This window comes from Sinohyriopsis cumingii, chromosome 2, assembly GCF_028554795.1.
Source record: "Sinohyriopsis cumingii isolate HCF-2022 chromosome 2, ASM2855479v2, whole genome shotgun sequence".
Lineage (NCBI taxonomy): Eukaryota > Metazoa > Mollusca > Bivalvia > Unionida > Unionidae > Sinohyriopsis > Sinohyriopsis cumingii.
In genome coordinates, this window is record NC_142962.1 from 6,917,438 (window position 1) to 7,038,740 (window position 121,303).

Genomic DNA, 121,303 nt, shown 5'->3' on the forward strand with positions numbered 1-121,303 from the left:
ATTCCAGAGTTCTGTAGCTGTCCGAGGGGTTACTGGACGTCAGAGGCGTGTCTCCGTCTAAAATGGGGTTCTGGTTGTGATTGAAGTGGTGACTGGCACTGGCACTGGACACAAGGTTCCCGGGGTTGCCGTTCGAGGTGAATTTCAGGGAGGGATTGGGAAGCAGGTAACCGATGCAACTGCTCAATAAAATGGTCCACAATTGTTTGTCTCCTTGTTGCAAACTCAAATTGGCGATGGCTGCCCCGATGACACAATACACCACGAAGATTTGGCAGAAAAAGACGATTTGCGTTTTAGGCACACGTTCTCCACACCACACCCACAAGGATTGTTTTTGTAAATCTTGCAGAGAAGAACTAGGTGAAGGAGGAGTGGTCGACGTAGCTGCGTCTGCTGTGTGAAAGGGCATGATGGTCACTTCTTTTTATAGTCGATGACTTGCGAAGCGTCGATCCAAGAATCGAAACTGGGTGGATATCCTTTCCAACGTACTTTGACTTCTTTGACACGTCGTTTGCCCACTTTACGGGTTCTGCGTTCGAGAATGCTTTCGATGTCGTACACGTCGTCTTCTTTTTTGGTGACACGTTGTAACTCGGGCAAATAAAACGTTCCTTTGAGCACTTCTCCGTTCATGTCTTCCAATTTATAGACGGTAGGATGACGGCCATGCACTTGTCCAGTGACGCGAAACAATTCGGTCGTCGAGTTAGGTAAGTAACCTTTGTCGAAAGTGCGTTTGGTTTTGCCAATGCGCACCCAATCTCCTACGACCAACATTCCACTTTTCTCGGGGACAGCCCTCGTCGGGGACGTACCAAACAGACGCTCAAACACCAACACTTCGTTGTCGGGAGTCACGTCTTGCGGGGCACGTCCGATGCTTCGATGGTAAGATTGGTTGTACGCTTGCACCAGGTGCGGTAAGATGTCGATGTACTTCAGAGTGTGGTGATGCGTAAAATATTTCCACATGCGTTCTTTCAAAGTGCGTTGAAAACGTTCCACGATGCTGGCTTTGGTTTCGGGATTCTCGGTGGTAAAAAAATCAATGTCACGTTTCTTTAATTCTTTTTGGAAAGCTTGGTTCAGAAATATGGTGCCTTTGTCCGTTTGCCATCGAAGAGGGTGACGACCGCTTTGTTTCAACACCCATTGCAGGGCTTGCACTAACTCGCTGCTCGATTTGGAAGTCAAGGGCACGACCCAGGCAAATTTGGAAAAGACGTCGATGACACAAAACAAATATTTGTAGCCACGATTGTAGCTGGCCAAATGAGAGACATCGGCTAAATCGGCTTGCCATTAATGATCGATGCCTTCCACTCGGGTGCGACTTCTGGCAAACTTGCGTCGAATGGGTTTGTGTAAAGTGTAGGTAGCTTGTTCTTGTAACCATCGTTGCACTTGAGGTAAACGGAGACTTTTCAGTCGAGTTTTGGCAGCACGATACAATTTTTGAACTCCTGCGTAACCTGCAGGATGGGAGGGATCGTAGTAAATGCTGGCTAAGACTTTTTCCATTTTTTTGTGTTGGTTGGTGCGTTAATAAGACACCCACTCTTGGAGGATGCTACTCTTTTTCTCTTGGGGTATTTTCTTGGATTGCAATGCTTTGCGTGTGCGGCCAGCAATAATTGTCGAAGAGGAGAAGGATGTCTGAGCGGGGGATATCGGTTCTTGTTTCACTTCTGTCTTCACTTCTGTCTTCACTTTCTTTTTCTCTTGTGATGAAGAAGGGGTGGCCATCATCTTTTTAATCCATCCAATTCTGGAGGTAGGTGGTGTTGTTAACTTGCGTACTTTTTCTGGTGGAGTTTGAAACCCTTTCTCTTCTTCTCCTTTTTCTGTCTTGGTCACGGGTACTTGTGGTACTGGTACTGGTACTGGTACTGGTGATGGTGCTGGACTTTTCATCAAGGTCTTAAAATCTTTCAGAGTGGGTAGAGCTGTTTCGTCTAAAGCTTTCTGGTGAAAGAGTTGCAGTCGTTGCAAGAGTTGACTTTTGCGATTTTTCTGTTTCGGACAAATCTTGGCGATCCATCAAGGACTGCAATTCGTGTTGTAACTGGGACATCTCGCTCAAATGGGGATTGGGAGGTAAATGCGGGGTGCGTTGTTCTTGCCACCGATGGTATTCCATCCATCGTTTGTAAGGTACTAAAGCTAGTTTTCGTCCTTCCATGGGGTTGTCAGGGGTCGATTCTGAGATCTTGGAACTTCCGAGGCCTTTTTATCTTGCTCCCACCAGTCCTCCCAACATGGTTCCCAAGACTCCTTTCAGTATGGGGCCTAACAAGAGAGGTAAAATACCTCCACGTTGCACTAACATCTTCTTTTTTTGACGAATGGGAATTTTCTTTCGAACCATTTGGCGAAGAACGTGACGATGTTTGCTTAAGCATTGTTTCTGGTGTTTGGACAAAGGGATCGTGCCTTTCAAAACGTTCAAACAACATTCGCACACGGTATCGATGACGTCTTTGGAGGCTGTTTGAATGAGTTTTTTTCGTAGGGGTGGAGAAGCTTTGGACAGGACAGATAACATGTCCCCATGTTTGGCTATACGTGGTGGCAGTCCTTTCCTTTTCTTTCCTTGGGGTTTTCTGGAGGGTGACATCTTTGAGTCTTCAGGAGCACCAAAAAAACACTGATACCCGACTTGGTCACAGGCCTTTTTTATACTGGAACGCGTCGCCACTGATTGTCTTTACGTCGTATCAACTTCAGGACAGGCATGACACGTCGTGCAGGGGTACGCAACGGACTAAATCGAGCCAGTTCTTGCTTGGACAAATCCAGTAAACTTTGTAACATGCCCGATCTTTCTTGGACTTTGATTTTGGGAGAAGGTACTTTGTGAGCAGCAGCCACTGCCACTAAATTGGAGGGTTCTGCCACTGGGGAAGTTCTTGGGGTCATCAACGGAGAAGTTCTTGGTGTGATCAACGTCTCCAAGTACTCTTCAGTTCTGGGTGTCATTAACGGAGAAGTGGACAAACGTGAAGCTGCCGGAGACGCAGTCACCGCCGTGGCAGGTCGTGGTTTGCGAGTGTAAGGTTGCGTCCTGGCCGAAGTGCCTCTCTTGCGACTAGTTTTCTGTGGACTTTTCTTTTTCTGGGGGCTTCTTTTCTTTTTCCGGGGTGGTGGTGGTGTCTGGTCAGAGGAGGGTCCTGCCACTGGAGAAGTTCTCCTTGGGGACCTGGTCTTTTTCTTCTTGGGGCTTCGTTGGACTTTTGTCTTGGGGATAACTTTGGGGGTATTAGGATCCCATCTTAAGAGTGAGCGAATGATGACCCCTCCTAGAGTACCGCTCCCTCCAGGTTTCAAAATGATTTGTTTTTTGGTTTGAGTGTCGATGCGGGGATGGGCCAGTTGGACCAAAGCGACTTTGTTTCGATCGAAAAAGCGTTTGGTTTGATGAGGAATCTGAATGATTCCTTGGAGTAATTGACGTGCCGTCACCGTGAACCATCGTAAGACTTCTTTGAGACTAGCTTCTAAGACACGAGCTCGTGTTTGTGGATCTTTTTCTCGACTGATGCCATACAAGGCACGAATCAATTTGACGGGAAGATGCGACTGAAGGGACGTCATGTTCGCACTGAGAGTGAGACAGACGAAAAAGGGTCTGAGGTTTTTATAGATTTTTTTATGGGGAGTGAAATGAAGTCGAGGACGGAGACGTGTACAGGACAGGCCCTCCGTCTTGGCACCAGTGGTGAAACAAGTGGGTACGAAATCGCAAATCCTCAGGAGTCGTAGGTTTCAAATCGACGAGTAAATAGGCGTGTGGCCTTTGAGTGGCATCGTCGCACGCCTGAGTCAGCCAAGGCGTTCCTAACTGTTTGGCTAAGACTTGCACTTGCGATTTATCTCGAGGGCTTTTAAACAAGACCACGTAATGCGCATTGAGACTGATGGTGCGATGGGCTTTACTTTGTTGAAACAAATTTTGGGTGATGTAAACGACACTGGCATTACGGTGATGCCCTTTGCGCGTGAACCACAGTTTAAATTCTTCTTCGTCTTCTCCTAACATGTCGTCGAAAATGACCAAATGGGTTAGACGGGAGTCAGAGACGATGCCATCGTCTTCTTTAGGAATGCCTTCCACAAACACGATGGAATCGCCTTGACTTTCTCGCAAGAGGCTGTACGCCGATTGCCACTCTTTGTAACACCACACGATTCGTTGAGGGGGTCGATCGATCAAATGATGTTTATGTTCGATCAAACGTTTGACGAATTCGGTTTTGCCTGAACCGCTAGGTCCAGCAATGAGCATGTTAAAGGGATGGCGAAGATACAAAGCCTCCCAACTGGCACGATCTAAGTGTTCGTCGATGACTTTGACAGTAGAGGAAGAGGGAGCAGAGACAGCAGAGGTAGCCATTGTGTGAGAAATGTCACTTGTGACACGAAAAACAAACAAGACAAGAGTTTATATACTTTTTCAGAACACGTTTATTGAATGTTTCAAACATGAATACGAAAGACAAAAATGCATAAAAGCCAAAGGCTTAAGTACAAGAATAAAAGGCACATGATAACCATGAACGTGGAATAAACACAAGTGTCTGTACAACATGTTTTGGGTAAAGTTCTAACCAGTTCTATAGTAGGGGTAAGGTCACACAAGTGTCCTCCCGAAAGGGTCTTTCAGGCCTGTCCACGACAGTCCTGTCCTGGGTGACGGGTTCTTCTGGCACCGTCACTAACACAGGTTGAAAAGTAACTTTTTTCCTTGAATAACTCTCGTGCATACTGGGCCACCTCTTGTGTCCAAGCCTCAAAACCCTGGTCTCGGTGATGTCCAACATTTGACTCCTAACCAATCTGGTTTCTTCTTCGTCAACGACATGGTAAGTTACTTCAATGAACAATGAACTATCGATCTTGCCTAGGGTTCCTTTTCATATACAGACCAATACCGACGTGACCGTACGGTAAGGTGAAGTGATTGGGAAGTCGCACTCGCTTCTGGTATACAATTTGATAGACTTTTTCCAAGGGTCGACTGACGATGTGGTGAGTGGGTAAACGTACAATCTTGTTCGGTTGATAGGTGGTCACTTTAAAGTTTCCATCCTCTCCCGATTGCAAGGCTTCTTTCAATACCCCAAAGTTGACCACTCGACTGGTACGATGATTCAGAGTCAGTCCTTTCACTTTGCACGTCGTGTGCACTTCTCCTTGTTTGTCCCGGTATTCGTAGCCGTAATTTTTGGGACCACCACTGACGAAACTTAGAATCTTGTCGTCGGGATGCTCGTCTGTCCAGGCTCCTAAACGGTCTCCTTCGATGTCAGGGTGCTGTTGAATCGGGTGATGGATGTAAATGCAACTGTCCGTGTCAAAGTACAGGACGCGTTCTTCTAACAGTTCTAAAGCTTCGTACAATTTTAAGCGAGCATGGGCTGTCACGTAAGCCGCAATGATGACGTTTCCAAAAGAGTCGTCTTGTACAAAGTCCAGATCTTCTTCGTAATTGACCCAAGATCAAATCCTCTCGAACGACGTCCATGTGTTTCATGTATTTGGTTTTGTCGTGAATCATCTGGAAGTAGCGGGAAGGTTCTGTCAAATATTCCGTCTTGGGTAAACACGGTCGTTGTGCCATTTTACCCCACAAGCAATTTAACATCACTTTGGCAAACGATCGCCTGCCTTCGTTTTTTTCGATGTGGTCTAAAGAGATGCCTTCTTGTGCGTAGTATTTCTCTTTGAATTGTATTTGGTCTTCGGGAGTGTGACACCAGGAAGGATAGCCGCTGGCTTCTTGTTTCAGTTTCAAAAAGGCATCTACGTAGTCGGCGAAAATGCCTTTCTGAGTAGGGTCACCCTTGTGGTACTGTTGTGTCTTGGGAAAGTGGCAAATTTCGTACACTTCTAACAGTTGGTATCCCATGTCCAGAGCTTTGAACAATTCCACGCTGACCCAGGTTCCCGTCAAAGCACGTTCTTCCTGGCTGTGATGGCAAGGTTGGTCCTGGTTGCACGTTTCGGCACAAGTACGGCACAAGGGAAACATCAGTTTGCCTTGACAATGGTGAGGTAAGACGGGATGGTATAGGTTCGTGGGAGGCAAAACTTTACACTTGATCAAGCCTTCGTATTGTCGAATGTTTTTCAGGTCGATGTGTTCCGTGAACAATTGCGGGTGCCCTACAGGAAAGCGACAATATTTGCACACGTAGGGATACAGCGAACACACGTCCAAGTATTTGATTTCTTCTCCTTTCTCTTCGTCGGCTTGGTACAGCAAACAGGTGGCATTGGTCCTTCCTCCGTACAAACTATCCCTCGGGTTCAGCGGGTCCATGAACTGGTAACTTTCCACGAGGCGTTTAAACTCGGGATCGGTTTTCATACGGTGATCGTACTCGTGTTCCCACATTTCCACCACTTGGTATCCTTGCTGTTCTAACTTTAGGCGTCGCTGACAAGTGTCCTGGTACAAGTCTTCCATGGTTCGTTGCAAAAACTGATTTTTAGTGCCACGGTCAGGGTAACAGACGGTACATCCGTGAAATAAGCAACCGTTAAACTCGTACACGATCTTGGGGTTTTCTAAGTCCCAGCCATCTACCGAATACGTTCCGACGGTCTTTTCGCCTCCTCCGTTGCGGGCATGCTGAATCCATTTGTCTTCCTTGTCGCACAAGTAATGTAACCAACGTAGGGCTTTGACCGAGTATTGACGCTTGACATAGTAGGTCGTTTGAGGACTGATGACAGCCACGGTGTTTTCAGGCATGAATCGTTGGCGGTACACTAAGGAACACGCTTTGGCAATGGTGCAAGCTTCTTTCAAAGGATCGACCCCTCCGTGTTCCATGAACAGTTCTCGAAATTTTCCACAGCAACGCCGTAAAATGTCCACGTCGGAACGACAATACTTTAGCATTTCTTCCTGAAAGTCGAAAGGGTCCGAGGCGTGAGCTTGGTACCAAGCGTAGAAAGCTTCTCGTTGTTCGGTACGCGTGTTGTCGGGGTCGTAATAGTGAGCCTCAGGCAAATGGGGTAGAACGGCGTGTTGATTGGCTTCCGTATTGAAAAAGTGTGGAAAGTACCCTTTAGCCATTTCTGTCATTCCAAACGTTTTAGGCATTCGGCTCAAAGGCATGGCCAAGTAACTCATCGAATCTTTAAACTGTACTTGTCCCACTTGCATGAAAATGATTTTGGCTCCGTTCAAAATCACTTTAGGACGTTCGGTGCCATGTTCCGTATAGTACCTCAAAAGAAACTGTCCATCGTATCCGGAGAAATTGTGAGCCATCACCGTGGCATGACGATGACAATCTCCGTAACGTTCGATGTCCTCTTGGCTCCACGTCTTGTCGATGGGGTCTAAGACCCATTGGGCAAAATCGGCTGACGTGTTTGGTCCCCGAAAGATTTTTTCACGTCCTCCAGGAATCTTGTTGCAGTGAGGGCAATGACTGAAGATAGGTTCTTGAATGCACTTCTCGCACGCTCGATGAGCCACGCAGAAATTAGGGATGTGAATGCCAGTCTCTTGCATGCATTCGAAATCGAAAAAGATGAAATTGCCTTTCTTCTTGTGACCGTCCTCTTTCTCTGGTGGGGGTTGGTATTTTTGCACGTAACATTCGTGTTCCAAGTCCACGATGTGGTGACAAATGTGACATTTTTTCTTTCCTCGACATACGTGTGCCTTGGCATTGTTGGTACGTATGCCTTGTCTACACGTAGGGCACAATCTCAGGAGTTGACAAGCACATTTCTTCTGTGAACCTTGTGTTTTCAAATGTTGTTGGTAACAGGTAGGGCTGACAAACGTGCGCAGACAAGTCGAACAAGGCACTGGTTCTTCGCTCAGACAGGGTGGAGAGGCCAAACATCCTGGGCATTTCCATCCACAATGCTTGTGTTGCTCTCGATTATTATAACCATAGTCACTTTTCTCACAGTAATATCTGTATCCCAGGAATCCGGTGATACTGGTAATGGTATCAAAATGGTCATCGTGATGATAAACATGAATGTATTTTCCGTCCTTAAAGTCTTGGCCTCGAAACAACAGAGACCCGCGCATTTCTTGAGGGTGCACTTTCAAGGTGTAGCTTGGAGCTAGGGCATCTTGCAATTTTTGCATCTCAGGAATGCCACAGGGTGTGTCTTTGGACAGGCCAGCTTGTTGCAACAGGAGTTCTGCTTCGTTTCGTTGTTTGGTTCGGTTCGATTTTCGAATGTTCTCCCAGGTTCTTTTCCATTCTGTCGTGTCGTTCTTGTTGGCATAGGTTCGTCCCACCACGATGGCACGGGCTAAACACATCTGGTCATGAGGATTGTGAATTTGGACAAGACTACGCTTAATGCTGCGAATAACCAATAACATCTTTTTGCGTCCTGTCCCTTGAGGAAGAGAGACGTGGGCCATTTTCAGTGTGGCTTTACCATCGGTGATGTCAAACTGGTCATTAGATTGTTGTACGTGTTGAATCTTGTCCATGATTTTGGAAGGGGTTAGTTCTGCAGGTCTGCTAAACTCGATCCAAACAGGGGATTTCAAACCGTCGTGATCTATGGATAGTGTCAAGAGAACGTCTTCTTTGGGTTGACATTGTCGCTTGAGTGCGGTGAGCAAAGAATCCCACATCTCGGTGATAAACCCTTCTGCTTTCTCCAAGGGTACGTCGGTCTTGAAATCTTTAAACTTCACCGTGTAGGTGTAAGCCGTGGTTCTAAATTTTCTAGAGGAGCGCTTTTGCGTCTCTCGAATGGAATAGTATTTTTCAGGGTTGACTAAGGGTGGTGAACTTGGTTTAGAGGTTTCAAATTCTGGTTCACTCATGTCCTCTTCAAAATCACTGGCATGAATTTGTGCCAAGATTTCAGCCCTGGTACGAGGCGATAGATCACGTTTCTGCCTCTTACTTTCTTCTTCTTCTTCTTTCTTCTCGAATGAATAGGATCGTTTCATCTTGAGTGCAAAACGTCAAATGACTCAAGTTCAAACACCATAGACTAATTTATAGTCTTGGCAAACCAGCGTATATAAAAAGGGTGTGTGTCTTGTCCTTTCACTATTCATTTCACTCTCAAGCTGAGCACAACGGTGGAAGAGACTACCCAGATGGAACGTTTCGTCAGAGCTTTGCGAGGGGTCATTAGAAAATTCTCTTCAGACCAGCCGACGGACTACTCTCCTTCCTTTCGAGATAAGAGTCAAGATACTTGCTATATCTGTCAGAAGAAAGGGCATTGGTCTTCAGAGTGTCCAGACCGTCAAAAAAGAAAAAAAACAGGGGCTAAAAAAGACAAAAGTCAAGATACCTGTTATTATTGTAAAGAAAAAGGACATTGGTCTCCAGATTGCCCAAAAAAGAAACAAGAGGAGTCAGAAGTAAAGAAGGATTCTTCAGAAGAAGAGAGGGATTCTTCGAAAGAAGAGAGGGATTCTTCAGAGGAAGAAGAGGAAGAAAGAAGACAATTCTATTTAAAAGAAGCAAAGAAACAGGAGAAGAAAAGAAGAAGGGAAGAAAATGAGGAAAAAACGGTGAAGAAATTCAAAAAACAGAGAGACTAAACAAGGAGAAAGAAGAAGTCAATGAACTTTTAATTAAAGTGTTCTGTGGTGAATTGTGAATTGGATTGTAAAAAATGGAGAGAAGAATACATGAATGATATAAGGTAAGTGTCTTTGAGTTTTGATTTTAAAATAAGAAGCTACACTCACGCACTCATACACAGACACGTACTATAAGGGTAAAATGGGTGGGGTTCATTTTTGAGTTATTGGCAAATTGAAATTGTATTTCTTTTCGAGAAATGTGGGTGGCCCTGAAAAGGGCCTTTTTATTTTGGTGTAGGGGTGAGTTTAACCAATCAACTTTATCTGCCTTAAGCCTTTGCCACGGCCAAGGCCTACTTCTGATGATTGGGTTGAAATCACTAAGGGTGGTACGACAGGCTTAGTCACAGGGTTGGCGTGTTTAGCTCGGGAAGGTCGTATTCTCTTCGGTCGTGATAAAGAAGTCTGATACATTTGTTTCAGACTTCTTAACTCCGCTAAAATGTCCAACAGTACCGTAGCCGTTTGATTTTCACCCTCTTGTTTCTTTGCTGCTACTTCTTCTTGCTGTTGTTGCTGTTGTTTATTTCTTACCTCTTCTTGTTGCTGTTGCTGTTGCTGTAGGAGAAAAGCTTGTTCCGCTTCCTTTTGTCGTTGCATAAATTTCTCCAATTCTTCTTTCTGTCTCTGTCTAAAATTCTCCACTTGCGGTAATGAAGAAGGTAACGAAGGTTCCGGAACAAATTCTTGCGAGGTAAGAAAATCCACAAAATCCCAATGTACCTCTTCTGAAAGTAAGTCCGGGTTCCCTTGGGCAGTCTCCCCTACTGGTGCACCCCAATGGATCGTTTTCTGAGTTTCCGTCATGTTGAATCACTGTCGCATAGATTGACTGCACACAAGCGCTAGCGAATCTATATAGACCAACTGACGTCACAGACTACTCTCTTCGGATTGGATGCGGGCTGACTGAATTTTGTAACGCGTGTTTGGATTGGTGAATGAACTCAATCCGTTTCAATCCTGCCTCTACCTATAAATAAGCGCAGTTCAGTGCATTGATTCACCTGTTCTCGTCGCTTCAAGATGTGGATCGATGTGCAATCTTCTACGCTTGTGTCTTCCATGATGTTCCGGACGGACATACCCATGTATGTCCGATCCAAGTGGGCCGTTGTCCACAGGACAAACACCAGCCTGTGGATACGTAGGATCTACGTAGAAAGACAAGGATGCCTGAAAAGAGTGCTGATTTACGGACCAACAGTGAGACGTAGCCTAAGGACAAGAAGAAGACCAATGCGGTACCATTTATGTTAATGAATACATTAACATAAACCCAAAGGCCCTTTTCAGGGCCAGCCATATTTCTCGAAAAGAGATAGCCTTTCCATTGCCTACCCCTTTTCTAAATTTAAATTTAAATTTAAATTTAAAAAAACTTTTTAAAAAAAAAAAAAAAAAAAATCCCATATTCAATTCCCCTTGTCCCTAGACAAACCCAAACTCTATTCCCATGTTAATTTCCCTTGTCCCTAGACAGACCCAAACTCTATGTTAAATTCCCATTGTCCCTAAAGTGGCCCAGCGTTTTTCTCCATGTTAAATTTCCATTGTCCCTAGAGTTGCCCAGGGGTGTTTTTAATGCTAAGTCCCATTGTCCCTATGGTGGCCCACTTAACTACTTACATGTAATTGTTTTCAAAGATCATTTAATGGTACAAAAAGATAGAATACACTTATGCTGTTGTGACCTGTATGGTAACTTGAAAATCGTTGTGATACTTTTATGAAGGTTTTCGCTGCCATAAATATTTGTGTATTAATTTAATCAGAATGCACAGGATTGCTGGATAATATTTTGGGGTCGGTAATGTGAAGAGAACCCATCTCTCAGAGTTGTATAATGTTGACATTCTAACTGGAAGTGTTCAGCAGTTTCTTCTTGTTCGCATGTGCAATGCATATTGTTAGAAACATGATTTAGGAATAAATCATTATTTAAGCGAATGAAATTGATTTTCAATCAATTATGTATAACTTGATCCATCCAATCACCACCAAAATAATACGAAGGAATTGTATGTGTCCCTATGTAGGCAAGTTTTAAAGTTTTTGAATGGATGGGTCACTAATTACTTCAATCGGTAAAGTGATCCACAGTTTAACTGTGGAAGGCAGAAATGATTTTTGATACAAGCACAAAGGAGGTCGAATAGGTCGAATTCGATGATCGAATTGTATAGGTATCATTGTTAATAACAAGAGGCAGAATATTATGTTGAAAATAATTTGGAGCAACGCCATGGTTCTTTTAAAACAACGTAATTAATATTTATGTTAATAGCGTCAATGATTTAGGTATACGACCCAGTTTCCTCATAATAATACCCGAGACGCACTCTTGGTAGCACCTGTTGCTCTTCTCATCGCCTCCAATTTTTTGTTTGTCAGTAATCTTTTTCTTGCTTAATACAATTGTCCCAGATACAATCAGCAGGGTCAAACATGGGAAGATTTATACATTCTTTCCAAGGACAAGCGATGCAATCTACATTCAAATTTTTCAAAATATTAACTTTTTCCCATGCCTTTTCAGACTAATGTTTGACATGAGCTTGCCATGCAGCATCACAAGACAACATAATACGTAACTGCCTAAGGCGGAACACTACTTTCAAGAGTGTCTTTACAGGACATCTGCATTTATGATGGTTATTTGAAATTTGCTTTCGTGTTATGAGTATTGATTCTGTTTTGTATGGGTTAAAAGTCATTAGCCAAAGACATGACCAGTCCTGCAAATTTTGAATGTCCGAATTTAGAATATGGCCAGCCTCATTTGGATTTTCACTGGTTATAATTAGTGTAGCATCATCAGCGAATATTCTTAGTGATGACTGTATATCATTTACGATATCTTTTACATATACTAATCTTATCGTGGGTCGATGTTTTTTCTTTCTGGGGTTTTCCCTGGTTCTTACTCCACCATCTATACTGGCCGCCATGTATAGCCTATCTTGTGCGAAAAAATAGCGTTAAACCCTATAACAAACAACATATACTGAAAATAATAATGGTCCAGGGATCGATCGTTCAGGGACTCTAGCATTTATAGATTGAAAATCCAATTGTCGGGAATTCAGGACAACTCTATGTTTTCTTAATGACAAGTAATGTTTCAACAACGACAGTAAACTACCTCGAACGCCGATCTTCTCAAGTTTAACAAGTAATCTGGAATGCCAAACACGACCAAACTCTTTACTAATGTCAAAGAAAACGGTTCTAACTTCCTTTCCATGCTCTAGAGCGAATCAAATATGTTAAACAGTATAACTATGCTAATATTTGTAGAAATTTTTCAAATACCTTGGACATAATGCAAACGAGTGATATTGGGCGATAGTTTGTAACATTTGTTCTACGTCCTTTTTGTATATCGGGTCCACATTTGTTAACAACAAGAAACTGAATAATATCATGTAAAGAACAAGAAAAAAAACATGGTTCATTTTCTTGAGGAATTAAGAATAATTTTAAAGATCCCCGACTCGGTGAATACTTAATTAAATATACAATTCTTTTAAATAACTTGGGATGCGATAAGCCAGGACCACACTCCCTGGATTGATTTCAACCAATAATAACGTCGTGGGCGTCGTCTTCACTAATGTTGATGCAAGAGATAGTGTGGTATGGCTATTAATATACGTCTAGATATGGACGTGGTATGGCTATTAATATACAGCTAGATATGGATTTGATATGGCTATTAATATACGTCTAGATATGGACGTGGTATGGCTATTAATATACAGCTAGATATGGATTTGATATGGCTATTAATATACGTCTAGATATGGACGTGGTATGGATATTAATATACAGCTAGATATGGATTTGATATGGCTATTAATATACGTCTAGATATGGACGTGGTAAGGATAGTAATATACGTCTAGATATGGACGTGGTATGGATATTAATATACAGCTAGATATGGATTTGATATGGCTATTAATATACGTCTAGATATGGACGTGGTATGGCTATTAATATACAGCTAGATATTGATTTGATATGGCTATTAATATACGTCTAGATAGGATGTGGTATGGCTATTAATATACATCTAGATATGGATTTGATATGGCTATTAATATACGTCTAGATATGGACGTGGTAAAGATAGCAATATACGTATAGATATGGACGTGGTATGGCTATTAATATACAGCTAGATATAGATTTGATATGGCTATTAATATACGTCTAGATATGGACGTGGTATGGCTATTAATATACAGCTAGATATGGACGTGGTATGGCTTTTAATATACGTCTAGATATGGGCGTGGTATGGCTATTAATATACATCTAGATATGGACGTGGTATGGATATTAATATACGTCTATATATGACGTGGTATGGATATCAATATACGTCTAGTTCAGCAAGCTGACATCATCTGTCACGTTTATAATCAATGAATAACGAAATTTCTTCGTGGACTTTACCCTTGATGGCTTAAACAAGTTTGCACCACTCCATGGAACGAACTGGACCATTTTTTATTTTATCAGGCAACGGATGGTTGTGGAAATATTTAGATTCACAAATTTCACTCATATAATTTTATTTCTTTTTCGACTATATAACAACCAGTGTTGTGGGTTTTGTGTACGTTTTGCTCTGTCGAAAAACCGCTTTCTGTCTAATAGGTTTTCTAATTTTATCTTGCATCCAGTGTGAGTCTTTAGCAATTATAGCAAGTAACCGTCTTCTGTGACACAGTTTTACTAACTACATCCCATAGTAGACTTGTAAATTTAGAACGATAGCATTAATATAATTATTTTCAAATAGTACATGCCATAGAACATTCTGCAGATTTGAATTTAACAAAGTATAGTCTCCTTTGTCATATAAACATATCACTCTCTTATAGCACACCGATTTTGGGGTTTGTAGATTTTAAGTTGTCATATAAGTGGCAAAGATATCTAACTCCGCAATAAGGAAATGTACCAAGAACACCAGAATTAAATACAAAATCGGTGTCTGATACCGATATTACATCTATGAGAAAAATGCCGAAATTTGGAACGCTTTAATTTTCATTGTCTTGGAATCTAATACTTGTATGACATAATATGACATTAAGCATGTTCTGTTTTATTGAAATGTGAATTGGAATAACTACATAGAAGAGAATACTTTCTCCACCAAATCAGCTAATTCATGTTTACAATGTTAAGGCGGGGGGGGGGGAGGGGCAAATTTCCTTGCGACAAATGTCATATCTAAATTTTTAAGATGAATATCGTGTCTATAAAATGTATTGCTTGAAATATTTTAAATCAGTTATCTCTATGGTGGCATATTAGCCAGCTATATGAAATAGTTTGATCGGTTAAAAAAAAAGTTGAGAATAATAGTCCGTAAAATAAAAAGCTGTAAACTTGATTCACCCAGTGAACGTAAATATCTACACTGAGCGCACCTGTTAAGATCAATCTTAAGTAACGTTGAACTGCTCAGTTCTAGGCTATTGAGGGGAAGATATTTGTCGTCTTACGCAAATTGTTTTGAAGTAAATAGGAATGTTTATGTCCTTGGTTTCCTTTTGAACGAAATCAGATTGCATAAAAGAGTTAAACTTCCCTTTCTGTGGTGTTCAGGAAAGGGTTTGACAACAGAGAATTAATGGAAAGTAGCAACATTATTGCGACCTCTTCAGCGGGTACGGGATATCCTGCATCAGTGGAATCGTATAGATCTTCATCGTCTCAAATGACTTCCAAACATAGCCATAGTCAGTCATCCTCAGGGGAAATATCACCCAGGAACGTTAGTTTTAGTGGACACAAACGTGAAGAAGAAAAAGAGAAAAGACAAAAATACTTGACCGCTCGTTATGGACAGCATCAAATGATGCTGATTCGTAAAAGACTGGCAGTTGAAGATTGGTTATATGTCACACTAAGAGAGCTTTATAAATGTGAGGTGAGTTTTCTTTTTGGTAATTTCTCTCATTTTAATTTGAAATTCCGATGCAACAGTGTACATCGTCGTGATTTTTTTAGTACATTTGTATTGATGAGTCCTAATTTGTCCCAGTTTGATTACTCATTATTTTAGTGTACATGAGCTTACTCACAAAGCATATTATATTGGGCTGTTAAGGCAAGTAGATTTTTTTCAGAATATTGTATAATGATATATTTTTTTTCCTGAAATCACAACTGTCACTATCACTTATTGATGTTTTGTTTTGGGGATTTTTTTTTTATTTGGTGGTCATCTGCCAATACTTTTTTCTTCTTCAAAAGTTACTTTGCCAGTGTTCAGTAACATTAAAATAATGATAAGTGGCAGAGAACAGCTTATGGCTGTATTTTTTTTCCTGACATGTAAATTTTATTTTTATAACTACAATGTAGTTGTTCAGTATCGTGTAAAAATAATAATGATTATTATTATTATCATTATTATTATTTCATCCATCTCGAAGCATGTTTATAATGTGATCAACTGAAGTGAGCTGGGGGGGGGGGGGCAGCAAGCCTTGCTGATCACCAGCCATCTAAAATTGTCTTTTATGTAGGTATGTATCATGTATGAATGCATGCAAATATGTATGTATATATCAGTGGATGGATAGATTTAACAGAACAGGAGCACAGTTCTGTTGATATTGTGCCAAGTACATCCACAACAAAGCCAAAAAAGAGGGTGGAAACCTTGGCAGTATAAAATCATTTTTTAAAAAACATAACCCTCTTTTAGATAGAACTTGAATAGCATGAGAAACATCACAGGACAAAAGGTTGCCTCCATTAGTTGCCTCTAACAGCTTGTAGATGGGCTATTTTTCAGCCCCCAAGCTAGTAGAGGGATTGTGTTGTATAGTTTCACTTAGACCCCAAACCAATAGGGGGATTGTGTTGTATAGTTTCACTTAGACCCCAAACCAATAGGGGGATTGTGTTGTATAGTTTCACTTAGACCCCAAACCAATAGGGGGATTGTGTTGTATAGTTTCACTTAGACCCCAAGCCAATAGGGGGATTGTGTTGTATAGTTTCACTTAGACCCCAAACCAATAGGGAGATTGTGTTGTATAGTTTCACTTAGACCCCAAACCAATAGGGGGATTGTGTTGTACAGTTTCACTTAGACCCCAAACCAATAGGGGGATTGTGTTGTACAGTTCATTTCATTCCCAAAACCAATCACAAGGGCTTGTATGGTTGCTTACAATTGACCTGTCATACATATACTATATAATAAATATAGTAGTTATTATATAGTACATGTATGAACAGGCCAGTTGTAAGCAACGATAGATCATTTCATTCCCAAAGCTAGTAGGGGGATTGTATTGTGTAATTAATTAGAACCATTTTCAATATTTAAAACCTTGCATCTGCTTCAATGTTTGTTTCTGGTTTAAGGTTAGTGATGTTACGAAAATCCTTATAATATATTGTCATGAAACAATTGACTGGCTAGCAGAGAGAAACCTCAGTACAAAAAAAATCGTAATTTAAGGGACTTGTTTGCCATGTGTCTATTCTAGAATAAAAAACTTATGGGGGAAATCTGCCTCCATTTGGAAAAAGGGCAGAATTTTTTTATTGAAGGGGTTTAACAAAGAAAATAAGTCACAGCTATAAAACGTGAGTCACTCAATTTTCAGCTGCTTTTTTTTTACCGTGTTTTACATATAATTGCTCATTGAATAATAACATCCTGCTTCACAGAAGACATGGTTGTGAGTGATTGTTTTAATCAGACACCTCCTTGTTCCAAGTGCATTTTTTTCTCAGCAATAATCACACATAAATTTGTCACAAAGAATATAAAGTTTGCAGTAGTTTGTTTTCTAATGTTTGTTAAATTTGTGAGTATTCTCAAACAGTGTTAAAAGCTGCTAATATTTTCCTGTTTGATATCATGTTATCTCAGTTGTCATTGTTGATAGTTTCTTTCAGTGAGTCATGCAGATTGATGGTTTTAAAGTTTAAGCATTCAAATAATTGCCATGACTAACACCACATCAGAGCATCAGTGAAGCAGAAATCTTACTAAACATGTTGGTTTCAAACCACTTGTTTTAAATGTAAAAATAAGTACAGAACCAAATTTAACCTGTACATGTATACACATGCCAGTACCATGTGGCCATCCTCAAACAGCCAAATTTGACCTGTACATGTATAAACATGCCAGTACCATGTGGCCATCCTCAAACATTACATAACCAAATTTGACCTGGATATGAATACACATGCCAGAACCTTATGGCCATCCTCAAAGGTTATATAACCAAATTTGACCTGTACCTCCTATTGAAAAAATGGACTCCAGTACCATGTGGCCATCCTCAAATGTTATGTAACCAAATTTGACCTGTACCATGTTCTATGACAGTAGACAGAACAAAGGTGATATTGAAAAATGGAGTCCAGTACCATGTGGCCATCCTCAAACGTTACATAACTAAATTTGACCTGTAAATGTATACACATGCCATTACCATGTGGCAATCCTCAAGTGTTACATAACCAAATTTGACCTATACATGTATAAACCTGACAGAAGCATGTGTCCATCCTCAAACCAAATCTGTTGTCAGATAATATTCCAGCAGATATGGGTCCATACTGTTTATTCTGTTAAAAAATGTGAGGAATCATGGCAGACTCCAACCCACCTGCTCATGATGTGATGACAGAGCTAGATTGGTGCTCTTTAAACCTATTGTTAGTAGCCTGATGATGCCTCCCCATTTGATGTGACCAGTTCACTTTATGAAATTATGTGTTGCAGCTGGTCAGTTATTGTGGGGTTTAACGCCATTTTTCAGCACACGATAGGCTATGCATGGCGGCCAGTATTAATGGTGGAGGAAGACCCCGGGAAGAACCACCGACCCACAAGAAGCTACTGGCAAGCTTTCTCACATACCCACATTGGCCGAATCCTGGGCTCGCAGCGATCAGAGAAAATGGTTACTGAGAAAGGGGAAAAGCTGTGGAATGGGCAGGGCAATTTACAAGAAACATATAACTGGCTAGGTTTGGTTTGATGCTTTATGGTAATGCAACTTGAGTAGGTTATTTAGTGCAGAGGCAATTGGAAAGAAGTATTTTGCCCAAGGACACACCAAGGTATCCAACCCATTTCAGTCCAGTCATAGGATTCAAACCTGTACCAGTTTGGTCATGTGTCCAGGATACTAAGCAGTCTTTGCAGCTCCCTGTAATAGACTAAAGAATAATTTTTGTGGGACTTCCAGTATTGACCATATGGCATATGGCATTTGTTTGCTCCAACACCTCCGAAAGACACTCACCATGAAATGTTAAAATGTCCCATAATTTTTTAAAATTTTTCATTGCTTTATATGCATATAGGAAAATGGGACAATCACAAAAGTATACTGGATATACTGGGCTAGGAATGTCTTTGGTTCTGTATAAAGACGAGAATAGGTTGAAACTTAAAAATCAACATAACCAATCAACCTTCTGTTTTAACTGGTTGGATATATGTGCTGTACCTTTTCATTTACAGTGTCAAGTTTACATATTTGGTAACCATTTCATTGCATACAGAATTCCCCTTGATTATTAATTGAAAAACGTCCATTATGTGATTAAATTGCATTGTGTGTATGACTAGAATAAATAAATAACTAGCGTATATACTCGTGCTCAGGTTGGATCCAACTGCATACAACACAGACCCTGATCTTCTGATGTATTATATGATTGCAGATCAGGTCTGTGTTGTTTGCCCTACTGATTAGTCCCATCAAACTGCACAGACCCAGATCTGCTGGGACATTATGTGAGATCTTGATTCATAAGCAAGTATATATGGTAGATATCCAATGGAATAGGCAGGATAGTTGAAGGTGCTGTTCTAAACTTAATTGGGTGAACATTTATCTTGATAAGCATAGCACGGGTTCTAAGTTAATTTTGAGCCATTATATCCATAGGAGAGGCATGAAAGGTACTTAAATTACTTCTCTTTTGTGCATGACATTTCTGACGATCTTTTCACCATTCATAATTTATATGATTTATTTATTATTTATTGTCTATCTTTGTGCCATGCTGTATATATATATATATATATATATACACCTGATGATTTTTGCCCTAAAATCTCATGTCCCATAGTATAACCTATTTTGGAGGTTGTATAAAATTATGCAAGAGATTACATTTCTTAGATAAACTAGAAACATTCAAAATTTGGTAACAAACCTTATCAGTTGAAAATAACCGATTCAGAATAAGAGGGGTAGTTATGAAAGAAAATGTTGGATAACAAAGAGCGGTGACAAATGTTGAATAGTAAGCTGATCTTTAAAGGAGAATTCTTTAGTACGCACACTAGGTGATCCAACATAACAAGATTTTTCACTGCATAATTTGGTGTCTAGCACAAAGCAATTTTGATGCCATGTGAGATAAATTGATAGCTCTCCTTTAGTCATGTAGCACTGGATTTAGGACAGGGTATAATATTTTGGGAGTCCTTTTTTCAAGTTTAAGGTCAGAGGTCAGGTCTTTTCATTTTGTTTCTTCTAGTGCTCATTGACTCTACAGCTGTTTAAAAGGGAGGAGACTTAATATATAGATGTATATGTACATGTATGACAAGATGGTTATCACAGCTTTTGTTCATGTATTCAGGATAAAGGAAACATCAAAATACTAACACTATTGTCTTTCCTCTATACACAAGGCAAGGGGCATAGATTCACTGAATTTGCCTCTTTTTATTGGTCAAAATAAAAAATTAAAGAAGAGAGAGCTTGTACTATGTTATTTGAAAGTAAATTGATTTTTTTATTATAACAGGATGGCAATAAACTTCCTTTTGTATGACAAAATGCAGGACCAACTGTTTTATATGGCAGTATAGATTATCCATAACCTTATTGCTGCCCAGCTGTGCGGGGATGATGTCATTTCATGACCAAGCAATCTGTTTCAACCATACTTGTCTTTGATATTATTACTGTACATTTTTGAATGACAAAGAGATCATGATTTGTCATTTTTGTATTTTTACCACTAGTTTGTGTTGAAAACGTTGAATGATCCATGAGCTGTTCAGCAGTTGGAATTTGTGGATGATAAATATGTACACATATTTAGATGTATAAAATAGAATTATTGTCAAAAATATTGTTGCAAAGTACCATGCATCCTCTCTTATAAGTCTAGTCCAACTGCATAGACCCAGATCTGTCATCACTTGATGTGCCAGTACACCTGGGTCTATGCAGTTAGGAGTAATCAGTAATACAAATAGTGTAGACTCTAATCTGCTGTACATTATGCAATTGTAGATCAGGGTCCATGTTGATGTTCAACTCAATTATATACAGTAACTTTCATTATTTTTCACCAATTTTAGTTTAGAAATGAAACCAGAAACCATTAAAAATGTTAAATAAATTTAAAGTATAAAAAATACTGATTCATCCTTTCATAATAATTTGGGAAGAGATCAGCTGTAGAAGATGCACAATATGGTTGTATGGTATGATGGCATAAAACTGAACAGGAAACAAGTTGATATGATGAAAGAAAAAGAAAGGCCATATTAAAATTAGCTGTAGAGTGTCTGAATGTACTGAACAGTGTTTGCTTGTTGTGCAGTATGTTTGGCAGAGGAACATAAACATTGAAATACAAGTAACATTTTGTCTTGCATTAAAAACACAACATTGAAAATAGGAGGAGAAAAATAATGGTCACATTAGCTCAGCATTCTAGCCAGTTTTCAGTGATTATTGTACATTGGAGCTGCTTTTGAGATGACTGCTTCTGTTTGGCGTGAGAGCCACAGACTAAACTGTTGAAAATAACACGTAATCCCAGCATGATGAGGCATTAATGTTAACTGACTTCCATACATCCAGACTTTGTGAATACTGAAATAGAAAATAAACAGAAATGTCATATATTGTGTTGCTATTGTATAGCTAGTGTGAATGAAAATACACAACTGTATGACAAAAATTCCAACCTTCCTTTAGGGTGAACCAGAATCTTTCAGAACACATAATCAGCTTGAGAGAACCTACATAATTATCCTGGGCATGTGCTAAGGCTTTCCATTGTATTTTTTGGTCGCATTGTTGTAATGTTCGTTTTCTTAAAGAATATTAACTGCCACTTTTGCTGGAATTATGAGTCAATTTCTGCCCTTGCCAACTTAGTTTTCTTTTAGCAAAAACAGCTTCCTGCATTTGCCCTACTCCCGACTGAGATACCCAGTCCCAGCTATCTGTGCTGGGGATGACCAAGATAGATTTAATGACCACTTAGGGCTCTATGTTTGTATTTTGCAGACTTGAAAGGGCAAAAGAAGGATAGGAAATATCCTTTACTACCCAATAAAGGTTCAGCAAAATATTTCAGCCTCCTTTCCAGGTGGATTGTATTAACTATCTATCAAAACAGCTCACATGTCCCATAGTGATAGCGACATGTCCTTCATGTTGTTGTTGTACAGTTTTGTTTGTCGTCGGTTGGTGGTTCTTCCCGGGGGTTTTCCTCCACCATTAATACTGGCCACCATGTATAGCCTATCATGTGCTGAAAAATGGCATTAAACCCCACAACAACAACTTCCACATACAAGTAAAGTTTTCTATAATATTGCAGGCACCAGTAACTCAGCTGCTGCCTTCATGGAATTTGTTGTTCTCTGCATAGCTTTAGGCAGGAGTGAGTGAAGTTCTTTGGCTGGCCACATGTTCAGACTATACAGTGTTAATATTTGGTCTAAAATTGACCTTGAGAGAGAACATTTTGTTTGGTTTTCAGAGAATTTTTGGTTTCATTTTGCTCAGAATTTATAAAAAATTAATGCAGGAAACATTGGGTACAATTATAGGTTTTTACATGCATGCTGGCTATAGAACAGTAGTGCATTTGGTAACAAATTGAAAATAGAAGTCCAGGGACAAATTTTGCTTAAAAACAATTGAAGTTCAATATATAGCTAAAAAATCACAAAAACATGCGTCTATTTTGAAAACTTGGAATACCAGTAATCAGAACTGTGAATGAGAAATGGAAAATTCTAGATGCAGGGACACACACACACATACACACACTGTTATGTATATTTAATTTGCATGTTTGTTACTTTTTTATTTATTATATGCTATGGGTTATGTAAAATTGCATTTTGTAGTTGACCTTGCTCAGAATCAAGATCATTGTTTACCTGACATTAGAATCATTGTTTTTTTAAATTCAGTAAACAACTAATACATTGCTAATATATCAATGTGGGTTTAATATTAGGATCATTATCAATAGAAGTGAACATTTATCTTGGTCTGAGTCAAGGGCATTATGTTGACCATATTCTTTGTTATAATTTTAGTAACAGACCTTATCTAATTATAGCTTAGATTGTTCTGAAAATGAACTTTGGTCCTACATCCTGGCTTTTTTTGTGTCTTAGTTTTTTTTATATAATCTTGTTTATCTAGAAATTATGTGTGTGATGTGGACTTTTAGCTTAGCTTTAACAATATTTCAGTCATATCACTATGATGTATGCAGTGTGGCAGATTAAAGTGATGTCAAGCTCTGAGGCATCATGCCGCAGCCATGTAGCATGATGTCCTGCCCAGTCACATTATCCTGACACCAGGGTGACCAGTCTTAACACTAACCTCTTAATGCTGAGTGCCTAGCGAGGCAGCTGTTAGTACCATTTGTTTAAGTCTTTGGTATGACTTGACTGGGTTTTGAACCTACGACCTCTTGCATCTGAGGCAGATGCTCTAACCACTAGGCCACTAGAGCAGTCTGCTCTTGTTTGTTACTTTATTTAAGACAATAGTCATAATAACACACACACACACACACACACACACACACACAGCCTAGAAGGCTATCATTTTAGTTCAGTATTGAGTTTTGTAATTATGTGTATGGCTTCAAAGTCAGTGTAATGTTTAACATCAACATTTTCTGTTTTGAAAACAGTGGATTTGAGGGAGTAAAAAAAGTTGTTGCTCTGTATCAACTGTTTTGACAATACAGAATGTTTGTTACTCAGTTGTTAAACTTATTGAACCCTACTGGATGGTTTGCGGACTGAGAGCCAAAATATTTTGACAATTTATAGGGATGATTAAGGCCAAATAGATTATGAATCAGTTCTAATAGTGTCATATGTTTGGAGGTTGTTGTTGTTGTTGTGGGGTTTAATGCCATTTTTCAGCACACGATAGGCTATACATGGCGGCCAGTATTAATGGTGGAGGAAGAACCCGGGAAAACCCCAGAAAGAACCACCGACCCACGAGAAGCTACTGGCAAGCTTTCTCACATACCCACATTGGCTGAATCCTAGACTCGAACCGCCGCAGACAGAGGTGAGATGGCAGTGATCCATAACGAAGAGCGCTTTAGACCACTTGGCCACTCGGGGCCCCTGTTTGTAGGTACAGTACAAAATTTTATCAGTGTTGAACAAAAGAAATGCTGTCTACACTGGTGTACAAGTCTAGTCCAAGTACAGACAACCTAGACCCTGATGTGGCATTGCATAATCTGCTGTCAGATGATGGTCTATATTGTCTGTTCTATTGATTGCCAATAACAACATTCATAGACCCACATCTGCCAGTGCATTATGAGCTGGCAGATCTGGGTCAATGCAGTATACTGTTGAACTCAACTTACAAGTGAATACACATTGTACATAACTGCATATCATATCAGTTCTGCAGTTTGACTTGTGATTTGCAGTGATTTACAGTCCCGATAGCGACAATGATTTACAGTCCCAATAGCCCATAGCAACTTGATGAACTGTACCTGGATGATGTGTACTACTTGCAAAGAAAAATACGTGTGTGGAATTCACATCAGTATGTTATGGAAATCCTTCCCTCATGCAGTTCCCTGTAACAATGGCATACCTGTGCATTTACCTGTAACATTGGCATACCTCTGCCCTTGCCAGTAAAATCTCTTTCATATCTACTTGTGAATTTTCACATAGCATCAAAACACTATATGCAGTTAGATCTCTCCCATCAATCAATGTTGTTATATTTAAAACCACGCCTTATTGATAACCATTTTTGTTGTTTTTTTTTTTTTATACAGGTATTTCTGTTTATAAAATGGCAAGTACATCCTTGATATATGTATTCAGACCACTTTACTCAGTAGGAACAGTATGGTAGTTTTGATATTGAAGGGAGTCCTGCAGCAGAATAATTTACAATGGTAATTTTACCATGTTGTGAGCTTGGGTTGGGTACTGTACAGTGCCCTTTTGGAAAAGCACTTTATCCCATATGCATGGGTGGTTGTGGCGTAAAATACTAAACCAAACCAAATCAGATTGTGCATTGATGACGCCAAGGACGAGGTATTTTTTACTTGCATCTAGATGTTTCAAGTACAGTGTAAAGATATCTTGAGTGGTCCCATATAATTACTGGTATTATAAATATAATCCATCTGCACACACCCAGATCTGTTGGCACATTATAGATCTGGGTCTGTGCGGTTTATTAGGAGTAATTACTGATCTGATCTGCAGGCACAGTTTGCCTGAACCAAATACATATGGATTACAATCTTGAAAAAAAATTGGGATGTTTACCATACTTTAAATAATCTACAGTGGTTGAAATCCTTATCAGGCAAGAATATGTACTGAGATGAATGTATATGAAAATAATGGAGTTACAAAAATAAAAGTCAGACTGTTTGACTATTTTGCTAAACACATGTAACCTGATGTGATGTTATTTTGAAAATAAATCAGTTGAGTAAAGACATTTACAAATTGCCTCAGTGTCATTGCATGGCAACAATATTTTCTTTCAGTTATAATTTACTGTGAATTTTGTATCACTTTATAACAATTTTTGGTTATTATCACATGGTTTGGTTATTATCACATGATTTGGTTATTATCACATGGTTTGGTTATTATCACATGATTTGTTTATTATCACATGATTTGGTTATTATCACATAGTTTGGTTATTATCACATGATTTGCTTGATACAAAATTACTTTTAATTGAGATAAATCAACTTTGTCAACTTGTTTCCATGTGTAATTCCTTTTTGTTAGCATTTTCAAGGTAAAGAAGTTTTCTTTTGTAAGTAGTACTTGTCTGTGTGTGTATATATATTTATTCAACCTTTCTTTCTCCTGTATGCCCCATATTATCCATCTTGTCTGCGTGTGTGTGTGTATATATATACATGTATTCAACCTTTCTTTCTCCTGTATGCCCCATATTATCCATCTTGTCTCTGTGTGTGTGTGTGTGTATATACATGTATTCAACCTTTCTTTCTACTGTATGCCCTATATTATCCATCTTGTCTGTGTGTGTGTGTGTGAGTATACATGTATTCAACCTTTCTTTCTCTTGTATGCCCCTTATTATCCATCTTGTCTGTGTGTGTGTATACATGTATTCAACCTTTCTTTCTCCTGTATGCCCCATATTATCCATCTTGTCTGTGTGTGTGAGTATACATGTATTCAACCTTTCTTTCTCTTGTATGCCCCTTATTATCCATCTTGTCTGTGTGTGTGTATATATCTATTCAACCTTTCTTTCTCCTGTATGCGCCATATTATCCATCTTGTCTGTGTGTGAGTATACGTGTATTCAACCTTTCTTTCTCCTGTATGATCTATATTATCCATCTTGTCTGTGTGTGAGTATACGTGTATTCAATATTTCTTTCTCCTGTATGCCCCTTATTATCCATCTTGTCTGTGTGTGTGTATACATGTATTCAACCTTTCTTTCTCCTGTATGCCCCATATTATCCATCTTGTCTGTGTGTGTGTGTGTATATATTTATTCAACCTTTCTTTCTACTGTATGCCCTATATTATCCATCTTGTCTGTGTGTGTGAATATATTTATTCAACCTTTCTTTCTCCTGTATGCCCCACATTATTCATCTTGTCTGTGTGTGAGTACACATGTATTCAACCTTTCTTTCTCCTGTATGCCCCATATTATCCATCTTGTCTGTGTGTGAGTATACGTGTATTCAACCTTTCTTTCTCCTGTATGCCCCATGTTATCCATCTTGTCTGTGTGTGTGTATACGTGTATTCAACCTTTCTTTCTTCTGTATGCCCCATATTATCCATCTTGTCTGTGTGTGAGTATATACATGTATTCAACCTTTCTTTCTCCTGTATGCCCCTTATTATCCATCTTGTCTGTGTGTGTGTGTGTGTATACATGTATTCAACCTTTCTTTCTCCTGTGTGCTTCATATTATCCGTCTTGTCTGTAGGCAAAATTTACCATTTCTCTTTAAAAGTACCTCTGACCGATTTCAGTTGTAGGTTGATAGGTGCATTTGTTGTTTGTGTTTACATATTTTCTCAGTTTGTAAAGTCAGAAAGGAAGGTGCTTTAGAGACCAAAGTACACATTAATTGCAAGGGCTTCTCTTCAGCATTAAGTGAAGATTGCTGGGTTGATACACTTATGATTTGAAATTTTATGAAGTGGGTTAAAACGATTACTTGACCCTCGTACATATTACCATATTGAAATAAGTTATATTACCAGATGTGGCATGTTTAGCAGCTGTCTGCATAACTTGGTGCAATCCATCGTTATTAAAAAGGGGAAAGGGTTGCTCAAATTAATTTGCATCTAGATACTTAATGCCCATTTATTGCTTTAATTTGTTTTTTTTTTCTTCAAAATTTGAACTTCGTTCATTTTATGCTGATTAAACACCAGGTTCCAAGACCAACTTGTGTCAAGTACATGTATGCATGTTATTTTAATTAATTGCCCCAGCTGGTGATGGTCTTGAGGTGGTGGACACAGAACTGGTCACTCAGAGGAAACCTTGACCTTTAATGTGCCGTCATTTAATCTTATCCTGAGTAATCCCATGAATTTTGATTTGATTCATTGAAAGGAGGGGCATGTTGATACAGTAGAAGTTATTTATGGTATTCTGCTTAGCTTTATTTCATCTCAAAGTGTATAATACAACACAAAGTCCTTCTCGACTATGTTAAAGTTATTTTGATAGTGAATTTGCCACTTGTATGGCATGTTACAGCAACCGAGAACAGATATTGAACACCTTTGTGGCATGTTACACCAAGCAACAACTGATATTGCCCACTTTTATGGCATCTTGCAGCAAGCAACAACTGATATTGGCCACTTTTATGGCATGTTACAGCAAGCAACAACTGATATTGGCTACTTCTATGGCATGTTACAACAACAAACAATTGATATTGGTCACCTTTATGGCATGTTACAGCAAGCAACAGCTGATATTGGCCACTTTTATAGCATGTTACAGGAAGTGACAACTAATATAGGCCACTTTTATGGCATTTTGCAGCAAGCAACAACTGATATTTGCCACTTCTATGGCATGTTACAACAACAAACAATTGATATTGGTCACCTTTATGGCATGTTACAGAAAGCGACAACTAATATAGGCCACTTTTATGGCATGTTACAGCAAGCGACATCTGATATTGGCCACTTTTATAGCATGTTACAGCAAGCAACATCTGATATTGGCCACTTTTATAGCATGTTACAGCAAGTGACAACCAATATAGGCCACTTTTATGGCATGTTTTATGGCATGTTACAGCAAGTGACAACTAATATAGGCCACTTTTATGGCATTTTACAGCAAGCAACAACTGATATTGGCTGACCTTAATCAAAGGCTTCCAGCAATTACGTGTGCTATGTAATTAGAAGTGGAGATTTTCCTTGCTACTGTGTTGCTTGTTCTTATTTCGGACAGATAACAGATACATGTAGGCAGAGTCATGAATAAGATGAGACGACTTCATTCCCCCAACCCCAAGTTAAACTTGTCAAAATCGAATGAGTTATTTTTCTTACTTTTAGCAACGCCAATGAATGCAAACTATAGATTCTGTCTGGATTTGATTTCAGTCCATCAGCAGGACATTAGGCACACAGACCAATAAACTTAAAGATCCCATGTTATTGATTAATTTGAGGGTTTCACAATTACTTGTTGGGCTTGTACATCTTCCTTTATTGGTGCAGTGATGTCACATAATTATTAAAGTCAGCTTAAATAAGTTTAATTTTTTAATAAACTTAGGTCCAATATGACAGTCACCATTGCCACAATTCCGGTATACTTGGATTATAAAACTAAGTGAAATTTTTTATTTTTTTAAAACAAAACCAGTTATCAAATATTTTTCAGAAACTCTGATTATTACATTTTGAGGGGAACATTCTAGACTCCGATCTCAATAATGTTTGTGGCAAATAGTTGTCAAATATCAGTAGGTGTAAACCAGTCATTATCCCATTACAAGGGAAGATGGCATGATTTCCTTTAGTAAACTTTTCTATGGTGCCTTTCCTACATATGACAAAATACCTTATGGTTACAATTTCATAATCGCGGATATGATCTGTACAAAGGATGAGCACACCTATAACACTTCAGCTGAACAGTATCACAGCTAAGAATGATTGCTGTTAGTCAGTTGTACTAGATGTACCGAGATATTTTAAGGACACCTAATCATGCCATTTGAACAATAGCAAAGTTCAAGTAGAACTTCAGATTCCTTTATAATTGCTACTCAGCATGTGTGTTGTTTAATTCATGACAATGTTGTTTACTTTATGGTATCAAAGTCAATATAAAATTCCATATTTCTCCAAAATAGATGCTCTGCATGTGTACATAGACAGGTGTGGCATTTAACATACCTGTAATAGGTTAGCTCTGTACCTGATCAAAATTGTTCTTTTTTCAGGAAGTCAGTTTGCAGATCAAAATAAGAATTTGAAGTTGAGGAGAGACCCAGTCTGAAAAATCTTCAGATATGCATTGAACAATCACATTGTTTTATTATTAATAATAATAACAACAACAACAACAACAGTAACAACAGTAACAACAACTTTATCAAAAGTGGGTGACACAGTTGGTTGCATGTAGCAAATATTCATTGTGGTTCTTTATTATATACATATTTATATACATAGTACATTATTGCACATACAATAAAGAATGGCACCTTTAATTTTTAATTGTTTCTATTTGGAGAAAAAAAAAGACAAGCATCAATGCACAACTATGGGTTGTGTATGTGGAATACTTCATTGTTTTCTTTTGTGGCTATATATCTCATCTTGTCACACCATTTTTAGCTAAAAGTGCATGAGGAAATTGGAGTGACTCAGACAATACAATTAACCGCAAAATAAAAACGCTACTACTTGTGATTTTGATTCTTTAAATCTTTCTTGTAAATATTGTTTAGAGTAAAATTACGAGAAAAAACTTTTTTATCTTACGAGAGAATGCTTGTTTTATAGAGAACACCTCCATCTTGAAAACCACATTCATTTTTAGGGAAGGTTTTGTTATAACCTTGTTGTAAGAGAAGATTTGAGGAAGTGATGTAGCACCCAAAGACACTAAATTAGTAATTATTCACCTTACCTGCTTTGTTATATCAGTGGCCCTAAATGTTCAAACACTTTTTGATCAGTTGTTTGAATTCGATAAGATTCAGGGCTAACGCAGAAAACCCTAAAAGATCAAAGTGTCATTGACATAGAATGGTGAGATTGATTTCATGTAACACTTGTACTACAAAACCACTTTGTAAATTCAGATATGTACGATTATCTGTTTATAAATTAATGTGTAAATAATTTGTATAGTTTACAACAGAAATCAAGCACCTGCCATGCTTTTATTACACTGTAGGTATAGAAATACTTGCATGACATTTTACCTGAACCTCCCATTTGGTAGTATTTGTATTTTCATTGGGGTTTCACTAGAGGTGTTTTTAATTTGTATATAACTGTAAATATCCAATATGTATCTGATAGAGAGATCAGGATACATTGTATATCATGGTAACTCAATACAGAGGTCATTATATGTTATGTATCATGGGAACGTTGTGCAGGGTTTTTGTGGGAACAACTTTGTGATGAGCTAATACTTATCTTAGCATATTGGTTTCCAGATGCTTGAAAAGGTAAATGTACACATATTTACTAGCCAGGGTTCTGATATGTTTCTGTCAATGGTCTATGTATCTGTTGTAAGGGAACTTTCATGAGTAATCCACTGATTATAGAAAACTTTAATCAATTTTACAATTATCAACTTAAGCATTTTGTATTTTATCCTGTTTTGAATTTTGTATTTCCTATTGTTATGACTCTAAGGTGTTAAAAATCAAGTAATAGAAAAGAACAAAACCAGAAAGTTTTGTAAAATTGAGCAAATAATTTTTCCCCCTAGAATAAAAAGTGAAAATTTAATAAGAACTTACAGTGTTGCAAATTAAATCCTAAATGGACCAACAAATTCTATCTTAATCCTAATGAATAAAGTTATAATTAAATTCCATTGGTATTTGAAGTAAGATTATGCGACGAAGGCATTGATATGCCTGTAGTCTTGAATGTACCTGTAGCATGAAGTGTGATGATGTACTAACAGTCTTGAATGTATCTGTAGCCTGGTTTGAGATGGCACAATTTCATTCCCATTTTATCATTCAGTTCTTTAACATTCTGAACACAGTATCATCTCTTTTGTCTTTCTTGTGCTGAGTGAGCAAAGTAAACCAGCTTAAACTTATTTTGAGTTTTTGATCAATTTTGTCAGTTAAGTGATTATTTATGCCAGGATTTACATTTCAATCGATAATATTCCTGCGGAAAATTCATACTTAAAGCTTGAAGAAATCAGTGAAATTCGTTGGATTTGTGGCACTATTATGGTGGTTTATAGATAATTGCTAGTGATGGTAAACAAATTTTGTATTTCATTCTGTAAAAGTATGAAGAAAGGGCATATACCTGTCACCTGTATTTGATAGTTAGTTACTTATTTTCAAATTTACCATCTTTTGCAAAAACAAAATAATAGAACAATCTTGGAATTCAAAATAAGATATATTTTAATATTTTTAAAATGTTTTATAAATGATTTTTTAAAAATATTTATAGTAAATTGGCCGTTATAAACAAATTTTAACCATTCAGTACACACTTCTCCCTTATTTTTAGGCCTCACACCATTAAGCCATAGCTGTATACAAGGATACATGTGATTTGATCAAATGAGATTTTTAATAAATTCTATATAGGTACTTAAGTGCACATACTAAGCTCCATTACCTTCCATGCTGCTCACCGTTACGGATCATTGCCATCTCACCTGTCTGCGTGAGTTCGAGTCGCAGGCTCGGCTAACGTTGGTACGTGAGAAAGCCTGCCAGTACGTTCACGTGGGTCGGTGATTCTTCCCAGGGTTTTCCAGGGTTCTTCCTCCACCAACTGTAATGGCCGTCATGTATAGCCTATCTTGTGCTGAAAAATGGCGTTAAACCCTACAACAACAACAACAACAACTTCCATGCTTACTCAAAATGACTTGTGTAATTAGAAAATATTTAACTGATGCTTTGTGGTTCTCATATCCAGGCCTGGAAACAACCTATGGTATACATGAACTGGTATGTTACCGTTTGAAGTTTATTTATAAACTTCACTTATTAACATACTGAAAGACTTGAAACATGCAGCAAATTTAATGAGTCAAGACCAACATGTCCTACAGACATGGTTGGGAGTGTCAGATGGCTTCATATGGAATGATTTTTATAGTACTTGCTGCAAGATGCATATTATGCGATGTCAGGAGAGCAATACCCAAAAATTAAGTGGTTTTAACAAAGTTGGAATTAAATGTATATTTGGAGAAAATCATTATTTTTTTTTTTAATGAATACACTAGGACGAGTCTTTTAAGCAGTCATTTGTTTTGGTTTTCAAGTTCATTTGTTTTAACCTATTCGTTTTTCAGACAGTTTATGTATGTCGAGGAAATAAATCTTCATGGTTAATCATCCTTAAATTTGAATTGAGTAATATAGGTGCGATTTTTGTACAACCAGTATTTTTCTTTGTCTACGGCTCGAGATTTTGTTTTATTTGGACTATCGTCCGTCGCTTGTCAGTCACGCTAACCAATCAGCGAATGTATTAATTTATACACGTCCCCAGGCATCGTTTTAGTCTGTAATATTCCTTCGAAAAGCTGGTTGTCGCGATAATAAATAGGATATCGTAAATATCTACAAATTATGCAATGGTTTGTCAGTTTTTCAATTGATAATGGTGAAAAGGGTAAAATGGGGGCATTGTCATTCTAAGAGTCGATATCCAGATCGTCTAAATGGAGGTCACATTTGATACCAAATACAAATACCTTTACAAAACTTAAATAAGTACAGGCTCGTGGTCGCCGGCACGACCGGCTGATGATTAAGTAGGTAGACGAAACTTGGACGAGAAAGCATTGGGGTAGCCTGCACGACTAACTGAGCATGGACACTTGATGGCATTTATGACACGTTTTATAAAAATAATTTAGAAAAGCATGTCCCGGTGATAATTTGAAAAATATTGAAAGAATTGAACGTGTTTATTGTGTAGAACATGGACGGAGATGGACCAACAAGTAGGTCTCCATTTTTTCCTGACATAACTGGCAGTTACCAGTAATATTAGAAGAAAAAAAAAAAAGAAGCGGAGACCTGCTTGTTAGTCTAGGATGGAGAAGCCCTAATCTCTGGCATTGTTGTGCGTGGTTTTTTTTTTCTTCCCATAGGGAACATCGTACCGAGATAGCATTATTTTAAAGTTTGCAGATTTAAATTTTAATGTTGGTTTGTCAGAAACGCAACATATCATCGTCTCGATCTTTTAGACGATTGAATGAAATTTTATTTTCAGGCATTGAGCTGATGAAATATGTGGAAAACAATTTTACTTTATCTTGAAGATAAAAAAAAGGATCGTTTCAGATGCATCTTCTGATTTATTATTCGTGTATTTAAATGTTTATATCATCATACATGTACATTACTGACCAAAATTCCATCTTATGGACAGAGCACAACTTTAAAAATTTTATGCACAGCCGTATACTTGTTAATATATATATATATATATATATATATATATATATATATATATATATATATATATATATAAAGTCATTTAAAATTGTGAATGATATGACTGTTTACTAAAGACAGTTATATCTGTTGAAGTGAATTTCCTCTTACACGAATATGGTCTCAAACCGCTTTCATATTAATTTTCACGATTTACTTAAATAACACGCAAGTTGTTACTTTACGAATTTAACATACAGCTATAGATATTATATGCTGGATAATAATTTGTGCAGCATGGTAATTGTACACTTTTAAGAAAATTAAGGAGTCCTTTTATAACAAACTTGTCACCTTAAAACAGGCGTCGGCAACCAACAGAACGCGTGCCACAACACGTCCAGAGGTTTTGTGTAGCACGCGAAGGGCAGCAATACTCTCGATTTATACATTGTTACTCTGCTACTGGTGGCACGCGCTTGTTCATTTTGGAATGAATCCGACAAAAAGTGGCACGCAAAGTCAAATAAGTTGCGGACCTCTGCTTTAAAACATACTTCTTTGCAAATACTGATGTTTGTCATAGGCTAACACGTAGTCATATCACATGATTCGGTATCAGCAATTGATTATCTAGTCTGTGATGAATTTCTAAGACGGCCGAAAAAGGGGGGGGGGGGAATAAGAGGAGCTCCTGTGGCAATAGATGCACAGTTGTTGAAGGAAAAGAAACTTTTTCAAACAAAAATGGTACATATTTTATTATAAGAATATATATTTTTTTGTTTAAAAAAATACGGAAGTAGATGAAAGCACATTCACATATTTTCCCGACAGTAGTAGTACATAAGGAAGAAAATGAATAAATAGAAATGACATAGTTGGAATGTGTTGTAGAAATCTGGAGAACTCTAGAAAGGCCAGTTGAGAGGGAATAGAAACGCATGGAGGTCATAGGGAATAAATGAGGGGGCGAGGTTCACCTCTGTTAATGTCGTGATTTAACACTGTTCTCTATAATATAGATTTTGTAGTACAGTGACGTTATTGGGAGTCAGAAGTTTGTCAGGATCTCATCTGTTTTTATAATAGTGATGATATCTTTGATGTTTATACTATTTCAGATCAATAGTATAAACAGTGAGTCTTTCTATACAAAATACACTGACATGTTTGGCCAAGTACCAAAGCAAAGGTTACAGAGTGCAAACAAATTCAGTTATATATTCCAATGACCATTCCCTGTACAATGTTACTATTTATATCTGACAACTATGTATTACTTGAAATGTATTAATGCTAAGGGCACAGTTGATAACAGTATACCTGTTACTTTGTATTAGTGTCCTGTATTGTAGTGAATTAGAGTGTTATTTATATGGGCTGGTGGTGATGGGGTTTATGCCAGATCTGTATATCACAGATTTTTGTATTTTGCTATTATCATCATTTTGCCAAATTTCAGGACAGTACAATGTGATGGCACTGTCTTTGTGATAATATCTTAAGATTAAATTTGCTATTATACTATTTTAGATTATCAAATAAAACATCATGTGCCATGCTGATTGAGGCATTTAGATTTATGTGATGACTGTTGTAGTATATACAGTTGCATAGGGCCATCCATTTAGTATGTTGCAAAAATCTGGCAAAACTTGACCCTTTCCCTCTCCCTGTACACATGCATAATTTTTTACACCCACCCACCTGCATATGTATGCGTGATGCACCCTTACCCCCCCCCCCCAGTTCTGTAGAACAGTCTTTATTTAATCCACACAGAAACGATCAAGGATTAATAATATTAATGTGTTTAATAAAACAGATAGTCCATCAACATTGAATGTCTGGCTGCATCAAAGAAATAAGCTGTGTAACTTTAAAAGTTTATATAGTGTCTGCTAAAATTCAACGTCGACTAAACCCAGTCGAACAGGTTACATATTAGACAAATTATTATCGAGGTTTCACCCCCACCCACCCCCATTTTCTATGCGTATGTACATTATCAGTAGACCCACCCCCATATGCAAGCGTATGCATTTGGGTTAACCCCTCTCCCTCATCCATGCAAACATACCAAATGGACGGCCCCGTACGATTATTTTGCTTTCAGGCATCAGCTGTGTGATTTTCATTAGGAGTCAATAAAACAGTTTATTGAATGCAAGCAGAGATTGCACTAAGGGTTATTTAAAGTTGCTGTTACACTGTTTTGATTTATCAGATGTTTAAGGCATCATGTGCCATGCTGATTTATGCATTTAAATTTCTGTGTATTCTGCATGCCGTAACTCTTGCAAATGATTATTTTACCTTCAGGTATCAGCTGTGTGATATTTATAAAGAGTCCATAAAACAATTTATTGATTGCAAGTAGCAACCATGGGCTAAAATAGTTGCCCTGCAGTCAGTAACTTCATCAAAATACACCCACAGAAGTGAAGAGTGTTTAACATTGCCTTGATTTCACACCACTCCCTCCACTTTTGTTTCATTGCATTGTATTAATATTTAAAAGGTTGACATTCCTTTCAAAGAGGAAGGTGGAATGTTAGAAAAAGCTGTATGCACTGTAGTCAATTTTGGTACTAAAATTAGGGTCATAAAAATATATATTCCGATCCATAGAATCACTGCAGAAAATTCACACATGATCCTTGAAAAACAAGCAGTCAATTTTTTGTTGACTCGGTACTAAATTATGACTTTGTGGACATGTATAGAAGCATTACTAATAAAATTAATAGCTTTATTTAAAATTTTACCCTACATTTGTATGACTTAAACTACTAAGGAAACAGATGCCTTTTTTTATTTATTACTGTAACCTGTTTTCAAGTTTGTTCTGTGTTATAGCAGCCAAATGTTACTATTAGGATACTTGGCAGCAGAGAATTCAGACAAAAAAGAAAGACTAAAAGGTGCTTACAGGATTTAGAATAATAATGATAATAATAATTTTGATCCAGTGTGTGCATGATTTGGATTTTTAATGTAGCTTTAACAATTTTTCAGTCATATCGCTATGTGTGCAGTGTGGCAGTCTGTAGTGATGTCCATCAGTGGGGCATCATGCTGCAGACATGTAGCATCATGTCCCACCCAGTCACATTATCTTCACACCAGGCTGACCAGTCCTAACACTAACCTCTGATGCTGAACACCAGACAAGGCAGCTTCAAGTACCATTTTTATAAATCTTTGGTATGAGTCGGCTGGGGCTCGAACCTGCAATCTCCCGCAGCTGAGATGGACGCTTTAACCACTAGGCCACCAGAATGGTCAATTTTGATCTGGAAAGTTAGTTTAGATACTCATGCTTGAAAGATGCCAGATTAGGCTGGAAGAAAATTCTGCTGCTGTTTTATACAATAACCATGTCATACAATATTGGTGAAGCAAAATAATAAAAGTTTGAATATTGTTATTAAGTTTTCATGCTTTTTTGTTAGTTTTTTTTACAACTGACTTGAAAGTATTACATGACAGAAGTATAAAGTGACCGATAGTGCAGACAGTTTGGATCATATTGTAAGTGGTGTAAATTTGTGGACCGATAGTGCAGACAACAACGACAGGTTTTTCATTATGCTGACAGACTGAGACAACAGCAGAACTAATGAACTTGTCAGACAACAGCATGGAAAAACCAGAACTAATGAACTCGTCAGACAACAGCATGAAAAAACCAGAACTAATGAACTCATCACATATTATTACATTATGTACTGAAATACATCAACTCAGTAAAGACTTGGCTTCAACTGTACATAAAAGACGCTGGCAAAATTGGTAGAGCTTTTAGGATAGCTCTGACTTTTCTGACAGTCAGTTTAGTCAGAATTGTGTCTGATTGAGAAGATTAAACTGTATTTTTTTAAAAGCTAGAATTGTGTTTGTAAAACAGTCGAGTTAGTCCAGTTTAAATCATCTAGACTGTATTTTCTAAAATCTAGAACAGTGTAAGACAGTCTAGTTAGCCTGGTTTGAGTCTGTTTAAATAAAATAGACTGTATTTTTTTACAAAATAGCATTGTTTGTGTCAAACATATATCCTCCTGTTTTTCTGTTTTGACCTATACCCAATTTTTTTTTTGTTAGGTCCATGAGGGTAACAGCAGTCCCAGAGGCAAATGTTTTAGTTTTAGTTTGTATATTTGTCTTTTCATCCCCTGAAGTATGTACGTGGCCATCGTGTGAGGTTTTCAGTATGCTATGACCAGGGGCTAAATGCCTTGAGGATAGGGATGGACCAAAAGGCCAGTGTCAGTTCAGTTGCATATATAGATTCATCATTATCTACTCAGGATCTGTCTATCTATCTTAAATTAATTAATCAATTTCTAGAGGGTACAGATGAGATCAGTGCCAGTCACATTTATGAGTTTGTCTTTTTATGCCCAGTAAGTCTATATGTACAGAATTTGATGTCATAAAATAAATGCTACATGTGTAAAAAATGTCATTATTTCCAGAAGTAATCAACAATACATGAAGCTGGTGTATGTGTAATTTCCAGTCAGTATTTGAGAGATAACATTGATTTCTATTTAATTGATCACATGTTAAATTAATTTACATTCTCTAGTTTTTATTATGTTGCCATAGTGAGGGTGTCATAATTAATTGCCACAACAATGACAATCTGAATGAAAAGTCTTTGACACTAAAGGTACTTAGAAATTAGACATATACATATCCATAATCATATATACATCCTCAAAAGGAAAAATTTCATCAACTTGCAAATTATTTGTCACCATTTCCATGACATAACATGATGTCAGTAACTGTTACATGGCATACTCAAAACAATTTAATGTGAAAATTTTCAGTTCCAGACCTTATTTCGCCTAGGGCAGAAATAATCTATATTGTAGTTCATGGAAAAAGTAAAGAAATAGGAAATCGTCGATCTTTTTTTCTTAACCTTTTCCCCAGTTATGTAAATCAGTTTGGTGTCAGAATACTCCATCTTGGATTATTATAAAATATTGGTAGCTGGAAAATAGTCTGACTTAGTCCTAATCAAATTGTGTTTATTTTATGACATCAGTACATGACCTGTTTTCAACAGCATCACATCACATGTGAAGCACCTGGTTTGGAGGTTGGTAGGCAAGTGAGATATAGGTGTATTTTTTTTACCATTGTTGCACCAAATGAAATAACTGTTTCTGTTTTGAATATCGCAGAAGACAGATGGAAAAATAGCTGTTTTAGTCAGAAACTGATGAAGGATTTAAATTACTTTGCATTTGCCAGAAAATCATTTGGAAATGAGTTTTGCATTTGACTTTCAAGAAATATATCATTTACACTGCTATTGTTGTTTAATGTTTGTGTCCACTGTTACAAATTTCTTAGATATTTTAAAATGTCATTCACATTCTTTTATATCGGTTTGAGGATAATTTCAACAGTAATTCTTTCAGGAAAAAGAAAAGATATTTGTAATATTTAGTCAATATGCATAAAACATATTGATTTAAATTTAGATAGCAGAAATGTGATGTACATTATTTAAAATGCCCTGATTTTGTGCCCATGTTCCATCATCGTTGGAGCTTTTAAATATTAGTAGCTTTCTTATTCATTGGTTTGGGAATGATATCATACAATTCATTATTTCGGAGAAGAAAAGGACAACTATCATGTTTCTTCATAATAGGTGACAACATCCTGTTCATTTAATATTAGATAGCCGAGATGTTGTTTTGGGTTCAACGCCATTTCTCAGAGCAAGGTAAGCTGTACATGGCATATCCAGTATGACTGGTGGAAGAACAAGTCAGTAAGAACCACTCACCCATGAGAAGCTAATGGTAGCTTTCTCAGATAACCACAATAGCTGAGCCAGCCTCAAGCCTGCATGTAAGGAAGTGTGATGGCAGTGAGTGGTAAAGGTGAATGCTTGAGACCACTTTGCCATCCTGGGCCCATAGTTTGCAGTACCCAGAGTCTTGTCACTTGTGTCATTTGCTACGTCTAGTGGGTCGAGATTAGCAAACCTGTATGGGCTGAAAGGTATTCAGAATAATTCTTTTTAAGAACACAAAATCTGAATTCACTCATTATAATACATAACATGTAATTTTTCTTGACATTGAATGATATGTAAGTGTGTAATAAAGATGCAACAGGGACAACAAAAAACTTGCATCTGTCTTGCATCTTGGTGCATAATCCTTGCTCAGGTGTAGTAGACTAAATGAAACAAGGTATGGAAATGATGCTAGGTGTAGTAGACTGACCAAATGAAATAAGGTATGGAAATGATCCTAGGTGTAGTAGACTGACTAAATGAAACAAGGTATGGAAATGATGCTAGGTGTAGTAGACTGACTAAATGAAACAAGGTATGGAAATGATGCTAGGTGTAGTAGACTGACTAAATGAAACAAGGTATGGAAATGATGCTAGGTGTAGTAGACTGACTAAATGAAACAAGGTATGGAAATGATGCTAGGTGTAGTAGACTGACTAAATGAAACAAGGTATGGAAATGATGCTAGGTGTAGTAGACTGACCAAATGAAATAATGTATGGAAATGATGCTAGGTGTAGTAGACTGATTAAATAAAACAAGGTATGGAAATGATGCTAGGTGTAGTAGACTGACCAGATGAAATAAGGTATGGAAATGATGCTAGGTGTAGTAGACTGATTAAATAAAACAAGGTATGGAAATAATGCTAGGTGTAGTAGACTGACTAAATAAAACAAGGTATGGAAATAATGCTAGGTGTAGTAGACTGACCAAATGAAATAAGGTATGGAAATGATGCTAGGTGTAGTAGACTGATTAAATAAAACAAGGTATGGAAATAATGCTAGGTGTAGTAGACTGACCAAATGAAATAAGGTATGGAAATGATGCTAGGTGTAGTAGACTGATTAAATAAAACAAGGTATGGAAATAATGCTAGGTGATCAGAACAAGGACACTTTGTAAACAAATGGGCAGCAAAACAGTGACATAAATATTTATTATCAGACGTAACAAGTAATCCAAGATGCAGTATTTTGTATGTCATAGGTAGTATCTAGGAAATAACTACTGTTAACTATATTATGTGTATGTTAATAACAAGATTTTCTTATTTATCATATTAGGAGTATACAATTGTTAAAATATTGTCTACATTTTACACACTGATGGGTAAAATGTTTAATTTCTTCAATGTTTGAAGTACAGGATATAACGTTGATAACATATTATTACTTTGATTTCCATTATTTAGTTGTCATGTTTGAATCTGCAATTAAATACTGTTCATTTAGTTTGATTTATATACACTGGATTGATATTGAGCACATCTACCTTCAGTATTTTTGAAATGTTAGATATTCAATTCTAGTAAAGTCAAAGTCATTTGTAAAATCATTACAAGGCAGTTTTGTGTCAAGAGTACATAGAACATTGCTACAGGTGTCTTACATCGTTTCAAATAAAGGTATGTTAATATTGTAATGAAAAAATAAAATGAATAAAAACAAATATCAGAAATAATTGAAAATGTACAACAAATTTAGAACTGGGATAATTATCATTTGTTTCCTTCATAAAGTTAGAATATACAAATGGATCATCACTTTAGTCTTTACTATGATGATGTAACATCACTTGCTTAGTAAAGTTTAAGATTTAATACAATTAACAGATGACAAGGTAACTCCAGACATCCTCCCCATCCTAGAATTGAAGACTGGCTGATGGTGTTGTAGCACCTGTTATGATGAAGCTGCTCATGTGGGTTGGGTGAGGAGGGTGTGAATTAGACATTGAGAGGTTTTTTCTTTAGACATTTGATTCTGGATGAAGCCTTCTAATTCTACATGCTGATTTTCTTGCACTATAATTGACCCTAACTTATAAATGACCCTTGCTGACCTCAGAGAAAGCATTCCCTGAAGACCTGTCTAGGCTAATGCTGATTGTGTTAACTGCAGACATTTATCTACCTCTAGCATACAAACTAAAATACACAAAACCTAAATTCTATTATGAAATTATTGCCACATATCCACTCTCCACTCACACTCCTTAGTGAGAGTAAATGTATACTAGAATTTTCAAAAATGTTATATTAAGTGGAAAATTACCTAAAAAATATTTCTTTACAAGTCCAAATTACACTGTAACTATTTTACTATATTTTAAGTACATGACGCCTACTTAAACAGCTACAAATTTTGCAACAAATTTTCACATATGTAAAATGTGTGACTATAAGGGGAGATTTGCTATCATTCATATGTTCAAAGTCTACAAACACTGCTTCATGGGCTTATTTGTTTCAATGGCCTGACAGCCTTAATTTAAATTTCCACACTGGGTTAGAGTGGCTAGGAATCTCTGGCACTAAATTAAACACAGATGTACCCCTCTGTAATAACCAAACAGTAATTCAATTTATGAATAGAATTTAGAGAATTATATGAAAATACATTTTCTCATATAAGACATAGATAACTGATGTCACCAGAAATTATTAAATTTAACAATATAATAATGGGAAGAAAATATCAACACTAGCCCCACAGTCTCAATGAAGGGTGAGTGAGAACAATGTCAAGTACCAATTCTCCAGTAGAATCTGATACTTATACATATTATAGCTTCATTCTGAAGATGGGAACGTAATGAAGAATGATCATACTTAAAATGTGACCATATATACGTGTGTGTGTGTGTGTGTGTGTTTGAATAAAAGTGGGGAATCTCAGTACGTTACTTTCTATGTTATAAAACGGGGGCTAAGTTCCATGTGTAGAGTAGAGCATGAACCAACAGTCACAGTTCAAATGTATTGACTGTTGGGTCATTGATCACACGTTAATTTCAGACATGTCAGACAAACAATTCTTAAGTTATTTTTAATGTCAAATATGAGGTTTCTGTTGAAACTTTAGCTTACTTTTGAATCTTCCATACCTGAAAACAGTCATTGCCTAAATCCCTCTTTCCTGCTCATTTAAACTTGTCTACAAATACAACTTTTAAAATTGAAAGCCTTACAAAATGTGTGTGCTGGCATTACCTACCCACCCTTGATATGTATGGATAAGTGACCCATCACTAGAAGAAGAATGTCATAAGTTGGAATTATGGTGTAGGGAATTTGCAGTAGATTATGAATGAACTGTTATGGTGTAAATAAGAAATTAAATCAACTGATGCTATACTTGTAGTGAATATGGTCATCAGAAGATAGGGAGAAGAAGGAAAAAAAACTTAGTGTTGACAGTTGTTGGGAAAATTGCAGTGGAGCAGTCTTAGATTTCAGCTTTCTTGTGGGGTAGAGTGAATTTTCTACCATATATATACTCCCTTATAAGTTGAGACAAACTCAAAACAACAAAAATACAGATATGCTATCGCATAATATGCCTGCAGATCAGGACCTATGTTTATTGTTCTAATTACTCCTAATAAACTGCACAGACCGAGATCTTCTGGTGCATTGTGTGACAGCAGATTAGGGTCTGTACAGTTTGCAGTTGGACTCGTCTTATTTTAAAAAAATGCCACTTTATCAAAGAACAGTGGTTGACTTTCTATTAAGTTACTGCCTTTAATTTTTGACCAACACTAGATATCTGAGGTATTTATTTTCTCCCTTGACTTACTGTATATACTCACTTATGTCACCCTTCATCTCCTAGCATACTATAATTCTTTTGCATCATGTTCTGCCTGTTATTGGCAGTTTTTTCTACTGCTTTCTTAAATAAAGCAAAATTAGAATGAAGATATGTTTCCAGTTTCTGTACTCCATGAAAGGGGCAACTTCATATTACTCCATGATGACTACCAAATTTTTGTCTAAATCCCATTTCCACGTTTACAAGGATTGGTTGTAATTTTATAGCTTGTAATATACTTGGAAGAAATTTTTGGATGAACATAACTGATCTGTTTATTTGAAATGATTGTGCAGTGAATACACTAATATATTTGGCTTGTTCTTTAATAAAGTTTCACACAAAAGAGTCTAAATCAAAGAGGTAATGTAGTAATTTTAGAAATTTCACTCATCATATTGGTAAATATCAGGGATTTGATCATTTTTACAGCTTGTACCATGTGTCTTCCAAAGAGTCTGGCACACCACCTCTGTCATGCGTGACAGATTGCCTACATCTGTCCTAGATGGTTGGTCATATTTATATTGTGTTTTTGCCAAAGACTTTCTATGATTCTAGTTTGTCATGAATGAAATAGTACAAATCTGATATGCAGTATGGTCACAATGGTAACCATCCTGAAAATCTTATTATTATTCCTCCAAAACAGAAAGGTATATTATTATGGGGTTTGTAACAGAATACTTATTATAATTTCTTGTTCCTTAGTTGAAATCGTACTGATCTTCTGTTCAGTATGGCTGCCATGGTGGTCTTCTTGAACATTTTGTTATGGCTACTTGGCTCTAATGGGAAGTCATTTGACACAAGCTTTTTAATGAGAAAAGCTTTTATTGTTTCTGTTAGTCCTCAGGATGGTGACTGTGGTTGAAAGTATTTTTAACTCTATTCTTCACAAATGGATGTTTATATAAATTTGGAGTTTTCACCATAGGCTTCTTATGATACCTTTTTTTCTTAAATTAAAATGGTACAATTCATACATCCAATACAGCTGCCTAGAAAATCTTGTTGTCACTGCTTCTGTTACAGTATATGGCTGGGCATATTGATACGGGTTTTGCCCAAAAGATTTCTGACGATGTCTAGTGGATCTAAATGAGAACAGCCAGCACAATATCAGTTTCAGCCAGAAAAATCTGTGTTAATAGAAAGCTTTCTGTATTTTAAAACTACCTTAACCGTTTACCTCATAGAGCATAGTTACAAAGTGCAGCGCACTATAAATAGAACACCTGTTACCTATTCGACTCCATACGCATAGGCCTGCCTGTTAACTGTTAAGCAATGTAGTGTATGTTGCGTTTAACAGCAATTTTAACCATTTTACATTTTTGTTACACATCTATTATGTGTGGAAAAATTTATGAATAAAGTCTGATTATTATAGCTGTGTAATTATTTTTCACGGAAGAATTTTTTATGTGCTTTAAAATCTTGAGAGAACTTGTTCACCGTCAAGTCAGTGAGGCCGCATGACCAACCGTAGCTGCCATTTCTCATACTAGAAATTTACAAGTTTTTTGTCAGCGTCTACAGCACTAAGTCATCTGAATTTGACAATTTATAAAAACTAATTGCTGCCTACATCAATATCAGAGCCTTTACCCAAGTTATTGAATCTTTCATAGTTGTGATTCTAATTGTGAAAACTTCATAAGTACTGAATGAAATCTGCGACCTCCATTTTAGAGAGTGGAGATTTCGACCCAGTTACTTTAAATAGCAGATATCGACCAGAGCATAAACAGTGACCACGTGATCTGACGTAATTATCATTCACAGAAATAAATGTAGTATCTGATAGGGGTTTTTCCCTGAAGGTGGCGCTACGAAAACTGCTTAAAATGGCTGATGTTTACATCATGCGTCAAAAGGAATGGAGTAGAGGCGTCAAAAGGCGCTTCCATGCAAATGGAGTAGAGGCATATAAGGTCGCTTGCATGAGGTAAAGGGTTAAGATATAAATGGAAAATTGAATTTTTCTACTACTACAATCCCAGATAAGTGTTGTCATTTCTAATACAACTCCCTTGTTTACAGTAAGCCAAAAGTAGAAGAAAACTGGAATTTATTAGCTTAAGGGTTTAAGAGCATGGCAAAGTCAGTGAGGAATGGCATGAATGGTTGCATCTTTAAGACAGCTAGAGTTAAGTTACTGGGCAGGTCTTGGTATAAACTGTTATCCAATGTCAGTCATATAATACCTAATGAGTTATGTTCTATTACATTGCACAGTTCAGTCAGGTACTCAGGCAGTAGGGTAAATTACACATCCATCAAGAAGCTAGGGCAATGTCACAATTACCAGATACCACCCTAATTGACTGTACATTCTAGGCATACAGTTGTATCACTACTGTTAATAAAGGTGACATTTAAAAAAAAACCAGTCTTGATACAAAAACAAAATTATTTTAGATCAAAAGGACCTGTTTATGTTTCTAGATTGCATATACTTTCATTTGAGTATGGTTGACTTTAATGCTATACAGAGCAGGTATTTGCTGGGACTAAATGGACAGTAATTTTGTAATGTTTGACATCCATTGTTCCATCCTAGATGCCAAGTCATGAGATAGTAGAATGGGCCTAAGAGACTTAAATTGTGGGGGGTCTGGGTCTCAAATAGCTTTAAAAAAATGTTCTTGTGCTGTCTTATGGCAGAAAGATTGTCTAAGGGATGTGTAGTTGATGGTCTTTGAGAGACAATTAATCAGGTGGGTAAGGCATGTTCTGTATAAAAAAAGTGAACCTCAATGCAAAGGAACTCTTAATTTCATACTTAATTTTCTTGATAGAGTCTTGAGATAATTGTTTGAACTGATTATTATTAGGTTTGTGTGATGCTTTAATTGTCAGTTAGCAATAGGGAGTTAAGGTAAGAAGTGAAAATTTTGTTTGATCCACTTGTTTAACTAAGATGTGAATTTTTTAAAGCTTTAAATGGGTTGTATTGACATTGGAGTTATACAGCTATTTATTGTCAGCCATATGTGTGCATGTGTCTGACATTTAGTTCAAGATAGTCAATAATAGTTCACGTTTTAGTGTTTAAGGTGCCAGTGTGTCACACATTTTTTAAGCACAGACAGCGATTCTTGAGAAGGTTCTTAAATTATTTTTTGTGAGATTAAGAAAACAGCATAAGAAAATAAAGTTGATTAACTATTCATTGTAGTTAATTGCCTTAGTTTTGGTACAACATATACATGTACTTATGACAAAAATGGGTCATTATGCTAATTTCCCTGGTTTGGAGCCAATCTTCCAGATTGTGAACACTGACCTGGGCCAAGAAAACTTGGCATGCATGCATGCCTGACAATCAAAGTTCAAAACACTCACTAGATTTTGTGATGAAATTTGCACAATCTATGTAAATGGAACTGCAAACTGCATTTTATAACATTTTATGTTCATTAATTTTTCTGGCAGAAGTGTATCCTACAAATGGTCTTGTACATTTTTATTTTGTTTATGTAATTAATTAAATTGTTATGTTCTGTATATGCAACTCTTGTTGTTCTCCTATAACACTGCACAGTGTACAGATGAGCATGCATTGGATGCCAGAGTGAGATGTACAAATGGGGATGCATATGGCTGCCAAAGTGTGATGTACAAATGGGAATGCATATGAATACCAGAGTGAGATATACAGATGGGGATGCATTGGATGACAAAGTGAGATACACAGATTGGGATGCATATGGATGCCTAAGTGAGATATACAGATGGGGATGCATATGGATGCCAAAGTGAGATGTACAAATGGGCATGCATATGGATGCCAGAGTGAGTTGTACAGATGGGGATGCATTGGATGACAAAGTGACATACACCGATGGGGATGCATTGGATGCCAAAGTGAGATATACAGATGGGGATGCATATGGATGCCAAAGTGAGATGTACAAATGGGCATGCATATGGATGCCAAAGTGAGATATACAGATGAGGATGCATTGGATGCCAGAGTGAGATATACAGATGGGGATGCATTGGATGACAAAGTGAGATGTACAAATGGGCATGCATATGGATGCCAGAGTGAGATATACAGATGGGGATGCATTGGATGACAAAGTGAGATACACAGATGGGGATGCATATGGATGCCAGAGTGAGATATACAGATGAGGATGCATATGGATGCCAAAGTGAGATATACAGATGGGGATGCATATGGGTGCCAAAGTGAGATGTACAAATAGGCATGCATATGGATGCCAGAGTGAGATATACAGATAGGGATGCATATGGATGTCAAAGTGAGATGTACAAATGGGCATGCATATGGATGCAAAAGTAAGATATACAGATGAGGATGCATTGGATGCCAGAGTGAGATATACAGTAGAGTAAGATATACAGATGGGGATGCATATGGGTGCCAAAGTGAGATGTACAAATAGGCATGCATATGGATGCCAGAGTGAGATATACAGATAGGGATGCATATGGATGTCAAAGTGAGATGTACAAATGGGCATGCATATGGATGCAAAAGTAAGATATACAGATGAGGATGCATTGGATGCCAGAGTGAGATATACAGTAGAGTAAGATATACAGATGGGGATGCATTGGATGACAAAGTGAGATGTACAAATGGGCATGCATATGGATGCCAAAGTGTGATGTACAGATGAGCATGCATATGGAGGCCAAAGTGAGATATACAGACAGGCATGCATATGGAGGCCAAAGTGTGATGTACAGATGAGCATGCATATGGATGCCAGAGTGAGATATACAGACAGGCATGCATATATGGAGGCCAAAAAGAGATACACAGATGGGGATGCATATGGAAGCCAAAGTGCAGTGTACAGATGAGCATGCACATGGAGGCCGAAGTAAGATATACAGACAGGCATGCTGCATATGGAGGCCAAAGTAAGATATACAGACAGGCATGCAAATGGATGCCAAAGTGTGATGTACAGATGAGCATGCATATGGAGGCCAAAGTGAGATATACAGACAGGCATGCATATGGAGGCCAAAGTGAGATATACAGATGGGGATGCATATGGAAGCCAAAGTGCAGTGTACAGATGAGCATGCATATGGAGGCCAAAGTAAGATATACAGACAGGCATGCATATGGATGCCAAAGTAAGCTATACAGACAGGCATGCATATGGAGGCCAAAGTGTGATGTACAGATGAGCATGCATATGGATGCTGTTGTTGTTGTTGTAGGGTTTAACACCATTTTTCAGCACAGGATAGGGTATACATTGCAGCCAGTATAAATGGCGGAGGAAGAACTCAGGGGGGAAAACCCCAGAAAAAAACACAGACCCACAAGAAGCTACTGGCAAGCTTTCTCACATAACCATACTGGCCGAGCATGAGACTCGATCCTACGCAGACAGACGTGAGATTGCAGTGATTCGTAATAGTGAACACTTCAGACCACTAGGCCACTCAGGACGCCTTCATAAGGATGCCAAAGTGAGATATACAGATGGGCATGCATATGGATGCCAAATTGAGATGTACAAACAGGAATTGCTATGATGAGCAACTGCCAAGGCAAATTTTATGAAAACTGGATCAAGAGCCAAGTTTATTTACCCACTGTAGGCAAGCATGTGTTGTTTTGGGTTTAAGGCCATTTCTTACTGCATGATAGGCTATACATGGTGGCTAGTGTAAAGAAAGAATCTGTTAGGGGCTTAATTGATTCTTCACAAGGTTCCATTTGATAAATGTATCAAGTGAAACTAGTCAAGGGGTAAAACTTTGGTTTTGTTTATTAAAATGCCAAAGTTTGAAATACTGCAGACACAGCATTCATACTTGCTGAAATATTTGTCACGAGTTGAAACTTTGCAGAGATCAGTATATTAATGGAAGCGGGAGAATGTAAAAATTTTCCAGATTCAAGGGGTGTGTTAATAATGGCAGTTAGAATTCTTATTGAGTAAGCTGACAGCTAGGGAGGTGTTTCCCAGTTGAAGTCTCATGTTTTAGTTACTCAGCAAAACAGAAGTAAGTTTCTGCACGAGGCAAAAAGGTATTGGCACCAGTGGAGGGGATTTGTTACAAAGTTAACAAGACTGGTTTGGGATTGGAGGGTGACTAGACCACCTCAGCAGATGATAGGGTATGCCACCACATTCTATCAGGCCTCACTTTCTTCTGTTTTTTTTCTTTGAATCATGCCATGCTTATCAAACTCCAGCAAATCATAAGTTCTTGAAAAGAACCCTTCCCATTACAGTCTCTTCTGACCTGGACCTGTTGGCACCCCATTGTTCATTATTCTGTAGACTATCCTAGATATAATAACTACCAAGGAAAGGTAGTTAATCTGAAAAGAATAGTAATACTGGTAGTAATAAAATGGTGGACATCCAATATGACCATCTTGACAATCTTGGTTATATCGACGTGGTAAAATCTTCTTGTCATGTCAGGTTCGTTCTAAATGAATATTAACATTTTGCTGAAAGAATAAAGGTAGTCTTAAAATGCAAATGGTGCTAATCAATTTGGCCAGAATGGCAGCTATCTTGAATATCTTGTTATGACCACCCCTCTGAATGCACGGTCATATCAACATGCTGTTTTTACTAAAAGACTTCTTATGATGTCTAGTTAGCCCTAAATTAAAATGGAGCTTTATCTTTCCATAACTTCTGTTGGGTCTTTGGTATATCCTAATTTTTCCATAGATGGGCAAACTGCTCCTGTTGATTCTTTATAATGTTATTCCAGTTTCAGAGATGTGTAGACTGTGCAAGACTTAGGAAGTTTTAGTTGTTTATAATTTTCTTCAGGAGTGAGTAAAATGATTCTTTAATTAAAACCTGTAGTATTCATTAACAACATGCAATCTTACTTTATAAGTACTCTTTCTAGATTTTTTATTGCTTACTAAGTGACCTTTTGCATTGATCAGTGAGACTCATTCATTGATAAAAAAAGTTATTAAAAACATTCTACCAGCTGCACATGCCATTGTTGTACAATAGCAGACATGCAGTTTGCAATATTCAGGCATAATGTCTCTGCTGTTACTTGTAATGCATATTACATAGTGCCCTGGTTGGAACACCCAGTTGTTGCCACTTTGCCTGTAATGGAGAGAAGCAATTTAAATTTCATCTTCATTCATTAGAAGTATTTATCACACATGTTTTGAAACATTCATTGATAATACTCTCATAAACACTGCTTCTCTTAAAAATTGAAAATTGAAACTCTCCTTTGTGAAAATGCTAGAGAGAAAATTAACCGTCAGCATGAAAATCCTAGAAATATCACCGGTAAACTAAAAATGGTGCCAGTCTAACTTCCAACATGATATTCATCATGATCATAATGGAAATCTTTTTACCGCTTCTCTTTATTGGAAGATTGCAACAATAGGAAGTTTACACAAAAACATTTCTTGCCAAGGTGGTTGGTTCTGGATGACGATGGTAAAGATATGACCACCAACATGTCTGCACTACTATAAATGAGTTTGAAAACAAGCCTTGACCTTTGGGCAGAGTAAGGTCACTTCTCCTTTGTACTTTGTTGAGCTTATAAACACATTGACTTGCACACTGCAGATGGGATTTTGCCAGGCTTTTTATTTAGTTGAATTTCAATAAGTTCAAAGTCAGCACTGGGACATTGATTTCAAGGTCAGAAAGGTTATTGATGAGGTTTTTAGCTGCAGTGACTTATGACAATGACAAAACAAATAAATATGAATGGATTTTAATCAAAGTCTTTGTGGGTTAATCAGACGAATATATACCATGCTTGATACCAATTCAGTGGTGATAGCTTAGGTCTGGAAACTAGAGTGAGCTGTGTATATAGCAGTTAAAACAAATATTAATGGGAGATTTAATAGCATGTGGGTATACATAACTGTGTGGGAGACATTCAGTGATCATCAGTACATGCTATCAGATTCAATTCAAAGGCCTTGACAGAGGATTGTGTACTATATACATCACAGATATCTTGTAAACATTGGAGTTTCTCAAGGTCATTTGATATGGTTTCCATACAAAGCAGTTACAAAGAATAAAAGTGATGGAAGAAATTGACTTACTATAGATTGCTTTGATTCTTTGTATTTGAATGTGAAAGAGTAGCTTAATTTCTTGATTAACCAAAAGCATAGATGTTAAAAACGTTAAAATTAAAATAAAAAACGTAAAAAAAATGCATTTTTTTCTCAGTAAATAAAAAACAAAAAAAACGTTCCAGTAGTTTTTAGGCAACACAAAAAATCAATATTTTACTTATTTTCCAATGTATACACGCCTGGCCTACACTACCAGATATCAGCACTATGTTCTAGCATGTTTACGTAAAGTATCGTAGGCTAGCATCATAGATTCATTATTGATTGATATTTGTTATCAAGAGTATGACAGAGGACCGCCTGTATGGCCGATGATAAAAAAAATGGAAGTACCAAATATAAAAAACGCAAAAAAATAAAAAAATGTAAAAAAAACTTCAAGGTAAAATAAAAAACAGAAAAAACATTTTTATCATCTTTGACCAGAAGTTTTCTTGACAGTTGAAGTGGTTTTGTTTTCTAGACAATTGGTATCCAGTAATAGAAAGACCGGCATATGTGCTACCCAGGTATGCACACACCACTTAAGAATCCTGAAATCCTTTAGATTTATGGAAGTTTTAATTTAACTTTCAATTTTCCTGGTTTGGACTATCCATGAGCCTGAACAACATGCACTGGATTAAGGGTAGCTTTGTCAGCTACAGAAGTACCACTCCAAACATTCATTAATCATTGTTAATTTGTTTGTAGTCCATGAACATTGGATTTTCAGTGTCTTCTTATCTTCTTAGTATAATTTATTACCTGATTATCTTTTTTTTTGTTGAAATTGTACATTTTTAGGGTTTGAAATGTCCTTAAAATGCATAATCTGTGTTTGGAGCATATTCCCACTTTTACCCATTTTGACCACAATACACAACTGGAGCCCTTACCCAAGTTACACAGGCAATGGATGGACCCAGGGGCAATTATTATGCGCATTGTGTTTTTTTTTTTTCTTGTTTTTTTTTTTCCTTTTCTATTTCCATCCATGTATATTTATAACTAGAAAGTGTTATCTAGAATGCAATTTCCAAGTACAGATTGTGACCCAGGGTCTGATTAGTTGCCAGAATTTGTGGGTGAGGGTAGGGTGGGGTGGAGACAGTATTTGCTAAATATCAGAATTTGTCTTTTTAAATGTGTTTGTGTTTATATATATATATATATATATATATATATATATATATATATATATATATATATATATATATATATATATATATGGTGGCAGTGATTGCACCTTTTGACCCCTTCTTGGGTCCCGAGGGCAGTAATGCATGCCACTTTACTTGACTGGGAAAATTTAATGACTCTTTGGATTTCTTTCATTTTTGTCTAAGACAAAATTGTTAAGTTAGTGTGATGGACAGACAGAGCAATTTCCTTGAAACGTTTGAAAAGCATGAGGATAAAAACAAAAAGGCAGAAAAAAACAACTAAATACCTATTATACCTATTATCCCCCCAACCCCATTAACTCCTTGTGTGGTACTATATATACTCACTTGTAAGACGAGTCCAACTACAGACTGTACAGACCCAGATCTGCCATCGCGTAATGCACCAGCAGATCTTGGTCTGTACAGTTTGTTAGGAGTAATCAGTAGAGCAAACAGCATAGACCCTGATCTGCAGGCACGTCATGCAATGGCAGATCAGGATCTTTGTTCTTTGCAGTTTGACTTGACTCATAAGCAAGTATGTATGATATATCATCATTAGATTGTAGTTGTCTCATTATTATTTTTGGATCAGTCAGTCTCTGTCATAAAAAAGAATCCAGCAGCAATATTTGTGGTTATCTGGCAATGAAGCCTACATTATGGCCCTACATTCATCATGTTAAGGTGTCCTCTGTCATGCAACTATCCATCAACAACTGCTTCTTACCCCACTGGATTCCATTTATGGCCCTACATTCATCATGTTTAGTGTGTCCTCTGTCATGCAACTAGCCATCATTAACTGCTTCTTACTCCACTGGATTCCATATTTCTGATCTGATTTCAACCCTTTTTATATCGGTTTATATCAACATTTTGTACAATGTTTGATAATGAGCAGGTTCCATGTACATGTATATTAATGAGGTGATCTTTAACTGGATTAGCTAACTTTATTACTACACTATAGGCCATATTTCTGAGCTGATTTTGCTGATTTTATTAAAAGTATTTGGAATATATGGTTATATCATTCAGACCTCAAAAGAGTGTGATAATGAGTGAGATCCTTGAATTTGGTTGAGCTTATATATGGAAACCATGCGGGTTATTTTAATTCATTTTTTTCCTTCAGAACTGGAATATGGACTTACATCATCAATATCTTGGGCAATTCTGGAAGTTAGCGGGATCGATATATAGGTGATTTTGGAAGTTAGTGGGATCGATATATAGGTGATTTTGGAAGTTAGCGGGATCGATATATAGGTGATTTTGCATTTGATGAGCTAAACTTGTTACCAGTCTTGGTGCCATAGATTTGATCTTTGGGATGATTATCATTTAAAAGTCAAAGACTGAATATTATTTATGCCTTAATCTTTAATCCCTTGAAATAATTAAACCACAGATATTTCAAACATTTTAACAATGATCTAATACTTAGGTATTTCTTCTGGAATATTCTGCCCACTTTGTGATGATCCATGATGTGTGTATGTTGACTCTCTTGTATAATTATGATATCATTCGATCTACTGAATTTAAATTCCATTGTTTTATAGAGGGTTATCCAGAAAATTATTTGAACTACCTTCATGTGAAATTCTCAAGTACAGACATGTATTTTATTTGTCCTCAGGTACTTTTTATTTTTCACATACATTATGCAGGCTTTGTATGTACACTATATAACCATATATGAGTACACCCAAGATGCTACGGATGATCACTTCGTAAATGTTGCTTATTTAGCTGTGTGAAAAATGAATATTTTCATATACTTAAAGGTCCAAGAAATCCAAGAAATCCAAAGCCACAAAAGGTAGCAGGATAATGTTCATTTTCTAGCATAAATAAGTCAGTAATTAAAAAGTAAAGGAAACCTTGTCACAAAATATCTCTTCAATAATATCTGGACGAGAATTTAAAAATTCATCAGATGTGCACATGTTAAAGATCAGATTTCTTTTATGAGATACACCAAGAAAGGTGCATGTTGATGAGTGAATTTCATCACTCTGATACAATTATTGAACTTATTTGATATGGAAGGAATTGTGAGAGAGATTATCGCAGCTCATAAATTGCGTGTGACTTATGGAGGTGTCATAAAAATTGTGTTGCCTTTATAAAAAAATTCATAATTGTTCCAGTGATAAAAAAATTTTCATATAGACTTGTATTTTTTTATTATTCAATAAGAGACAGAAATCAGCAACACTTCTATCTTACCTCTAGTCTCTCCTTGAGTTCATAAAACTATGAAACACAAAGTTCAACTTGGACCAAGATTATTTGTGGTATATATTTAAACATCCTTAAATTTCTGTAACAGACTGATGATTTTTTTAGTCTTGCTGAACTATTCCAGTGTTTTTGTAAATTGCATTATTATCTTGTCACTGATTCCATTTTTCTACATAGTACTTCAATGTGACATAGTAATTATTTCCTGAACCAATTTGTAAAATGAAAACTAGCTGTTAATAGCATTAAATGCATAACAAGATTGCGTGAAATTTCCATACATTCCTTACTGATGGAAGTCACAATAGTAATGGTACTGAAAAAAGTACCAAGCTATGTATCTCAAGTGTGTGAATGTATATATATATATATATATATCTTAATGTGGATTTTTTTTCTCAAAACCTGCTTTTTTGTACAAGCCTGAAAATTACATTACATTCAGTGAGGAGTTAGAATTAAAAATGATAACATAAATGCAAATATCTTGTGGAATTTATTTCCTTTCATATTTATTTGACTTTGCATGAGTTAGCATGATGTTTTTGTATGTGGCATGGAGTTATGATTTCAGGATTTATCGTTGTATATTTTCTGGTGGACTGATTGAATATTGTAGATTGTCGATACTGGGGCCAGTAGGTTACAGGCAGTCTTCTGTAACCAGAACTTGTTTCCAAAAATAGGGTCCCACTTCAGCCTTGTCATGTCAGGACTCCAGCATACTGGTTCTATTTCAGACAAGTGGCTGATCTCTGTCGCAAACAAACCTAAATGGTATTTGCATTTGTTATTGATTTGCACTGTCTGTTTTTGAATCCCACCCATTATTGATCAGAAAGTTCAGCTGATATGAATTGATTTGAAGAATAGCTCAGGCATTGCAAACGGTTCTGTACAATATGTTATTGCACCTTTTTATACCAGCCCTGTTCAGTTTAACCCATTTATGAACCTGCAGTGTAGAATTTGTCATCAAGTCATGCTCTACAGGGGATGCAGTGGGTCTGTATCCATTGTCTACCAGAGTCTGTATCCATTGTCTACCAGTCTGTATCCATTGTCTACCAGAGTCTGTATCCATTGTCTACCAGTCTGTATCCATTGTCTATCAGTCATTCATTAACATTTGTTCATTATTGCTACTCTTCCTAAACAACTTAGCAGAAATTCATAAAACTGAATACAGTTTCATCAAAAAAAATCCTGCTTGGTCCTCAGATGAAAATGGTACCCATCAGAAATCCATTATGTTGGGGCCATCATGATAACCTTGTTGCCACTTCTCCTGAATGGATGTCTCATCAGAGGTTATCATAATTTGAAAATATACATTTCTAATGCATTTTCAATTAAACTCAGGTGTATTTCCTGGCTTTGTACTTCCTCTGCTTGCAGAAAAATTGAAATTCTATATAAAAAGCAATCTTTTTAAAAGATGCATTCAGAAATTGATGTTTAGTTTGATATATTTTGGTTTTAGACCTAACTGTAGTATATACTAATTATTACTGCAGGACTAGGGCAAGTAAACAATACAAATGCTTTCAGCTATCAACAGTTAAGCTTTCATTTTGACACATTGTAGTATCATATTACATTATGATGAATGGCCATGAAAACTGGCCATTTCCTGAATATAGGAGTTGCATGCTTGCATCCAAGGCCAGTGAATCAAATGCAGATTTTACAAAAATCTACTGCAGCCACTGGTCATATAACTTGGGATTTTCATTTGTGTCTTTGGAGACATAGTTGGTTCTGAATGCATCTAACATGGCTACTATGGTGGCCATCTTGACATTATATTCTAGCTATCCCTCCTACACAGAAGGTCAGATAAACATAGTGTTTTCCTGAAAGGACTTTCCATGGTAATGGTCTGAATATTGAAAATGCAACCAATCTCATGTCCAGCATGGTTTTGTGATGGTCAGCAGCTTGAAAACCATTATTGTTTGATCTCCTAAGCTGATGGTTATTTTGCAGCTGGGTTTGACATTAAAAGACTTTGTAGCAAACTTGGCATTATGGCATAGTCCTCTGTCCATCATGTATGGTCCATTGGACATTCATGCTGTTTATAACTGCTGGACTTCTAAACAATGTACAATAGAATGTGACCAAATTTGAATGAAAGCATTCTGGAATGAAGCTCTACAGATTTTTTAAATGATGCCAGTCCACCATCAGCTATGACCACCATTACTTAAATTATAAAACCCATCAAATTACTTCTCAAAAATCACCCAACAGAATTTGACAAAATTGTATGTATCTTCAGGATTTTTAAAATGATGTAGAACATGTCTACCGTTACAAAAAATAGATTCACTTTTAAATGACCTTTTTCCTTCAAAATCCACACAATGGAATATGACAGAAAGCATCCTGGCATGAAGTTCTTCAAAATCCTCACAATGGAATATGACAGAAAGCATCCTGGCATGAAGTTCTTTAAAATCCACACAGTGGAATATGACAGAAAGCATCCTGGCATGAAGTTCTTTAAAATCCACACAGTGGAATATGACAGAAAGCATCCTGGCATGAAGTTCTTTAAAATCCACACAATGGAATATGACAGAAAGCATCCTGGCATGAAGTTCTTTAAAATCCACACAGTGGAATATGACAGAAAGCATCCTGGCATGAAGTTCTTTAAAATCCACACAATGGAATATGACAGAAAGCATCCTGGCATGAAGTTCTTTAAAATCCTCACAATGGAATATGACAGAAAGCATCCTGGCATGAAGTTCTTTAAAATCCACACAATGGAATATGACAGAAAGCATCCTGGCATGAAGTTCTTTAAAATCCACACAATGGAATATGACAGAAAGCATCCTGGCATGAAGTTCTTTAAAATCCACACAATGGAATATGACAGAAAGCATCCTGGCATGAAGTTCTTCAAAATGCTACAGATCCATTTATTATCAAATACGGCCATCATTATTAAAAGTAAAGAAAACTAAAAATGACTGATGTTTGAAAAAAAAGAATGTTACCAAATTTAACAAAAAGCACCCTGGCATAGACAGCTTTCATATTTGTACAAGTGGTGCTGATCTGCCATAATTATGGCTACAATTATTAAAAGAGAAAAAATTTGTCAATGACTCAAAAACCATTCAACAGAATTGGACAAGTTTATTCATTGTTGTCATTCTTCCATTAGATTATACTGCTTCTAAAAATAGAAAAACTTTTAATAATGGCTTCTTAAAACTGCTTAACATAATTTGACAGAAAGCATCACAACTTGAAGGGCCGTCAAATTCATAAAAATAATTCCAATCCACTATGAAATATTGTGACCATTACTAAAAACAGAAGAAGAAAAAACATTTATACAACTTTATCTCCCAAAAACTGCTTAAGAGAATTTAGCCAACTCTGATTGAAAGCACCATGGTACGGCGGACCTTCACTATTGAAGAAATGATCTTAACATGATATTAATATGGATGAAGGTTTCAAACTTTGGAAACCTTGAAACTTCTTCTTGTAACATATGCAATCAACTGCACTGGAATATCTGCAGAAACCATCCAAATGGTCCATATTTCTGCTCTTGTATTTGGCTGCTAGACAGATGTTGGCCAGGTGAGTGATCTGAGGCCACCTAAGCCTCTTGCCATGATAGAGATCTCCCACACCATAACATGGTAGTTTTGTTCCATAGCTGCTGACCGTGTTATATATGGAGCCACAGTATAGCGAGAACAGCATTATAAACAGGACCCTGGTATTGTATGTATTCACTTATAAGTTGAGTCAGACTGCAACAACAAAGATTCTGATCTGCTATAGCATAAAGTGCCTGCAGATCAGGGTCTGTGCTGTTTGTTCTACTGATTACTCCTTACCATCTTCACAGAACTATGTGCCAGCAGATCTGGATCTGCACAGTTTACAGCTGAACTCTACTTATAAGCCACTGTATAGTGTGAATCTTAGTACAGAGGAAATCATTGACTTCTGTATAGCAATAATATTAAAAAAGAAACCAAGACACGATGCTAAGTTTTACTTTGTTTTCTTTCAACAGTATAATAAACCTGATTTTATCTTCCTTTAATCCCTATTGTAATTGAATTTGATAAATCCATTCAGATACAATGATGGTTTAATTTTGGTCATGGTGTCCATTGCAGTTGAGTTATAGTGTATATTTGGAATCATATTATAATGCAGGAGATTGATAACGTTTGTTAATTCTGAATGAAAATGGCATTGATATGATCATCCAATCTGACTACAGCAGCATTTTGCACGCAAGATATCTTATGACTATTCCACGTGAACAGATCACAACATGCAATATGTAGTTGGCCTTATTAAAATGATGCAGATCAATCCTCCAAAATGGCTGCCTTGGCAACAGTCTTTGAAAATCATCTTATAGCTACATATGCTGAAAGGTTGTAATGGCATGGAACTTTCACTAAAACTATAACATTTGTGTAGCCTCAGTCAAAATGTTGCTGATCAGACTGCCATGGTGGCAAACATAGCTGTCTCTAATCTCTTAAAAAGAGTAGCGGCATTGACATGGTGTTTTTGCTCAAACAACGCATGCAATATATATTGGCCATGAAAAAGATAGTGCAGATCTGATCTCCAGCATATTCGCACTTTTTGTGAAAAAGTTTGTGAACCAGAATTATTTGACCTTGAGGTCAAGGCCAAGGTCACTGTGTACATTTTTTTAATTTCACTGAGATTAGGAACATAGTGTACCTGCCAAACATGGTGGATCACATGAAAAACATGGTGGATCACATGAAAAACATGATTTAAACTACCAACCCCTTGACATGATTGAATAAAGCAAAATCCAAAATTTCAACCAAAGTAAAAGAGGGAGTGTGTGCGGGTGTGCATATTCTCAAACACTTATACAATTGTCTAATTCAGTGGGTAGATATCCTGATTTTTGCACCTCATTAATGCTAAAATAGCTGGTGTTTTTTTGGTGATATTTTGCTATTGTATATTGGGCAGAACAGTTTTATGTAGATATCAACCTAATTAGTATGTATCACTGTTTCCCATAAATTTTAATTCTTTGCATTATAAAGAAGCCATAAGATTAGGTTTGCTATATAAACTAAAACTATTTATCAAAATACAAAATTTCAGTCAGGCATATGGTTGGCAAAGTGAATGAAATAGTAAGTTAATCAGTGTAAAAGCTTAAGTTAGTTGTTTATGTAAAATTAAATTAATCTATGTTTCAAAAAGAAATTGAACTGCCATTGCAATGCTTTTTTATGTTCAGTCCCACTAGATACTTAATCTTGGCCACCGAGGCTTGGTGTAAGATGGTCATCATGTTATTGGTGTAAGATGGTCATCATGTTATTGGTGTAAGATGGTCATCATGTTATTGGTTTAAGATGGTCATCATGTTATTGGTGTAAGATGGTCATCATGTTATTGGTGTAAGATAGTCATCATGTTATTGGTGTAAGATGGTCATCATGTTATTGGTGTAAGATGGTCATCATGTTCTTGGTGTAAGATGGTCATCATGTTATTGGTATAAGATGGTCATCATGTTATTGGTGTAAGATGGTCATCATGTTATTGGTGTAAGATAGTCATCATGTTATTGGTGTAAGATGGTCATCATGTTCTTGGTGTAAGATGGTCATCATGTTATTGGTGTAAGATGGTCATCATGTTCTTGGTATAAGATGGTCATCATGTTATTGGTGTAAGACGGTCATCATGTTCTTGGTGTAAGATGGTCATCATGTTATTGGTGTAAGATGGTCATCATGTTCTTGGTGTTAAAGATGGTCTTCATGTTCTTGGTGTAAGATGGTCATCATGTTATTGGTGTAAGATGGTCATCATGTTCTTGGTGTAAGATGGTCATCATGTTCTTGGTGTAAGATGGTCATCATGTTCTTGGTGTAAGATGGTCATCATGTTATTGGTGTAAGATGGTCATCATGTTCTTGGTGTTAAAGATGGTCATCATGTTATTGGTGTAAGATGGTCATCATGTTATTGGTGTAAGATAGTCATCATGTTCTTGGTGTAAGATGGTCATCATGTTTTCTGTGTAAGATGGTCATGTTCTTGGTGTTAAAGATGGTCATCATGTTCTTGGTGTAAGATGGTCATCATGTTCTTGGTGTTAAAGATGGTCATCATGTTCTTGGTGTAAGATGGTCATCATGTTCTTGGTGTAAGATGGTCATCATGTTCTTGGTGTTAAAGATGGTCATCATGTTCTTGGTGTAAGATGGTCATCATGTTCTTGGTGTAAGATGGTCATCATTTTCTTGGTGTTAAAGATGGTTATCATGTTTGTCATATATTAGTATATAAAATAGTAACTGACAGAAAGAATTACACTAGTGTATTATGTTGTCATGTACATACAGATATAACTCATTTTGCTATTGAAAATAATTGAAGGGAATTCCATGTAGTTGTGACCCAAATGATTAGTTGCTTTAAACTTTTGGATTCTCTTCATAGACGCTGTTCATAGTCATTTTACAGTCAAATTAATATGTATCGTACTGATATAATGCATTATTTAAAATGAATGCACTAGTCAAATCAATTTAATAAAAATGTGAGTGAAAAACTTGTGTAGATTGACTGTTTGATTCAGTGAGAGAAGAACAAATATGGTGACTGTCCCATAGTCATTTGTACCAGTCAATAATGATACTATGACCCAAGAAGGAAAAATCATTGTAAGGTGGAAACATTTTATGATTGTATGAATCCATGCTACTTTGATATACTATGATCATTTTTGTTTTTCTTCTTGTTGGTTTTAACTGCACTTTTAACACATTATTGGTTATATCATGCAGAAGAAATGCGAACTAAATGCCTTTCCTTAGGATGCACAAAACCAGGCTGGCTTGTGGATTACAAATCCAAGGTTCTGCCAGCAGAGTTACCACAGCTCCCCTTAAGTTGCCTTGTATATGTCATTGACACACACACCTCACTGATTTAATTTACCTCACCTTGCAGTATGTCTCTATGAGCTAATAATAAGAGCCTTTGTCCATCATGCATCATGTGTTGTATGTTATCTGTTTACATTTGCTGTTTACGGTTCTTCAAAATAACTGCTTAATCATTTTGCACATAATTTGCACATTTTGCACATAATTATATGGGAGCATATTGACATCAAGACCTTTTAAATGTGTGTAATAGCTGCTAATCCGTAATCTCAATATTTCCACCAGTATTGAAAGTGGAAAACCATTAAGCAGCGTCTTCTCAAAACCAATTAACAAAATTGAACTAAAATAAAATTCATCTAAGCATTAAGGTCTTTTCAAGTTGATTCAAATGATGCCAATCTGCAATCAAGTATGAACACTATTAGTAACAACAGATAAATCTTCAAATCCTTCTTCTCAAAATGTCATATTTGAGTTTATTATGACAGAAACTAAAACTGCACAAGCACTTTCACGCTGTACAAGTAATGCCAATCCATCTTCAAATAAGGGCACTGTTACTAAAAATAGAAAACCTAAAACTGATAACTTGTCAGTAACTGCTCAACATGACCAAGTTTGTCAGAAACCATCCAGGCATAGGGCAAACAATATCCATCCGCAATTACATGTATATATGGCTGTAAATACTGAATGTAGAAAGATTTTTAAACAACTGCTAAAATTTTAAACCCACAGAATTTTACTAAATTTATAGTTTTCTGGCATGAATTCTTAGAAACTTCTCATTTTCACAAACTTTGACAGATTTATACAAATATGTTGATTTGCCATGTTGCCACCGTTACTAAAAGTAGAAAATCATTGAAATGAATTTTTTTAAAAAATCTCTTAGGATGACTTCTCAAAAACCACTCAACAGAATTTTATGACATAGATCGAAAAGCATCTTGGCATAAAGGACTTTAAAGATTGCACTAATAATTCCAATCTGCCATCCAATATGGCTGCATCTATTGAAAATAAAAAATAATTTTTAAAAATTCTAAATACATGTAACAGAATTTGACAAAGTCTTACAAAATAAGTTTTTTAAAATTCTAAATAGTCATTTAACAGAAGTTGACAACATTTTGACAGAAAGCATGATACGTAAAGACCTCACATTTATAGAAATTATACTGATCCACCAGCAATATGGCCACCATTACTAAAAATAGAAATAAAAAATTAAATAACGTTTCTTTAAACAAGTGACCCATAACAGGATTTAACAGAAAACATCCTGGCATAATGGCTAATCAATCTTTGACAAATGATGTTGTTGTGCCATCAGATATGGATGATGGTTTAACAACCAGAGAAATCTTGAAGCTGCTGTTTTCATAAAGTGCAGTCAAATACCATTGGAAGAAATTGACACATAAAGCATCCTACTGACCTTGATTTTTGTGCTTATTGCTCTCACATTTATTTGGCATATCTCAGGCCATTTTGGTTCTCTTGTTGTACATGGAATAAAATGATCACAAATCAATTATTTATCTATAGCATGAGATTGATAATTGAACTTTTTAAGGGTCCATTTAGTCAGCCCTAAATAGGCTGTGTCTTTCACAAAGTGGTCAATGATAATCTGCCTGATTAATGAAACTCTTGTCCGAATTCACATGAAATGGCTATGGTACAGACCCTGCTTGCTACCCTCACCCCCATTACGACCTACCTCGTTGTAATGCAATTCCACATATACTAGGTACATGTTCTATGGACTTCATGACCACAGTCATACCAGTCGAAAGAAAACAAGGTGAAATTTAGGCTTATAGCTTTATTTCCTGTTCAAGACGCTCCTATTTAACAAATTTTCATAGTGCCCACTATACCATTCTTTGTTATACTATGCTTTTCTCAGTATATTATGTTTCTCAACATAAAGCAGTTCTGTACATAAGATGAAGTCATGTCTTCATTGACATGTATAGCCCATAGATGTTGCCAATGTATAGCCCATAGATGTTGCCAATGTATAGCCCATAGATGTTACCAATGTATTTGCATATATATTTGTTTTACACTATTCTGTTGGATTCTTGGCTTATTTAGAAGTCCCAAAATAGATTAAAGTATTTGGGAAATCTTACAATTCCATGAATAACTGCTCCGGTGGCCTAGTGGTTAGAGAATCCGCCTCGGATGCGGGAGGTCGTGGGTTTCGATCCCTGGCCGAGTCATACCAGAGACTTAAAAAATGGTACTAACAGCTGCCTCGCTTGGCGTTCAGCATTAAGAGGTTAGTGTTAGGACTGGTCGGCCTGGTGTCAGGATAATGTGACTGGGTGGGACATCATGCTACATGTCTGCGGCATGATGCCCCAGTGCTAGACATCACTATAAACTGCCACATTGCAGACATTGTAGCGATATGACTGAAAAATTGTTAAAACTACGTTAAAAATCAAAGTCACATCACATCACATCACAATTCCATGAGAATAAATGGGCTTGGAACTTATTAATTTCCAGTGATACTAAAAATTTTGGGAAAGGGTTAATTCAGGTAAGTTTCAGCTAGTTCTAAACTTGAGAAAAATAGAGACACTGTTGCAGCTAGATCAGTGGTCTTGACTGGAGTTTTTATCTGTTTTGTGGACATGATAACTCAAACCAGTATGATTGGATTTTTTTATATGATCAGACCTAGTTTGTGTATAAAGCTGAGGAAGGTAGTGAATAACTTGGGTTTTTTCAATGAAATATTATCAGTTAAACCAGTTAGAGTGTCCTGATCGGCCAATGTGAGAAAGCTGACAGTAGTTTCCCATGGGTCAGTGGTTCTTACCAGGGTTTTCCTGGGTCTTCCTCCACCAGTTATACTGGCCACCATATATAGACAATCTTGCACAAAGATATGGCATTACATTAAACCCCAAAACAACAACAACAATAATCGGGTAAACCAAGCATAACAAGTTGATATATCATGACAGTATCTGAGACAAGAGCAATGAGCTTCTATCAGTGACATCAGGTTCAAAGTCAATGGCATTTATTTTTTGTACTACACTTATCTTGTAAACATGTCAATGCACTCACTAGAAAATAATTTGGTTACCAAATTTTTTTCATGCTGGAGTTTCTCAAGAATACCTGAGATGATTTGAGTACTTAGTAATTAAAAACAATAAAAGAAGGAACACATGGACTTGTCATGAATTTGTACAAATTGGTTTTGGGTAGAAGAGATATTATACCAGCAGTCACTTTGTGGGGCTTATTTTCTTTTTACGTTTCTTTTCCACTGCGAATCATCTTCATAAAAGATGGCCATTTGGGATAAGACTAAAATCTATTACAACATGCATTAAGTACCAGACTGCAGGGGTAATGTTTTCACCAAGGTCTCCATATAAATAAGCATAAACGAGTGAGATATATAATAAAAATTAAATTATTTATGCCGTTCTCATGAAAATAGACTTGGCAGTAGAATACTTTATGTAGGCTGTGGCGTGTTTTGATTCCTCTTGAAGGACATAATGCAGAATGAGATTTTTAAAGTAAGACATTGTATTTATTAAGTTAGAAATGCGAGACAATGTACAACAGCACTATGTGATTAGCTTAAAACTGCAACACAAGGAACTTAAATGGAATGCTAGAAAAACCAAAGTAGAAAACAAGAGGAGTTAATTGTAATTGCATCATGTTGCCAAAAAGTCACTCCTAATTGACATGAATTTGAACTTGAAAAGCATGTACTTGAGTTTGGCCTTGTTACATTTTATGATCTTGATTGAAACTACATGCTGTATAGACCAGGCACAAATGTATGCACATATGTGCTGTTAAGGTTGCAGGCATAAATACAATGCACACATTTGTTTTTCTTTAGCTACTGTCTGGATAATAGTTTACATTGTTACATTTGGGGCACAATGATATATCTAGGATTTTTCACCTCAACATTCTGAGAAGGTGGGATTGTTTTATTTTTAATGGGGTGGGTGGGGTTAGTTATTATATGAGAACAGTATTATAAATAGACCCCCCATAAAGTACATTTCAAAAGATGTGTATAATATACATGTATAATAAATAAAGATTACACATTATCAACAAAGTGGCGACAGTGTAGTCTTATGACCATGGCACTACATGGCATGCAATAGAACCATGTGTACCATAAATACAGGGGGCAGTGTGGTCTAAAGTGCTCTCTGTTATGAATCACTGCCATCTCACCTCTGTCTACGTAGGTTCGAGTCTCGGATTTGGCCAGTGTGGATATGTGAGAAAGCTTGCCAGTAGCTTTTCGAGGGTCGGTGGTTCTTTCTGGGGATTTTCCAGGTTCTTCCTCCACCATTAATACTAGCGGCCATGTATAGCCGATCGTGTGCTGAAAAATGGCGTTAAACCCTACAACAACAACCACCATAAATACATGCTTATAACTGAAGAACAGCTGCAAACCACACATAACCAAATCTGCCATCACATAATTATAATGTACCAGCATGTCTGGGTCTGTGTGGTTTGTTAGGAGTAATCAGTAGAATAAACATCATGGACCTTGATCTGTAGGTGTAATGTACTATGGCAGATCAGGGTCTTTGTTGTTTGCAATTTGACTCATCTTATAAGTGAGTATATATGGTAACAGCAGAGACATTACCACCAAGTACTAAAAACTGCATGTCTTTATTTCTACAGCCTTGCTAAGTGCATTTAGTAAAACAGATTTATAAGTAGATATTAAATGATAGCATATCATTTGCAAAAAGTCACTTGCAAGCATTTGATTATAGTCATTTATCAAATGACAACTTCTTAGATATGATAGTATTAATGACAGGTTTGTTACATGCAGGTCAGATTTCTGCATGCATCCTGAAGAAAACACTGATTACAGATGCATTGACTTGGAACTTTCCACCAAATAAACAGAACATGAAAAAAACTGCATAAATATTTCTTCCTTGTTTTTCTATGGTTAATAAGTACAACCTTTTCTGGCAGTCTAATTGCATTTGTTAATTGTGACTTCTATGGAAGAAGTTTGTTACATTCTAATACAAGACAGAACCCTACTGTCTTTTTTGTACATCATTTGTAGAACTCTTTTACCTACTGAAACTCAGCAAACTCTCATCCTTGAAAAATGAAGTGAACGTTAAATTTAATAAGATATACCTCTACAGGGATCTCCCCTTTGAGGTTTCTCTCAAGAATAGCCACTTTGCCTAACACCTAGATAGGATATTTCAATAACCCCCCCCCCCTTGAGAGGGCACTCAGGACAGTAGGAATGGAAGTAATTAAAACATTCTACATAGGCAGATGCAAGTACACCATCTTCTTTATTCCCTTGAATGATTCCACCTCATATCTGAAGAAAACATGCCTCCTGAAAATTGCCTCTGTTTAGAAAGGTCCAAGAGATTGTGCTATGTAAATAAAGGCAGCATTGCTTGACTATACTGATATTAACTGAACTGGACGCAATTGAAACCGACATTTTTTGTATGTTATATTGAGGTAGCCAGTATAAAGAGGTATGATTAATATTAGAAAGACTTTTTTTGAACCAAAATATATGACAAGTCTACAGAGGAAGTTACCGTCTATACTTGCTTTTAAGACGAGTCCAACTGCAAACTGCACAAACCGTAATCTGATGTTGCATAATGCATTGGCAGATCTGGATATTTGCCGTTTATTATGAGTAATCAGGAATAAAAGCAGTAGAGACCCTTATCTGCAGGTGCATTATGCTATTGCAGAAGCTTTGTTGTTTGCAGTTTGACTTACAAGTGAGTAAAAAGTTTAGGAAGTTTCATATAAAGTAGATGCAAAGTATTGACTCTGAAAGTTCAATCTTTCTTGTTCTTCTTTGTATCCAGCAATCATGTGAACACATAAGTGAAATGATTTCTTAAAATTTTATTACATTTAATACTATAGACAATTATGTGAATCCAATTCTTGCTCTGATTTGTTGAAAATAAAAAAACGTTTTATCCATTATATTAGTTCAAAAACATTTTTAATAATTGTCAAGTGAAGAAAACAATTATCCTGATTTGACTGAAAATCCTTTTCCCCCTCTGGAAATTAAATGGTCTGGCCTTATTGTGACAAGGACGATCACCTATACACTACTAAATATTGAAAACAGCTTGTCAGGTGCTTGTTTTATAATGGGATGATGCAGTTGTCTGGAATCCATCCTGTTCACACCTCGTTTCCAGAATGGTACATGTATATCAGTCATACTGTTTTCTGCCAGTGTAATACATACTTCTTTGCCATAAAATGCTTTTAGTTTGAATTAGAGGTATAACTCCAATTTACATTACAATAGTCCAGATTTGAATATAACTTTTATAAAACATAATGCTATGCTGAAAAGTGATGAATCTTATCCTAAGACTTAACCTTTTTTTAAAACGTGTTTAGTGTGTATAGACCCAGGTTGATTGTTATCAACAAATACACCGAGACATTTATCATGAGATGCCATTTTGAAGTTCATATTGTCAGTTAGGACTTGGAGCATGTCACTATCTAGCTTGCTAGCTTTTGCATTGTTGTAACTGGTAGGGCTTTTGTTTTTTATTTATTTATAGTCCTACTGTTTTCATTTCACCATACTTCAAGTTTTTAAGAGTATTTTCTAAATTATTTTAAAGTACTGTTTTTAGAACTCTTTGGTTTTAAACTGAGTAACAGAAAAGCAAAAGCCAACAAGTTTATAAAATTCAAAAAAATATATTTACCAAGAATACAGAGTGAAAAATTAAAAATAACTTACAGTATTGTGAATGAAATCCCAAATAGACCTTAAAAGTCCAAAAGTAGAGTATTCCAAATGAGTTGCTGGGGTGTTCTGAATGAAGACCATTTTTTGAAAATGATTATGTGTTAGCTGCCTAATATGTGATAATGTGTCAACAGTCGGACATATCACAATGATAGTTATAAAATAGTTATTACTCCTAAAATCCATGAGCACTTTGTAATTCTTGTGTATAATTGAAACAAATAAATTCTCTCAAATAATAATTGAGCACAACTGAATGACTGTCTCCAGCACCGATGTTTAAAATAGGAATAAATAATTCTGTTACTCACTACCTTATATAATAAATGAAGACACAATTTCAGAACCAGGATGAAGGTTATAAGTTCATTTCCAGAACTTTGCAACTTGTGAGCAAGGTAAGGCCCTTTAACAACCAATCAATTGGAAATAAAGTGATGTAGCTCAGATCCCATGAAATTTGTCAACAAGATCACTTCAACACCTTCCAAGGTCAAAAGGCCACATAGGCATGTTTACCCAGATTAAACATGTAACCCGCTATTCAGAAACTATGTAATGTGTTTACTAAAGTGACCCTTAAAATCTATAACATATAACCAGGAATAAACAATGAAACACATAATGTAGATATACATAACACTGTTTTGGTTTTACCTGGCTTGTTTAGTTCAAGCCTAAAGGTCAGTGGAAGAAACTGAATTTTCTCTCTTGATGGATATCCTTAACAAATGGAATGATTTACAGAGGTCCAAGGCTAGAGCACTGTTGTACACCACAATCAATATTTTTACTGTCAGAGAGGTAACCATTTTAAGATACATTTTGCACTCAATAGGTTAAGTAAGATGTAAACCTGGCTTGGGAGTTTTAATTACATTGATTGATTTTTAGTTTTACAAGCAAAATGTGTCTACAAGATCCAATGCTTTATGAAAATCTACCATAATAGAGCCAACAACCATTATCAGACCTTGATATAACACTTTCGGCTATTTATCAATCATAAATTTAGGTTGAATGCCAGCATGATTATCATGAATACAGTAACAAAGAATCACATACATGATTTTCTAGTAATCCCAAGAGATACAGAAGGATAGAGATGGGTCTGTAGTTATTTACAATATATTTTGTCCCATCCTTATACAATGGTATTGGCAGTTTTCCAAATCTGTGGAAATTTTTAAACCTAATACAAGTACATGTATTTGGATTGCAAATAAAAGCTATACTCCCTACTATACCAGGCGACTGCATTTAGTAGCCTTGGTCCAAGCATATCAAGTATGGTTGGTTTACAATCATCCATTTTTTAAGTATGCTTCAACACAAATTCAGGACTGATTTCATCAGTTAAGGAGATTTTTTTTTTTAAAAACAAAAAACTTGTTGAGTTCAAGGTGATCTGAGGAAATTTGAGGTACCTGACATTTTTCAGCAATGTGAACAAAAAGTTATTAAAAATATTTGATGTTTTTGGTTTATCAGTATGATTAAGGAATAAAACTGAACTTTTTCAGTTACAATTTCCTGCATCTGATTAAGTGAAACCTCACCATGTAGCTTCATTTATATGTTTTCATCCAGCATATTTTTGTAGTGTGCTCTTTTAGCTTGAATTGTCTTAGTTTTATTTCTCCAAATTTTTATATTCAGCTTGATTTCCTGCAAAATTTGTATGGTCTCTTTGCTACATTGTGTCTAAAGTTTCTGGAAGATGAGGCTGCCAGGACTGGTAATCTTTCATTATCCTGTATGTTTTTAAAGGGCAGATTTATATACTGAGAACTATTTTGTGTTTTGAAATATATTTGTGAAGTTTTTAAGCAATTTTACCAAAGCAAAATGCAGGAAAGATGAAATTATGAATTTTCTTTATTTGGCTAGTCATTGTTCACTTATTAAGTGACGTACATCTCGGTGGTACATGCTGCAAGGTGGCCTAGTAATAGAGATGTCATGGAGTGGTGGTGGTGGTAAAATTTGACTGATTTGCTTTCACACATAAAAGCACTTGTCCTTTTTACCTCAGTGATATGTCACACACAGTGAGGTCAGTTTCTAACAATATTAACTCAGTTTTGGATAAGGAGCACCAAGATATTGGTGCTTAGAGACACTTAGTGGATGAGTGTAAAGCTGTACCGATGGCACTTTTTGCCAGTTATGCTGATACCACATATAGGCGATTATTAAAATTGCAGATACCGATTATGAGACTGATTATTTCATTATTGTTTGTTTTATAACAATGACTAGTTCAGAAACATAAACCTATTAGTATAAAGGTGTGTTTGTCATGTGAGTTATAACAAGGTTGTTTATGCGGCAAGTGAATTTGAACTTCTGTACAAAAACAAAATGAAACCGGATAAGAAGTACATTGCAGTTTATAGAAAACAACGATCACACAAACATAAAACTTGAAGAACTTTAAAACTAACACTGATAAAACTTGTGGTTTGCCAATTCAAGATATAAATGAATGAAAAGGTATTAAGGTAGTCTTTTTACTTACGTTCATTGATGCAGGTTGCCCTCACTAGATTTCAGTAAATAACTAAAAAATGTTAATAATGATAGCCCAATAATAATTAAAATTAATAATATGCATGCTTTAAGACTAAAGTTAGATGTCACTGTATGATGGCTCAGCTAATACTGAAAGAATAGCTGAGGTAGGTTGTATTTAAGCAACAATAACATTTCTCCCTTCTCGCGAAGTAACAATCCAAAAAATCCGAAAAATCTGGCCTGCATCACTAAATAACTGCTTGCTCAGAACGCTTGAAGCTGGTGCAGACAAATACCGCCTAGCTAATTTGGCAAAGTTGGGGAACAGAAACCTGTGAGCACTCCACCAGCCGTATGTCTTCTTCTCGTGGCAACAGAGGGCTGGAAAGATACAATTCAAGCACTGCATCAATGGTGTCATCCAAGTGGGTTGTTTCGTTGACGGTATGGACAGGTTCGTCATTGGCCACAGAAAACAAATCCCAGAGACGCGGTGTTTGTTTCAGTTTCAGTTTTTCTTTTCTTTTGTCAGGGGTTCCTCCTGCTTGTCTGCTGATGCAACTATGATGCATTCTGTTCTTAGCCATTCTTTGGATCTGGTCACAAGTAATTCTTCGCTGAATACACGATGTTTGAATAGTGGATTGAAGATGGTGGCCAAGACAAGCTTCTTGTTGCTGGCAACATCAGCAAAGCATGTGTTTAGTGATGTCCACATATCACGGCGCATTGTCTGAATATCTTGACTTGCTTCATGCTCTCGAGCCAGCAACATTTGGAGTATTTTCAGCATAGGAAGAATGACGGATGCTGATGTTTGGCTGTCACTTACTTCCTTGATAATGTACACAAATGGGCCTAATGTGACCGCAATATTGTTAATGAAGACCAACTGTTGAGCTTTTAGGCAGGTCATAGAGAGTAGCATAAAGCCTCCAAGACTTGTTTTTGTTCATATAATGAAACCAACATATTGTGTATAGAATTTCAGCGTTTTTGAACATCCTGAATGAGTTTCTTATGGGCAGTGACAAATTTTTCCTGCTGCTCTTTGAGCTGCTATTGTGCCAGGATGGAGTGCCGGAACTTGCTGACTATGGATTGCGAAATTGCCAAAACATCTTTGACAGCTCATTGCGACATTATGCCATCACTGACAATGAGCTGCAGTGTGTGTGCAAAACAGCTGATGCTGACGATTTCAGCCAGACGCTTTGCTTTAACCATGTTTGCACCTCCATCATGCAGAAGAACATGGATCTGAGTTTTGGGAACGTTGTATTCCTCACATAATTTGTCCAGTATTCTCCTTTGTATGATTCATTGAGAGGTTTGCTGCTAAAATTACGTTTCCACTAAGTCTTTCATAAGCCAGTGTGCCATAAGAGTCAACAAGACTGTGCCAATGGACAGGTCTGACCATGCATCAGAGGTCAAACTAAGGTCAGATTGGGCAGAAACTAAATCACACACCTTGCTTTGTATCGCCTTATGCATGTCAGGTTTCATAGATGTGGAAAAGTACTTCCGTCTTGGAATTTTATAGCGTGGTTCTGCCTTGGCCATCAGATGTCAAAATCCCACATCTTCAACAACAGAACATGGTTGTACATCTACTGCCACGAGTTCAGCAATAGGTTTGTGCCAGTTAATAGCTCTTGGGTTGCCAAATGCAAATGGCTGCTTCCAGTTCAGCATGGCGTCAATAGTTAGAGTACGAGGAGTTGCTGCAGCTACTGAGGTTAACTGTGTAGCATCTTTGTCTGCCAGAAACAGGCCATGTGCATGCGGCGCAAGTGCTGGACAAGATTTTGATGTTGTATAGTTTTTAGAATCCTTTCCACCTCTGGAAATGCATGCTTTGCAAAGTGTACAATTTGCTTTGGACTCGTCAACTGCATTTATTTTGAAGCAATTTTCAAGTTCGAAATTGTGCATAATCTTGGTAGTATATTTAATAGTGTACAATCGCTAGTCAGTATTAATAATACAATTGATTCACTCTCTTGAAGTTGAAACAATGCTTTAAATCAAGTAAGATACTACTAAATTGTCCACATGGCTGGATGGATGCACACACCACGCTGTGAGTTGCGCGCTGAAGCAGCTCAGCAGCTGGGGTATCCAGGGGTAACATTGCTGGCGCTGGCATGCCAGTATCAGTGCTGCATAATATTTGTATGTCAGTGTTCAGCTACTTCAGTGTCTGGCCATTATTCATTGATTAGCAACATTGCAGGACTGGCTAGAGAACAGACTAACTATAGAGAGTCATAGTTTCATAGTAGTTGAAAATTTTGCTATCAAATCTGCTTAGCTATCTGCTAATGTGTATGCTGGAAGTTCAACAGCCACACAAGGTTGGCTGCTTTGATTGGGATGACAGCGTGAATGGTATTGATAATTTGTTGTGTGCAGACAAAAAGCGGTAGTTTACAGCAAGTGTGTTAAAAAGTATTTACTTTTAAAAATATATTGTCTTTCAATTAACCCCCAAAACAAATGTTTATTCCTTAATTTCCACTATTTAATTATGATTTAAAATTCAAGCCATGTCAAGATGAATGTTATGATTGAATTTATATATTGGAAATTTGTTTACATTGGCACCAATTATTTCTGCTGATACCGATTATACCGATTGTTTTACTAATTGGCTCGATTATGACTGTGGCTGATTAATGGGTACAGCTTTAGTTGAGTGGTCTAAAATACTTGCCATAACTGATCATTTCCGTCTCGTCTTTGTCTGTCTCGGCTCAAGCCTCAGGCTTAGTCATTGTGGGTATATGAAAAAGCTGCCAGTAACTTTCAGTGGGTCAGTTCGTACTGGCGGTTACCTCCATCAATTATACTGGCTGCCATGTATAGCCAATCTTATGCTGAGAAATGTTATAAAACTCAAAGCAACAACAACCAACAACCATTTTGATGTTCTTCTTACTGAAAGTGCAGTAAATTTATTCATCTGTTATACAAGCGCATTCCAATATTCAATTACAGCAATGGATAGAATGCCTAGCCATTTTAAGATATCCAACTGCCTGGTATATAGCCAGTCTGAGGTACCTGGATGTTCATTATTTAACCACTTTGAGGTACCTGGATGTCAGGTATATAACCAGTCTGAGGTACATGGATGTCCATTATTTAACCACTTTGAGGTACCTGGATGTCAGGTATATAACCAGTCTGAGGTACATGAATGTTCATTATTTAACCACTTTGAGGTACCTGGATGTCAGGTATATAACCAGTCTGAGGTACATGGATGTTCATTATTTAACCACTTTGAGGTACCTGGATGTCAGGTATATAACCAGTCTGAGGTACCTGGATGTCCATTATTTAACCACTTTGAGGTACCTGGATGTCAGGTATATAACCAGTCTGAGGTACATGGATGTCCATTATTTAACCACTTTGAGGTACCTGTATGTCAGGTATATAGCCATTTTCAGTTTCCAAACTGTTTTCTATACATGACAGAAGTTGTATAATGCAGACCTGCTAGCTTGAATTTATTGGGATTTTCTTCAAAGATAATCCAACAAATGCATTATAAAATTAAATTTTCATGCTGGTTGTTGTTGTTGTTGTTAGGTTTAAAGCCATTTTTCAGCACACAATAGGCTGTGCATGGCGGCCAGTATTAATGGTGGAGGAAGAACCCGGGAAAACCCCAGGAAGAACCACCGACCCACGAGAAGCTACTGGCAAGCTTTCTCACATACCCACATTAGCCGAATCCTAGACTCAAACGCACGCAGACAGAGGTGAGATGGCAGTGATCCATAACGGAGAGCGCTTTTGACCACTCGGCCACTCAGGGCCCCATTGTCATGCTGGTAATACACATAGTAAATGTGTGTGGGCTGTGACATTACCTACCATATGCGCTCACTGATAAGTCTGCCATATCATAATGTGCCAGCAGATCAGGGTTATATTATTTGTTCTACTGATTACTCTGAACAAATTGCACAGACACAGATCTGCATCTGTGCAAATTTGCATTTTGACTCAACTTTTAAACTAGTGCAGTCAGTATTAGGTATCACAAATCCTTACATTACACACAGTATGCATTTCATTTCATTTTTGTGTGGTGTATCTATTTAATTTTGGATTAAATATTATATTAACTATTTTCTTAAACCACTAAGTTCTGCATTCAACATAAATATCATGAGTTACATCTTGGAACATGCCATTAATATAGCAAGCAATTGTTTTGTGTATTAATTTGTATCATGAAAATGAAAATGATGATTGCCTAAAATTATTATCTGATGATGTTATTCTTTGGTAGGAAGTTTATAATGGTAGAGCAATATATCACAAGTTTCATGCAAAATTATTCAGCAAATTTCATTGTTTATTATTTTTCAATTTTAAATGGAAGTTGAGGAAGGTGTCCAACCATGATCAAGCGTACCATATTTGAAAATATGTATAGATGCAAGATCTCGATACATTGATAACATTTGAATTGTATTGTAGATTTACCCGTCAGCAACACATTTTTGGGGTTATTAAGAGTAAAAATAGTAGTACAGTATTATTGTCATTTTATTGTAGCGAAGAATGGTATTTTGTCATAACATTTTATGGGTCTTTAAGTATTGCAAATTATTATTCATTTTGATGTCCATTTTTACTGTTCTTCTTCTGTTTCTTCTTTTTGCTATTGACTGCTTCCAAGGCTGAATCAAGGAGACAAAGATATCACAGGTGATATAGGTAGCAGAAATTGTTACAAGAAAAAACTTAATGAATCTACACCTCTCTGGAGGCAGAATAGAAGCAGCCAGAGACAAAGATATTATGGTCTATTTTTAGCACAAGGTTGGCTTCCTATAATAGAGTTCTTGTTCCTATCTGCATACAATGGAAAATGTTCATGTGGCAGTATAGCTTTTTAACTTGATAATCTGATCTGTTGATCATGAGTGCTCTTCCTGTATTTTAGCTTGGTACAAAGGCTTACATTATAACAGGAATGAGTTTGTTTGGTTTTGTGGGGTTTAACACCATTTGTAGCACATGATAGGCTGGCTATATGTGGCAGCCAGTATATTTGGTTGACTGTTGTAGCAGTGTAGGGTAGGTGGCAGCTAAATTGGGGAATTTGCTGGTAGAGCCAACAACTGGCTTGATTGTTTCTGGTACACAGATCTGTTTCCTACATTAAACTAAACATTTGATATCTCACTAATGAGTTGTCTAGAAGTTGATTTGAATTTAACACATAAATGATTATAATATATCTGATCCGACTCGCAACCACTTTCAACCTGTTCTTCAAAATGTAGTTTAAGTGTAAGGGTTGGCAAAGATTGTCAGAGTTCAAGTATAAAATATCTATTTCTTTAAAATCTATATATAAGATACTCTTGCTAATTAGAGAAACTTAATCTAATATCTTGTCTCCGATATCGTCAGCATTTTCAAAATCTAAAACTAATTGAAGTCCTGTAAATAATCATTTATTTAATTTGCATAAACACAAAATGCCTGCTCTCACTTACATAGACCATAGAGCTAGAGGTGTTAAACTAAGTGATTAATGTCCATAAGGTCATGGGGTGAGTGTGTTGTAAAGATTCTGCTTGTATTGTTTTGGAAGATGTGGGTTCTATTCAACATGACTATGTATAAGACTAGAAAATTAGAAAACAGTTAAATCTTATAAAATGCCCCTACTAAAAGACCATCAACCCATGGGAAGCTAGTGGCAAGCTTTCTTACGCTGACAGGTGTGATATGAGTGAGTGATCTGTAAAGGCTAGCACCTATCATGACCACTTGGCCACCCTGGAAGGGCCACTAAACAATAAGTAAAATTAATTAACAATTAATCTGGGAGTCATGAAATAGAAAGCATATTGATCTGATCATAAGCTGGTGCTTGATGACAAGTCCACCAATTATTTGTATGGTTTCTCATAAATTTACTTAGGATATGATATTTTTGGCAACCTCCCTACCCCACTCCACCCACCAGCAGATTTTGACAAATTTATTAGGCTGTCCCCAAACCCACCCCTGGTCTTATGGGAGAAATACCACACTGTAATGAATTCAGAAATCAGAACATTAATTCTTTTAGAGGTCAAATGTGGAAGTTCCTGATGAGATCTTCCAAACCTGAAAACCCTATGGTCATTCTTATTACACATTTATATTATTGCATCATTGTGAATGTAACGTATGACTCTCACATAGGGTGGTGCAGGTATTATCTGCTGTTGATATTTATGCAGAAATTATGCATTGTTAGAGCAAAGGAGTCAATACCAAGGAGCTTATAGGGAATTTGCATTGAATCGTGGAATGAACAGTGGAAATTATGAAAAATGAAGGGACTTATGCAATACATATACATGTACAATCAATATGTCAGCAATAGATTGAGAGAATAAAAGAAAACTTGATATTGAATATTGTCAATATTATGCTTTCAAATGCTGTAGCACAAATGCAGTAGCACAAATGCAGCATAATTTGTAACCTTTGTTTTATGAAATCTCATTGGGAAAATAAATACATCCATATTCTGAGTCTAAATTGTCAACAGATATATATATATATATATATATATATATATATATATATATATATATATATATATATATATATATATATAAAATCACCAGATGCATCAGCAGATTAGAGCCATGTTGTTTGTTCCACTGATTACTCAAAAAAACTACAAAGACCCTGATCCATGAGCTGTGGGCACATTACATGACAACAGATCTGGGTGTGTGCAATTTGCAGTTGAACTTGACTTTAATCAAGTACATATGGTACTGTATCTCTAATCCTTTTCTCAACATGTACATGGAAATATACTAGTATGAGTCCTAAGGACCACTTAGAATACTCTTCATGATACTTCTTAATACTTATCACTTAAACAAAGTCTAATCAGCCGGTCCCTAGTTTGCATTTTTCTCTGTGTAAAAATTGTTTATAAATGAAAACAATTTGCCGTTCTCTATTTTTATTTTCCAATTTGTGGTGCACAGAAGCCATCATTTTTACTTTAAATACTTGTGCAGTCCATACACTTCAACATTAGCAGCAGGTCAGTTCGTACGAGAATGATATCTCGCGTCAGAGCTAAATGAGCCTTATTCAAGGGAGGTAATTCATTCTCAACTTTTGGACACTACGTTTTCATTAATTTTAATGGTAAATTTTGGGAATTCTGCTGGAGCAAATTTTATCAAAGAAATGGATTTTTATCTGCAGATAATGTTCCACAGAAAGCACAAAGCATGAAGAATATTCATTATGAAGATATCCTCGATAACTGACCTTTAACAAGGATATTGTTATCATCCAAAGGCTGAATGCCAGTCATATGTGCTTGTAGCTCATGTCCCACTGTTGAGCAATCTGCTTCTTTTATATGGCCACATGTAATACTTTATAGCTTAAAAACCAAACAAAACTCTTCATATTACTGTCTCCTTTTATTTTTATTTTTAAAAGTCATTTCACAGTGTGAGCTTTTAAAGAGTTTATAATTCGCAATTTATTGATTGGATTCCAAACAAGAAAATATTTTAAAAGAAAGGGAAAAATGAAGGGATGGGCCACTTTACATATAGTTACACAGCAAAATTCCTCAAAACTGAAACCTCAGTATACCAGAATCCCCTCAAAGCCAAATTTATTTTAGTTCTGGATCTTTCCTTCTTTAATATCATCCATTTTTCCCAATAAACCTAAGTCCCTCAACTGTGAATACAGAAACAAGCTTACATTGAAAGTATAAATTTTTTACATTTAAAAAGCCCATAAAACCAAAATTCAGTTTAAACTTAAAAGGTGTGTATTTCTGGTTACAATTAAGAAATGTTAAAAATGTGGGCGCGTAGGCTGATAAAACTTCTTTGTTTTATGGTCTGGATGGAATTTAAAAAAAGTGTAACTAGAAAATAAACACCATCCACATCCAGAATTTAGCTTCTGTTGTAGTTACCTATCTTTGTTAATATTTTTCTTCTCCCCCAAAAATATGGTCAGTCAGGTAACCAAAACCATGTATTGTGGGTGGTACTATAGTAGGCTGATCTGTGAGACAAAGACCCAGATATGTCCCAAGGCATGTGAGATTAAAACGATACTTGTCAGATTCAGGCTCACAATTAGCTAATCTGAAATCCATAAAAAAAGAGCCAGTTTTTATGGTAACTTATTAACTAAATGCATGTAGGTAAATTAATAACTAAATGCATGTAGGTAAATTTATTAACTAAATGTATTTAGGTAAGCCATTGTAGGCTTATGTGCTTTAGATTGTGATTGATGGCTTTTCATGTGCATAGATGATCAAAAGAACGTTGTTTGCCGTCTTTTTAATTAAATATCATGACTTTATTAACCAAGCAAGTGGCCCCAATACTTTTGATGCTTTGCTGAAGGAAACTGACACAGCATTAAGTTCTAACAGCTAGATTCACTCACTGACAGAAAATATTACCCTGAAGTTTTTGATCTTGTACAAATATTAAAAAAGTGTCCGGATTGCTAAGGATGAGCATTATTTGGCCATAGAACAAGCAATGGAGTCATTAATTTAACACATGCCACATTAGCTAAAGAAAGAAGAAAGAAAAAGAAAAAAAAGAATGCCCCACATCTTGAAGCCAGGTTCTTAAACTGAACATTATGAATTATACGAAGTGTATAAATATTATACATTATATGAATGTGTTTAAACATTGTGGAGTATCATTCATATTTCTAATGGACTTAAACTGTGAACATTATGAATTATACGAAGTGTTTAAACGTTGTGGAGTATCATTCATATTTCTAATGTAGTCAAGTTATACAAGTATCTTATTCCTCAGATGTTTCTTGTGGTGAGTTCGGTATTTCTGTGTGGAACAGCTGTATTTATGTATGTATCATGATGTAATTTTCAGAAGGAACATACTGTATGTGTCATAATGTAATTTTCAGAAGGAACATACTGTATATTTTCCAGCTTATTCTTAATCAAATACATCTATTTAGAAAAACAATAAAAACAGCTTTCTTACTTGAGTGCACTTACACAGACCCTCGTACTTAATCTCTCTCTCTCTCTCTCTCTCAAGATTGCTTGTTTTTAGAGGGATTTCACTCTATATATATATATATATATATATATATATATATATATATATATATATATATATATATATATGTCTCAGATGGGGAATGATTTAATGTTGAATTTTTAAAACAAGTTGAATAAGGCTTGCAAATGCTGGACATCATTAAACTAGTTTCATAAATTTAATATTAAATCATTACCCATTTGAACCTCTTTTTATCACATCGTTTTTATTTCAGTGGAAATTATTTAGCTAGAAAGAAGAACGAATAATTTTGTTTATTCTGACAGACATACTTTTCATTTGTTGTGTGTAAAAGAGGTCCCAAACAAAGTTGAACTAGGATTAACGTTTAAAACTAGATTATATTTTTTTGCAATCTTTAACTCAAACAGCAAGCATCTTTCAAATAAACAGAACATTTTACACGGACAAAATCATTTTTCAACACAGAATGTCCAATGCATGTGATGTCGCATTGTTTGATGACGTACCGGTTAGAATGAAGCAGATGGTCCATGTTTACGTAACCTAGCCTGTCACTTTCACCACTAAACATTACACTGTTGCAATATTCATTTGAAAGAAGGTTTCCTCGATGCAGAAATTCACTTATTGACTTAATGCATTTGTTACCGGATATTTGCAGTATTTGACTTCAAACAGCAAACTACAGAATATGTAAACAAATTTCATTCTGAATCAGAATTGCATCACATAACAAGCCCCTGCAGTGGTAAATTGGTCATATTCAGACAGACGAGACAATTTTTCCACCTATTCCTTTTGTGAATTGAACCAAAAAATGGCAGCCAAAATGTTCATTGACAAGAAAACATTCCAGAAGGCTGCATTAAAAAAGGTTTCCTATTATTGCAGCGAGTAAGTTAAGAGACTACTGCACAATAATTTTATGGGCTTATTTGGACCAATCAGAATCACATAAAGTGATATGCTCACGTGTTATAATATAAAAGATATGAAACAGCACACACTGTAGGAAAAGTTCACTGACTATGTTATAAATATATGTGTGTGTTGTCCTACTGAACAAGCTTGTCAAGTTGGAGTCTGCTCAGCTAATTAAAGTAGAACAAATTGCAAAATGAAGCAAGGAAAAAACTATTTTAATTTTTTTTAAATATTTAGATTTACAGTGATTGGAATATGTACGTTATGCAGATGATCACTTCAGTTACTGGAGGCAATTGTGCTATTGTGCTGTAAATGCTGGGAAATTACCAGAGGAGATAACATTTATTGTCTGAGACCATTGCAGACCAGAGGAGATAACATTTATTGTCTGAGACCATTGCAGACCCCTGAGATATCTAAGCAGTTTCTTTATGGGACTTGGGGTTTTCAGTAGTAGATTTATGGCAGGATCTGGTAATGTTGTAGGATCACTTTACAAATGGGGGTCAGAACCTATGTAAAATAATCAATGCTTATTGATCCACACTGCCATAAATATCATCTTAACACTCCAGAGTAAGGTTGGCATTTTGTGAGGGTACTATATAGTCCAGATATCCAGGTTTTTTTTAAAAATATATATATATATATATATATATATATATATATATATATATATATATATATATATATATATATATATATATATATATATATATATTTGGAATTTTGTAAATGGTACCATACAGCAAGTATTGTGCTGAATTGCCATTAAACTCAAACACACACACACACATATACATACATAGACACACCTACAGACATACATACATACACCATGCCAATAAGTGGCTTAGAAGCATTGCAAGCTACTTGGTTATGCATTTATATCTGCATGCAGACATATCATACCCTGCCTAAGGCGTTGATTAAATTGGTTTAAAATTAACGTTTTTGATCATTTTTGAGGTATCAGAAAATCAGGGACTGCTCTTCCTGGTAATTGGCATATAGTATCTTCAAAACTTGATGCGTTGTTGGGAAAAATTATGATAAGTGACAGGTAGTGTTCATGAAAATTAGGCAAGAAATTTTCAAGACAGATTCTTACAATGATTTTTTTTTCCCAGCAAAGCATCATGTTTACATTTATTTTGGAAGAATTTATCTTCCTACACATTTCTTGCAGAATTCTTTATATTTACATTTGTAGGACTTTATTATACATTTGCACCATATAGCCATTGTTGTGCTGACATGCCATTCCACCCTTATACATGTGTGTTGTAGGAGTTGATAGAACGTTTTGTTCATTAAGGTGTTCAAATATCAAATATGATATGGTATCTGTCACATTTTGCCATGATTGACTGTTGCTTTTCTGTGATTATTATTTTTAAATGAACATCTTTAATATGCATCCAAAATATGATTGCAGTTAGGAACTGAATGAAGAATTAATATTTCAAGGGTTAAGCTTTTAATTTGTGCTAGACTTTAATCACTTTTGTGTCAAAGGTGTCTTCAGACAGCTGTATATGGTACAAGTTTGACCTTGGCAGTAGCAGCATCAGCTGAAGGTGAACAGATGCCCCAGACATTAACACCTGGAGTTTCTCCAGGCTGTATCCCTGATGTAAATGATTACTCAAGGTCCACATGGGACTAGATTGAACTGGTATGGTTTCCATTGTCACTGAAAAACAGAAACAGAAACTCCTATTAGCAAACATTGATCCATAAAAATTTCATAAAGATTGTCCTCAAAGTGCCTACCATTTTTTTCATGTGTGCACATGAACTGCATTTTCTGGAAGATTTTTGATGAAGGAAGGAGGTACATTGTTTTTTGCCTCTACTCTGGTTTCAGATTTTGTGACTTTTGTAACAGGTCATTGAATTCAAAACTTTGGCCTTTTAAGTCGATTACATCATCGTCGTCGTCGTCATCATCATCATCATCGTTGTCAGTGATATGTGCAATACATCCAGGTCTTAATTATATGGCATTGATATCCCGACTAGCTGTAATGTGATGCCGTCATGAAATGGGCAATTTAACCAAGTCTGGTTGAACAAAAGATCTGCATGGGTAAAAAGCGACGTCAACCAGACAGAACAAAATAATTTGCTGTACTATATTAAGTCAAGTCAAACTGCAAACAATAAAGACTCTGATCTGCCATAGCATCATGTGAATGCAGAACATGAACTGTGCTGTTTGTTTGTTGCAATGGTTACTCCTTACAAATTGCACAGTCCCAGATCTGTCAGTGTATTATGTGCTGGCACATCAGGGTCTATGCAGTTTGCAGTGGGTCTCCTCTTATAAGTGAGTATATACAGTGGTTTGAACAATGTCAAAGTGAAATTAGTTTTACTTAGAAATGGCTCTGCTATAACATAATGTGTCATTAAATCATGACCTTTGATTGTTTTCATCACAGCATATTGATAGACTGCAGGCCTCACAATTTGGTTTTATTGTAACTTTTCCCTATCTAAATATCTACCATATCCACTATATCTACTTGTACAAGTCGGTTCTAATGCAAACTGCATAGACTCGAGTTTGTTTTTTTATCACATAATGCACCAGCTGATATGGGTCTATGCAGTTTGTTAGAATTAAAAAGTAGAACAAACAACTTTAATCTGCTAGTACATAATGTGATGGTAGTTCAGGGTTTATCTTGCTTGCTGTTTGACTGGACTTGCACATACAGTAGTGATATATGGTAACTGGTACACACCCCACATACAGTGGATTGTTATCTGGCAGGTTTTCACTTGAGCTTGCAAAGTGGGAAGGTCTGTTTAAAGCGAATGCAGCCTTACAATATTGATAAAAACTGTCAAGAAATATTCCTTTTCAAAAGCACCAGCAGAATTTTCATATGCAAATACACAGAACTTGGCTCTTTTGTTCGGAAGAGGTATTGTGGGGCAGTGCCATGATTTAAAAGCTAGATAGTACAAGTATATGACTAAATTATTTTTAATGTAAGGCAAGCCTATACATTGTAAATCATAGAGGTTTAGGTAAATTCAGGCCTTACTACTTCTAAGATTCTCAGGTCATTGACGTTTTTCATTCTTTTCTCCCATGCTTCATTTCTCACCATAATGGTGCTCATTTAATTTCTTTATCAAAATATTTGACTGAATATTCAGTTATTCTCCACTAGAAATGACTAATACTGGTGGGTTTTTTTTATGCAACAGAGAAGTTCAGTACCTTGCAATATGAATTTATATCCATATTTAGAAAATCAGAAATCAATTTCCAAACTTTTCATTTTTTTTTAAATGAGTTTATTTTTTTCACATAGAAAATCATCACACTAATGTTGTTAACATTGTGGATGTGTAATTCAAGCTTTCACTTTTTTACTAAAAAAGTTGGATTCTTTAGATATTTAAAAAAATTAGTGGCACTTAAGTCCAATATTTGACTACTGGTCAGACCATACACTGTTTAACAGTTTCCACTTTAAACAATAGCCGCTTAAAAAAAATCAAATAACTATATTCTAAATAAACTTCTTTTGTTGACATATAATATAAAGCAGACAAATTATAAAAAAAAGATTTACCATATTTAAGTTTCATATATGTCTGAAAAATTTGCTGCTTTTGTAAACAATTGTTTTATTTTGTGTGTTTGGCTTTTTTGTGCAACTGCAGTCATAGTTGATGGAGGAAAAGCATCACTTGGATAAACTTCAGAACTCTTTATGCAAGAATGCTTTGCATCAAAGTTGATCAAAAATTCTGTTGTTTTTTTTTTTTTTAGAAGAATTTATTTAAAGATGTGGGTTTTTAAAAAAATAATGTTGCCATATTTGATTTCCTCTTTAAAAAATAATAAGGAATCTGAAATATTTTCATTGCATTTTACTTCAAATTAGAAATATGAATTTAAAAAAAAATGTACAGTTTCTGTTATCTTCCTATGACCTCTGTATAGAAACTCTATTTACTTATGTCAGTCTTGTGTACAAAATTTGTGCCAACAAAGGAAGCAAATTGATTGTAAAAACAGTTTTTCCTAGTACTGTTGGAATTCAAGGACAGTAACTCTGTCCTGCCATTCCTAATCATGTTATTGTTGCCCTGGAAGCTTACATGCAAGTGGAAATTATTTGAGATAAATCAGCGATAGTTGCCAATACATCTAGTAAAGGAACAAATTCATTGTGACAATAGCTGCCAATCAAGGAAGAAATCGATGTCAGGATGATAAGTTTATAACCTTTACCACTAAAATTGCTACTGCATAAATATACAATATACTTCTTAAATATATATTACACAGTAGATTATGTACCAGCGATACAAGTCCAGTGAGTCTGAGTCTCTGTAATAGTGTTTGCCTGAAATTTTTTTTGTGATAAAAATGTCACAAGTGTTTGCTGTTGTATACTTGATAATCATATATGAACGCCCTGTGTTGTAGAAGAGTCAAGTCCGTTATTTTCTGAGATGTTAGAAATAGGAACACTGATATTGTTACTCTAAGAATATTTTTGGGAATTGATGAGTGATAAAGTTTATCTCCACGGATGTTTACATCGTGTTTAGACTAATTCTACACAGATACCGATATTTACAATAAAGTAAATAATACCTGAAAGTGTGATGAACAGTGATTTAAAACCTTCACTGCACTACTTGGGCTGCAGTGGGGTGCAGGAAAGTGTAGTTGAGTGACATGATGGTGTAATATTATGACTTGGGCTGCACTGCTTGATTAAGATGTACTATATATAACTTGCTTATAAGACAAGTCCAACTACAAACTCCACAGACCTAGATCTGCCAGTGCATAATGTGCCAGCAGTCTGGATCTGTTCATTTTTTTTTTAGGAGTAATCAGAAGAACATACAACATAGACCCTGATCTGCAGGCACATTATGTTACAGCAGATCAGGACCTTTGTTGTTTGCAGTTTGAAATGACTAAGTGAGTACATATGATAAGCTACATTTAATTCTGTATGCTCAAGTGCAGTTTACTCCGTTACGGATCACTGCCATCTCACCTCTGTCTGCGTAGGTTTGAGTCTCGGATTCGGCCAATGTGGGTATGTGAGAAAGCTTGCCAGTAGCTTCTCGAGGGTCGGTGGTTCTTTCCGTGGATTTCTCGGATTCTTCCTCCACCATTAATACTGGCCGCCATGTATAGCCTATCGTGTGCTGAAAAATGGCGTTAAACCCTACAACAACAACAACAAATCAAGTGCAGTTTACCATGCCAATTTATGGAGTACCTTTTATTTACAAACAGTAGTTCCTTATTTTTAGGTCACTTAGTATGCCGCTTGGCTCATAATTAAGGTTTTTAATCCCATTCAGTTGTTTGAATTTTGGTTTCAGTGTTTTTGCAGGTTTTAATTCAAAATCAGTTTTACAGCAGCTAAACATCAACAGATAATTATATTTTTGTTGTCTTTTTCAGGATGATGACGACGATCATGACTGTAAATTAGATCTAGAAGATATTCTCAATCTTGACTCAGACAGTGAAAGAAAACAGTATGCATTAGTAAGTACTGTGCCATAGTAAGTACAGTACAATGCCAGTAGGCATTAGTAAGTACTTTGCCAGTATTCATTAGTAAGTACTATGTCAGTATGCATTAGTAAGTACTTTGCCATTAGTAAATGCAGTGCTAGTATGCATTAGTAAGTACTTTGCGATTAGTAAATACAATGGCAATATGCATTAGTAAGTATGGTGCCAATATGCATTAGTAAATATAGTGTCAATATGCATTAATAAGTACAGTGCCAATATGCATTATTAAGTACAATGCCAGTATGCATTAGTAAACATGGTTCCAATATGCATTAGTAAATGCAGTGCAAATGTGCATCAGTAAGTACAATGCCAATATGGATTAGTAAGTACAGTGTCAATATGCATTAGTAAATACAGTGCCAATATGCATTAGTAAATACAATGCCAAAATGCATTAGTAAATACAATGCCATTATGCACTAGTAAGATCAGTGCCAGTATGCATTAGTAAGCATGGTGCCAATATGCAATTGTAAATACAGTGCCAATATATATTAGTAAGTACAATGCCAGTATGCATTAGTGAGCACAATGCCAATATGCATTAGTAAGTACAGTGCCAATATGCATTAGTAAGCATTGTGCCAATATGTAGTAGTAAATACAGTGCCAATATACATTAGTAAGTACAATGCCAGTAGGCATTAGTAAGTACAGTGCCAGCAGGCATTAGTAAGAGTACAGTACCAGTTGGCAGGAGTAAGTACAATGCCAGTTGGCATTAGTAAGTACAGTGCCAATAGACATTAGTAAGTACAATGCCAGTAGGCATTAGTACAATGCCAGTTGGCATTAGTAAGTACAATGCCAGTTGGCATTAGTAAGTACAGTGCCAGTAGACATTAGTAAGTACAATGCTAGTAGGCATTAGTAAGTACAATGCCAGTAGGCATTAGTACAATGCCAGTTGGCATTAGTAAGTATAGTGCCAGTAGGCATTATTAAGTACAATGTCAATATGTATTAGTAAATACAATGCCAATATGCATTAGTAAGTACAGTGCCAATATGCATTAGTAAATATAGTGCCAATATGCATTATTAAGTACAATGCCAATATGCATTAGTAAATACAATGCCAATATGCATTAGTAAATACAATGCCAATATGCATTAGTAAGCATGATGCTAATATGCATTAGTAAATATAGTGCCAATATGCATTAGTAAGTACAATGTCAATATGCATTAGTAAGTACAATGCCATTAGTAAGTACAGTAAAATGTCAATGAATTAGTAAGTTCACTGCCAATGGCATATTACCTAAATTGTGTGCTTAACCATTTCATTGCTACACAAAAAGGGGGGATATACTGTTATGTACAAAGCTGTAATAATTTTATCACAGGATCCATTACTCTGTAAATAACAACTCAGTTGTATGGATTCATGTTGTCATTAAGTACTATATATACTCACTTATACGTTGAGTCAGACTGCAAGCATCAAAGATCCTGATCTGCCATAGCATAATGCGCCTGTTGATATACTGATTACATCTTACAAACTGCACAGACCCAGATCTGCCACTGCATTATCCGACATCAGATCTGGGTCTGTGTAGTTTGCAGTTGGACCTATAAATGAGTATATACAGTTAGTAAGGTTGAGGCAACTTAATGTTGCCTGTATGTAGACCACATTCTTCCAACAACAGTTTAGTACACTATTTGTCCAATGATAAGTCTGTGATTGATGATGGGTCCCTGTCCCATTGTTACAAAATGTTGGCAGATATTTACTAAGAATATTTTTATCTTCTAATAAACCCACCCCTACTTTGTTGGACATTTATTAGTCTGGTGTTCTGGTTTTTATCTTTGAGGAGATTATTGTAATTGAGTGAGCCTTTCATCTTTTGGGGACTGTGCAGTTTCTTTTATGGATGTTTAAATTTTACCATCTGTACTTGTTTATTAGTCCAACTCCAAGATATACAGTGATCTTGGTCTGTGCAGTTTGTTAGGAGTAATTAGTAGAACAAACTGCATAGACTCTGATCAGTGGGCACATTATGCTTTGGCTGATCATGGTCTTTGTTGTTTGTGGTTTTACTTGACTTGTGAGCGAGTATATACAGTGACTAATCATTCAGTTACTGCATGTCATGAACAGCAGACTGATTCTCTGCCTTTTTGTGTCCATATACAGTATATACAGTATTTATCATAGATGGCTTGGATTTCCCCATAAACGGAACATTTGTCTGACCAACCTGATTAAAATGCTGTCCTTAGTTTTGAATTACCCCTTCCTATTTGACAAGGAATATCTCCTTTTACTGCACTGTATAGGTGGAAAAATTCAGCTGGTATTGTAATACCTTGGGAAAAATATTAGGCAAGTTAATATCTATTAGATTGCTTTACTATCTTGTTTTGAGTGTCCTGAATAGATTTCTGGGGTCCCCCATAGCCACATATTCTAAGCTCTTCACCTTGACAGACATATCATTTCTATCTTTGTGGATTTGAATCAGGCTAGGCCAACATGGGCATGTGAGAAAATTTGCCAGTAGGTTCATGTGGGTCATGAATTCTTCCTCCACATGTATAGCCCATCATTTGCTGAAAAATGGCATTCAACCCACAAAACACTTAAAGATATCTATGATAGAAACAGTTCAGTGCATTGATAAATCAGTAATGACATGGTAATAAATAAAGGCAAGTCAAATTAAGGCTTATACAAGTAACATTTATTTGGTCACTGATAAGTATTTTGTCAATCATAGGGTTTGATTTTATCATGCTTTCTGTGTCCATTATTGTCTTCACATCCCAAACTTTAGCAATTTGTGCACTCTTTACTATAGCAGGGCAGTGACCAGTATTAGTACTAGGGGAAATAAATCTTAGCTTATTGTACCTTTATTTTAGTTACTTCCCCTAGATAGACTGAAAGCGTAAACAATTTGTATTCATATTAGATCTGTACAATTTAAAATTAATTTTAATCTTGATTTGACCATTAAGGGCCATTTAGGACCAGCACCACCCATTTACCCTGATCTTAAAAGGGAACAGAATATTTGCCTGGCCTGGTCAGCCACCATAATGTCATCTAGGAACAAAGCTCTTTACTCCTGTTGCCCCTGCACCATGTGTTCATACAAGTTCTTCCACAGATTTAAAATTGGAGGTTGAGTTGCCAAATTGTGCAGGAGGTTTGGGGGACCTCCCCTAATGGGAATACAGTTTTTATTTTGTTAAAGTTGCTGGGTGTAGAGTGAAAGTAGCCAGGTAAACCACTGGCTTCTGTTGTAGGTCATTAAATACCAAATGAAGTCATTAGCGTGATCATACAAATAAACCTCTTGAGAGAGATGGTGAAATTCAGTAGACATCATATATTCGTATATATATGACCTGACTATATTGCAACACAGTGTACATTATCAAAATTGTAGTGATGAATGTCATCACCACACATGGGGGTGGGTGGGTTTACAACAGGTTGATAGTAGCCATAAAGCATTATTTACATAAACAATAGCTGAAAAGGCTTGTTTCTATTTTAGGAAAGGGGGTTATTTCATTTTTTGACAAATAAGGTTCAACATAACCTTGCTTATGTAATGAAGAAAACAAGGATTGAAGGTTTTATGAAACAAAGAAAACAATGGTTAAGGCCTGAAAAAGACACAAAAAAACAAGGGTTGGAGGCCTTAAACAAACACAGAAAACAAGGGTTGAATAAGAAAAATAAGATTTCTGGTAATTTTTTTAAAAAAATTTATAGGCATGACCCCCTCTTCTCGTTTTTCTTATATTTCTCTTCCTGGCTATCCATATTATTTCATTTGCAGTAGACTCTTTGAACACTTTGTACAGTTAGTGTCATGTCTCATTGCAATAGACTCTGTGAACACTTTGTACAGTCAGCGTCATGTCTCATTGCAATAGACTCTATGAACACTTTGTCCAGACAGTGTCATGTCTCATTGCAATATACTGTATGCACACTTTGTACAGTCAGTGTCATGTCTCATTGCAATAGACGTTATGAACACTTTGTACAGTTAGTGTCATGTCTCATTGCAATAGACTATGAACACTTTGTACAGTGTCATGTCTCATTGCAATAGACTGTATGAACACTTTGTATAGTTAGTGTCATGTCTCATTGCAGTAGACTCTGTGAACACTTTGTACAGTCAGTGTCATGTCTCATTGCAGTAGACTCTATGAACACTTTGTACAGTCAGTGTCATGTCTCATTGCAGTAGACTCTATGAACACTTTGTACAGTCAGTGTCATGTCTCATTGCAATAGACTCTGAACACTTTGTACAGTCAGTGTCATGTTACATTGCAATAGACTTTGGACACTTTGTACAGCCAGTGTCATGTCTCGTTGCAGTAGACTCTATGAACACTTTGTACAGTCAGTGTCATGTCTCACTGCAATAGACTCTATGAACACTTTGTACAGTCAGTGTCATGTCTCATTGCAATAGACTATGAACACTTTGTACAGTTAGTGTCATGTCTCATTGTAATTAGGTACCATGTTTGCTGGCCTTACCATTAGTAATATTACTGTTCTTAAGGCCATCTTTATTTTGTACCCTTGATAGGTGCCTGGTTGTGGGATCATATTGTCAGTCCCTTCAAGTTTATACAATGGTGATACATGTTAATGTTTATAAAGTGCATGTTTTGTCCATGTATTGTCACTGGCATTTAAGCAAGATCAGTACTGTAAGGATATAAATTGCTCTTGGATGCAAATGCTTTAGACCCAGCTATATAAGCACACAGTGCAGTGTTCTACGTTGTTTGTAAAGTAGTCCCTCATTACAAAGCTGCCTATAGTACAGTACCCCTTTATTACAGTACTGTCCATAGGAACCATAAATTTTGCATTCTTATTGTGAAACTAAAATATAGTGAGGTACATGTTTTAGTAATCATTATAATTCTGTCCTTTGGAATCCAAGAGTAGACCATCTTATAATGATACTGCCTTATAATGAGGTACATGTACAGTACTTTCTGATAATTTTGGCAATGGGAGCCAAAGAATACACCAACAGTGAGATTGTCATATAGTGAGGTACATGTTTCAGTACTCATTATAATGCTGTCCATGGGAACCAAAGTGTATACTGCATTATAGTGATACTGCCTTATAGTGAGGTACATATACAGTACAATATAATATTGTCATTAGGAGTTAAAGAATATACCACCTTACACTGAAATTGCCATATAATGAGGTAGATACACAGTACTACTTTATAATAATGCTGTCTATGGGAGGCAAAGAGGGAGACTGCCAGATAATGAGGTATACATGCAGTACTCCACATTATAATGTAGTCCATGGGACCCTTTGATTATACCACATTATAATGTAGTCCATGGGACCCTTTGATTATACCACATTATAATGTAGTCCATGGGACCCTTTGATTATACCACATTATAGTGATGCTGCTTTATGATAAGATACATGATAAACTTTCACGTCAACCTAATGAAATGGGACCCATGACCTTAACTGCCTTATAGTAGAAAATGTGTTATAATAAAGGGCCTTATAAAGAGAGAATATTATAATTAGGTACATTTTATAAATGCATTGATAAATCAAGTATTAGTGACATACATAGTGACTTCATATTTTAATGAAAATCTTTAAAAACTGCTGATTAAGGAAAGTAAATGTTTTCTCGACATTGTTTATACATAATTGGTTCAACTTTGTATTGAATCATGTCAATGAGATGCTCATCATGGTTCTACTTTAATTTCAGGAGTGTCTAGCTGAAGCACCGCAACCTCAGGCAGTGATAGATGTAAGTATTAAAACATTGTCAATATAGAGCTATGTAGCAAGGTCTAGTTTTCAATGAAGAAAATAACTTGCATAATTCAGAATGTATAAATTGAAGTTACAATTTTGTATAATTATGGATGTTAGTGATTAGTTTGTACAGGTGTTACCAATATGTGCGTTGATTCATTGGCACCTGTCACTAATTCAGTACCATTCTCTATCATGGCAATTCTTTATTATTTTGTCCTATCTGTTTTTTTTGCACCAGCTTATCAGTAGACTTAGGTATCAGTTTTTTTCCATTGGTGGCTTCAGTGTGCGCAGCCATATATTTTCTCTAATGGTCATGCAGTTGAATCCTGGCATGGTTTACAGAATATAGTGTTCCATTTTAAGAAAATAAACCTTTTTATTTTATAAATATTCATGTATTTATGAGTAATCAGAAGGAATATAGTGTTCCATGGCCCATTTAAAAAAAATAAACCTTTTTATTTTATAAATATTCATGTATTTATGAGTAATCAGAAGGCATATGATTTTAAATTTCATATTTTAGGTTTATGTTATGCGCATTAATAAATTTAATTCCTTTTCCTTCTGTTGCAGAAATTTATTGATGAACTGTTCCAGAAGGCAAAGACATTATAAGACACTAAATAAGTAATGATGGATACAGGGATACATTAGTTTATTGTCAGTTACCAGTGTACTTTGGATTATCTTTTAACTGAAAAGTGGCAGAAGATTCTAAGGATTACAGCAGTGAGATTGCAGTACATGGCAATAAGAGGCCCTAACTCGATTATGTTTTCTCTACAGATAAAAGCATTCACTTATTTCTTTCTTACTCACTAGCTGTATTGCTGTTATTGTATATACTCATGTGTACCTGTGATCTGTATTACTTAAATAAAGATTTCAGTTATCATTTCCTTAAGAGCAACTTTGGTACAATATAATGGAAATGTATCAAAGGGGATAACTTTTGAGGAGTAACTGTACAGCTAGCAAGTGGCAAGAAATTAAAATAAAATGAGAATTATACCCAGAAATGTCAAGGTCTAAACCTTTTTCTTGCATTAAGACTTTTGAAGGCTTTGGTGCTGAATAACATGGGAGTAGGTTCATTTTAATATTGTTTTGATGATTTGTGCTGGCTAAAATGCCAAATATGATGGTGTCAGTCAAGAATGGAGAGTTACCAGTAAAATCCTTTGCAATATTTTCTGTGTGATGTCTTAGATGTGATGCATCTGATCACTAGTGGAAATGTGCAGAATGTTTCTCACATTTCGTTAAGTGGTTACCACTTTTCATAAAACCTTTTCAAGTCTTATCATGCTTATTAGCTTGAGTCAAACTTAAACGATAGTTCCCTGAAACCTTCCATTCAGAATACCTTGAAACCTTCCATTCAAAAGGCCTTGTATATTTTTGCAGATATATACGAAAGTATAATCTGTAGAACCATGTTCTAAAATTCATGTTCAATTAAATGTCTAAAGTTAACAGTCCTTCCTTATATCTGGGTTCCTGTGGGTCCTGGAATGCTGGAAACATTTTGGAATTTAAAAATGAAATTTCAAGAACCTTGAAAAGTCCAAGAATTTCTCAAAACCTGGCAACGTTTTGTAAAAGCCATGGAAATGTTGATGATGGAGTTAAAAAAATTTGATAACTGCTGATTTTTTCAGAGCACTGAACACTGATTTATAAAACTTGCTTTGAACATGACACAGTTACAGTCAATAAATTGATATTGCAGTCCTTGAGTTTTGTGAAATGGCCCAGGAAGAGTTGGGGAGAAGTCATTGAATAAGTCTGCAGGAACCCTGTAGATTGAGTTGTGCAGCCTTCTTGTTTGTTTCCTCCATATCTTCATGCTAAGGATTTATGGGACATGTCTCTTGATGCGTAACTGTACGAATTAAAGTTAATAATGTATTATAGAGGAGAGGGAATATGCATTTCACTTAAGTTGGGTCACTTGGGTTCATCAGTTTTGAGGCTGAGATAAATGGTTAAAAGGTTGTTCAGGTACTCTGTTGCTACCATACTCATTTGTCCATGTACAGTGTTTTGAAAAGTAATCAATTCAATGTACAGCTATTGCTGTGTGTAAAGTGTTCAAATGTATTGGAATGAAATGGCATGTAATATATTTTTTGTTTGGTAAGGTGAGAGACTGTTTAAGTGTTATACGATTACTCTATATACTTGCTCATAAGACAGGTCCAACTGCAGACATCACATAATGCATCAGCTAATCAGGGTCAATGTTATTTCTTCTAGTGCTTATTCCTGACTAACTGCATTGACCCAGATCTGCCAGTGCATTATGTTAGCAGATCTGGCGCTAAGCAGTTTGCAGTTGGATCAGACTTGTTGGTAGGTATATTTAGTATGCAATAATGCATACCATATATATTAACTTATAGGTTGTGTCAAACTGCAAACAGCATAGACCCTGATGTATCATAGCATAATGTACCTGCAGAATAGAGTATATGTTGTTTGCTCGACTGATTACTCCTGACAAACTGCAGAGACCTAGATCTGCCAGCATATTATGTAATGGCAGGTCTGGGTTTGTGCAGTTTGCAGTTGGACTCAACTTACAAGTGAGTAGATATGGTATGCGAGTTTAAAACTTAAATATGTGCTTCATATAGGATTTGAATACCGATAGCATTTTTGAATTTTTACCTACTTGGAGAGCAATGACAGAATGATCAATTACAATTCCAGATGCTAAGAAATATTTATGGAAAGTTATCTCAGGAAAAGTATTAATTAATTAAGCAATAAGCAGATTTAGTGTCCTTTCTAATTAATTAATTAAGCAATAAGCAGATTTAGTGTCCTTTCTAATTAGCTTTGGTTTTATTTAATGGTTGATAATTTGTAAGAATGAGTGCTTACTAAAACTATTAAGGCCTGAGTTTTTTGTATACCCAAGCCAAAACGGATTTGATTTATACATACTTTTAGTACATCTTGCTAGCAAAGGTTCCAATATGTTCCACACCTATCCACACATTGGTGGATTGATCAGATACTTCATTCTTTGAGAATGCTAATTTCATTGCATGCAGCAGCAATCAAAATCAAGTTGTTCAAATTTGAACACTGCTCTTAAAACTGGAATGGACTAATAAATAAGTACTGCCAGTCAAATACATCCTTTACATAGTATTATGCCTGGTATGTAGTCATGCTTTCAATGTTAAACATGCAAAGTATCCTTCTGAAGTCAATTCCTCACCATTTTCAGCTGATGTAAAGTGCATAACATTTACCCAGTATTAGTTGGCATTACATACTAAGGGAGGTAACTCATGAGCTCCAATAGATGTCGCCTGGACAAAGCACCGAAATATCTGATTGGTGCAGCAGGGTGTGGATAGGTTAATTTATGAAAACTTTGGCAAGTGAAGATGGTTTTAGTGTGTCTTTTCTTTAATAGGCATGTGGAATTTATGACAGCATATGTGAATTACATTATACATAACCAGTGTCAGTTTGAATTTAAGTTTTTGAAGATATTTGCCACATTCATTTTTATTACATGCTTTGTAGTTACCTAGTCAATGATATTAATAGCATTTAATCATCAAATGTCTTGTGAAACTTCACTTCTGTCTCTAACCGCTTTTTGTGGTCAGAATGGTGTACGAGTGTTTCTTCTGTATAAAAGGAGTATCAACATTTGTCATCTGACCATTTGGACAATTTCTAATAAATACTAACTATTAACATGCCAGACTTTGTTGGAAACATTATGTATAGATATATGGGGATTTGGTACCATAACAAGTTAAAATTCAAATTGTTATCAATTCACTGTCATCTCATCTTTCTGCCATTAGGTGAAAGTCATTCTCATATAAAGTATTTAAAAAATTCCAAAAAGGAAATATATGCAGATGAGTAGGTGTGGCTGTCACATCTCGCGCAATTTGGTGAGGTCTTGTCAAGGTCATTGAGCAACGACTGTGATCAAAGTTTTTAATCTTGTTAAAAATAAATCCACAGTTATTGTGTCCACAGTCTAAATGTTTTCTTTTTCAACAATAATTGCAGTATATAAAAAGACTTAATTATATATATGTCCTTTCCTTTTTTGTTGAAAGGTTATTGATATATATTTATTACTAATATTAGATGTCATGACCTTCATTATTCAGACTGTTTAAATCACTATGGAAACTTCAAACTTGCAATGTAGGTTTTTGTTTTTGTTGGCTTTGGGTCTATAACATACCAGGGAAATGAGACATGAGTACCCTTCCCAAGGACGCACTAAGGCAGCCAACCTCAACTGTCCTGGACAGGAATCAAATCTGCAACACATGGATTATATGTCCAAATGCTCAACAAACCAAGCTACTGTAGCTCATCTTGTGACATACAACAAAAATTTAAACTAACATGATATTATTATTAAATGTTTGAGTAAGCAATACTATTTGTTTCCATTTGATCATTTTTCTAAAGCTTGTGGGAGGGTTAATCAGCAAACTTATTGATTTCAAAGCATTTGATGATTGAAATATTAATAACTAACAAGGATGCTGTTAGGAGTGAAACGATTCATCGATATATTGATGCATCAGTTCTTTTACTATAATATTACACATGTCGATACAAGAGATGGAGAATCAATACAAAATGATACTTACTATATGCAAGTTTTTTGTCTTCGGAGTCATGAATAAGTCTTATTAGTTTCAGCATTTGCAGTCACAGGCACTCATTTTTATTAGCAAAAATGAGAAAACCTGCTCGCCGTGTACAAATTAACACAAAGTGTCATGGTTCATAATCTGCACACACACACCTTTTTCATGTTAATTATCCAGAAGCATGTTCAGCATATAGGATACATTCCAGACATGTTCCAGATGTATATTGAACTACTTCACTCATTAAATAACCACTGTAGCGCAAAGTTTCTATGTTGAATTGTATCTTGTCTACTTAGGTCAGTTTCACAGTTATACTACTGGTGTGTCACACAATGAAATATATTGAACTCTCATTGGTGGTTATTGCTTGTTCCAGTCCAGGTTAAACAATAAGCACTGATCAGAAATTCATGTAGCTTATTCCCTCCATGACAAACAGGAAGTATTGGAAAAGCAACAGAGAAACCTTGCGCAAAAATCATTAATAGATATATAAAATACTTAAACAGAGATGCTGTCAGGGTGTGTGATTGTGTGAATCGTGCAAAATTTGTACTAATTCCTGCACTTGGAAAACAGTGATGAGCGCGAATTCCTGCAAATTAGTTGAAAGAATTTTTATTTAACCATTCTTGTCACAACACCTGTTTTTTGGGTAGGCAACTGTTGACACATCTTAGTTCTTAGTTCTTCAAGCATGACATGAATGGTTATTAAACTAAATTTTATTGGCACATTGTGCCCTGGAACAAGCATTATGTCATAGCCTGAATCTCCCATCAAGAAAGTTTTACAAATGTTTGTTTAAAATGTGGGCTACCTAATGAACCCAAAGTGTCTGATTTCTGGCATGGTTCATCTTTGGATTATGATTTTGTTTAGCAAATACTGGCTGATAATACTGATGAAGATAATATTTTTTAAAGTTATGAAGTATATCAGATTATTGGAGCTGGGAAAGTGTTAATGGAGATACAAGTTAGTGATTTTGAGTCCAAAATTATATTAAATGCAAGTCAGATGTACATGATGAGTGGACAAAAGTAGATGGTATGACAGTCAATCTCCCTTTCTGCGGTATTTTGAAATTAAATGTAGAAAGGACAGAGTACTGAACCTAATTAAAATGCAGACAGTTTGAAAGTTGAATACATTTTTCATTTTTTTATCAATCAGTATAGCTCTGTGGATCATGTGCTATAGTGCCATATATCCATATCAGATAAACCGAATAAATAAGATAAAATTAAGAATTAGACATATTTATTTCATTACCTTTGTCTGCACATGCAGACTATGGCATCCATGGACTAAACCCTAATACAGCATTATGGAACAAATAAGCAATCTGGCATACATACCAGTCAGTAAACCACTGATTCAACAAAGTCGGTTTGTGTTGGTGAAAAATCCTTATTTTGGAGCAGATGTATCCAAAAGATAATATGTATGAGTTCTGGAAAATTGTACTCGGGGCTGGCGCCAGACCCGGCCAGACTATCTGGCACCCTAGGCAAGGTTAGATTCTGGCGCCCCCCCCCCCACCAAAATATAAATTTCAAAATTTATAAACAATAATTTTTTTTTTTTAAATGCGCCCCCTGAAATCAGCACCCTATGTGGCTGCCTAGTTTGCCTATATGGTAGCGCTGGCCCTGATTGTACTTAACAGCCATAAAGAACCGTTTCCAATATATTCAAGCTGACAAATGTATATGCCCCTTCAGAAGGAAGCATAGAACAATAATCCTACACAGATAAGGAACAGAATGTTATAGAAATAATTAACAGATTAATGCTTATACAGCTAGAGGTGACATCTTTTAAAGATTGTGATTTCACTATAGCTCTAAGACAATGAGCAGGAAGAAAGAGAGACAGATAATGATGTGTTAGGTGCAGGTAACTATTGAACTATGGCCATTTCCTCCTCCCTCTCCTTTTCTGCCCCCCCCCCATTTCAGTCTCTCCTTAAATTTAACAAATTTGGAATTCTCTTTTTATGCAGAGATATTTAACCAGTAAATGAATGTGCTGGTGGAATAAATACAATTTGCACAGAATCAGTGAGGGAGCAGAATACAAACTTCTCAAGTTTATCACCTTGTGTAAATTTTTAAAAAAATTATAGAATAGGCCTGGGTGTTGTCAGTAGTTTTCCTTCTTCACTGACAAATACAAGTACCTGTGGCTGCAGCAGTTTTTGCATCTGTAGGAAGTTCAATGTTGGTATTTGTCCTCATTCCCATGCTCAGATTTGTTCTAGATGAGATTTTCTTCGAACAAAGAAATTGCATTATTTCTTCTGTTTTGAAGATGAATTGGTAATGTTTTCAAAGCATTCATGCCATGTAAAATTGAGGGTCTGGTGGCTAAAACGAGTTAAATGGAGCCACCATTAAATGGCTGTAACTTTAAATAAAAAAAATAAATAAAACTCACTGACAACCAACTTGTAGTCTGTTTTGAAAGTATTTTTGTTATTTTGTCATTCATGAGAATTGCATATAAATATATGATAACTAAATAAAGCCAGTCTGTGAACCTACATAAAAGGGCACCACCTACCTTCCAAAGATGGAAGACCATCTAGTTCATAAGTGTATCAGTATGTATTGTATCACAGGCTGTGTATCATGAATCATATCAATACGCATCATAGGTGTATTATTTCAGCCCTAGATGTTATAGTGACAGATATCATTAGTGAAAAATAGTAACTTGAGCATTAATCTGGTAAATGAGGTTGCCATGGTGACATATCATTAGCAGTAAAGTGGAGGCTTGTTGACTGATCAGGTAAATAAGTTTGGTATAGTGAGAGATATCAGTGATAAAGCACAGACTTGGACAAAATTCTGGTAAATGAGGGTGCCATAGTGGCAGATCTAATGAGTGATAATGACAGACTTGCCGACTGATCCATTGGACATGTTTGGTATTGTGACATATCATCAGTGATAAAATACAGATTTCTTCACTAATCTGTCAAATAAATGTGTATGGTAGTTGTATTTCAATTCCCAGTATTTAACTAAAACTTTTGGAAAATGACGAGAGTAATTTCAATGGCTTGCCATTGCAAACTATATCTGTTGACTTCCACCTCTTGTTCACCCCACTTCAAGAGAGTGACCAAGGTGTCATGATGCAAAATCCATTACATGAGCATTCTGCTATGACCCCTTGTACAGAATGTTATCAGAAAAAAAAAAGATTTTGAATTGAAATTTGTGATACATTTGACGTCTGCACCCTTGAGGGACCCCCTAGAATGGGAGCCAATAATGACATCCTTGTTGAACAAAAAGGCCAATGTAACTTAAGAGTGTAATGAATTTCCACTCTGGCAGTTTAGGAAATGTGGAAACAAACAGAGGATATTACAATATCCATAGGGTGGGGATAAATTGTGCAGGGAAAATTGGGTTCAGAAATGAGGAAAATGTACAATTGAAAGGCAACCAAACTGACAGCCATGGGAGTCATAATGTCAGGTAGTTCTTGAAAGACTTTTGAAAGATTAGTTTCTATCTATTCAAGAAATGAGATAGTTTTGTGAAAATTCTCAGTTGTTAATAAAGTCACTTACAATACAGGAATTTGTTTTAGTAAAAAAATCTAAGAAATGTAATTAAATTGGACTTGGAATAAAACCATAATATAATGCATGCACATTTGTAATCAAATATACTTAATTCCCAGGTTTAATGTGCCACAGTTGTCAAGTCATTCTTTTGGACTGGTGATGGTTTGGGTGGGGATATCTTTTTTTTTCTTTCATGAAAGATAAATGTCAATGGAAAAGAGATTGGTGGAGTACTAAAGGGACAACGTGCAATGGATCCAATGCAGGAGCAATCTTAATGGACCTGTGAAAACTTTTGACAGATTATTGTACAGCCTGGTCATTAAAAATAAATGAGAGCTGCACAGATCATAACTTTGTCAAGCTGTTTGAAAGCTACTTTCTACGTGAATGTTAATTTTGGATCTTCATATAGAACTAATTAAATCTTCTAATTAGCACATGTCTTAATATTGGAACTAAACATATTAAATATCTTTATAGACAACATTTTATACTTTCACACATAAATATCAAAATAATCTCAAATCTGTTTTATAAAACGACAGCAAGATACCAAACATTGGTATAATTTCACCATGAAAGACTATGAAATACCATGTGTACAGTTAAGAAACTTCTTGGAGTAAATTCTGGCTCAACTAAATTTGTACCACAATCACATACCTAAGATTTGTCTATCAAGACCAGACATCAGCATCCTTTTAGAATTGCTGCACTCAGTGGTGCTAATGTGCCAAGTGTTATTCGTCCCATTAATTTAATTATTGGTTTTTTAGCACATACAATTCAAAACTACAACTTGTACCACATTCCTTTCCAAAAGAGTCTGGCTGTTGGAATATATGCCTTTGGATGCCATAGTCTGGCTGTTGGAATATGTACCTTAGGATGCCAGAGTCTGGCTGTTGGAATATATGCCTTAGGATGCCAGAGTCTGGCTGTTGGAATATATGCCTTAGGATGCCAGAGTCTGGCTGTTGGAATATGTGCCTTTGGATGCCAAATCCTGATATAGAGCCAGTTTGTACAAAACCCTATAAGAGTCGTGCACCTCAACTGAATTTGTACAAGCACATTTTAAATTTTGTGAATCTTGACAAAATATTTACAATTATGTAAATAAGATATATCCATTTCATCTTTAAAAAATTCAGTCAAATATCTAGTATCTTTAGGGAAGGATAAAAACAACTGAATGTCTTGCATGAATGCTTTTTGTCCACTAATACACTGTATAAATGAATGACCTATAGACACTTTACATGTCAGTGTCGACTAATACACTATAACTGAATGACCTATAGACACTTCACAAGTCAGTGTCCACTAATACACTATAAATGAATGACCTATAGACGCTTTACAAGTCAGTGTCCACTAATACACTATAAATGAATAACCTAGACACTTTACAAGTCAGTGTCCACTAATACACTATAAATGAATGACCTTTTTTGTCCACTAATGCACTGTATAAATGAATGACCAATAGACACTTTACAAGTCAGTGTCCACTAATACACTATAAATGAATGACCTATAGACACTTTACATGTCAGTGTCCCCTAATACACTGTATAAATGAATGACCTATAGACGCTTTACAAGTCAGTGTCCACTAATACACTATAAATGAATGACCTTTTTTACATGTCAGTGTCCCCTAATACACTGTATAAATGAATGACCTATAGACACTTTACAAGTCAGTGTCCACTAATACACTATAAATGAATGACCTTTTTTGTCCCCTAATACACTGTATAAATGAATGACGTATAGACACTTTACAAGTCAGATTTTAATTATTGACCCGTTATTTGGCATTCCTTTAGGGAGAAAAATTCTTAGAAAATGGAAAAAAAATCAGTAAATGGCACTAAACTTGGGTCTCAATAACTGTAATACAAGTTATGATTCTCTTTTAAAAAGGTTTTCTTAATTCCATAATATGTAGTATATTGAGATGCCAGATAACTGCAGTATATCAAATAGTTTGATGCCAGATAACTGCAGTATATAAAATACTTTGATGCCAGATAACTGCAGTATATAAAATACTTTGCAGGAAAACATTAATTATCTGGTCACATATTATCAATGCAACATTAATTGCAGAAACCAAAATTTGGTTACAACGAATAATATTAATTGTAATGGCATGGCAAGCTGTCTTTTAAATTTGAATCCACTAAAGTTTGGAACAGCCAGTTTGGTTAAGAAAAAAACTTTGGCTTTATAGAATTCAGCAGGATGATTTTGAACCTGGTTAAAGTCTGAGTGTAAATGTGCTTTGTGTCTTTTAGTTGAGTGGTCAGTGAGTCTGTGTATAAATGTGCTTTGTGTCTTTTAGTTGAGTGTAAATGTGCTTTGTGTCTTTCAGTTGAGTGGTCAGTGAGTCTGTGTAAATGTGCTTTGTGTCTTTTAGTTGAGTGGTCAGTGAGTCTGTGTAAATGCGCTTTGTGTCTTTAGTTGAGTGGTCAGTGAGTCTGTAAATGTGCTTTGTGTCTTTCAGTTGAGTGGTCAGTGAGTCTGTGTAAATGTGCTTTGTGTCTTTTAGTTGAGTGGTAAGTGAGTCTGTGTGTAAATGTGTTTTGTGTCTTTTAGATGAGTGGTCATCGTCAGTCAGTTTTGCTTTTTAATTTATTTTTAAACTTTAGTTTCTGGTATCCTCGCATATATATCTATATGTAAGTATTCCATGATGTATCATGTATGTATATACATTTTATTCTTATTATGTTTTTAAAAAAATAAATAGTATATCTGCAAGATGCATATATTGTTGTTTGTCTTTCAGTGATGTGTTACTGTTTGTATTTTAATGTTTCTGATCTGTCTTGTTTTATTATAAATATGTAGCATCTGTGTTCTTGTCAGTTTTATTGTAATTGTATATGTTGTGTTGGTAAAATAACTTGTTTCAAGTGTTTCAGGTCATTTACTGGTAGGTATAAACATTTACCACTTAGAATGATTGTTTTTCGAGTAAGGTTTACAGCTATTATTTTGAATGTAGTGAAGAATTTTGTTTTCCTCAGAAAACTAAGGGTTTACCTATTAGAAATTTTTCAAATTGGACTTTAGAGCAGGTGTTTTTTACACAAACCACCAATGTATTTTTGTACTTTATTGAGAAGAGTGACTTGTACCAATAAAGATCAATTTTGACCAGTCTTTTTTATGTAATTATGCCTTAATAAACAAGTTTGTAGTCAACACTCAGATACTGATGTCAAGGCTGAAGGTCTTGGCTGGTTTATATTTGTGACCGCTTGTGAATATGCTGGCACAAACAAATATGAGTAGATTTTCATCAAATTCAATTTTGGAATATATCTAAGTAATACCTTGAATGGTGCCAATTTAGTAACATGTTTTTTCCCAGCATAATATTATCTAAGGATTAAATTTATATGAGCCTCATGATCAAAGGTCATAACTAATTTTTGGTACTGTGCTTGTATTATAAACTTGTTAACTCAAAAACAAATGTTACCAGATTTGTACATGTTGGATTTTCTCAAGAGAATCCGAGATGAATTTAATTCAACATTCATTCATAAAAAAATAAAAGGTTGAAAGAAACAGACTTCTCTTAATCCTATAATTCTTTTCAGACAGTTGAGTGTCGGTCCCTTTAAGGGAATTTTTGTTTCAATAAGACCTTCTCAAGCTTGACACAGTTTCTTGACACGATTCCAGTATTCCTTGAATGTAGAAATAATGTATGCTTGGAAGACTTGTGTCTTTAGTGACATTAGATTCAGTAATGTATGTTAGGTCCACATAGGCCGCTTGTTTGCTCACGTGGCCATAAGTAAAAAGTAAGCTTATTGTTTGCTTCTTTGTCTGGCATAGGCATAATCCATGTATCAACATGTACAATTTTGTTTTGAGTCTACATGACCAATTTAAACCAAATTTTGCCACAGCAGATAGATTGAAGATCCTTCATTTTGTACAAATGATGCTGACATATGCTTCTTTTGCCAAGATGCAAATACCTTGCAATAACTTCTCAAAACCCACTTTGCAGAATTTGACCAGAATTTACAGAAAGCATTTAGGCATAAAGGACTTTCAAATTCATAAAACTGTGCCTATCTGCCATAAAATGTGGCAGAGATTAGTAAGAATACAAAAACATGTAAAGGGCTTCACCTCGTAAGCCATTGGACCAGCCAGTGCTGGACTGGTGTGTCGTGGACAAGGCATTTTGCTTCAGTTGCCTTGGCACTAAATAACCTTAATGTGTTTTTTTGCCATAAAACCGAACCGAACCCAAATCAAGCAAGCTGATGACTTCTGTTAAAAAAAAACTAACCCATGAACAGAGTTTAACCAGATTTTGACAAAGCACTCTGGTATAAATGTCTATGACATTTGTTCACATGATATTACTAAACAACTTTTAAAAACTGTATAAACGGTATTTGAGAAAATTTGACAGCATCCCGGCAAGAAGTGCGTTTTGATGGCGTACAAACTGTGTCAATCCAGTATTAAAGATGACTGCTATCGCTAGAGAATTGAAAAACCTTCAAGAACGTTTCGAGAGCTCGAAAAAATTTGACTGAACGCATCCTGGTATGAAAAGATCTTCGATTTTGTACAAATGACGTGGATCTGCCATGAAATTTGGTGGCCATTATTAAATACATAAAAGTTTTAAACTCCTCAAAATCCATTGAACAAAATATGACCAAGTATGGCAAAGCATTAGTACAAATGAAGTCTCTTTTCTTTAATTAAACTACGTTGTTACTTTACACCCTAATTTAACTAGAAAATGTTTTTTAATTACCTTAGAGTATTCAGAATGAGCCATTAAATTTTAAATTGATGGCTGCAGAAACCTACATACACACTTAGATTTACCACTTTCTTGTTGTAAAATTGAGCATACATTTTTCTCTTGTTAATTGATCGTTAGTGTGATCTGTGAAATTGAGCTGCCTAAAAGTTTTGGTTAGAATGACGTAAGATTGGCAGATTGCTTCAGATAACAATTCATGTAAAACTGCTGGTGTAACACAATACTCCAAGCCCTTTTGGTTCCAATGCAACATTCAGAAGTAATATTACAGTTGATTTAAACTATGGAACCCAAAAATGGCAACAAGGTAAGTAAGTGATAAATCGTGTCGCCGGTGATTGACAGGCTGGAGAGAATATGTGGGCTTTTGCTACTTTAAATAAAGTTTAAAGTGTCAGAGGTAATTAAAACAACTTCAGAAATTACACAACGGATGTGTAAAACGCTTTTTAAATTAAAAAGAATAAAAACACACGAGTACTTAATAATTATCTCAAGATGATAATAAACCAGCAGATTGATCCCTTACAATTTAAACTTAGAATTTCCTTACTTTCAATGTTTTTTCACAATGAGTAATTTTGCGTAAATATCAAATCTTGCTGAGCGTAATGTTGAAATGATTCAAACTACATCCTCAGTAGAAGTCCCCGAAAATGTTAAATCTACCATTTCAGTAAATTCAGTTCTTCTTTTGTAAAGTCATAGTAGATGTTAGTACAGGATCGTAAAGCCACACTATAAATATAGCTGCAAGAGAATCGAAAAAGTTAATGTCAAATTTGAAATTAATACCTGATGAAATCGTCTAATTCAGAGTAGTATCACGAGACCTGGTTGTCATCAAATAGGAAGATATTAAAGGGGAGGATGTTGGGGTGATATTTTACTAAAAGCTGTGACGTATGACAAACTAGACGACTTGTAATAGATTGAAAGATTTTGAATAAGAAAGGAATTAACAGTGCAAAATATATACTGGTTAGGTTAGATTTGTTCAGATGAAACTGAAATTTCGATTATTACCAATAATGGAAAGATTGGATATGTCTGTTCACACATTTTTTCCCCCAGCAAATAATGATAGATTTGGGAAAGACCTCTTTAAATATTGCCATTTTGTTCCCCAGCAAATAATGATAGGTTTGGGAAAGATCTCTTTAAATATTGCCAAAGAAAGCGGGATTAATGCCTTCCTAGTTTATTTCTTTAAAGAGTCTAAACTGACCAAAGTACATATAATCATTGCCGATTTAAAAACTTCATTTGATGTGTATGGTATTATGATTTTAGATTCGAACAACATATAATATTATTGTGTGTGTGTGTGTGTGTGTGTGTGTGTGTGTGTATGATTTGGATTTTTAACGTAGCATTAACAATGTTTCAAAATGTATGACTGGGTTTAGACAGTACTTGCTTTTTAGGCAAAACAATGGATGATGCAATCTGAAGCTGGAATTGTGCCATACATGATATTAATTGCATCATGTTTTTCCTAGAAGTCATGGATGATGCAATCATACATAAGCTTACATCATTCTACTGAACAAATTGCCCTCTATCAGCTCTAGAAATCATACAGTGTTGTACTTTCGTATTTGTCAGTGATTTTGCAAAGGGACACATTTCTGTTTAGCCAAAGTGAGCAGAGATGCCTCGTACTTGGGTGAAAAATGTAGATAACTTCTGCTTTGTTTGTGGTGAAGTGACTTTTTGCATCACAAAAGTGCAGTATAATCACTATGGTAAGAAAGCCTATCACCTTTATTTTGGCTGCAGAATTGGAGATCAGGACAAGAGGTTTGCTCCACACATATTCTGCAACATTTGTGCAACAAATCTTCACTAGTGGTTGAACACGAAAAGGAACTCTATGCCTTTTGCAGTGCCAATCATTTGGAGAGAGGCACAGATCATATCAGCAATTGTTACTTCTGCATGGTGCCTACAGGTGGGAAAGGTGCATCAAAGAAGAAAAAGGGGACTGTGCATTATTCAAACATTCTATCAGCTAAACACCCAGTACCCCACGGAAAAGGATTGCCGGTTCCTGATGCACCAGAATCATTCTCACTTGAGTCAGATGAGGAAGAGGATGAAACTTCTTGTCCTGAACAATCAAAGTCACATGACCCGTATTTTCTCCCATCCTCCTCCTCTGCACCACACCTCATAGCACAAAGTGAACTGAATGACCTTGTCAGGGATTTGAAACTATCCAAGAGTAAGGCAGAGCTCTTGGGTTCCAGACTGCAATAGTGGAATCTCCTGGCAGGTGATGTTTGGATTTCCATGTTCCGTGACCGCCAAAAGGATTTTCTCTCATTCTTCTTCATGGAAGGTGTTCTTGTAGCCTGCAACAACATCGATGGCGTGATGGTAGCTCTCAACAGCGTTCAAGATCCAGATGAGTGGAGTTTGTTCATTGATTCATCCAAGACAAGTTTTAAATCTGTCTGTTTTGCTGCATAATGGCAATGTTTTGCCATCAATTCCAGTTGGTCATGCAGTCCATATGAAGGAAAACTATGAAAACATGAAACAATTTTTGAGGTTGTTATGTATATTTGATTTAATTATATCTGATCTAATATATTTTTATTTCAACTTAATTGTCTGTTTGTCAATTTTAATTTTTTTTTATTTTTCATTCCAACTATTGTAATGTAAATTTATTCACTATAGATGATACTTTTTCCAGAAAATAGTTTGACCGTAGCTGTTCGTTTTAGTAAATACCAGGTGTTGATCTAGATCCTGACCTTGATTCAAAATTAGTAGAAACCACGTAAACAAGTTCTATTTTTATTTTAAATGATTGGTTGCTGTCGAGGTCATGATGGAACTACTGATTTAAGACGTAAACAATTTAATAAAAAATATTTCTTAGAGTAAAATGATTGGCTTGCGTCAGGGCCACACTGGGTGTACGTGATTTCTAACAAGCAAATAATTTCAACGAGGTTCTAGAATATGATCACGTGACCCCCTTTTTGCGTTCTAGAAAACGATATAACCTTTGTTTTGGAGACATATTCTCAGTTGGGTTCGTACGCTGGAAATTGTATGTTGTGCTGTTTGGAATTATTTCAGATTACTTGGATTCAAAAGGATTAATTTATTTTTTCCTGGAAAAAACGTGCTTATTTGAAATTCTTGATAAAGGACAGTTTTATATAAAAAAATTTATTCCGATTTCCCAAACCGGAGTGATATTTCTTATTTCTACAAGGAACTGTAGACTTCAACACTACATATCACAGCATACGTCATGGTCTTCCATTTTGGATTCTGTGTCGGGACTCGAACTTGAAATCATTAGAACATTTTATTATTAGGACTACTACAATTTTATTCGTGGATTATTCTTGGATTATTTTTGAATTGGATTCTTAAAACCCATAAGTTCATATTTTTTCATTTTTACAGAATTTTTCCATGGAAATAAATTATTGTATTTTTCAAAGCTTGTTTTCACTCTTTCTTGTGTTACTGTTTTATTCGAACGATTTGTGGCGATTTGAAGGTTCTAGTTCTCTTGCTTGGTCTGCAGAGTGGATGCACAACGTTCTGTTGTTTTCTCTGCAAATGGGATAGTCGTGCGAGAGATTCCTACTATATCAAAAGATTGGCCACTCCGACAGTCATTGGAGCCTGGGAGGAAAAGTGTTCAGCATCCACCACTTGTTGAATCAAGTAAGATTTTGTTACCACCCTTGTACATCAAGTTGGGTCTGATGAAGAACTTAGTCAAGGCCATGGACAAAACACTAGCAGCTTTCAAGTACCTCCGTGGAAAATTTCCAAGGTTAAGTGAATTGTTGTTCCTCAGATTAGTGAACTTCTTCGAGATGATCCATTTGACCATGCACTGCATAGGAAGGAAAAGACGGCATGGAAAGCCTTCCAGTTAGTGGCAACAAGTTTTCTCGGAAATAACAAGGTAGTCAACTATAGGGAGTCGGTGGAAAACCTCATCAAGGCAAACAATAGCCTTGGTTTTTTAAAGATACATTTTTTGCACTCTCATTTATATTTTTTCTCACCGAAATGCGGAGCAGTGAGCGACGACCACGGCGAGCGATATAACCAGGACGTTGCAACAATGGAGAAACGCTATTAGGACAAATGGAACCCATCAATGCTTGCAGATTATTGCTGGACAGTGATAAGAGATGCTCCATTTAATGAATAAAAGAGACAAACCCAGTCGAACCCCTTTTCCGGTTGCGTCCGATAGTATACTACCAGAAATAGAACGTAGATCCTTAATATGCAAATTACAATGGCATTTGACATTGAATTAAGAGAAGAAGAAATATATAATCGGTGATCTCTCATTTGCCGAATTATACTGCTTCGACAAAATTTAAAACTGAAACATGGTTTGTGTCGACCTGTGCATCATATATCCAGTCATAACAACACATTTCTTGAAAGCGCATTGCATTATTTCAGCAACAAGCTCAACAATGGGGTACCGCTTTTGAAAGCTCGAAAACGAAGGCAACAATTAAGCTGTATGCCAAAACCAGTACGTCAAAAAATAAAAAGAGCAAGAATCAAACCAACGCGCCATATTGGACATTCACAAAAAATGAAGCCACTATTTCAGAGCTGGTTGACAGTGAGCAAGATGAAAAAGCATCGATACATATTGTGATAACCCGACTGAGCATTTGAATGAATAAAGTATTGTGCACGACGGTATAAAAAAAAACTCCAGGACTGTCCAACAATGTCTATACGAAGCATGGTGAAAATAAAAACAGTTGAAGCTGATAATTAATATATATGTAGCAGTGGCTGTAAAACATAATCAAACAAAATTTTAACAAGATGACAAGGTGTAACATACATATGTCTTGGTACAAAATACATATGTCTTGGTACCAAATACATGTCTTGGTACCAAATACATATGTCTTGGTACCAATATACTTATGTTAGTATTAGCGATATATATCTATTGAGATTACGGCTCTGTACTCAGTATAGAAAAATACATAAAGACCTCGTAGCAGTTCAGACTTCGATAGATGAATTACGTGAATGCACAATGGTCATTGTATTCGCTAGCCAAGGTTCCGATATGTCAACCCTATCTACACCTTGTAGGATCGTGCAGATATGTTAGTGCATTGTCTTGATTTTATCAAATGCCTCCCTCTGTATTGACTTTAAAAGGATATTTTCTAAGTTTAAAATCAAATATATGACTAAGTAACAGAGAGAAGGCATTGCAAATGTCTTTGAGTGAAATGTGTTTATATAAACAAGGACCGGCGGTGGAAAATTGCCTATTTCAAGTTGTGTTCTCCCCCTGTCTCGATCATGTAAGAACAATGTTCAAATTTGAGCAACTTGACTTTGATTGGATGCGGTTGCCTGCCGCCGCAGCCAATGAAATTCACAGATGCGAAGAACAGAAATATCTGCTCAATCCTCCAAGGTGTAGAGAGGATTAATATATTGGAACCTTGACTAGCGAAGATGAATGGTCAAATCAATTATAGTCTTAATAAACCTACCCGTTTGTTATACCCGCTACAGATTTAAAAATCGAAAATCATAAAAGAGATTTGTGAAAAATGCACAGAACATAGTTCATTCATTGATTTATAAGTTCAAACGTGATTACGACCGGAGGTGGGGGGTAAACACCGTTATCGTCTGCGCATTTCATGCAAAAACTGAAGTTTCCAGCCTAAAGGACGATCCTGCTCGTCGGTCATTTCCAGTTCTTGGAAAAGTCCATTTTCAGCGAAGGGATGGATACACGACTACACATATATGTACACTGAATGTAAATACTACGTGGTCTGCTGTGGCCCCGAGTGGCCGAGTGGTCTAAAGCGCTCTCCGTTACGGATCACTGCATTCTCACCTCTGTCCGCGTGGGTTCGAGTCTCGGATTCAGCCAATGTGGGTATGTGAGAAAGCTTGCCATTAGCTTCTCGTGGGTCGGTGGTTCTTTCCGGTGGTTTTCCCGGGTTCTTCCTCCACCATTAATGCTGGCCACCATGTATAGCCTATCGTGTGCTGAAAAATGGCGTTAAACTCTACAACAACAACAACAACGTCGTCTACTTTCCATGTTTGCAATGTCGAATCGAGCAAAGGAAACGAATGACAACTACAAATTTGCCTTTCACGTGGATTAACAAGTGGTGTAGTTTCTATATAGATGTGTGCAAATGGATATAACTCTCAACTCTCAACCTTATGACAACTTACGGTATTACCGAATAAGGTGAACTATGATGTCTCTGTTGTCTGAGGACAATATACTTGCTCATAATGTATTTAGTATGACGCCACGTTAGTATGGAAGCTCCGTTAAGCACGAAACGCGCAGAAAATGACATTGTTAGGGCCACCCTGGTCACAGTCAGGTTATAAATCATAAATCAGTGAATAAAATGATTAGATCCTGTGCATTTTCTTTATTGAAAATCGATGGGGGGATACAAACCAACTAGGATTTATGCAAAACTATTCAAACTCTGTCAAACGATAAAGAATAACAAATTTGTAAACATAAACGACCAAATATCCAGCATCACAAGACGTATGGATGTGTGTAACAAATCAAACTCAATGCAACAGGAAGAAATCAAACAGTAAATATTACAAGCCAAGCTTGAAACAAATAAGAAAAGAGCCGTATTACTAAACAAACACAAAACGGAGGCCTAATCGAACTGATCAACGCCAATGAAAAGTACCCAAGGTCGGAACACGAAACGACCACCATCCATCCATCCAGGAGTAAATCAGGAACTAAGAAACCTAAACACACTAAAGAAAGTTACGAACAGCCTCAGAAAGACCAAAATCGATTTAGTCATGATCCCCTCTCACCAAAACGACCCTCATTACAGGATCATCTATCCCGAAATGAATCAACACAATATGACTTTCATGTGACGTCCGTGTGAAATCACACCCTGGTGCCACTACTGACTGTCTCAAAACAGAATTAAACAAACTTGGTTCCAATAAAAACTATTTATTTATTGCCCAAGCAGGAGAAAATGTTTTGATAGAGGTCAGGAACTAAATCAGTTTGAAATAGCAAATAAGTTCCTTATCACATTGTTACTATTCCAGGTAGATACGGTCGTTGTATCTGGCAATATTCAGGACAGAACGTGGACATGACGCAATATGTTGAAATATTGGCACATCGTTCAACTTACCATATATGTCAAACCACGACATCTTTTTCTTAGCATAGGGTCAGCTCACATGCACATTATTATTCTGATATTATGCTTGGGAATCCCGTGCACGTCAATTCTATTGAAAACACGTACAATGTTACTCCTGTAATAAAACCAAGCTTTACCACCGTGAACAATCATTACACAGGTATGCAATACCAACCGAAGAATAAAAAAAATAAAAATAAAAAAAAGATAAAAAATAAACAACAGACGTGGAATGTAAGCTCAAAATGCAACCATAATGCGCAGAATACATGGCATCGTTGCCCAGGCAGACTTGAATACAACATAATGCTCTGGAAAAGTGACATGTCGAATAAAGAACAGTATGTACATAACAGACGTAATGTTCCTACCTGTAATTATAAATATTAGGGATATCATCAGAATGGGCACAATGGTAATATACTGTACATGTACTTTAGTAACATTAGGTATATGTTCTTGGTGATACTTATCAGTAATGTCTTACCGTCCAAAATATAGTTATTACTGTACATCCCAGGGTTTTAATGTCTCTTCCTCCAGGTCAAAATAAAAAGAAATCTTTCCTCAGTTCTACACTGATTGGGAACAAATGTACATCGTACATCGTTGGGCTTGTAAAATATAGATTTGCAGCTTATCAACTTCAGTGTAAGACACATCTTACCAAAGCTCGATTAATTAAGACTTACGACACAAATGAATCCATCTTGCAGTGATTGGACTGTATGAAACGTTTCTTGATTGCAATGTGCCTGAATGTGATATTAGTAACGTTTCTTTGGAAGGAGAGATCGACGCCAGAAGCATGGGGGAAGGATACGAAATATATTTCAAACAGTGTAACCTACGGGAGAAGCATTGATTTTGAATTATCCACCATATAATCAGTATAGATTTTGAACTATCATCTGTATAATCAGTATTGATTTTGAACTATCCACCATAGAATCAGTATTGATTTTGAATTATCCATTATAGAATCAGTATTGATTTGAAACTATCCACTATGGAATCAGTATTGATTTTGAACTATCCACTATAGAATCAGTATTGATTTTGAATTATCCACTACAGAATCAGTATTGATTTTGAATTATCCACTATGGAATCAGTATTGATTTGAAACTATTCACTATGGAATCAGTATTGATTTTGAACTATCCACTATAGAATCAATATTGATTTTGAACTATCCACTATGGATTCAGTATTCATTTGAAACTATCCACTATATTATCAGTATTGATTTTGAATTATCCACTATAGAATCAGTATTGATTTGAAACTATTCACTATGGAATCAGTATTGATTTTGAATTATCCACTACAGAATCAGTATCGATTTTGAATTATCCACTATGGAATCAGTATTGATTTGAAACTATTCACTATGGAATCATTATTGATTTTGAACTATCCACTATAGAATCAATATTGATTTTGAACTATCCACTATAGAATCAGTATTGATTTGAAACTATCCACTATAGAATCAGTACTGATTTTGAATTATCCATTATAGAATCAGTATTGATTTGAAATTATCCACTATGGAATCAGTATTGATTTTGAACTATCCACTATAGAATCAGTATTGATTTTGAATTATCCACTACAGAATCAGTATTGATTTTGAATTATCCACTATGGAATCAGTATTGATTTGAAACTATTCACTATGGAATCAGTATTGATTTTGAACTATCCACTATAGAATCAATATTGATTTTGAACTATCCACTATGGAATCAGTATTCATTTGAAACTATCCACTATATTATCAGTATTGATTTTGAATTATCCACTATAGAATCAGTATTGATTTGAAACTATTCACTATGGAATCAGTATTGATTTTGAATTATCCACTATGGAATCAGTATTGATTTGAAACTGTTCACTATGGAATCATTATTGATTTTGAACTATCCACTATAGAATCAATATTGATTTTGAACTATCCACTATAGAATCAGTATTGATTTGAAACTATCCACTATAGAATCAGTATTGATTTTGAACTATCCACTATAGAATCAGTATTGATTTGAAACTATTCACTATGGAATCAGTATTGATTTTGAACTATCCACTATAGAATCAATATTGATTTTGAACTATCCACTATATAATCAGTATTGATTTGAAACTATCCACTATATAATCAGTATTGATTTTGAACTATCCACTATAGAATCAGTATTGATTTTGAATTATCCACTATAGAATCAGTATTTATTTTGAACTATCCACTATAGAATCAGTATTGATTTTGAACTATCCACTATAGAATCAGTATTGATTTGAAACTATTCACTATGGAATCAGTATTGATTTTGAACTATCCACTATAGAATCAGTATTGATTTGAAACTATCCACTATAGAATCAGTATTGATTTGAAACTATTCACTATGGAATCAGTATTGATTTTGAACTATCCACTATAGAATCAATATTGATTTGAAACTATCCACTATATAATCAGTATTGATTTGAAACTATCCACTATATAATCAGTATTGATTTGAAACTATTCACTATGGAATCAGTATTGATTTTGAACTATCCACTATAGAATCAGTATTGATTTTGAACTATCCACTATAGAATCAGTATTGATTTTGAACTATCCATCATAGAATCAGTATTGATTTTAAACTATCCATCATAGAATCAGTATTGATTTTAAACTATCCACCATAGAATCAATATTGAATTTAAACTATCCACTATAGAATCAGTATTGATTTTAATCTATCCACTATAGAATCAGTATTGATGTTAAACTATCCACCATAGAATCAATATTGATTTTGAACTATCCACCATAGAATCAATATTGAGTTTGAACTATCCACTATAGAATCAATATTGATTTTAAACTTATCCACTATAGAATCAGTATTGATTTTAAACTATCCGCTATAGAATCAGTATAGATTGTAATGTGCCTGAATGTGCTATTAGTAACGTTTCTTTGGAAGACGAGATCGACGCCAAAATCATGGGTGGAAGGATAAGAAAAACGTTTCAAACAGTGTAACCTACAGGAGAAGTATTGATTTTGAACTATCCATTATTATTATTATTATTTTTGTTATTATTATTATTATTATTATTATTTCTGTAAGTCTGTGATAACCTTGAAGTTCACCAAATGCAATTACAATTTTATTTCAGTGGTTCCAGTCTACATCTCTGCCTCAACTTAGACTGAAGAAACCAGCACAAGGGATTGTGGAACACAAAGTGGTAATCAACCAATGTTTAATATCCATTATATAGTGAATTATCCAAAGGGCATAAATTTTTATACCAGACTGGAGAATTATCAGAATATGGGACATATAGAATCTATGTTGGGGTTTGGGCCGAGACAAGGAAATCTCAGTCAAGGGTTTATATTATTTGTCTCCCCACGAGGTTTGCCCGAGTGGGGAGACATAATATAAACCCGCGACTGGGATTTCCTTGTCTCGGTCCAAACCCCAACGTAGATTATTTTTCTCACCCAATATTTTCCTTTAAAGTAAAAAGAATTCTGCACATGCGCTCACGTCCAATGTTTACATGCGGTGCAATAATGTAAATATGTTAATGAGGGCTGTGGTGTGACCGTTGCGGCCGAAGTACACAGTTTATACGCGTGAGCAAAGAAAATAAGAACATAAAACGTCGTATAATAATGAAGTTTTGTCACATTTAATATATGGATGTTATATGAAATTGACAATAAATAATTGATATTTATTACAAGAAACTGTTTTATTTTCATCAGTTCCAATTTTGAAAAACGATATTGGCTACTCAGCGCTACTGTAGTTATACTTAGTACAAGCTGTAACGAAGAGTAACATCTTTCTATAGATTATTAATGGGAAATTAGAGATCTGTGTCACTATCGTATATAACTATTCTTTTCTTTGGAGGAGGTGAAACTGTGTGTGACATACTTTTATTGGCCTTAATATTGATTGTAAAATTATCCCCGTGTATAAGTGAACCTCCAAAAACGGAGCGGATAACCATGTGCTAAACTTTCAAGTTCACGGATTCTTTGAACATTTATTTTTCTGTCCTGGAAATATGGCAAGTGCTACATTGAAATTTGCTTATGGATTAATATGCTGACGGATACATTATTCCTTCTGGCTGGTAAGTGTATTATTTGTCATTAAATATTGTACGTATATTTTTGATTCAACCGAGGCACAGTGGAGATGCTTAACAAAATTAGAAAAAAGCATGTTTTATATAACACTTTTCTGGCTGTTACTAATTTTTCCGTATTTCTTAAGAGAGTAGGGAGGCAATGAAGTGTACAGGTCTATAGTATCTTTGCATGGATAAGTGTTTTCTGTTATATTGTTCATTTCACACAGCACTGATAATTTTATCCTATCTGAAACACAGTTATTATCAGGTCAGCGTCATTAAATGTAGCTAACAGTATATAATTTGTTTCACACGAAGTATTTAAAACTAGTTAGGTAGCTTTAGCTACATTTAATGACCCTGATTTAAAAATGTATTGAGCTAGGCCTGCATATAGAATAAAACTGACCATGCTGTGTGGAACGAACAAGTATAATATCAAAAAGCTCGACATCATATGAGTTTGTATTCTCAAAGATGGATTTAACTTAAGTTACTATGCTTTTGTTATATATTTGTTGCTGTTGTTGTTTGATTTTAGTACAACTACGTCAGGCACAGCAGAAGACAACAAGGGTTTCTTTTCTTTTTAAAGTAGTTCTCAGCGCGTGGACACCTTGACTGAAACGACTGGTCTGAGATGACTAGACTGAGACAAGAAAAGTAAGGTTAGCAAAACAAGTAGATTTCTCTGTCACATGGGTGAGAAATTACCTGATATATGTATTGAAGATCAGTTTTTTTGTACCTTAATTAAACTCTGTCGACACATTACAAATTTCGAACTCAGTTGTCTTTTTAAACTAACTGAGAGTGGGGTTACCAATGTGTCTGTCACATGGGTACATTTTATGTTTCACCAGTGGAACGAGGTCAGCTGGTGGCCATCCAGAGATTTAGTTAATTTATTTGCACCTACAGATTTTAAGGCAAAATACACCAATACCAGGGTGGTAGTGGATGGTACAGAGTGTTCAATTTTAAAACCCAAACAGCCACTGGCATAACAAGCAACATTTTCAACGTACAAAAAAAGAAATATTGTAAAGGTACTGGTGGGTTGAAAGGATGGTGGACTTTTTTCCTATGTTTCTAGTGCCCATGGAGGTTCTATTAGCGATCGACAGATGTGTAAAAGAAGTAAACTGACTACGATGTGTGATCCAGGGGACTCAATAATGGCTGATAAGGGCTTCAATGTAGAGGATATCTTCATTCCATTCAATATTCATATTAATATCCCAAGTTTCTTCAAGGCCAAGAATCGTTTGTCATCCAGAAGCGTGCTAAAAGGTAGAAAAATCACAAGCAAACAAGTTCATGTTGAAATAATCACTGGTTTAGCAAAAACATACAAAATTTTGTGCAACCCCCTTAATAATACAGAATCTGCACTGGCAACAGAAATAATAAAGGTGTGCTTTACTCTGTGTTCCTTTAGAAATGGAATTGTACCTAGACATGCTCAAATATATTTGGTAAGAAAACACTAAATGATTGGGGAAAAAAACATCTCATCTTAATCTGGTTTTTGCAGTAGAAAGGTTAACAAAACAATACATTTTTTTTTCTTCAGAACAAAGACATTTATTTAAATTCAGCAAATATGTACAGTATTCTATCTCACTCTGATCACTTTTCAAGTATACTATACGTGAATATCTTTTCTCTATATTCTTCTATGTGTAATCTGTGACAAACGTTGAATATCTCTACTCTCTGTTCTTCTATGTGTAACACTGGACAACAAATTTTTACAAAAGTCATGTTACTGAAATAAAATTAGTCAATTCTTATCAACTTTTATGTGCTGAACACGAATATGACAGTCAAATTGCAAAATTGGCTCTAGTTTTTTTGTAATCTGCAAGAAATTAATGTTGACATAACGAAATGCATTCCAATAGTAAAAGGTCAACTGTAATAGCCTACCTATAAAAAATCAAGTCATTGACTACATCTTAGATTTCTTCGCCTGTCTCTTGTACAGCTGTTCGGGAGCATCTCTGAGGAGTGTCCAGCAGTAGTCAGCCAGCATTGTAGTGGACCATTTTCCCTGGTATCTTTGTTCCATTGTTGCGATATCTTGATGAAAACGTTCGCCGTGTTCATCACTAACAATACCACAGTTGCTAGGAAAGAAATCCAAATGGGAATGAAGGAAGTGAATCTTTAGAGACATATTGCAGCCAAGTTTCTTATACTTCATCAACATGTCTTCTACTAGTTCCTTATAGTTTTCTGCCCTAACATTTCCGAGGAAGTTTGTAGAAACTAGGCGAAAAGCATTCCATGCTTGTTTCGCGTCACCTTCCAGCAAGTTGTTGAACCGGTCATCTTTGAAAAGCTCTCGAATCTGAGGACCCACAAAAACTCCCTCTTTAATCTTTGCTTCGCTGAGTCGAGGGAATTTTTCATGCAGGTATCGGAATGCTGGCAAAGTCCGGTCAATGGCTTTCACGAAGTTCTTCATCAAACCTAGTTTGATGTGAAGGGGTGGTAGCAAGATTTTCTGAGCCTCAACCAGAGCTGGGTGTTGGATATTCTTCTCACCAATGGCTACATTCTGCCTGTGAGTCCATTCCTTCCTCATGTAGTGCATTTCCCTTGCTCGGCTATCCCACTCGCATAAGAAACACATGTATTTTGTATATCCTTGCTGCAGTCCCATTAAAAGGGCAACTACCTTCAAATCACCACAGAGGTGCCAGCTGTACTTGTTATACTCAATGGAATTCAGTAGCTGCCTTAAGTTATCGTATGTCTCTTTCATGTGGACAGCATACGCTACTGGAATAGATGGAAGAATGTTTCCATTGTGCAAAAGCACAGCCTTGAGACTCAGTTTCGAAGAGTCCACAAATAGTCTCCATTCTTGTGGGTCATGAGTGATTTTTAAAGCATTCATGAAGCCCTCAATATCGGAACAGAATATCAGATTACTTTCCTTTCTGAAGAAAGGCTCCAATTGCTGGTGGCGCTTTCGATATGCAGTAATTGTGACATCTTCTTCTAGAAGATTCCATTGTTGGAGTCTTGATCCTAGCAATTCTGCCTTGTTCTTTGATAAGTCCAAATCACGAATCAGGTCATTTAGTTCTTCCTGTGTTATTCTGTGTGGAGTTGATGATGCACCACAGTGAAAATCTGGATCACTGCATGCTGATGGACCAGGAGAAGAACAGGTCGACTCACCTTTGTCTTCGTCAGATGAATCAAGAGAATATTCTGCTGGAGGTTCTGGAATAGGAAGTCCCTCACCATGTGGAACTGGTCTCAATGCAGACGGAATGTTTGGGTAGACTATTCTCGACTTCTTTCGCTTCGTTATTCCGCCGGAAAGAGGAGGAACCAAGCAGAAGTAACAGTCATTTAGGTGGTTGCTTGGCTCTCTCCACACCATTGGGACTGCAAACGGCATTGATGACCTTTTGCAATTCAACCACTGTGAAAGCTGTGTTGTACATGTAGCACAGCATATATGCGGAGCCCAAGGCTTGTCTTGGTCACCAACCTTGCATCCGAAGTAAAGATGATATGCCTTCTTCACTTGAGAATTGATACTTTTCTTCTGGTTGGCAAATGTCACTTCCCCACAAATATAGCAAAAATTGTCCGCGGTATTAACACACTTTCGAGGCATTACTGTTCTTTATTGTACGTAAATGGATAAAATAATAAGTTTTATGTAACAGTAGCTTGAACTGTCTCGCACAACGTCTAAAATATTTTAAATGCTGAACCTATCTGATTGGGCTTTATATAGTACACTGCTTACGTCAGCTTCAGCAGCCGCCTGGCATTAGTATAATAGGCCTACACATGTATAGTACACTGCTGACGTCAACTTACTTCAGCAGCCGCATGGCATTAGTATTGCATTGCATCAGAAAATGATGCAATCAACTGTGGATGATGTGAGCATGATGGTATTATGCAATGTTACATCATTATTCCGGATGTTGCTGCAGTCCTACTGGAGAAATTTACACAGTGAAACATAGAAAATGAGGTATATGAATATCTTCAAAACGAGAGCCAATACAAATTTTTCACGGTTATATTCGTGTTCGGCACACCAAAATACTACAGATTAGGGCCTTTTCAAGTCAGTAATGATTTCACTGTTGACCAGTGTAATCTGTGACAAACGTTGAATATCTCTACTCTCTGTTCTTCTATGTGTAATCTGTGACAAACGTTGAATATCTCTACTCTCTGTTCTTCTATGTGTAATCTGTGACAAACGTTGAATATCTCTACTCTCTGTTCTTCTATGTGCAATCTGTGACAAACGTTGAATATCTCTACTCTCTGTTCTTCTATGTGTAATCTGTGACAAACGTTGAATATCTCTACTCTCT

At 36.0% G+C, this 121,303-nt stretch overlaps 1 protein-coding gene and 1 pseudogene across 1 annotated transcript; both read left to right on the plus strand.

Moving 5' to 3' along the window:
• Positions 1–15,052: 15,052 nt before the first annotated feature.
• Positions 15,053–103,916, plus strand: LOC149804290 (protein phosphatase 1 regulatory subunit 14C-like). The gene is made up of 4 exons (XM_089938539.1): positions 15,053–15,560; positions 86,552–86,638; positions 92,437–92,478; positions 93,069–103,916. Exons 1-4 carry the CDS (start codon positions 15,261–15,263, stop codon positions 93,108–93,110), a joined length of 471 nt encoding a protein of 156 aa, XP_089794665.1. The 5' UTR covers positions 15,053–15,260; the 3' UTR covers positions 93,111–103,916.
• A 13,721-nt stretch (positions 103,917–117,637) lies between these two features.
• On the plus strand, positions 117,638–118,432 carry LOC149804291 (uncharacterized; annotated as a pseudogene).
• Positions 118,433–121,303: the final 2,871 nt, after the last annotated feature.

Coding starts and splice junctions, on each gene's coding strand:
- LOC149804290 (XM_089938539.1), top strand. CDS start 15,261: ATGGAAAGTAGCAACATTATTGCGACCTCTTCAGCGGGTACGGGATAT. Junction 86,639..92,436: donor AAAGAAAACAGTATGCATTA/GTAAGTACTGTG, acceptor CTTTAATTTCAG/GAGTGTCTAGCTGAAGCACC. Junction 92,479..93,068: donor AACCTCAGGCAGTGATAGAT/GTAAGTATTAAA, acceptor CTTCTGTTGCAG/AAATTTATTGATGAACTGTT.